The sequence below is a fragment of the Conger conger genome, chromosome 6 (genome assembly GCF_963514075.1).
Source record: "Conger conger chromosome 6, fConCon1.1, whole genome shotgun sequence".
In the NCBI taxonomy this organism is placed as follows: domain Eukaryota; kingdom Metazoa; phylum Chordata; class Actinopteri; order Anguilliformes; family Congridae; genus Conger; species Conger conger.
Genome location: NC_083765.1, coordinates 57621111 through 57765289, shown reverse-complemented (window position 1 = coordinate 57765289; position 144179 = coordinate 57621111). Strand labels below are relative to the sequence as shown.

The following is a 144179-nucleotide window of genomic DNA, read 5'->3' as shown; positions in this document are numbered from 1 at the left end:
AGGTCAGCTAACTCTCTATAAATAGGTCATTGCACGTCAATATCATTGCCTACATCATGGCCAGGTAACTCTTCAAAAAGCATAAAACGTTAAAAGGCTCTGTAACAACAAATGTTTCTTGTCTGTCTGGGAATAAGATGTTCCCTTTATAGACTTAATTCTAAAGAGCCCGTGTGTTTCAGCAAATGGGTGGAATGTTATCTAATTACACATAATTGCGAATGTCAGTCGCAGTATGTATAATTCCCACACTTTGATACTTTGATGCTTGCTCTACACCCATTCATGGTTGCCTACTGTCTGCATTATTCACAGTAGTGAAGCATGAATGTAAAGGGACAAATGTGCTCTTCCATGTGAATAGTGCAGTGCCACTGGCTTGCAGATCCCCATCCGATTGTTGAAACAACAGTAAGGGATGGCAGAGGAAAGTGGATTACACCGTCTGCGGCAAACAGACTAATCCAATGAACCGTGGTTCAAACGATGCTGGTTTTGACTGATGGTTTGTGGTCACACTTGTGTCAGTTGATGGATGGATATATCGGCTGCTTCCATTGGGGGGGGGGGGGGGGCTGTGGGCGGCCGCTTGTGTTCCCCTCCTTTATGACTAACCCATTTCCTGCTTGTTCCTCTCAAATGAGAGCTTTAGAGGGAGATGTGTTTCTTTCCTTCACTGAAATATAGCCACAAAAAGGACTAAACATATCTTCTGACCTGTCATGGTTCTAGGATGAGTATGATTATAATCATACTCATCCCGTAGTTATGAAGGCTGGCACATACAGTAAAGCTCCTATAATGCATACAGCAAAAACCGGAGCTAAAAAAAGCCCTACAGCTTGTCTCTGGTTCACACACATTTCAATAAATCTTTAAGCATGTGCAAATACACACAAACAATTTAAAAATACTTTCTACATGAATAACTCAAGTAGAACGAGGAGCAGAAAAAACTGTCAACTACAAAATGGCCTTAAGATTGAGGTGGATCAAAGCTGTAGAATGAAGATAAATCCCAATGTGACCCTTTCCCCAGCCTCAATGTTTCTTAGCTGCGACAAAATGAAAGACTCAAATGGACTCCAGTGTTGATCGGCAACATTTTACACTTAGCTCTGTTCTTTCCGAACAATCACCCGATCAAAACACATTTCAACTTGCATTTCTGAAGCAATGGGACAGCCATGGCAGTAAACCTCTGGGTGGACATCTCACCACTCTGGTTCGATTCACTCATAGCAGGGGAGGGAAGAGTCAGAATCCTACGGTTAACAAAATGGCATGGGTGTGATGCGAACCACAAATTTATGTTCCCTCCTTTCTGTGTTCAGAGCGATAGCCAGATCTTTAATGTACTATGCATAGAGTACGTATGAAAGTAGGCCATGCTCATGCCTTGGTATTGCTAAGATAAATAATTACTTCCATCTTCCAGTGTTATTACTCTAATTACCACAATATTTTTAGCAGATTAATTATTGCAACTGTGTTATATTATAGGAGATCTTTAGGTTGAAACTCTAGAGGGGTACAAATGCAAATCAAATGCTTCTGTACATGTACAACTGCATCGGAGTTCAATAATAGTGTGGGGCTCATTTTACTTGCATGGATTGGGTGAATGCCTACATTTTGAAGACCAGGTCAGTTCCCACTTAACAAGGCCTACGTCCAAATCTGCATTGATTTGCCCAATCTGTGTTATATTACTGAGTCTGTGCCTCAATCTGTGTTACGTTACTGAGTCTGTGTCTCAATCTGTGTTACTTTACTGAGTCTGTGTCTCAATCTGTGTTACATTAATGAGTCTGTGTCTCAATCTGTTACATTACTGAGTCTGTATCTCAATCTGTGTTATGTTACTGAGTTTGTGTCTTAATCTGTGTTACGTTACTGAGACTGTGTCTCAATCTGTGTCATGCTACCAAATCTATGTCCCAGTCTGCGTCACATCCATGTCTCAATCTGCACTACTCCACATTACTGAGTCTGTGTCCCAATTTGCCCCCTTCACCCTTATTCACAAATTCTCCTCGCTCAAGAATGTGCCACACAGCATGTTGAGTCAGTCACTCTGGCAAATATGAGCAAGGGGAGTTTGCAGAGAAGGGGAGAGTTAATTTCCCCCAACTGTTTGCATTATCAGCAGGGATACTGTAGCTAAGCATCTAGTGAAATGTCAGGTTTAATTTTATTAACCAAATGCCAAGCCTAAAGTATTTTGGATGCTTGATCGCACAAATATATTCTGGAATAACATATGCTCTTATTTTTTTCCACCACTGTTGCTACACTATGAATTATACAGTGCAGTCTATATATGTCCGCAAACCAAAAGAAAACCACACATTTAGCTAGGTCTATAATGACAATGAAAATTAGTGAATTATCTAAATAGATGCTACAAAACCTTACAAAGCTAAGTAGCTTACAGATTATTATATCCACTGGAAGGGGGTACACCAAAACATGTGATACCCAAAACGTACAGACTCACAATGAGCTTCGAGTTCTAAAATGAGGGCCTGCAGACACGGAGGTCAATCTCTCTCATTAGGATGTCTACTGCAATAGGGTAATGGCAATTTAATGATCTTACCTTGTGAACTGCACGTTTTCTTCGGCTAGGTCTCGTTTTAGCTTTTCTATAAGGTTCATGTGGAGGAGTACTTTATTCCACTGCTGTCTATTTTTGCTCAGTCCACCACAATAGCTGTTTTAATGAAGGTTGTGACCCAAACCTTTAAGTTTTCTGCTTTGCCAGAGAAATACTAAAAACCGTTTTTATTATTATATCAGATTATATCAGTTTCATGCACAACAGAACATGCAATCCACTGGACTAGTGATAATTTCTAACTAATTAACTGCACTTAACAGCAAAGGCATACATCCCTGTTGACATTAATCATCAAAACAAACATTGTCAGTGCCAGTTAAATCAATATACACTATAACTGAAATGTTATATTTTTTCAAACCTCTAGAAAGTGAAATCAGCTAGCATTAGCAATTTTGAACACAGTAATGGAACCACTCTTCAAATGGCTTTGCACTGACCATACAATAAATACAATTAACTAGCTAGCACTATCAATTCTGCAAGTTAATAACTGTGCTTGCGTACCTTAAAAACGGGTGAATATTTGTTTATCCTTGCATTTAGCGTACCTAACTCTGTCAAAATCTATGTTGACACAATAAATGTTGGTAGCTATGAGCATTTTTGAAAATACACTTGAGTATGTGTTCATGTGTAACCATTTGAGGAAGGACCATTTACCTACTCAACTCTCACATGATGATTGTAATATTACATGAACATAAATATGTACATACTTCTTTGAACAATGATGATAATATTGCGTAATTATTCAGGGGTCATCTGACATTTACCCTCCCTCACTTGGCACCTGTAATGTCAATATACACCAGCGTACTTAGGATTCATCTCAAAGTTGATTTATTGATCTTCTGAAATTGATTTGCTTGCAATTGTCCTGCATTATGCAGGCTATTTGTGAAGACATGTAAACCTCAGAATCAATTTACGGTGACCATCCTTAACTGTCAGGTCAATTAAGAGCCAATCATCAAAGTCCCAAGGTGTTGTGTTTTAATACCACTGCCAGATTAATTAATCTACTGACTGCCAGGCACAAAATTAGTTTGACCATGACTGAGCTGGATTCCTCTGCAAATCACTCATCTCACCTATGGTCATTATTATTGATCTGAACCTTGGAGAGCTGTGTCAACAACAGACTACCTAGCCAACAGGAAACATTTTTTTTAAAACATAAGTCACGTTTCTCATTGACTGATAAATACAGAATAAATCCAGGAACCTGCACTAGTCAGGTCACCCAAAAATTGTTCATTGTTTTTAGAATACAAAAATATCTGCATCCATTCCTGTCCTAGCACAAACAGCCTACTACAGTATGTGCTAAGAAAAGCATAGCGAGAGTACGTTTCAGTGCACTGTGTGGGCCTGTTGGTCTGATCGTGTGGGCCGGTGGGTATATGTGTGAATTACCATCTTTGGCAGCGATGTGCTAGCGAGAAGTCGGTTAGACGACCGGGCGTAGAGCGAGCGAGGACAGGGAGCTGCAGGTGACAAAGGCAGCCGAACAAGAACCAGTGCCAGGCACTTCCCTCCTGCATATCAGTCAATTAAATATGTTTGAGATTGCATGGTGTGGGCTGGGCTGTCTACACAGCACCAACAAGCTGAACAATAAACATACGGAAGTTATTATGTAATGGTGGATGAAGTTTAAAAATAAATCCATTGTAAATATTTCAGTACCTCTGCCTCAGGAAATGCTGACATAATTTTGTTGTGAAATGTCTACCTGCATGTTGTTCTGGTACATATTACGCTGAAAGTGATTCTCAAAGCCCCACACATGATACGCTGTTGTTTACCACTAGTATTGTGACATTTTCGAATGTAATAAGAACATCTTACATATTAAAGCAGTGCTGGCTCAATGATTAATAAGTGGAAGCTGCACCATAACACCTAGTCTCTGCCTTGAAAAAGGCTGTTCCTCCAACCTTTGACCCAACATGAGGGAAACTGGTGAAGGAAGTCTTACTTTTAACATGTACACACACACACACACACACACACACACACACACAAGCACGCAGACACACCTACACACACATCAACAAACCTACAGTATGTCTATATCTTTATCTTGCCTGTCATCATCACCAATTTTCTTTGATTTGCCAACTGTATTTCCTGTTGAACTGTTTGACAAATAAAAGAGTGTAGATTTCCTTTATCACTTATTTTTCTTTTTGAAATAAAAAGATTTTTGGAGTGTGGGTGTCTCAGTTCATTGAACAAGAACAAATGAAATGAAATACATCTGTCTGTGTCAGATCCCTCAAGCAGGTAGTGAATTACAAGCCAAGATTCATCCATGAAGACCAAGGAGTTTCCAAAACAACTGTGATAATGTTGCAATAAGGAAAAAAATCTGGATAACGGTTTAAAAAGACACTGAGCATCTTTAAACCGGGTCAAATCAACCATAGTGAGTAGGTGCCACTCATACAGCTTTCTACTGGACTCCAGATGGTCCTCAAAACAGAGTAGCCAAGCAAGGATGAAACAAGTTAGAGAAATAGGGACCTTTTGGTGATTTGGAAAGAGTTAACTGGCTGAGATTGAGAAATATCAATAAGCCAACATTATCATAGGCACTCTCTATGTGTTACTTCACTATTTACTTTAGCAACATACACTCGGTGAGTAATTTATTAGGTAGACCTGCACACCAGCTTGATAATGCAAGTATTTAATCAGCCAATCATGTGGCAGTAACTAAATGCATAAAAGCATGCCGACATGGTCAAGAGGTTCAGCTGCATTTCAGACCAAATGTCAGAATGGGGAAGAAATGTGATCTAAGTGACTTTGACCATGGAATGATTGTTCGTACCAGACAGAGTGGTTTGAGTATCTCAGAAACGGATCTCCTGGGATTTTCACGCGCAGCAGTCTCTAAAGTTGGCAAAGAATGGTGCAAAAAAAGAAAAACATCTAGTGATCAGCAGATCTGTGGGCAAAAACACGTTGCTAATAAGAGAGGTCAGAGGAGAAGGGCCAGGCTGGTCAAAGCTGACAAGAAGATGACAGTAACGCAAATAACTACACATTACAATAGTGGTATGCAAAAGAGCATCTCTGAACACACAATGCATCAAATCTCTTAGTGGATAGGCTACAGCAGCAGAAGACTTAATAAGTCTAACAAAACAAGTCTAATAAATACATACATAAAGTGCTCACTGATTGTATATCCAATATTTATAAACAAAATGGTTGATTCTCCCTCCATAATTCTTTATTCAAGATTGTTGCCAAGAAGCACTGGTACTGTTTGCACTGTTATGCTACCTATGGATGTTCTGTTTTTAACCTTACTTCCTCATTAATATTAATACTTTGTCAGCAAATCAGGTCAGTTCTATATTCAACAATATTATAACACGGAGCTCACAATCTTGTTAACATATAGTCAATCTGTGGTAAAATAACATTTGTTCTTAAAACCAGTTCTGTCTACAGTATGTGGGCTTTTTACTGTGTCATAAATCAAATGAATAATATCAATAATATAAATATACACAGATAAAATGAGATTCTCAAAAATGTTGTACTCACAAACAAATCTCTCCTAATCATATCCTAATGATGTATTTTAATTAAATTCACATTCACACCTGGCACATGTGGAATCACTTTAATTCATTTGTGGATTTTTGAGACATTCATGACAGCAAGATGTGCTTTTCATCCAAAATAGTTTTTCTTTTCACTGAGTCTACTGCAGCCAAGACATCCTAGCAACTGTGAACAACTGTGTGATGCTATTCTGTCAACATGGACCAGAATCTCTAAGGAATATTTCCAGCATCTTACTGAATCTATGCCATGAAGAATTCAGGCTGTTGTAGGGCCAAGGGGAGGTCATACCCAGTACTAGAAAGGTGTAAAGTGGTCACTGAGTGTGTATCTAACAACACAGTCATATCATCAACACACATTACATTGCAGGGCTCAACATTAATGGTAGCTGCAGCCTACAATCTACTAATCAATCACAAATGCGCAGTTTTGCCTCTTTGGCGACTGGTTCCCAGGTCAGGCCAATATTACTAGTTCAAATTACTTTTAAGAATGTTAATAATGAACCCCTTCGTGCAGATGCCAAATCCCACAACACTCACCCATTTTTGCGGTCTACCAAGACATAGTTAGATCCGCATTCGGAAGCCAAGCCCCATTAGTTGTAGCTGGAGTTGAAGTTATAAAAAATAAAATGGAACACAGATTGCTCTGTGTGGCTGACCCTTGTTTTGGGGTATTTGGCACAAAAAATTGTACAGAACATAGCTATTAAGAAGGAAGAAGGAAGAAGCGTGAACAGTGAATTCACAGTTCAATGTGTAAATGCACATCGAGTCATTGTCAAATGAATTGAAAATACATTGCTGAATCTGTACAGAAAAAAAAACACTTACATTGGGTTGTTCTGAAGAGATTTGTGCAAATTAACCTATTTTTTGCTTACAAGATACAAAAATATTTCTGAATGTCATTGTATTTGTGTAAAGTACATGTTATTCATTTAATGATTTATGAGACAACAATAACCCCATAACCGAAGACCCACACACAATGTATGCCACAATAAGGCCTAAAGAAATGCAAATGTACTTGAGCACCTCCATCTCCAGCTCCGAATGTCAGTTGAAACAATTGCCAATACACTATGGCACACTATTCCCTCATGGGAGCTGTATAAAAGCATTAATTTCCCAATTTCTCTGGCTGACCACAGTGGGTTTATTGCTGTGTAGATCCTTGGGTTTGGCCCAAAGTTAGATGTTGGCAAAACAAATTCCTTATCCCTTCCTCCTACCAGCACCACAGATAAGAAATACTGCTGGTAATTGAGGAGGGATGCTAATGTGGGCAAACTACAACACAATAATCATGGATGAACTCCACAAAAATATAGCCTAGTATTCTATTATCCGTTCTATTATCAGTATCGACTGTGCTCCACCAAGTGCTGTACATGATCCGGATGGACAACGCTAACAAAACTGCCTTGCTTCATCCTCCACTGTAGTTCATCCCACCTTTAATCTCATTGGCTACACACTGAATTTCACTTTCTCTCCCTTTCTGTTCCGTCCAATGAAGGTAGAGCATGCGTGGGCGAACAGGGCTATTATTGTGGCCCTTCATAAATGAATTGTGGAAGTGCAGAAGCACCCTTTGATATATGACTGTAAAGGAACCCACACAGACCACTGTTAGCAGGCTGCTCTTAAAGAGATACCCATTAATTCTTCATGAACTGTACAACTGCACATGAGTACGCTGGCCAGTTTTTTGAGTTGGCCCATTCACCTGAATCTTCAGCTGTTTTGGTGGTATACTGTTCTCACAGATATTTTAGGTTATTGCGATCATTTATTATAAAATTGAATAATTTACATTCTTGTAATTGAACCTGACCAGTTAAATTCAATTATTTAGTACACGGGTCTAGCCCCCTGGTAAATCCTTCCAGTATTCCTCTTTTAAAACAAGGAAATGACTGTCCGTTCCGAGAGCAGGGTGTGTGACCATGGGTCTGACAGATGCATGCAGGGACGTGATAAAATATGGGATTGTGTGGTTGTGTAGAGCAATTATGGCCCAGTCAGGAGCCAAAGATCAGAGAAATGAAATGAGAGTAAAGAAAAACGTGTCTTCATTTTGTTCAATAATATAGCACCATTTTATCAGGGTGCTTGGGTTCCACACATATTTACAGATATTTATATATTTACACATGGATGCTATGTCTGGTATTGTAACCAGCAATCCAAATGTAAAACACTGTAACCTAAAAGACTATTCAAGATAATCAACCAACCAAAATGTATGTGTTTAAAAACGCAAATGCCCTCATGGTTCACGATACTACTGTATGAAGCTAAACATTCACAGCTGAATAAATGACATATGATGCAACAAATGAAATGAGTAAAATATTATTTTCTTCACTTGCTCACCAAAAAAAGAGAGGAGTTGTCTCCACACAGTGTGAATCCATCTGCCCAAACACAATTCACAAGCCCTATAGGGTATTAATATCCAACATGACTCAGAATATGCGCCCCATGAACTGCTAAGCTGCTATCAATGACTATCCAGGCAGCATTTGGGATGGGTCTGGTCCAAAAAAAACTTTTTTCTTCATTTCACAACAAATGAGTTCTCAGTCAAAGTTCGTAGCTTCCACCCTGGCAAACATACAGTGCATGCCTTAATGCAGTTGACAGGGAAGTTGAAGTGTTTCACAGGGAGTGTACTCTTTTTCATCTTTATCAAAGCAATGAAAACTATAACATGCTGTATTAAAATGCCCTGCCAACATTTGTGTAACATGAATGACGATATCCATGGTATTATTCCACCATGAATACAAAGGTGTCAGGAATCAATGTGCTATGAGTCCCACAATAAGAGCTGCAATAAGAATGGCTGTAGTTTCCTCACCATTGGTTATGGTATACTGTATGTACAAGGTGATTATAAATGTTAATATCAGTGACGTCAAAACAAATATCAGCACTAAATGACCAGAAACAGACATTTGCTGGAATTATAATAATCAAACTTAATGGCTATTTGCAGCTTTATTAATATTAATGTGAACTTATATGGATTAATGAGAAGTCTATGAATGTGGCTCTGGATAAGAGTTTCTGCCAAATGCCAATAATGTAATGAAAGGAATGCAGTATATAATAGGATTATATTTCGGCAACCTTATAGTTATATTCATGTCAGAAATTGTTAATAAACATAATTATTTAATGTCCAAACATGTTTTTTTGCTGGCTGTTGTTGCTACAATACAGAAACTGGGGAAGCCCTGTTTTGAAAGGTAGCAAAGATGGGTATCAGACTCCTCCTGTTACGGTTGTGTGAGCTGCAATAAGTTTTCTCCCAAAGTCGCATCAATTGCATGACTCAACAAGTGAAGATACAGAGGAGAGGACATCCAACCGGATTTATTTAAATTTTCAATGAGGCATCACCTCATTGACCTCAAGTGGCCAAAACAATGACCATGAATCGTTTTTTAAGCTAATAAATGAGCAGAACATCAATGTTAGCAATATGTATAAGCAACCGTTCAGTAAAGGAACCATTTAAAATAATTTTAATTTAAGGCTAAGCTTGTAACGGCGGTATGGATGGGTAAAAAAGTGGCTCCCTCGTGGACCTGCTGGATGCGTGGCGCAGATGAAGATAAATGATCCAAGATCTCATGCAGAAAAGGTTTGTGATTGTCTGTGCCATTGTCTTCTGTTAGTTAATAATAATAATAAAAAAATCATATTCTCAATGCCCTCTCCAATGTTTTGATGTGGCCACGTGTGCTGTCCAAGTAAAAGTCGCTGGTACTCTCACCCAAATTACTCTGAGATATATAGATTAACATGCACACCTATCCCTTAGACTTAAACTGTCTTCGGTTTATATGTGATTAACTTTCGTTTCGTTTCCTTTTATTTCATGGCAATTGTGGAGTTTAACACCTGCATTCACATAAAATAGCGCGTAGTGGAAGTTGCACGAACACAGAGAAATTACACTTCGTAATAACAAACCAGCATCTCTTACCTTGAATGTTTCACCGTCCTTTTTATAGAGAAAGGTTTGTGCCGCCAACAACCGTCATAGGCTTCGCGTTTGAAAGCCGTGGCTGACTGTGGGCGAAAAGAACTTCCCCCGACCACCACGGAGCGCTGGGCATGAGATGACAGGGGAAACGAAGGTTTCAGCGGAGCTCCAAGAGTCAACTCCGAAGCGTAATTCAATATGCAATACTGACACTCGACGCTGTGCGCACACTGTCCGTCCGACAGGGTTGGGAGTCAGGCAAAGAGGGGAAAAACAGTTTGATTATGAACCGTGCACCTGACGGCTAGCTCCAGGCAAAAGCTTCAGGGGGGCGGCGCTTAAAATTCATACCTGTTTATCGAAAAAGCCTCAGGTGCTGTATGGCAGAAATAACAAAATGTATCGTCCTCACGGCCATAAACGAAGGGAATAAAAAAATCTATTGCTCATATTTCCCTTTATGACATATCATGGACTGAGTTTGCTTTGCTAAGACGGATCGAATACTTAATTATATTCTGAAGATTGTTTGTTGTCTGTATATTGATTAAGCCTGGGCGTGCGGTGGATTTGGCATGTTTAAATTCAAAGTCAATGGGAATGTTAGCAGAATAAAAGGGCAGAATAAAAATGTCCATAATGCTAGGTATCAATCATTTATAAATCCATCCAAGTCTTTCTACACAAAAAGTAACAACCGGAAAGAATGTATATCTCTTTGCAATTTCCCTTTAATGGACTGTATATGAGGCTCCATAAAAATGTTGTTTGAAATGTCCAAAAGGACTGCAAGTAAGAGATTCTGTTTCAGAAAAAAGCTCAGGTGAACCAAAGCCCCTCTTGTTTGCAATGAGGGTGTGGAGAGGTGTTTGGAATAGCTCACTAGAAAAATGTGTCATCTATTCCTTTGGTGGAACATAGTGTTGACATAGGCCCCAAAAGGCTTCTGGTGATGAATGAGGTTTTCTCTGACTAGTGCCGGATAGCCATTGTAGCAGACACCCATCTGCTCCATCTCCTCGGGGGCAACAGAAGCTTCCAGAATGCTCCTCCTCATATGGCGTACATGTGAAGCCTCATGAAAATGAATAAATGAATAAATAAATAGAAGTTGGAGGCTATTCTGCAGCCAGAAGAACATAGAAAAAGATCCAAAAATGAAAATTGTAACACAACAGCTGTGTAATGGTTACACATTGAGGTTTGCGCAATATAGTATTTCTTATGCTAATTTATAGGTACAATTTTGTTCTTTGAGGATCAAATTTCCCGAATGTACCCCAAAAGTACAATATGTTCTCTTTGGGTACAAATTAGTATGTTTTCCAAAAAAAGGTAAACATGTATTATGTATTGCTGGTACAATTTGTTATTTTTTAGGCACTTTTTGTACCTTCATTTCTGAGAGTACATGAGCTCCCCTCTTCAGTACAGTCTGCAATGTTACAACGCCTCTTTCCACACTGCGGTCAACAAGTTGGGCTTGCACAGGCAACAGTGGAAGGAAAACGCTTCATGCACAACTCAAGACTGACCAGCAGGGGTCACTGGTGATCAATGAGAAATCATCACCCCGACTTCCCTGGTAATGCTACCACTGAGTTCATGTTGCCCGGTGCAACTGCTGGCCACAGTGTGGAGCCCATCAATGTACTGAAACAGAGCCTTAACAGGATAAGCCGCTCAGTAGCCCACTGTACACTACGTATACGGTGAATGCATCGAATGTCTAATGGTAGAATTTGAGGAGCCATTAAGTTGCGTAATAGATTCCCAGTGTGATTGCTCCTAATTAAACACTGCCGCATCCATAACCGGAATCAGCTCCTTTGATCCGTGAAGGGTTAATCTGTGGTCACGCTAGCTGCTTTGAAATGGCGCATTCTCCACAGTGAACGCCTCCACTTAATCCCCATGATGTAGAGTCTGTTTCTGGTCAGGCCCTCAGAAATAAGCAGTTTTCTGTATGCGCACATTCCTCGTCCTCCTATGAAACCGTTTTGAGGCCGGAAAGCTAAGACACAACTTGCGCAAATGGACTCACCATGGCAACAGCCTTTGCTACGTATATGGTGAAATTAACATTTAGCTTGGCAACAGTGTCATTCTTGTTTATCTCATCCCATGGCTATTAATGTAAAATTGACAACCCAGCTGAGGCAGGCACCGTGGGTTTTTGCGACAGCGTAAATGTGGAATTAATTTGTAGACCTATAGGGGCACCGTGACTCTAAACTTGTCATCGAAGGCCATGTATTTCTAATGACTGTTTTGGCATTTTTTGATTCTATTCTTGCACAGAATGCAGATGTGCACGCCCTGATTTCTCATGTTTAGCGAGGTTTCCTTGTTTAAAGAGTAACATGTGTATCTTACCGGTCCCTATTTTACATCGCACTATGGAGTGTAGAATACTGACACAACATTTTTCTCTTACTGCCTCGGAAAGTAGGTTGCATCATAGCCGGTCGTCTATTTCTGTTCAGCTACAAAATATCAAGCCTATTACATTGTTACTTTCTCGAAGCGCGAGCATATTTTATCGTATTTCTTTACAGCTCGTCCTAATCACATATCGACCTTTGCCAAATTGAAAATGCTATCCTTGGCAGATATATTTCTCAGATAATACGCCGTGAAATGTAACTGTATGTCAGACAAGCCTCAGAGTACTTGTCACAAACAACCTTGACAGAGATTCGATCCTATATGGTTGTTCTTGTATGATTGTCGTCACGGTCTATAATCTGTGTCAGGTGTGCATAATGGTCGCCCTGTTTTGTTCGTCTTTGACTGTGCGTTGCAGCTGCTGGCCTCAGTGCCATCCAGCGCTCAGGGAACAGGGGTACAGGGGAGTCTTCTTCACCATGACAACGAGAGCGAGTCAGACTAGTCATCAGTAACTCTCTAATTAAAGCCGGGATGCACTTACTTCACGTCGATAAACATCTCTGATGATGCATTCTGAATAATGCAAAAGGAAAAAAAGGTTTTCTCGTTCTGAAAACAAATGCGCTCAGCCCATCCCATTTCATCCCAAATTCTTTTAAATAATGCATTTTTTTATTGAGCTTCCTCGAGGCGACACTTCGAGTTAAATGACTCCTCTTGAAAACCACAGAAAATACAGATAAGAAAATGTAATGCTGGATAGCTGCACCTGTTCTGTTACTTGAGCTGGAACTGGGTATGGGAGCCTGTATGACTGAAAGAAGAGGGAAGCACTGTATGAAGCTCTTATGTAAGAGAAAACAGCCATGTGCCATATAAAAATGGCCGGCAGATGACGTGAAAATGGCAGACATATGACATAAAGAAATCTGAATTTTCATAATCACAAACAAGTAAGGATTGGCCCCTTACTAATACACTCAGTGAGCACTTGATTAATTAGAACTGTACACCAGCATATTAATGCAAATATTTAATCAGAATGGGGAATAATTGCGATCTAAGTGACTTCGACCATCGATTGTTGGTGCCAGACAGAGTGGTTTCTGAATATCAGAAAGAGTCTGCAGAGAATGGTGCAAAAAATAAAAAAGCATCCAGTGAGCGGCAGTTCTGTGGGCAAAAACACGCTGTTAATGAGAGAGGTCAGAGGAGAAGGGCCAGACTGGTCAAAGCTGACAAGAAGGTGACAGTAACACAAATAGCATGCATGTATGCAGAAGAGCATCTCTGAACACACAATGCATCAAAAGTGGATAGACTCCCTACATTGCCAAAGTGCTGTACAATTGATGCTTTTCATTCACCCATTCATACACACACACCAACGGTGATTGGTTGCCAGGCAGGGCACCAACCAGCTTGTCAGGAGCATTTAAGGGTTAGGTGTCTTAGGTGTCACGCCCAATGTGAACCGGCAACCCTCCGACTGCGAGACGACTGCTCTCACCGCCTGAGCCGATGTCACCCCATAAGATGACTTAATAAGTCTAAAAAATAAGTCTAATAAATACCTAATAAAGCGCTCACTGATGTATGTGCATAGCAACAAGTACAGTGCACTGCTGTCCAACTCTGACTTGAATACATTAATAATAACTTGCTTTTTAGCTGGTTCTGTTATCCAAAGTAAATTACAGATGATTAGATTAGGCAGGGGGCAAGCCCCCCAGAGCAATAGGGGACTAAAGGCCTCAGCAGCTGTGCAGATCTTATCATGGCTACACAGGGGATTGAACTACCAACCTTCCAGGTCCCAGTCATGTACCTAGCCCACTAGGCTACAGGCTGCTCCTCGCACACTTGGTGATTAATATTGAGGTGAGGAACTGACTTGCCCTGGATAGGAAGTGAACCTTGGCATCTCTTTCCACATCAGAGCAACATTGCCTAACCAACACAAGGCTAGGATGGTTCAAATATAGAAGACAAATGACCCCATAGAGTTCAATAAAGTATACCTCCATCTTCAAATAACTATGAAGTGACCCATTGTTACATTTCTAAAAAAAACATTAGTTGATCTAATATGGCAAGAATGAAAGGAAGGTTAGTGAACATGGATGGAATGTAAAATGAACAGAAGATGAAAAGTATGTGTTTCAGTCAACAGTATCTGCCTTGAGTTCTTGAGTGAAAATGTTCCAGTGGCATTTAATCACAAATAATGCATTTACTTTACACTATACAAATGTTCCACATCATGATGAATGGCAGAGATATTACATTTTCTAGCCGACTTCAACAGAAGTACGGTACAGTATGTACTGCAGACCCTTGCACAAAATCAATATTTAAAGTACCTGGAAATAGTTGAAATAACCATACATTGTCACGAAGGGAGGTATCCAGCACACATCCACCAAATATCTGTTTAAAGTAATGTAAATAACTATAATAGCATATTTCAGCATGAGACTAAAACATTTATTGGCCATTGGGTCAGGGCCCTTTTTATGTCATTCACAGATTTACCTTCACAGTCAGTTTAAGATTCAACTGATCCAAATTAATGAAAACCTTTGGTTATAAACAAATTCTACAAATGGAACAGCCAATTACATTTTAAACATAATGCTTTCCATAGATTTTACAAGGCTGCTTAGAAATGAATACCTTGCACTGGCTCAACAGGTGAAAAAAATCAACCAACAATGTATCTATACATTGAATGAAGCTACTGAGTTATTAACCTTTGTTTATCCATTCATATTCACTCAACAATATACTGGTTCTAGAAAACCAACTCACTAACTCACAACTCAATTTTGATTCCAAGCAAATGTACAGGCTTGGCTTGACACTTAGATTTCAGCCAGAAGAAAAATGGCACTGCAACATCACTGAGTGAATTCCACGATACAACTGAAGAAATATTTCCACATTTTACTCAAAATGAAATACAACACATCAGTTGTAACTACTGTTAGTTTGACTCAGAAAGATGCCTCTCTTTGTCATCAGTGACATAAAATACTTAATCAAGTGATTACAATCAGATATAATCAAAGCTTTTACAACCTTAAAATTTTCATTTGAACTGTGCACACAACATTCACCACTTTCATTTATCATTTTAAATATACCTCTGCTGCAATACATTTTATTATTATTGATACTATTTCCTTAACTATTTATCTGCTAATGTTTAATGTTACATAACTGCTGTGATTTGTAATTTCAGTGTTTTCCACAGCCTCAGACTGAAACTAATATTCACTAATATTCCCTGTACAGCATTTTAAAATACTGCTGCACATCCATGGTCCTAAATGATCAGGTACATTTCAACGGTCCCAAATAGTGAGAATTTAACATGCAGTTACTTAACCCTCCTATTATGTTAAGATTTTATGACCGCTTTTATGTTTGCGGTCTACTTCAGCCCAAGAGTTTAAATAAACACACAATTATTGTAATATAAATATTTTGACACTTTGGTTGTTGCCTTCTTATTGCTTCCACAATGCCTTTTATCCATAAATATGAAAAATCTGTGAAAAATGTTCCTTTATCATTTTAACCTAAGGTACAGTAAGTGAAAGTTTGCCACCTGTATGGTAAAGTGCCACCAGAATCATCTGCAAATATATCTGAGATAAAAATAAAATTGGTTCTATATTTTCTCACATTTTATACAGTTTTCTTAGATTTTATACAGTTACAGTTACAGGTCAAATGAAACATAATTGAAGCGTTATTTATTGGTCATTATTTTAGCGCATATCATTTTTCTTCTCCTGCATTTGAAAAGCTAGGTCATATCACTTTTGCAATGAGGTTGCATCAGTCAGGCATTGTAGACCCTGCCCTATTTTCCCCTCTGCATTTTGTTATGCCTTGCCACTAGGAGACGAGCACCATCATCTATTGCATGCTGAAACTGTGTCCTGCACAATAGGCTTGATTGCACTTTTCAATTGACATGCTCCTTTGAATTATCATGCCTTCTGCAAGCTCTGTCAAAATGACTGAGATCATCAAATCCAGTTCATGACAGACACACACCAGGCCTGGAGTCATGTGTATGAAGCTTCTCAGAGAAAAAAAGATGTAAGAAATTAGAAGGTGAGAAATGTCAATGTTCATTAGCCTTAAAAGTACTCCTACAGTAATTTGCTGCATGTTTTACTCTCTGAACGTCAAAGTCACAGCCATGATCACATATTGTATTCGGGCCATATAAAACCAATGCATTTTCTATCCATGGCTACAATAAATGAAAATATTGACAGGAACCACTTGATCATTTTCTATTTCATGTCATGGTTCTCAGTTATTACTGTCTTCAATTAATTGTTTATTGTGGTCATGGATAGAAAATACATTGATGGATAATGGTATAAACATTTAGTGAAATTTTTAACTAATGAGATTAGTATAGTTTCTTAGGCAGTGGTAGGCAATCCATTCAAGGAAAGCATATCATTTAGCATATAATAACTGTTTTTCATCTTCTTCGGTGGTACTTGAAAATGACGGATTCTGAATGGCCCGCTCCCAACGGTAGGTGTGGATTTTGTTGAGGCATCCTCCACTCTGGTCAGCAGAGCCATCTTGCATTAGGGGATGTTGTGTTTCCGCAGTTTTACAGAGGTCCTCCATTGACTTGAATGATTTCAGGCAGAGCCAACGCAGCTGACATACGTGAATTGTATATGAGTATATGAGTTTGAGGGAACGATTTTCTAATTCAAGGACCAATAAAATGTTCCCCCCTAATCCCCAGGGGGCGCTATACTCTGAAACCCCATGGGACGGAGGTGTGGCAGTTCCGGGTTTGTACCTGTGTGTGTTTGCTCACTCTCACATAGAAAGAGGGAGCACACCTACATAGGCATTGACAAAACTGTTTGTCCTTCTTCCTCACTCTGGGCAAAAATAATAAATGAAATCATCAAACTAAAATAATAAACTAAAGCAAACATGAGAGCTTTTCAGCTCATTCTTGTAGAATTCCAATTCCTAGAGACAGGTGGGCCGCAACGTAGGTGGTTGTTGAGATGAACCTTTAATATGTCTGCCTTTCAATTTTTACGCAGCTGTAATTTGCAATGGATAGAGAAGTAGCCAATTGGGAAGGGTGTGGGTTCAGTTCCCAGGTTGGAGACTTGCTCACGGGAAAAAACATGTGCTTCTCTGCACCACTTAAATCATGCAACAGGTATTCATTTATAGATCAAAATGTTATTAGATTTCTGTTCTATAACAGCACATTTCTTAAGACATACCTACTGTATATCTTCCGGAGTATTCCCCTTGACTACATGCATGGGTAACATGGGTATTTTCTTGAGACATTACAAAAATTACTAGTAAAATATTTACTAACAGCCCTGATGCAATGCCATGAAAGATAGAAACAGAAATGACCCCCAATATTTTGTCGGTATTTTGTTCCTGCGTGAGCATTCTGGGGAAGGGGGGGAGGGGGGTGAAGTGAGCCAGTGAGCAGATAATGACTGAAGCATCACCCAGGAACCGACAGAGATATGGGTTACACTGACCCTCAAGTGTTTGAGTCATCCTGACCACAATCAAGGAAAAGGGCACAGCAGCATCTGGCCAGGTCTGTCAGACGCGGCTCGAGTGTTCAGATAGCTGGGATGTCATGCCGAGGTGAGAGCTAGGTAATCTTCTCATCGCAAGCGGAGAGCAGAGAGGTTAATATCTACTCATCCCTCTGACCCCACACTTATGCCCACTGTGTATTTACAACATTTGTAGGAAATAAGCCTGGGCCTTACAACCTTTAGACAGAAAAAAAGGACATTGTTCAATATGAGCACAGCACACTCGTACATACACACACAGGTTATAATTCTTGGCTTACTTTCATTTCACTTTCAAAGTTAAGAATAGGTCTGAACTTCCTCCATTTCCAACATATTTGTGTCTCAAAGGTTCATATCCAGCATATTCACTCAGCGATGACTTTATTAGGTAGATCAGTGCACCAGCTTGTTAATACAAATAACTACAAATATCAGCCAATCATGTGTCAGCAACTAAGTGCACACAAACATGCAGACATGGTCAAGAGGTTCAGCTGTTTTTCAGACAAAATGTCAGAATGGTGAAGTACAAGGACTAGATTGGCAGGAAAATGACAGTAATGCAAATAATCACGCATTACAACAGTGGTATGCAGAAGAGCATCTCTGAACACACAAAGTGTAAAACCTCTAAGTGGATAGGCTACAGCAGCAGAAGACTTAATAAGTCTAAAAAATAGTTTACATTCAGGATTCATATTCAAATATAACATTGGTGTAAAGATTATTTAAAAATTGTTGGCTCAATTTCGTAAGAAAAAAACATAATCCTCTTTGTGGTATCTGTCCACCCTGCTATAAATTCCATCTTTAACAAGCAGGGCACTTTTATCTGGCCAACCAGCTGTTCACCAGCAAAACACCCTATATATTCAGCTAGTCCACCAGTTTCAATACCAGCTTACTCTCTCATCTTAACCTGCTTGACCAGCTACAGACCAGCAATAACTGTCGAACCATCAAAAACACAGATCAAACCATCTTAAACTAGTATAGAATCCTAGCTGGTCTTAGCTGGAATTTTCATCAGGGCAATCAAAGACCAATAACTAACCAATTATATATATACTATATATAGTACTATATATCATATTACGACAGGTACTCTGCACTCAATGTCTGTGCAATACAGGTAGAGTAAATTATTTACAGTTTGTGACTAAAGTGTTTGATCCATGGTGTAATTATAAAGTACAATGATTTTGGAGTACCCAAGAGGGACCTCTCTCCCTGTCTCTTCACCAAACCTCTTGAATAACTGCCTGTGAGACTAAGACATCGCCAGACAATCTGTTCAAATTTGATTAGGAGGAGCACATCTGTGTCAGTGTAGGAAACCGCCAGGGAAGCCCTGCTGTTAAATTCAGCATATGTCACTTCTTGGCTCTGTGAGTCATGCACCAGTTGCATTATTTTATTAGTATGTAAATAACAGTCTGCTACTCTATCTGGGAAAGCTGGGTTAATGGAATGGCTCATATGTGATTATGGGGGATGTATATCCTCACTCTATAAAGAACGAGTTAAGAAAGGTGTTGGTCGTGAACTTCTAAGCCAAAGCTAAAACAGTGCTGGAGTGATTAGAGAATTGATCATAATGATTTGGAACAATGCAATGTCATTAATCGTCTCCCCTGCTGAACATTCCAGCTGAAACCCACCTAAGCTGGTTGAGATGGCTTGAGCTGTGTTTTCAACACTTTTAGCTTGTCAACCAGCTGACTAGCCTATACATTCACCACAGTCCACCACCTAGCTGACCACCCGCTTACTCTGCCAGCTGAACCAGCTTTGACCAGGTTTGTCTAGTTTTTGGCCAGCCACAGACCAGCTCTGACGAGTTGGAAGTGTCAAAAACATTTTTTAAACCAGCTTAAACCAGCTTAGAATCCCAGCTGGTCTTAGCTGGAATTTTCAGATGGCTTTTTTCCAGTTGAGATGATAATTACTTGAAAGGAAAACACTTCAAATCTGGCGTCATTTACATAAAACAGTGTCAGAAATGAGATACATTTAACATAATAATGACAGTGCACATTCTTTTCTCGTCTGAATGATATTTAATTCTAGCTGCTAGTGCCAACTGTTGCAAACACTGAATTAGCTCTATCGGTGCCCGGTTTCAGCAGGCAAGTCTGCATCATCAGCGGCAATCAACACTAATTCAGTGGTTCCATGGCACAGCTGGTTGACTGGTTGACTTTGGTACTCCAAACTAGGAGAAAATAGATACTATGGTTGGAAATGTATACAGAAGAGAGAACCAGTCATTTAATGTTGCTTGCAAAACCATTTGTAGATGTACAACACCTCGTGGACCTGGCTTGTAACTCACTCACTCACTCACACACATACTCACTAACACACTCAAGCTCAACAGGGGAGAGGGAGCGCTTTGCATCCATTTGTGTCCTAAATGTATTAATGTTGCATAAAACTTTAAGTAACTGTGCGCTGCACTTTGGTAATTCTCGGCAATATAGCAGGACAAACATTGCCTTTGCACTACTGGAACTCTTAAGTATTGCTTAGTGGTCAGGTGGGTTTAAGTGGATACATTGCATTACATTCATTCTTCATTTTTACATCATTCTGAAGTACCCTTCATGATCTAACTCCAAGTAATAATGGAAGGCACTCAATGGGGAAGTCTATTGAACGTGAAAACCTAAGAATAGACAGTTCTTAGTGACTTCAGCTATATTTTTAATCATGTTTGTTTCTGAGTCACAGTTAATAGGGCACTTCACTATCAACTGGACCTAAAATTGAAATGCATTAAGATGAAATGGTGTTACCTAAAATACATTAGCGATAAGACTTTACAATAATGTTGCTAAGTAACTACTGAGAAGTTAATCTATACAGCTTTGGTAATCTATTTACATCATCAATTCATGGTGACAACAGCATGTATTTAATTTATTTGTTCATTGTTATGTATGTTTATCCAATGGTTTTCTGGAATATACGATCATTTGTATCTTATATTCATGTTGCTTATATATCATTTAGTTAAGAAATACATGCAAATACATACATATAACTAATGAAAAATAAATTTCATGCTGAATTAATGCATTTGTACGTCATTATTTCATGTTAACAAATACATTAGTTCATGCCAATTCATGTAAACTTATTGTACTGTGTGAGCAATGTCTCTGTTACAAGAGAAAATGTTGTTCCATTTGTCTAAAATATGTGTGAAAATGTGTCAGTGCTTTTAAGAGACCAACCTGTTTGCTCTAACACCCCATATGAGCCCAGCTTGTTTTTCAATTGCAGTTGATCTGTATTTAAGTATGTCTGTTGTTCAATAACCTGTTGCTATAGAAATCACAAAGATTGATATTGTCCTTGCTTCTGAAGGATTTGATGTCATTTGATGTTAAGACACCTGGAGTGAAGGCTGAAACAAAATTAGAGTAGAGACAATCCGCTGAATACATAACAAGAGCTGTGGCATTACAAGACATTGTACCAAAACATAGCAGTAACTGCACTGATAAAAGAATGGAGGGGGAATAAAAGGAAAAGGAAAGGAAAAGGAAACCATGGCAGATGTAGGCAAAAGCCTCCCCTGGGACTTTTTTTAAAGTCAATTTTGAAAGTGAAAATAGCATGAGATAGGGTAGGAAAAGCAAAGATTAAAAAAAGCAATATACCTTCTTTTGGACTGGCCGAGGCATATAAATGTGAAATGCCCCATTGGAACGGTAAATTTAAGGAAGAAAAAAAACGAGGAAGAAGAGGAGAAGGAGAAGAAGAAGAAGAAGAAGAAGAAGGAAGAGGAGGAGTAGGAGAAGATGATAGAGGAGGAGATAATAAAGAAGAAGAAAGATTCACTTTCTCCCTCCTGTCAAAACAGAAGTACATACCATGCGGTGAACTGTAAGACAAGTTTTGACAGACTGTAGTTGCACTTGTTTCTCTCTGCATAGCCCTGCATTAAATACAGACCTAATTGCAAAGTGGGACATTATATAGGACATGGGAAAAAAATGATAGTGAGGACAGGCACAGAGGATTTGAGAGATGCATCTTTCCCAAATGCTGAAGAAGACACACCAAACACGTAAAAGTGCTTGGGGAATCCTGTTCTTTTATTCATGACTCTGCCCCACTAATGACTGGCCTTTGGGTGAATCCATAGAGCAGCCCACCACAGACAAGCTGCCGGCCTTTAGTGTTCGTTCAATCTGTACCACTGGCACATGTTACATGTTACGCTCACTCTGTCATTGAGGAGAGATATCTGTCTGCCAGTCTATTTGTCTGTCTGCCGGTTTATCTGCCTGTCTGTCTGTCAGTATGTCTGTCTGTCTGTCTGTCTGCCCGCATGCATGCCTGCCTGCCTGCCTGCCTGTCTGCCTGCCTGTCTGTCTGTTTGTTTGCAGGCCTGCCTACCTGCTTGCTTGTCTGTCTGAAAGCAGGCCAGCAATACAATACCAATGAAAAGACATGTTAAAGATGTTTTACAGAATGAATGTCTCTACAGAGTGCTAGTTATCATAGAGCATCTTAAAAGCGCATCATTAAAAAAAACACCTCAGTAATTCAGACTCATTGCTGCCAAATCCTTTTTACAGGAGTAGTCTCAGCCCCTTCACTGAGCTTGTTCTTGATTTCCTCCTCTCTTCGCGTGCTTCTGTGGGAAAGGTAGAGCAAGGAAACCAATTAATCTTGAGGCCCTCTCTGAAGCTCTTCACCTTCATTTGTCTTTGGCTCCTTCGGCGAACGGAAAGTGGGTCATCGGCAGCTGCAGGACTAAGTATGGCATCGTACCCTTGACGTGTGCCTCATGCAGGCGCAGCGAAAACCATGCGCGGCACCGGTCCCACAGAGGCTCGTCTGCGCGTTATAATTGGAGTCGATACAGTAGCCTGTACTTCATCACGCATTCCGCAGACAGACGTACCAGATGAGGGCCGTTCAGTCCAACTGCTAATGTTGCACTTTGTCCTTTCACATAATGGAGAGAAACCAAGTGACTGTAACCTATCCATCATGACAAGTTCATTGAGTTGAGGTTATATATAGAGTAAAAAATAGGCCAATTGACTAATACATTGTGAACATAAAGGACACAGTATCATGGTAGTTAGGTTGGCCCCCTGTTGAATATTTTGAATGGACTGATATAAATAACACGTTTTTATTACATATATTATAAAATCCTGACTGTGATAAGCAGCAAAGCTAGACTAAATACAATTTTAAAACATAACGGGATTTGAACATTTCCAGTCCAGATAAACACTTGCTACCCTGAGCAACTCGAAACAAATCATTATCTTTAGCAAAAGACCTCATATATTGAAATGATTACAAATAGAACAGCACGGTCCACATACATAGGTGATATGATAATACAAGTAAAGAATCTGCAAATCCCACAAATCATTATTGACCAGTATCACCAAAGTCGTTGTGAGTATTGACATGCATGATTTTCTCATCCTCTCAGAGAAACTTGTTTAGTGTACATTTTGTACATCTCAATATTTACCTAGGCAGATGCTCTGGAGTAAAACAGCACCCTGGGAGTTGGAGTAACTTCTTGTTGTTAAGATCTAAGTTTGATAAACAGTAGCCCATACTGCTGGGATACTACCATAATTTTCTTAGCGACACATTTTACCTGAACCAGAACGATTCCCCAAAATCGTTAGCTCACATACAGAAGACGCTAAATGTGCCCACAAGAAAATATGTTTTTGTGGATTGGCTTACCTTAAATCTGCTTCCTTCCATGGCAGATGCAGGAAGAGCCCGGTTCATAAGGCACCTAATATAGCTATCCCTGCCTATTCGGCCTCTGATTAACCGTAACACAAGCGGACAGAAGGCAAACCAGCTAACATCTGGACGGAGGGAAAAGCGGGGGAAATATAGCCGAGTCTTCTCTCTGTCCTAGATTACGCTGCTCTGTTTTCTTGTCACGTAGCGATGTAGGCCACAACTTGTACAGTACAGCCACAGCAGCCACGGCCCCCAATACCTTGGGACAGGTGAACTGTGGAAGACAGCTGCTGGAGTCAATGAGGGCAGAATTTGAGCCGCTAACATTGACCTGTAAACAACCTCCTGTTTTGTCTGGCCTCAAATGTATTAAGTGTAAACGCACTCATTGTTTTCCGAACAGGGAACTTTTTTTCAGTTGAATCCTTTTTTGGCAAGATTCTCTGAGCCAGAAGTTCCCAAATTGTGTGTCAGGACCCCATGTTGGGTCGCTTGATTTCAGGATGGGGGTCACCTGAAAATCTTTAAAAATCTTTTCCAAAGCTGATTAAATGGCCACTGCCTATTTATCATTACAACAACCCAACTATACTAAAGCACTGAGGCAGGAGTGGTTGTGGTATATCTAATATAGTCGTGGCTAAAGAGTGTTGTGAGGCACAAGATGTGTGTGGGTGGGGTGTTGGGGGTCGTGTACATTTGTAGACATTAATTTGCGGTCGCATCGGAAAAATGTTTGGGCACCACTGCAAGCAAACAAGAAACCGAAGAAAATGCTATGACTAAGTTATTAGAGCCATAGTTTGGACTGTTGTGTAGTAAAGCATTAATTATTCAGCACTTGCAAAACATTGTAAACAAAAGTAATAATCTATTATGGAGAGCTGTAGCTGTTTATCACATTATCATGGGAACAGTTATGTAGCTCTTTTTTTTTTTCTTATTGAATGCCCCTGTTCAGTCTGTTCAGTCTTTATAATGATGGATGTCTCATTTAGAGCAAATAGATTTCACTCTGAGCTGCTATGGAGTAGCATGTCAACTTATGATAAAGTGTCTGAGCAGTGTACATGGACAGAAGAGAACAGCTAGCCCGTACAGATACTTATGTATACTCAGTTAGAAGCACTTATATTATGGTGCAACACAGCTCTATTGAAAAATACGTATATGGCCTTGTGTTGATAAAAGGTTATTCCCCTCTCTCTCTTCTCCTTTGTAAGGATATTATGGTATTCTTGGTTAGGTGATAAGAGCCTGATAAGATATTGCATCATGATTCAATGCCCCCACCTTCTGGCCTTACAGGTGAATTGCATATTCAGCTGATAAAACTGTTTTTATTTTCCTTTATTTCTTAATGCTACATGAAAAGTCTGGGTGCAAACATGCTCACATCTCACATCCTTTAGAGGACTGATTAAAGTGAATTTGAGGTATCCCAAGTGTATTGCTCTTGCCAGTGATATGGCCAAATTAATTGTAGCTATTTAATGGTTACACAGACAATGATATATCATCGTAACCTCATATGTCAACAGCTGCTATAGCTTTGAAGTGCTTATTCTGAAATGCAAAAACAATGTATATTAAACTGCATAATTAGACAAAGATATGTGCTGAAGCAAATGAAAAATTCAGCCTGTGAAGAATTCCTCACACACTGGCTGGGGAACCAGAAGAACCGTGTGACCTCTCAAGTTTATATTCCCAGCCCACCCTCACCTCTAGCCTCCCCCCCATTTTTTAATTGGTGCCATAAAACAGGGCAACAAATGAGAGGGCAGCTGTTGGACAGGGGCAGGAGTCTTCAATGTGCCATTGATTTAGGACCCCTGACAAGGTAAGGCCAGATCTCCCTGCGCCAGACTGGCTTTTATTTAGACATATCTAAAGCAGCAGGAACATTGGATCCAGCTGATGTTACTGTAATTTATATCCTCACAAGTACATTGATAATACGCAGAGAGAGCACATGGACTTGTTATTCTATACTAGAACTAAGGCGATGCTTTCTCTACCAAACCGCTCCTGGGACTAGCCACAGGCACAAAAGCAGTCCCCAGCTTCATAAACAGAAGCCCCACTATATAATGTGAATCAGCCTTGAGGGAACGGCTAAGCATTAACTTAGACACTAAGGTCGTATATCCCTTGTGTCTAAAAATCACTGTGCAGTCTCATGTATCACCCATGTACGGTATTCTGTTTGAGATTGGGGGAATTAAAACATATTGCATAATTATGAAATGACAAGGTCAGTAGAATTGTTGGTGATGAGGAGATATCTGAAGGGACTATAGCTGTGGAAGCCATGCAGTGAATTTCTCATGATCGGTAATGTGGTACCCATGGGGCAGGGGCAGATGAGTGCAAAGTGGTTGAAATGTAAATGTGCAATATCCTTTGGGTTTAATTTTACAGCTGCTCAAATGGATACGAAAGGCCTAATCCAGGGTACATGACTTGATTTTCCTGCAGTGTGCCTTGTTAACTGAGTTTAACTGGGTAAATTTGTCATGTCAAAGAACACTGGTTCTGCACAGTGTTTGTAATATGTCTTAGCATTAGATTTATTTCTTCTCTTTTTTGTGAACTAGATCTCATGTGTTCAATTCCAGGCTTTTAATTAACATGGCATTTTCAGTGTGCAGCAATCTAGGAAAGGTAATGTGTTGTCATTAACAGTGTTTTATTTATCTGTGTCTCCAGTTGTCTGTGTTACAAGAGCTAGGTATTATGCACATTATGATAGCAATATAGCAAAGTATTTTGTGCTGCATACATTAGATGAATTACAATTATTCAATCAAATTTTAGGTTCAATTTTAGGTTAATTCAAGGTTTAATGACAGTCTGAATAATCTTTCCAAATCAGTCAATTTGAGCCTTTTTTCGATGACGTCGTTTGAATTCTGGTGATACTGCCTGATCAGCTTATTGCTTCTTTTACTTACTTTATTATGGAAAAATAATGTGGATTGGACTTACTCTAAACATGATGCATATGCTCAGCACAAAGTAGATGACATGTGACCATAACAGTGGCAGCAGACTTTATTGAGAAAGGCATGTACATCAGGAACCAAGTGCCTGAGAACAAATTTAGGACAAAGAATGGACCACTGAAAATTAATCATTGGAGACAGTGGCTGTGTTTGACCCCGCATACCAGCATACTACCCATACAAAATTTCAGGCTGGTTTTGAAATGTAGTAGTAGTATGTTAGGTATGCAGTTTCGTACACAGCCAGCGAGAGAAGGAGCGTGCGACAGCTGAGTTCCGGAAGGGGGTGGGTCTCGCAGGGAGGATGTGGTTTAGAAGCACTTCCTGTGGACGATGGAGGGCCCCGCCTCCTCGTACTCGTCCTTGCTGATCCACATCTGTTGGAAGGTGGAGAGGGAGGCCAGGATGGAGCCTCCGATCCACACAGAGTACTTACGCTCTGGGGGGGCGATCATCTGTGGGAGGGCCAGGCCTTGGTCAGCTCCGAACATAAGCATATCGCTATCACACAATGTCCATACACACACGCTCAGGTTAGTATTGGGGCAATGTGGCAGAGCTGGGATGCCAAACAACAAACCTCTATAACTCCAGACAATGTTGGATACACTCACAGAAGTAAAGGTGCGAAAACTGCCTAAAAAGGTATAGATGCTTGTTTATCGGGTGGCACCCTCTAGGTACTGTACCCCTAGCCAGCAATATATAATTGATTTGTACATTTTTTGCTTGGAAAACGTCATCATATGTACCCAAAGAGAACATGACTTTACTTTCAGGGTATAATTGTAAAATTTTAACAGTTGGATCATGCATAAAAGCATGTCTGCATGTCTGCATACTTTTATGCATTTAGTTGCTGCCACATGATTGGCTGATTAAATATTTACATTCACAAGCTATTGTACAGGTCTACCTAATAAAGTGATCACTGATTGGAGATGGCACAGAGTATTGGCTCTTCAAGTAAACCCTGCAGCACTGTTGAAACTATATTGCAAGCCAATCAGAAATGTAACGTGAGTTCAAGGATTCTCATGTCAATACACCACAGTGTATCAAAATAAAATTGTGTTTTCAGCTATCACTCTTGCTTGGGTTTACCTTTCTACAGAATCTTGCACAGCTGTGCAATAGTTGTTTTGGTTGTATTCTCGTTTAAACTTTTCCCTTGCCATGACCTGCAATGTCATGGTAACTGGCTCATTTGGATTGACGTTCGCTGAGGTGCATCAACAATTTCTTGTCTCTTTCTTCTGTTTTTCTTCTGAACAATTCTCAAATTATCCCTCTGTTTTATGCTTATTTTTCTTCCTTCCCGACACAAAATAGGGCAGCGAGGTCTCATTTTAATCCAGGAAGCTCAGTCCCTGATGGAAAGAGCCACAAACTGGAAAGGTTCATTATCAGTGGTTCACACTTCTCTGGCCCCAGGGGACAGGGCCCAAGACGTGTAGCCTTCTTGAGAAGGCGTAGGTAGGCCACACCATTATTTCTGCTCGCAACGTGACTGTGTGTCTGCGTATAGCACCCCGGTGAGCTCAGATTGCGTAAATTACTTCTTGCTATGAATTGCATCTGTCTGCCCCCAGCTCTGTGGAGTAATCCATCTGATCACATTCAATGTATTTTTGATATGCATTGATTGCCCATTTTGAAAGGTACTTTCTTTCAGCGAAGGGTGGAGAGATGTCCACGAATCAATATTGTGGTTATTCGTGACCATATTTATTTTAGTCTCAAAGAAAGATGAATGAGTTGAATGTTTGTTTGTTTTTTTCAATGTGTGGTGTGGGAAAGGGAGTTTTGCTTGATAATACATAATACTTTTGTTTTATAAAGGGATATTTGTGATATACCTTCATTTCTTAATGATCCAAAAACCACGCCAGTGACTGTATATTATTGACTGTTGAAGACACCATATTGCATACGCATAGAAAATTCTAATAAGTAAACTTGTGTACACACACTCATACACATGCCATGCATATGCTTTTGGAAAATTAATATACAGTACCAGCCCCAAAGCTGTGAAGCATTAACAATACAGACCTGTCCATGTCATGCAATCAAAGGAACATTCTTCATCCCATAAATTTGGCTTAAATCTTATTTTTTTTTAAACTGTCAGGTTTTTGCAACAGACTTAGTGTGAAAATATGACAGTGCTTTTGTTGTATTTATTTATTTATAGCCTCCCTTGTCACGAGCGCAGACAAGCATGCACTCCTCCAAATCATGTGATGTCTGCCACTGCTTCTCATCACACGGAGGAAGACGCTTCATGTAAAGCTCAACAGGCACACAGGCTGGGGTCTGATCGGCCAGCGAGGGCTGTTGGAGGCTGGGTAAGACCCTGTAATGCCAGCCGAATTAAACCCTCCCCTCCCTGGGTGACTCTAGAGCCCACTCTGCATTGCTGTGATGGGCTGTTGACCACAGTCAGCTCTGGCATAGTCTACACTTAATACCAGACTTTTGGGCACATCCATCCACTGGAGCAGTACCTTAACATGATAAGCCAAGTATTTCTTTATTTTAAAAATGGATGGTGAAATAGGGACTTTATTGTCTTTTTACTCTAATAATCTGTGAAGTGTGAAGTATTCTCAGTGCTTTGGAATTTTAGTATTTTAGTATTTTGGTCTTTTAGTTTAGTTTTTTTGGTTAAATAAAAAAATATATTGGCAATGAGGTAAGACAGATTTGGCTAAGTCACATTTTGCAGTGTGACACTGTACGCAATATCTAAAACAGGAATATGAAACATTTAGAGAGAGTGTTGACTATGCTGTACCTTAATCTTCATGGTGCTGGGGGCGAGAGCTGTGATTTCTTTCTGCATGCGGTCACCAATACCAGGGTACATGGTCGTACCGCCGGAGAGCACGTTGTTGGCGTACAGATCTTTCCGGATGTCGATATCACACTTCATAATGCCATTGTAGGTGGTCTCGTGAATACCAGCTGACTCCATACCTGGGGATGACACATGAATCAGAGTCTAGAGAAAGTACTGCTGTTGCATCTTTGAGCAATATTCATGCCAATATTCAGAATGTGTAAAACAGGATGAAATATATGCGAATTGTACATAAAGCACTACTTTGGCTGACAGAACTCCTACCAGAAATTGTTTGGTATCTTTTTCAAATAAGGTATTTGATGCTGTAATTTCATCCACTGTGATGAACTTTGGCAAAGCAACATGAAGCCCAGATACTAGTGAGAGCCTTGTACTAAAGTCATGGTTCTACCCTACCACAGATTCTTCTGGAACTATTATATCAACTGGACGGTTCCTCAGCAGAGCTTCTGATTGGCACTTGGGCAGAGGCTATGCTTTAATTTGTTAACCTGTGTATTTTGTTTACTGCTTCATCTGACAGTGATGAGGAATCATTAATAATTTGATTAAGACAGCCAAGGTGTGCTCTACAAAATGGTGGCGCTGTGAGAGGTCCTGACCCCATTTCACTGGATTAATGACCCCTGTCATGTGACAAATACCGCAAATGAGGACTGTTTGAGGACTGTTTCATGTATACTTTATATATTTAGTGGCCAAATTATGTTGCTATGATTCATTTTATTGATATCATTATTGTATTACATACCCTTGACTCTGAGACAGTTAGTATTAAGTTGTGATTGAAATAGAGGATAAAATGTTATTAAATATTTGAAATGGTGAAATCTAATTGCTGAAGATAAAACTCGGGGCAGCAGACTGAGAATCAGCAGGGGAAATCAATGCATTATATGCTGTGCACAACAATTTGATATAATATCACGGAAATGTATCTTATGTGGTGTTACAATATGGTGGACTGACCAATGAAGGAGGGCTGAAAGAGGGTCTCTGGGCAGCGGAACCTCTCGTTGCCGATGGTGATGACCTGCCCGTCGGGCAGCTCGTAGCTCTTCTCCAGGGAGGAGGAGGAGGCAGCGGTGGCCATTTCATTCTCAAAGTCCAGGGCCACGTAGCAGAGCTTCTCCTTGATGTCGCGCACAATCTCTCTCTCGGCTGTGAGACAGAACGCGAGAGTCACACCCAGAAAACTTCATCAGGTGTTACAGGGGGGTCACATGCAGTAAAACAGCAGAGAAGAGGGGCGGAGCTAAACCCTAGCTCTAAAAGACTGGGTGCAGCAAGGTGCAGTAGCAGCTGCAAGTGTTTGGAAAGTTCTGGAAAGGAGTGTTGACACTAAATAAGTACTTATAATGTATACTGTGGAACAAATGTATACTTCGTTCAGCCTCCACAGGCCGCTTGGCACCTCCCCCTCTCCGAACCTCCACCTCACGCTCAGAACTACTGTCTGTTCTGGCTCCACGGTGGTGGAACAAACTCTTCAAGCAGCACCTCTCCCCATCCCTCCCTACCTCCCTGTGAACCTTAATTGTTGTCTCTGTGACTTGCTTTGTGTATCGGTATTTTTAGTTGGCTAGGTAAGCAGTGTTTGGTTGCTTGCTCTGTTGTTTAAGCTTGCTTGCTCTGTTGTTTCTTCGTTTCTTTGTTAAAAAAAAAAAAAAAAAATTGGCCCTCGTCCTTATCTTTGTTGTACAGGTAGTAGTTGAAATTGTACTTCCCTCTAGGGTCTTTCAGCGAACTTATCCCTGGTTATGGGTATGCACTTTGTTGTACGTCGCTCTGGATAAGAGCGTCTGCCAAATGCCAATAATGTAATGTAATGTAATGTAATATTGGCTTTCTGTGGAACTACTTCCGCATAATTCAGCCTTTCTGCCAGCAGGCTGTGCTATATGCATGCACTTCTCCTGTCATGGTCTTAACTAACAAAATGTTTGTCCAATTGTGCCGTTTCCGCTTTAAATGGCAGCATGAAAAAGCAGATGAGTAAAGTTCTGTTCATGCTGTACATGCACAGTGTGTGTATGCATACTCTTTGTGTATGTGTGTTTGCCCATGTGTCGCACGTGCTTGCTAGTGTGCGTACGGTATGTCCTAGTTGTCTGACTTCAATGACAGAATGTCCCAGTGGTGGAAACGCAGCTTGATCTACAAATCTTCTGTGAGTAACTATGGAGCTGGCTGCCCCTTCCTCTACGGGCAGGACACCAGCATGCCACTGGGCCCCAAAAACCCCCTCCCTGCCTCACCAAAAGGCCAGCTGACATATCTACTAATACGCCCCGCCCCTCCCCTGTTGTCTACTGCTGTGCCCTAAAAAAGCTATCTTTAGTGCACGTTGCATGCTTTCAGATCACTGAAAAAGATTTAAGGGTGCCATATAAATTATACTATTAATTAGTCTTTAGAACTTTTTTTTTTAAAGCTCTTTCAAAATTAAGACCAAACCGCTTCATCCCTTTAATGCCCTGTGCTTGTAAAGAATCCATGATTTGTTTCTTCAGAGGCTCTATCAGAAAGAATCAGCAAACCAACTGTAGATCAGTAAGTAGATGAGGAGACATTAATCGTACATGTTAATTGGATTTGGTTGTTCCTAAGGATATGAGATAAAACACATTTCTAGAGCAGAGACTATAAGCAGAAAGCAAAAAGAAGAAAGCAGTTCATCTTTAGTCTGGTATTTAATGTCAAGCCAACGGACCTCAGTGTCTTTTATTTGCCAAGATGTGAAATATGTGAAATACTAATCCATATGGTGCAAAATTATCTTGTTGATTTACTTTGACCATATACAGTGGGGTTTAAAAGTCTAAGACCGCAATAAAAATCTGGGGTCTTCTGTAAAGAAAAAGAAAGTTTCAGGATTTTGAAAAATTGTAAACAAACTACAGTTATTTCAAGGCTGAACCAAAGACCAAAGAAGGCAAGGAGTGCTGCACAATCCGCAACCACCTGACCTCAACCCCATTGAACATTTATGGAGGCACTTGAAGCCAAGCATTCAGTAACATCACAAGATTGTCTTTATAACATTAAAATAACACTGGGATAACACGGGTCATTAGATTTTGCACAAATTTATGTCCATGCTAGCTAAAATGGAAGCATTTTCACTAGTGATCTCAAGTAGATGCAGATGACTCATCTTGTGAAAAAGACCAACACCAGTATAAGGACTGGCTGGTCATGTGACCTGGGTCTTACCAGTGGTGACGAAGGAGTAGCCTCTCTCTGTTAGGATCTTCATGAGGTAGTCAGTCAGGTCTCTGCCTGCCAGGTCTAGCCTCATGATGGCGTGGGGCAATGCGTAGCCCTCATAGACAGGCACATTGTGGGTCACACCATCCCCAGCATCCAGTACAATACCTGTGTAGATACAGACACACACACACAGAGGAGGCTAGCTGATCACTAAAGACTTCCAAAGACGGCTAAATTGTATATAAAGGCAGTTTGACAGTTTCTTGTATGCTCATTACTTATTTGTTTGAACATTTTGTTTCATTTGTTTGCTCATTACTATTTAGCCCAACAAATGTAAGTTCAATAAATGGGCATGGGAACTGTTCCAGAATAGTTAGAGATTCCAATAGCCAGGAAAGTTGTACTGTAATAGCTCATTAGTAAGATTTGTACATGAATCACAAAAAATAACTTAATTAATTATTCCTGATAATGTGAGGGCACACTATTAGCCATTCAACAGCACATAGTATATCTTTATTCAAAATGAACTACCCACCAAACTGCTGCTGCTCTCTAAAGACATTCACATAAGAATAAATAATGCCACTTTGCAGAACAAACTGTATTTATTTGACAGGGATATAGAAGTGATTCCATTAGAGGTAGGTGGAGGTGGCCAGGCAAACTAGGCCAGACAAAGACTATTATCTCCTGTCAAATCTCCTGCAGTTGTTCTCTTAGTGTTTGCTTCTTAGCCTGAACACACTCACCAGTGGTACGGCCGGAGGCATAGAGAGACAGCACAGCCTGAATGGCCACATACATGGCCGGGACATTGAAGGTCTCAAACATGATCTACAGAAACAGGCCGTGTAAAATAATCATTCAAGAGTAACAGTGAGTTCTTCTGAAACAAAAAGGACAAGCCACTGAGTGGTTAATCATTCAATAAATGTAGGTAAGTCCAGGTTAAAGGGTTTAAGTCAGTGGTAGAACACAACTATTGTACCCTTGAAAAGGGTATTTTTCCGCGTTTACCCGTATCTCCTGTATAAATGTGTAAAAGCTAGGTTAAAGAGTACGTTATGTAATTCAACACAATGTTTATATGTTACATATTATATGTTACATATTAAGCCTAGTCCTGGATTAAATTTAGTTTTGTTGGGAGAAATCTCCGCTCAAAATGTTATTTTGTCTGGGACTGGGCTGAATCTGGCCCTATATGGTTGATAAAATGTGTGATGGTAATTGTACAGGATCTTTTGCGTGGACCCTAGTGAAATCTGGAAAGGATGCAGGCATAGGTGTGGCCCACCTGGGTCATCTTCTCCCTGTTGGCCTTGGGGTTCAGCGGGGCCTCTGTCAGCAGAACGGGGTGTTCCTCAGGGGCCACGCGCAGCTCATTGTAGAAGGTGTGGTGCCAGATCTTTGGGCAGGTTGAACACAGGAGACCAACATGAAACAGGCACGTAGGTGTCCTGCCTTCAGATCTGGTAGCTGCTTCTCCCATATGCTACAGCCCTGTTTCAAAATGAATCCCCCTTCCCCCAAGCCATCTACAAATATAATGTCGTAGAAAATACAGAGCAAATGGCAGTTGCGTTTTACTTCTGTTTTCTGAGAAAGAGCCCATTACGAGGAGAGTAGATAGGCCAGCTCATCATGTTTGTTTTATACAGACAGGGAGAAAAGAGAGAGTGTAACACACAGACAAATTATGATAGCTCAGAAGCTGCCATGGCAAGGATTGCACCGGGGATTCCTATATGGATCACTTGATCAGTTCTATTTATAAAATTAGTTTACCAAACCTTACAGTAGTTCAACATAAGATTGCATAGGCATCATTATCTGCATAGGACAATGATGAAATATATAATTACAGTGCGTGTCGTGATGCTGGTGAGTCTGTGCTGGTGAGTCTGCACAGGTTTAGGTACCTTCTCCATGTCGTCCCAGTTGGTGATGATGCCGTGCTCGATGGGATACTTTAGGGTCAGGATGCCCCTCTTGCTTTGGGCCTCGTCTCCAACATAGCTGTCCTTCTGCCCCATGCCAACCATCACACCCTAATGGAGCCAAGAGAACAATTCACATAAACATTAGACTATAATAACTTTCACATAGCCATTAACGTCTTCTTGATTTTTTAAAAATTAGAAATAGAAATATCAGGGCTGCTGGGTGGCTCATTTGTTTAACGCTCCATGCTGTGGTCAATGGTAGAGCCGCATGGTCCAGATCAAATGCGGACTGTGTCAGCGCCGACTGAAGCCGGCAGCTCCATAGGACAATGTGCAATTGTCAATTGTATGACCCAGGGTACAGGAGGGTTCAGTCAGTTCGGGGTCTATGCTCCTTCTCTCTGTAGCAACCCCGTGGTCTTCCTCTGATTAAATTCTACGTAAGCTTAGCCATGGGTTTTGGTATACTGTACTAAACGCATGAGTTGCAAAAGGTCTTAAGACTGCATGACGTTCAGAATATACCCCAAGGAAGAGCTCGGTAAGAAGTCAGGAAGTAGTTACATTTATTCCAACATTGATCTTAATCTTGATGAAGATGAATGCTGTGGGCTATCGTGGTAGTCATGGTAGATAAGGTCTATCATGGTAGATGAGGTCTATCATGGTAGATGAGGTCTATCATGGTAGATGAGGGACGGTGTTACTGCAGGACACAGGGGCTCACCTGATGACGGGGACGGCCAACAATGGAGGGGAACACAGCTCTGGGGGCATCATCTCCCGCAAAGCCTGCCTTGACAAGGCCTGAGCCGTTGTCACACACCAAGGCGGTGGTCTCCTCCTCGTCACACATCTTCACTAAGTCAGCTGTAGTCCTGTACACACACACACACAGGTGTAAAATCCAGGTACAGAAAGTCAAAGTCCTTTGTTCCAATCACCTGGGCACATATTCATAACAGCAAGGACATAAACACGGCTGGCTTACAAGTAACTACGGTAAAGTAAATGGTAAAATAAACAAAAGTTTATTTCTATTACTAACATGCTGTGGCCCTGTTTAAAAAAACTAAGACTGTCCAAAAACAAAATGAAGGGAGTTGTGGGCTAAACTCACCCTTCTAGAGCAGGAGAGGAGGCCCGTTTACTGTCGCTCCCTTGAGAGAGTAAGCCAGACTTCACCTGGCCTCCACATTTATACAGGAATCCCCACGACACCGTCCAACGAATACCTCCAAATCATCAGCCCTTTTTAGGAGCGGAAAAGGCAGGTCCGCCGACCCACCTTCCAACGGAACTGGAATCTGTCCATCCAAATGGGCCGAGCAGCCTTTGTATGGGCTTAATATTAGGCTGTAATTTATTACACGCAGGTTGAGTGGCCTAGTGGGGGCAGGTTGGTTGACAGGCCACTTGCGCTGAAAGGCATGTGTGGGTCCAGCAGCATTGTGCGCTATAAATAAGGCCAGAGGCATCTGTCATAATGGAGGTATGTCCATTTGTCCGTCGTTCGGACGAGATGCTTCTGCGGGAGAGATGTTCTGACAGGACATCGCGTCCAGAATGCCTTCAAAGGAAATTTCATTTTGGTGCCCCTGCGATTGCTGTGGTAAATTCTCCAGCGTGTTCATGCACCGCAGAGGTATGGGAAAGGGGGTAATGGCAGGGGTCGACACTGCCCAAAGCAAATGGAAATCAATGTAGGAAAGCATTACTCAATCAACTTACAATGAAGACCTATGCTTTGAAACAAATACCTAAATAAAGCTTTTGTGCATAGATATGTACACAGTTAAATATGTCATGAGCCATGACTTAACTATGGAACAACATGCTTATTTTTTTTGGTTAACAGACAAGATTTTATCAATTAGAATATTCAATAAACCTTCTTCCCAGTCTCAGCCTTGGTTTTGTGTACACATCCCAGAAACGCAAATGCATGTAGAACCTGGCATATGCACATATATAAAAATACCAGATGCACATGCCACATTTGCAACCTGAAACCTGGACCTTAAATCCCACTTGTTTGTAGAGAATACCACGTGAATCTCAAATCCATTTTTTATGTTGTCTGCACTTAGTTTATGTTTGCAAAAGAAGTATCGAAAGGTTGTAAAAAAAAGATCCACTGGTGAATCCACCCTTGGCTGTGATTTCATCCCTCCCATAAACCAGTCTTTGATGCCTTGGCATGTGCCCGTGATCTCCATCTGGACCTGTAGAGGGGGCTAGTGAGGCATGTGACATTCCCTCTAATATCATTCTCATGGTCGTCTGAGCTGTGTGAGGACCTAGTGCTGTATATATACTTTATTGAAATAATAACAGTTTGAATGTTAATGTATACAAAGTCAATCAATGGACATAACACATATTGAAATGAATGTCAATTGTGAATATTGTGAATGTGTTTACTTTCTTGCTGGACCCATACAACATTGAAGAAGGATAGTTGAATTTGCATCAGAATTTGAAACCGGGAGTTACTGTACATTTTTTCAACAAGCATTGTTCTAAAAGTTTATGCTGAACGGTGACATGAACAGGCACCAAAGTATGTAAATGAGAGACATTTTTAAGACACTTCTATGGCATGAAATCTAAAATAAACTCAATAATTATGCAAGTGCCACTGAAATGTTGAAAGCATTGACCTTGTGCATGGCAAAATGCTTATTAGTGTATAATATTGTAAGTGTTTTGTGCTCATCCAGTCTGATCCCAGTTGAATGTTCAACTCTTGAACTTGCTCTAGAAATGCTGGCAGTAGGGCTGGCCTACACCAACCAATGTCAAAGCAAAGACACTCCAACCCAGCCCAGCTTAACACTAAGCTGGCTATTATCTTGTTTACTGATCAACTCAGTGACATCTCCGCAAAAAACCTTTCTGGATTGCTGGCTACCGTGCAGAAGCCAATGCTGGATGCAGAGTACGTTTTTATTACTGAAATGAAAGTCTAAGGCCTGGGGGCTCATAGCCAGATTGCTAAACGGTGCCTAGTTTTCTCCTGTGGTAAGCCCAGAGTAACATCAGCTGCAAATTGTCTGACTTGCCCCTGTATAAAAATCTTCTATCAACTGTCTGGGACTAACCAGACATCAGTAACACAGTGGAAAGACACAGGGATTTACACGTCTACTGATAAGCACAGTGGAAGCTGTGTATATCCTGCTGTTTATAGTTATTTACATGCACTATTTATTTGTGGACACTTTTCTTGGAGGACTTCACAGATTACATTCTCCCCAGCAACTACACTCCAATACAGTATGGCTCCAGTCCTGCTCTGTGGGCACACTGGTAACACTTATTCCCTTATTCTCTGGCTATGGATATGCACTTTGTTGTACGTCGCTCTGGATATGAGCGTCTGCCAAATGCCTATGATGTCATGCAATGCAATGGATTTCAATAGTCTTTCAATTCAATAGAAACTGAAGATAGTAAAAAAAAATAGCAATCAATTTTCTCCAACCAGGAAGACTTACCAAGATTACATCATTATGTGTACACTGTATCGATCCCAGAATTCCAAGAAGCAAAGATCTACATATTTTCAATTGGACATGACTGCTCACTACCTTCTAATTGAGTATTGAGTTGGGATTTCTCAAATTTTTTCACCCTGCAGTGAAAATCATAAAGAATAACTACATTAAGGCACAGGTAATCTCTGGCTTTGCATGCTTTTGCCAAATTTGGGCTTTACTTTTCTGGGCGTGGCAAAGGGAAAGGAGTGGGTGTGGCTACAGAGCCTGTAGGTTAAGGATCATATTTCAGATGAGTGTTTGTTGTTAGCTGGCTGCAATGGTGCATTTGAAGAAGCCCATATACAGAGCAAAAAGTAAAAAGACAAGCCAACAGGACTGAAATGAATCAACAGGTCAACAGCTCACCCAGGCCCAATCTCTTCCCTCTTCCTAGACCAAAACCATTGGACGTTGCCAATCTGTGTTATTTTGGTGAACAACAAACAATACATTTTCACTCCTCTTCTGAGAACACCAGCGCCATGGGGCTGAGAGATCACACCTCTTGGGCTACGACCAGCAAATGACACCTGGCACTCTGCCTACACTCACTAAACATAGCTGCGGTTGACACAGGTTGTGTGGGGGGATGGTTCTTTTGCCACTTAGTAATGTGATATTCTGTATTGTTAGGCCGTGGTTTCCCCTGGAGTTGTAGCAAACTCCTACAAGTTGCTAAAGACGTGCATCCTTTTTTACATGCTCACTGAGACTACAAATCTTAAAAGCTGAATTCATGAATGCAAAGACAAATGAACGAGCACCTATTCTTCAGATGACAGTATATTTTTCTTAACTTTACTGTTGTTAGCCACATAAATATTCTTTAAAAAGCTAGTAGAAATGGTCGCAACTCATGGGCATGGCCAGAACTAATGTCCCACTTGTCTTGTCCAAACCCGTGCGGTTTAAGGGACTGGAGGAATGCATTTCGATCCAAGGCCACAGCGGGGCCATCAGGCACACCGCACCCGTCATGGTGATTTAGGGGTGTCATTCTTCAGGCAACTGGGGAACATGCACTTGAATCAAGCCTGGAGTGAAGGAAACCTGATACTGCAATAGCTAGTGTTGGGTGACACTCGGATGAATAGCCACGTCTGTTCTACCCAAGAAAACCTTCTTGTCAAATGACCTTCACTTTCATGCATATGAAGCAGAGGAAATCCCAAAAACTGGTGGTAGCACATTCTTTTCTGGCTTAGTTGTTGTCACCGCTACATATGTATCTAATCTGTTTCATATTACCCGAGGTGGTCTGAGTATAACTGTAACCTGGTGTCCCCTCTAGGGCCCGGGTCAGGTCTAGTATGTGCAAAGATCTGTCAAACAAAGCCAACTATCAGCACATGGTGCTGGCCTGAAAATAATCGATCATTTAATTTTTATGCATCCAGAGTCTTCTTTCAGGTGTTCATCCACATGCCTGTTTAACTGAGAGCAGACTCTGTTGCGTTTGAAGGCAAAGGCTGTGCGTCTCTTTGGTGAACTTATTCAGTACTAGTACTATAAATTTCCGAACCAATACTACTTTTACATTACATTTTCAGTTACTATTACATTTTTTACAGATTTCCAATATATTGTTGGGCCTGAGATTGAAGAAGGAAGGCATCTTAAATGCCTTCCTGGTGGCTGATCTGAATATTATCTGCCTAATCCAAGCTTCTTTCTTACGGCACTCTAAAAAGGATAATCTGGGTAATACGGCACCTGCCTGATGATGGAGAAACTGATAGTACGTCGCTTGTTGATGTCTAATGCTCTTATTTATTATGATAATGGTTTGACTATGGTTCACCAATTTCTATTCTTGAGCAATGTATTTTATTTCAATTATTTGCCCACCAGTTTTAATTTCCCAGTTCACGAAATTCACCCTCTAAAGCAAGTACATTAAGTGGCTCAACCGAAACTACTTCATTAACAGTAAATTACTGAATTATTATAAACATACAATGCACTGACTTATTTATGTTTTCATATTTGATTCATAGACTGGAACAGTCTCCAACCAATTTTTGTAATAATCAGAGGCTATTGATGATGTCAGATGCCTTTGCTGTTTCATCTTATACGAGTTCTTTCTTTCTTCAACATGATCTCGCACTAGCACTTTATTAGGTATTTATTCAACTTATTTTTTAGACTTCTACTGCTGTAGCCTATCCACTTAGAGTTATGATGTGTTGTGTGTTCAGAGATGCTCTTCTGCATACCACTGTTGTAATGTGTGGTTATTTGCGTTACTGTGACCAGTCTGGCCCTTCTCCTCTGACGTCTTTCATTAACAAGGTGTTTCTGTCTGCAGAATTCTGATGGTTGATGCGAACATTAACTGAAGCTCCTGAAACATTTCTACACGATTGTATGCATTGCACAACTGCCACACAACTGGCTGATTAGATGATCGCATGAATAAGTGGGTGTAATAAAATAAAGATGTTCAGTGAAAGTGCTCAGTGAATGTAATAGATATAACATATATACAGATATATCAAATAATTAATGTATTTACACATAATCCATCGGCAAACAGAAAAAACATATGGTAAGAAATATAATAGATATAATTATGAACAGATATATGAAATAATCAATGTATTTTCACATAGTCTGTGGGCAAACGGCAAAAACATTGTAGCAACAGAGGTTATGGTAAGGGTTAGGTTTACAAGTAACATTAACAACATTAATTGAGCATAGAGACACAAAAACCTTTTGTATGCATGCACTGGAACACCTCAGTTTTTGTTAATGTACTGTTAACTTCAACCACAAGGGGCGGATGTTGATATTTCGGAACACAGAGGCCAATTTCAGTGGTCAGAACATTCAGTCACCAGTCGTCTAATTAGTGTGAGACCAGCCTCCAGCAAAACGCACCCGTGCTTTGATGGATAAGACATTCAATATTTCATTGAGTATGATAATGACATATGTATTCCACAACCTCTATGTTCAGTTGCTTGGTGACCAGAAGATGATGCTTCAATATGTTTCTCTAAGCAGTTGCTTTCTATTACACTGAAGGGGCTAGGGCAGGAAACACACTAATTAGACAGCATTCAGCCCACAGCAAGCATAATCATGGATTAGCCTCAGTAGAGACGTGAATTCAATTCCACTTTATATTGTTTGACATGCCTTTCTGCCCAACACATTGGGAAACCTCAGGCAATTCCTTTATTTTCTTTCATTCATGTTATTGCCAGCAATGTTTTACCTGACTGTCGAGTGTCAGTGTTGATTGCCCAGCTCAATGCACCAATGTTCTAAAGCAGCAAACTGAAGATAAGAGATGTAGACTCAATACATCCCTGCTTTGCCAACTACCTCTGTCACCCCCAGTGACATTAAAGGTACAATAGGTCATTTCGGACTTCTAATGGTCAAGAGAGGAATTGCAACAACAAACACTGTTTATCCCACCCCCTTCTCTGTAACGCATTGATGCTGAAACGCCATTGGCTTGGCAATTATAACCAATTTTCAACCAATGAGCTTAAATTATTGTACAGTTATTCAATGTTTTGGTACAGAGTGTGGGGCCGTCTACTGTATATTTTGAAACCCGACTTTATGGACTATAAACACAGGCAGAGGGTGAGTCAACATGTCAGTGAGCCTTCTTCAATGATAGGAAGGAATATACAATGGTCTTGTAACAATGTTTTAACACAAAAATCTTACCTATTGTACCTTTAATGTTTGTTACAAGATACTACATCAGAACTTCCATGAGAAATGTCACAAAACGTCAGTGAAACACCATCTAAGCTTTCTGGCAAAAATCCTTTTTTAGCCAAGTAGGACATAACCTGAGCTACATTGAGGTTAACCAAGTCCATTTGTGTCAAAACATCTTAACCTAGGTTTCCATTCCTCAAGATATCTAGATTCTGGGTTTTGCTCACCGGGATGATGCACTGATGATGGAACGTTAAATGTTAATGTTTATGGTGCAATGTTCTTTAAAAGCACGCCAAATTAGTAAATGAAGTATTATTAATTACATAAAATGGAGTCTCTTGCTTTATTGACTTTCAACATTGTTGACCTATTGACCCCTTTTTCCACAAATCACCATTTAAAAAAACTGTAACCAACTCACACCACACTATTGCCTAATACATTGGAAAATGTATTATTTTTATTGTTTAGCGCTGAATATCTCAATGACCAACCCAGAACTATGTTATATTTGTGCACAGACTTGATGGCAAGTTGTGTGAAATCTATGGTAAAGATATTGACAGGCATTCAAATTCAAGTTTTCCCAAAACTGCACCCAGATGCCCTCAAGTGTCCCCAAATCTCTCCAAATTGAAAACATCTGTTTGTCCAGATGCATGAATGATCAGAAAAACATATTTTCTATTAAAACAGATGTTAACCTTCACATGTGTTTTATTCACATACATTCTATGCAAATACTTGGGCACACTTGGTCAAAAAGCATTTTATAATAAATATCTTACTGAACAGAAGCGAACCTGACCTCTAAATGGTACAAAGTTAAAAATAACTAATTTCTTCAAAATTTAAAGCAATTTATTACATTTTTTAAATTTTTCTTTACAGATTCAAAATAATAAAAAAGGAAAAAGGCCCAGTGCAAAAGTTTGGGAACCCTATCAGTTAGTACTTCCTCCATTCCTCCATTTTTTACATTAGTTCAGTATTGAAATTACCTAGCAATCAATTATGCAATTTATGCACTTCAAGACGGAATTTGCTTAGGTATAGCTTAGGCAAAAACATAGTTCTCAAAAATGGCTGAACGGATTACGAATTAAACTTCAACGTTAGGCAGAAAACAGTCGTAGCTTCATAACCAGGTGCGATCTTTCGTCCCTTAATTATGTCTGTACCAAATAATTTGCAAAACAAACTTCTACCAAACCGGAAATATGTTGGCCATGTTTATATGTTTATTCATGCAAGAATTTCAAATCAAGGATTGTTAGAATATATGTTTGATTGTCAGTGTCTGACTCGGTCCACATTGTAAGCCATTCATATGGCATGGGGGAACCTACTGTTTTATTGCCCTGCTTTGCAAATAAGAGGTAGATATGAATGTAGATACAAATCTAAAATGCTGTTCTCGCAAGCGGAGAGTCTGTTTAACAATCGGACATCACCGTCTTGTGGTTTTATTACTTTGCTGTTTATATTATCTTATAAATATAAATGCAACACTAACTTGGGATGTCGACATCTGAACAGCATGGATGGGGTTAACCAGAGCCTCATTAGCCCCGTTAGTGAGCACGATTAAAGGTTTATCTATAGTAAGTCCAAATCCTGTAATTACGCACGTCTGTTATTCATTCTGCTATGCTAATAAACATGCCTACCATGTTTTACATTAGTTTGGTACTGAAATGACCTAGTAATGCATTTATGCAACAATAGCTAGTACTTCAAGACAACATTCACTTAGCTATAGTCTCAATAAAAATATAGTTCTTGAAAATGGCTAAACGGATTTTGAGGTAAACATCAACGTTAGTCAGAGCTGTAGATTCATGACCATTTGGTTCCATAAATATGTCTGTATCAAATTATTTGCAAAAGAAATGTATATTTCTGCCAACCAGAAATATGTCACTCAGATGTGGAATAAAAGTGAACTAAGAAAAAAAAACAATCTCTTTATTCATGCAAAATAATTATATAAATATTTTTGTTCTTATATTGGAACATAGGGAAATGGTAAGGACTGTTACAATATTTAGAATATAATATAGAACAGTTCTATAACAAATAATCTTGTATTTTGACATGTAATTATATTTTCATTCATAATCACAATATTGTACCTTGTACATTTCAACCAAGGTAGCATAGTGGTATCACAGTCCAGTCTATTTGAGTACTGGGATGGTGAAGGTCAGGAGGAAGGTCAATTTTGTCAGAACACTGGCTCTCTCTCTCCTCTGCTCTAACAGTGCACATCTCATGGGTGAGCTAATGATGTCAATGTAGGCTGTATGTATTTTGATTGCTGATTAGCATGGTTCATTGCGTTAGCGATATTACATAAACTCACTGGTCTGAGAATGTTGTTAGCTTGCTGAGGCAAAATCACTCAGAAATCAGGTGAACACATTTTCCAGTGAGAGTGTTTAAAAAAATTCTACATGATTTTGTCACTGTTGTGCTAGAGATGCAAAGTAACTGTCCGCAGATGACACTTAGAAAATGGACAGTTGTTGCACAGTGTATTTGGAATTAAAGTTTTTATCTTAAATTTTTTGTCCGCCATGGAGTTACAGTATGCAATGCTGTCCATCCATCCATCCATACATCCCTAACAAACATGTCTGGAGAAGTGATGGTCATGAAATCAGCTGTACACATTCCTTTTCATAAGAGGAGGAGACCTGTCTACTGAGTGCGTTGTTTCTGAGTGCAATGTTAATAATGAATAGTCAAATCAGACGTTGTTATGATCTGTTGTACATTCAAAAATATGTTTCTGCATGGGCTTTCTGAATGAGGCCCCTCCTTTTCAGTGAACTGAACCTAGTGTCCTCTTTTCACTTGTGGTTCCAAGCTCACTTTTTTCAGAAAATGAGCTTGACAAGACAGGTCAGCGCCGGCTGCATCCATCCCTACCAGATTCAGTGGACCAGTCAGTCTACTGTACTGTATATTGATGATGGCAAATCCAGTTGACTCCGTGTACCAAGGGCTGCTGCTCAGGAGTATAAGTCAATTTGTGACATCGTTAATGCTGGATGATGACGCCTGAGGCTGGAGCACGGATTTTAAGCAAAGGATTGTGGGACTCCGGAAATAGCGGCACAACAGGTGCCAAGTTCATGGTGATCCACGTTTGTTTCATCTCACTTATCCATCCAGGAAAACTGGTAAAGATTTGAGCTAGAACGAAATCCATAGGAACTCCTGGTACAGGCTTGAGCCATTCCCACCGAAGAACAGAGGCGACCTCCAAAAGCCGCGCCTCATTCATCCAAGCCTCAGATTGCTGGTTTACCATCGCTCATTTCTTCAGGTAGCCAAAGTAATACTCAAGAAGCTGAAGGTTCATCCAGTGTTTTGAAAGTTTGTGTTTTGCATTGTGCAGCACTGTTCTCAGAGGTATGGATTTTTTTTCTGTTGCTCGATAAACCATCCACTGGGCCTGACATCCAGCTTCAGCTGCTTCAAAACCCATTCGTCCTTCTGGGCTCCCTCCATGAACTCCTCCAGTGAAATGTGACCTGAAAGAGACCCAGGCGTCATTCGCTGTGTTCATGTAAGCATTACCATATCATAATTTGTCATCAGAATGGTCCACATTCATTGTATAGAAATAGAGATACAGCAATAAAAAATGTATTTGCCCATCTAATACTAAGCTCTGTCTCAAAATAATCAGCAGATACTGATATTGTTTATAAAAGGAGAGATATTTTTTTTAACAATGTGTGGAAATGCAACAAAATATGCTGCTATTCCACCAGCCCTCCATAATACCTCCACCCTTCCATGCGCTGCCAGAAATTCCTCCGAGGTCCTCCCATAAGAAACAATTGTATTTCTATATTACCCCCGCTACTCCCCATCCAACAGCTCTCTGAGCTGATTCAATTTATACAAATGAATTATTTAAAAGCATTTTATACCGCCAGCGGGGATTCATGGTTTATTATGTTTCACTGCTGTTTCGTGAAATAATGAGCTTTTATTTTATTATATCAGCGCTGATATTTATGCACTCTGCTTAACATTCACCATCCAGCATCATCCAAAGTACTTCACATACGTTCCAGCTAAGCGATGCTAACCTATAATTAACATTTCCTTTCCCTGCTGTGTAGAGAACAATAACAAAGTCATCACTTATAAACTAAGACGCTCACCATGGAACCAACAACATTTTTTGGTAATGCTTTATTTTACAGCCAGTTAATTACCTAGTTGGCCTATTTACTGGATAAGTGCACAGGTACTTGTGTAGTTATTAGGTAACTACTTTGTTTTCAGTGGCAAGTACAATAGTCAGTAAGTACCATATTTAAATACTATGTAAGTACGTTTAACAGTCTGATAGTACTTCACCTCTGAAATCAAAATAGTTGCATAATAAATATCTGGTATTTACACAGTAAATATTGCGTAATTAATGGGCTGTAAAATAATATCGTATTGTAATGTACAGTTCAGGACCAGTTTACCTCTAAAGTCTTTCTGGGAACTACGTGTCATAGCAGACAGAGGGCCACAGAGGGAAGCCACACTTCCTTCAACCTTTTACAGAAAATGTGATTCTCCCCTTCCAACCATAGGTAGGCTACATAAGGGCCGCATCGGCCTGATACAGCTGTACAGCTCCACTGCAACACTAGGCTACCAACAACCATATTGTGCCAACCACTACACTAAAGATGAATTGACCTTTGTACGGAGCTTGCCCTCACATTCTCATGCCCTTCAAACTTTTCCTTTTTAATCTAAAGAAATCTGAACCAGACATAATCATTGCAGAATAATTAACGAAACAGCAATAATTGGCCCATATTGAACAACATTGGTCAGAAAAGCTGATTCTTGTGAGAAGCAGCCCTCAGGTCAGTGGCTTACCGTCTTTGTTTTTGTCGACAAGCTCAAATATCCGGTTGCATACTTGGTCTGGTGAGAGTTCATCGCCTTCCATTTGACCACTATGCTTCTTGATTGCATAAATTATCTACGGAAACCAAGGAAATAAAAACTTAAGTTAAGTTCTGAGACCAGCACTGATGGTGTGTTATGCATTTTGTTTCTGTATAAGAGTTCTAAAGCATTTTCTACAAGAGTTACAAGAATACAATCAATGGCAGTTCTGTAGTGGGGCTGTGTGGCCAAGCAAATATTACACTACAGCTACTTAGCTGATGCTTTTATCCAAAAGTACTTACAGATGATTAGACTAAGTGGGGGACAACCCCACCTGGTGTAATGTGTGGTTAAGGCTTAAGGGCCCAGTTCAAGGGCCAGCTGTGCGGACCTTATCATACCTACAGTACACCGGAGCTAGAACCACCAACCTCCCGGGTCCCAGTCATGCACCTTAGTCATGTATTGTAAATATAGCTGTACTTGACTAAAACAAATGTAATATTTTACGGAGCCCCAAAAGGTCCGAAAATGTTCATGTTTTATCTTGTGGGAACAAGATGTTAATTTGTGCCAACGAAAACTTATAGTATGTTGTGGGAACAAATTATTATCATGTTGGAACAAGATTCATATGTTGTTGGAACAATATCTGTGTCATGGGAACAAGTTATTAATGAGAACAATACCTATACATTGGGGGAACAAGTTAATAAAGTGTGCACACAAGATAATTTCATCATGTAATTCAATAAACCACACCGCAAGGAAATCTGTGGCTGTGAGGAGTTGGAAGTGGTTAATGCAGGGGTGCCCAACAAGGGTTTCAGGATTTTGTGCCCACTTCTGGTCTGAATTATTTAATCATTCAATCATATCTTATCTTACATGTGTATAAGTATCAGCTACAGCTGCAGGCTGTAAGTGTATCCCAATGGTTTTTCTGTGCTCAAGTACAGTCTTGAACCAGGGTAATTTATAGAGTTGTCAGGAAATTAAAAACAAGGCAATTGGTTGGAACAAAAACCAGTATGCAGACTAGCCCTTGTGGACCGGAGTTGAGCACCCCAGGGTTAATGGCTCAAACCAGGTAAGAGAATTTCATATTTCTGTAGGCTTATATCCAGTATCTCTGTAATGGATGTTAGTCAGATCAAAAGAGCAGAAATTTGTGAAATATTATGTGGGTGACGCTATGAGGAAAACATTGCGTGGTAACTGATGCAGGCTATATGCTAAAATAGACCAAGCTAACGTACTATTTAAAAGTATAAAAATGGGGTGTACTTCATATTATGTCTATCCTATGAATAAATAAATAATGACTGAGGTACACAACTGAGGTACAGTATTGTGCGGATTAAGAATTTTACTGACCTTAATAATGCGTCTCACTTCGTGTCTCTCCAGCTGTCCATTCCCGTCATGGTCATAGATCTTGAACGACCATTTTAGCCTATCCTCGAGCTTCCCGCGAAGAACAAGGTGGACCGCTGCCACGTACTCTACAAACTCTATCGCATCGTCCTGGAAGCGTAAACCAGACACTCTTGTAACTGCACAACTGTCTTAATAAGCAACACCAAACATTTTATTGCATTTTATTTTCTTACATGTACTGAAGTTGATATTGATTGCAACAATTTAGATGGAGGGAAATGCTAGTAATTAAATAATAAAAAGCAATTTCCATTGCCAGCAAGAATAACATAATAACATTATATTCACATTCCGCTTCACAGTCTCTTCTTCTGATTTTTGTGACACTTTTTAACAGTCAAAGTAAAAAATGTATAAATGAAATAATAAATTAGGCTTGCAATGCCTAAGAATGTTTTAGTGATTTCTGCCAATTGGTACCCCCTGAGTATACCATGCACTGGAAGTCACAGCTAAAGGCATCCACTACAGAAATGAAAGGCCTCACCTCATTCGTATCAAAGGAATGGAATACGCTGTCCATATATGCAGATTCTTCTGTTAGTGACTGAGCGCTGACTCCAAAGATCCTTCTGAATTCGTGCAAATGCAGATTTCCGCTGGGGCATTCGCTGACAAATTTCTTATATAGTCGCTGAATATGCCCCAACTGCACCTCCCCGTCACTCTGTGTCTGCCCCATGCTTCCTTCAGGCAGTGGATGTCATAAATGAAGGGTTCAATTCGGAGTAATGCAGTCTGGTGTGAAGCCAAACCGCAGAACTTCTTCCCTACTGCAGTGAGACGGTTATCAGGTTTCCTTGAAGATTGCATGGGTGACCACTCAGCCTAGCATTAGCTCTTGTGGGACAGAAAGGTATTTTTAGCGAGAACCCCCCCACAATCCAATTGTCTGGTTAACACTGCACACTTAATCCAAAACAAATGCTCTTGACTTTATACTTGAAGGTAGACCTACAGCATCAGTATTGACTGAATGATGAAGTTTACTTTTTACTCCAATACAACTCTGAGACCCCTCCTTACTAATTGTATTACAAAATCAATAAGTTATAGGCCTTCAATTTTCGAACAAAAAAAGAACAGCCAAGCCAATTCATCCCTCACAAAGATCCAACAGTGTTAAGCATTTCTGATCCTTACAGCAATGTGAATTATGTGATTCAGTTGACTGAAACTTGTTTACTGATTCCTTCAGTACAGTGGGCAAATCTCTTTCCTATCAGATTTCTTTTACTATGGTTATGAAATGCGACAGCATAGGATTTGTCAATTAACTGGATGAATGCTTCAAAGATGCTCATAAAGTGGAAATATATGACAGTTTTGATTCAATTACTATATTTTTATTGTTAGTCCAACGGTTTTGACGGCTGAGATATACACTCACCAAGCACTATATTAGGAACATGTTCACTTTATTACACATATTCATGCGATGATCTAATCAGTCAATTGTGTGGCAGCAGTGCAACGCATACAGTCATGTAGATTTCAAGGTCAGGAGCTTCAGTTAATGTTCACATCAACCATCAGAATGGGGAAAAAATGTGGAATGATTGTTGGTGGCAGACAGGGTGGTTTGAGTGACTCAGAAACTGCTGATCACCTGGGATTTTCATGCACACTGGTCTCTAGAGTTTGCAAAGAATGGAGCAAAAAAAATAAAAAATCCTGTGAGCTGCAGTTCTGCAAACTGAAACACCTTGTTAGGGAGAGATGTCAGAGGAGAATGGCCAAGCTGACAGGAAGGTGACAGAAATGCAAATAACCACATATTACAACAGTGGTATGCAGAAGAGGATCTCTGAACACACAACGCATCATAATTCTAAGTGGATAGGCTATTGCAGTATAAGTTTAAGAAGTCGAATAAATACCTAATAAAGTGCTCGGTGAGTGTAGTTTAGATTCTCTCAGATTTTTTTCCTCATGCAGTTTTTAAAGTTCTAGTTTGTAGGCATAGTTTTTTTCACACCCCACATTTGACTTTGTTTTCACTCTGATTTCTTCGATGCACGGCCTTTTCAGTTTTTATTTTGACAGTGGGAAACTCACAGAATATTGAATTGATCGAGTGTTTCAAGCTTTGATGCCATCAACGGACAGAATTTATGGATGCGGTTGTGATGAAGTACCTTGCCTCATCTTGTAGTTACATGGCTGCTCCTCTTCACTCTAACCTACACTGCTGCTCATATATCAGATGGCAGAAAAATATTACAAGTGCCTATCATACATTATCCTGGCCACTCTCTGACATCACTGGCCCATACACACTGGGAACTGGGATTACTTTTCACACACTACAAGCAGATGCGCATACATAAAATGTTTGCTTCACTGCAAAATTATGCTTGCATCGAGTTCGGACCAGTGTTTATGTTTTTTTTGTTTTCATCAATCTAACATCTATGCCAACTGCTGAGTGTAAATTCTACAGTCGCTCTCGCTCTGGACCTCAATATGTGCATGCCCTTAACTGACTTGTTTGAAGTGAAAGAAAAACACACCTTACTATTTAACTAGTGTTAGATCAGTTGGAATGCTCCATACATTTAATATGCAGTATGTCCCTTAAGCTATGACAATATGCCAGAAACATTCAATCATTCAGAAACAAGACAGGAAAATTCTGAAGATGAGCATTACATTTCCAGTCGCCCTTGTTTCCAGAACATGCAGAAGAAATAATGGATTCAGAGATAGGGTTACATTGTAAAATGTATTAGATTTTATTATCAACTAACCAGTGGTCAGTACTGTTAAAGCAATATGCTCAAACAAATACAATGTAATAATGTTAGGATAAGCATCTGTAGGATCTTGGGAATTAGGTCATTTTGATGGGAATCTATCCTTTGATCCAATATTGATTTAAAGATCTTTTTTTATAAAAATAAGAATAATCTTTGTTAACTAAGTTAACAGCCATGATGGAGTCACTGTATGGAATTGCCTTCATAGCAACAATCCTCTGTTTAGTAGAAGAGTGACACCTGCTGATCGTGAGGTAAATGCTTTACACCAACACTAATTTCAACAAAATTTTATGCCACATTCTGAATGAATCTCATCAATAAAATGAAAGCATGCTTCATTTCACTTGCAAAAAAATACAATTGCTTTTCTTTTGGAAATTATTAAAGTCCCATTACATTTAGAAAAATCATAAAAAATCTGCTCAATGAAAGAAAATACAGAGAAAGTTGCATGTACGATTACTTTATTTTAGACACTGTTAATTTGTCTAATTATTTGTGTTCCTCTGAAATGGGGGGCTATGAATAAAAAATGCAAAATATAACTTGATTTTGTGACTGTATAACATAAACATTTTCACAAAACTGCATCAATACACAGTTTCCACAGGTAGCTGCTATTGCTTTTTTATTAATTTTTTATTTAGCAGTACAGTTTGCTTCATGAATAAACAAACAGATAGCCAACTTGATAATTTGGACATTGAGTTGAGGATGCTTATTAACTCTGTCCTTTTGTTTCTTAGATTCATTACTAAGAATGTTACAATATGCAAGATGCTTATGTTAGTGGAAGGTACCACAGCAAAACAATGCATACACATTCCATTAATTCATAATTATCATTCATAATTCTTAAAAGCAGGTGAACCAATACTGCCTACTGGCTACAGAAAACCAAGTGTGATAATTGGGAACAGATGGTGGTGCTCATGAGAGACAGGTGTCGGTGATAAGTATTCCTAAGAAGCTGAGCATTGGAACGAGGGCATGGGTGTGACATGAGCAGTGCAATGTCATCAATAGTTACACTGTTTGGAAGGGTGACTGACCAATCAGCATACAGAACCCAAATAGTGAAGCACGGAAAAGACAAAGCAGCTACATACTCTGTTTAATGATGAACATTCGCATCCAATTCTCCAAGTCGGTTTGATTTAGTGTCTGCAATTGAGTAGTTATTACTTTCTCTTTTGGCTTATCATTCCATAATTTATAACAGCAAGCATTTAGCGATGATTGATTTTCTTTGGCAGCATTGTGAAGCTAGCGAGTGGATTAGGCTGTGAGTTGAAACTGTGGCAGGCAGCCCCACAGAGCGATGCACAGTTGGTGCTAGCATCACACAGGAAGGCTCTGTCTCAGTCAGCCAGGATGAAGGCATCTCATTGTCCACCAGGGGGCCCTGCTGGTTGAGCCCCATGGTCCGGTCTGCCTGTCTGGATGGAGTCTGTTCCTCTGAACCAACCAAGTCCATACCAGTCCATCAGAGCTAGACTGCGGTCTGATGAATAGCGGCAGTTGACATAATATTCTTCTGAGGAGATCATAGTGGGGCGGCACGGATGGTGCAGTGGGTAGCGTGTGTGTGTGTGAGTGAATGGTGTGTGTGCCCTGCAATGGACTGGTGACCTGTCCAGGGTGTATTCCTGCCTTTCGCCCAATGTATGCTGGGATAGGCCCCCCTGTGACCCTGTTCAGGATAAGCGGGTTCAGATAATGGATGGATGGATGGAGATCTTAGTGTTATATGTGAATACGATTCGATATTCCTGATTGGGAAAACTTGAATCGCATACAAATCATGTTTTATATGACATGGAAGCATAATTAAGATCCAAGACTTCAATTAGTGTTGACACATGTTCAGTGTTTATCCTGGGATTATCTGATGGGTTGTGTCATTAACTTCCCAGGAGCTCCCAGGAGGTGAAGATAGTGTTTATATGAACCTACTGTTAGGCAGACTTGAAACTACAGGCAAAAAGCAAGTATGCCTGGGTGCTATAACTATATCCTCCAGGATGTCACTTGATATTAATAGCATCATGACACTGCTTCATATAAATATAATTTGAAATGAACTAAAGAAACCACAGTGAACAAAGAACAACAATGACTTTTTCCAAAAATATTTTATTAGGAAGGAAAAATTAATTACTGGGGTAGATAAACATTACATTTATTTTGATTGGATGCAAATATGGATTGAAGAACTTTCACAACTTGAGGCTGGAAGAAATTCTGAAAAGCTTGCTCATTGGCATGAGAGAGCCTCTAAGATGAGTTGCTTCCCCATGGAGAGTGGCAAAAGTTTGTTGTTGAGCCGCAGAATGGTCAAAAGTGAGCTGCATCAGAGATATATACTCTCTGTTCAGTCCCCCAGACATTTAAAGCTATTTACTTGGTATTCCTGACACCCTCAAACAACTTTAGCACATTTTAGTGTGCAGTTACTTTTCAGAAGCTCTTTGATACCTTGGAGTCCTGCCACAGTTCAGGTCTGCAGTCTTTCTCATTGTTTTGCCTCCGGTGTTCCAGTACCCTGCAGGGTTCACCTCCAGCTTCAGGAGCCGAAGCACCCAGTGATCCTTCTGGACACCCTCGAGGAACTCTTCAAAGAAAAATTGTCCTGAAATAACACAACACATTTCAAGAAGGATTTTCTGAGGATAACTTCATATGAAAATGAATATAAACACCATGAATTTGGCATAGAAAACCCACTCTATTGAGCTGCTACAAGTATAGTATGTATGTACTCTACTACAACTATTATTGGTCATTACCAATCGCATGTAACTTATTATATTATTTTCATGAATTTTAACCACAGGAGGCTAATGAATGGACTGTTTCCCCTGTGCCCACAAAATGGCTGCCAACACCCAATCATGGAATTCTGTAAGCACTTCCAATTGGTTGGTCCAAAAGTTGATGTAATTTCAACAATTGCAGATTTTTTGTTGTTAATTGTGACCTTAGTTTAAATGGTTAAGTAGCCATGCATGTTTGCTTCCTGTGTGTGCAACTGGATCACCTACTCAACCCTGGACTACTGCAACTCTCTTCTTGCTGGCCTTTGGGTGTCTGCCATCAGACCCCTGCAACTCATCCAGAATGCTACAGCTTGCCTGGTCTTCTACCTCCCCAGGCACTCTCACGTCACCCCCTGCTCACTGCCCTCCACTGACTGTTATGGCTTGCATCAAATTTAAAACTTCTGCTAGCATACCAGGCAGTTGAGGGGTCAGCCCCAGGATATCTCCAAAAGACTATCAAACCCTACATGGCTGCCAGACCTCTCCGTATTGCCACCTCAGGGTGCCTCTTCGCACTTGCACTTCCTGTCATGACTGCTGTCTGATCTGGCTCTATGGTGGTGGAATGACCTTCCTTCCTTCTGGAGGTCAGAACAGCAGAAACTCTCACCACCTTCAGACCTTCCCTACATCCCTGTAATTTCTAATTAGGTTAGGCCTATGTAAGATGTTCATCGTAGTACTTAATTTAAGCAATTATATTTTCTAAGACAGTTTTTATCGCTGCTTTTGTTTTTAGTTTTTTCTCTACAGGGTCCAAGTTCTTATCTAAGTTTTCAGCGCACTTGTCCCTGGTTATGCACTTTGTTGGCTGTAGCTCTGGATAATATCAATGTAATACGCAGTAATGTAATTTAATGAATGTAAACCCAGATGTGGTGTTTCCTGTGAACACAATATTACAATACAGTTTTTTTCAAGCCTTGTTAATGTGCTCAATGAAACTGATAGAAATTAAAAACACATTTACTATAAAAAAACAAAGGTAATGATCTCATTATTTTTAAGTGTGTTTTTAATTGATCTCTGTTGACTTATCATCTTTGTTTTCAAAGATATCATGAAGGATTTAAAAGATTTGGTCACCCAATTGGTCAGGTGTGAGGAGATTTCCTTTGATTGCATCAGTAGATTATATGGATGATCTGTGTATAAGAGAGAGAAAAGCCAAAGAGTTGAGCTCAAGGATGAAACAAAAGTGAGCAGTCTGTTGAGAACCAACATTAATATCTGTCAAGCAATGAGTATATAGTTTATAAACTGTACTGTGTATACAGTTTCATGCTTGTCACGTCATGTTTTATGTTTAGTTATTGTCTTAGTTACGTTATTGTCATGTCACATATTATGTTCGTCTAGTCTCGCCACGTTTTTATGTTTCATTTCTTGTTACGTTTCATTGTCTTGTCATTTGTCAGATGTTACGACTTAATTGTTAGTCTTGTCATGTCACGTTATATAGTTTATTCATGTCACTGTTTTGCAAACTTGTTATGTCATGATTTATGTTTGTTTCATTTTATGTTGTTTTGTTCATTGATTAGCATACACTTTTTCGTGTCTTTCTGCAAACCTTGCATTCATGCTTTTTCTCTCTCTCCCTTTCTGTCACTCATGCTTCCCTAATTGTTTCAATTTCCCTTGTCTACTTACTAATCTACTAACTTTAGATCAGGATTGGGTAATACTAACATTTTAATCATGTGCTCATGTTACCATATGTTTCTTGTGCATGTCATTTGCTAATTTACTAAGGCCGCCCTGTAGCGTAGTTTACTAATTATCTTGTTAACTTGTCAATCCTCCACACCTGATTTCCATTCTCATGCTGCTCTCAAGCTAATTGTCTTCTGTTTTGTTGACCATTGCCTGCCTGTACCACGACTTTGCCTGCTGTCTTTGTACTTTTGCCCCGGGGAGCGGACTTTGGTCTTGACTCTTGCGCCGTCATCGACTCCAAGCCTGCCTACCATCCATCTGCACTACTGCCCCGCTGACAGCTTTCCTGGTTACTGGACTTTTTGCATGGTTTACCGATTTCGAGACTGCCTTCTCCCTTGGTACTGTACTTTGGTTTTGGCTGGATTTTATGTCTATGAACTTTGCTTGTTTTTTGACTACGCTCACTGGACATTCCCTGAATAAAGCCCTGATGGGACTTTATTACATCTGTTGTCTGAGTCGTGCATTTTGGGTTCAACCCCCACGCACCCATCTCACATTGCTTGACAGACTAACATGCATGTCCCACTGATGCCTACATAATCGAGGTCAAATAACAATAACAAATAACATTCTCCACTTCTCCAAATCTATTTGGTGTACACTGCACCTCAACACTAAGCAGGTAGTTTCAAGTTTGTGGGCAGGCTAGGGCATAGCATTGGCAGATGAGAAGGATATCTTTTGTAATTAATGTAAATATCACTTGGCCAAAAACAGCCAGTCTTGTTAAAATTCTTAACATGTGATTAGGTATCATAATTCCCATTCCATTTAATCTGTCATCAATCATTGTACTAACAGAGGCCCACTACCTCTTACAAAACTGCAATACTTCCATACAATGTCAGAAAGATAAGCTTTTGAAATTGATAATATGGGATACAAAAACATTTCATGATACAATATTTAATTAGACATTTAAATTGTATTTAATAAAATGATAACATTCATACATACAACAACAAAAATTGATTAACTGATCATATAAACATAGAATGAACAAATGAAAGTATAAAGCAAACTTGGACTTGAGTTTAATTTAATATAGTTCAGAATGTAGATGTAGAATAATGTATAAATAACTTAAAGATTAAATACATTTTAACCAAGCAATCTGAAAGTATTGACAAAGACATTCATTAAAGTTATTCCAGCAATTTAGCAGTCACTCTTATCTTATACAAAGTGTATTAGCATTCTATATAAGGATAATTGACATGCTTAGAATTATAAGTGCTAAATTCAAGTACTGGAATCTTTGCATGGTCACCCTGTTAAAATATTTTAAAAAGTGAAAACCTTAAGTCATTTAAGTTATTTCCAACTGACTAACCAATCAAAGCTATCTAACATATCCCTCCACCGATACCTGATACAGTGCTACATAACTATTGCCTTTGCTTTGTTACTTCAGTCAACACTTCTTGTCTGCTGTGAGTAGTCATCAGTCAAGGCCTTTTATTCTGAAAAAGCACTGCAGCGAAGAAGTACGTGTGCAACATGAATTGTGAATAATTAGCCTACTTGCATGGATGTTGGTTTTAATAAGAAAACCAATAGGCTGTTCGTGACCATAGTTGTATCTAGATTAAATTAAAAACACTTTCAGATGAAGCGCAATATGTACTGCCTCAACGACTGCCGCAGTTCGTTTCTGAAAATATATCCAATGCCATTACCATATAGCCTTCTAAATGGCCGCTTTAATTTATAGGCTACAATGGCATGCTGTTATCTTATGGGAGGGAAAACGAGCAATAATGAAAGTAGCCTATTCCTCAAGTTCTCCTAGCGATAAGTGTTGGACGTAAATCTAGATAAAAGCACCGCATAGCCAGTGAAAAATATACCATTAAAGGTGTAAACTGTTATTATATATATATTTTTTTAAATCACTTCCCATTATTGTCAAAAGCGCGAAGCATATTTTCTGTGTAATTAGATGCTTCCCCAACTGGGTGTATTCCAAAAAAACTTTTTGATAAGTGTAAAAATAAGACTCTACTGGGATACAGCTCATCACAAACTTTTTGTACATTTATTCAGACTGGCAAGGTCGATTTCTTCCGCTGCATCTTGGTTGACTTGGCTCATATCCACAAGAAAGCGCTCTCCTTGGTGCTGTAGCTGCCCCTTAACCGCTGCAAAAAGAAGGTCCCTCGCAGGCATTTCACTCACACAGTAATCCTTAAAACCACCTAGCGGCCGAGTTTACGTCCGCTCTAGGAAATTAGGATAAAAGCCTTGATATAGCTGCAGCTGTAGTGTTTTATGACCGTGTTTTATTTTTTATTTTTATTTTTATAGACCTACAACGACCAATGACAAAACATAATTATTTATAAGATTTATCAGATTTAGCCTAGAATCCAAATAATTTACGCATTGATGAGGTGGCTTCTGATCAGTTCAAACAACAATTATGATTTTCTATTTCTTAGACAATAAGATCACTCTAGTGCATGTGTATAAGGGGAATACTTGATATGGTTTGATATTGTGCTCCACCACTGACTCATGACCAATGCTTGTATGATCATGTATGATTATGTATGATCATGTACAATCCCATACTGGCCTCATCCCACTCTCAAATTGTTTTCTTGCTGCTACCTTCACAATTCATTCACACCTCGGAAATCATGACCAACCGTCTGAATTTATTTTGTTTTTTGTTTTTCCAACTACTTTATAACCACTCATATTTCTACAAATTGAATGTGATGGAAACAAGTTATCCATGGCACCAGGTGTCATGATTTTGATTTTGTCTGTACTTGCAATGGACACGGTCATAGCAAATTCACTTCTATGCTCATCGCAATTTCCATTTTCATTCTCATCTTTGCATTAGTGGAGTTTGTTTGAAGAGGATTGTGCCTGCATAGCTGAGCACACACTCCTTGAAGCAAATTAATTTCTGAGCCTGCAGTTTTCATGTTGAAACGCTTGCAAGGCAAACAATGGCCTTCTGGGTCTTTGTTTATTGTGAAATGCTTAAGTGTTTTGGGACCACTCTCCAGGTGATTAGATTTATTTAGCCGTGCTTTATTCTATCCCCAGGAGAAGGTATTAAAAAAGGTCAGTCAACAAGGTGCTCCACAGTAGCTGGAGTTTCATCATAAAACTTCTACTGAGATTTATGTCCTGGCAAGAACAATTAAAGTCCCATAGGCCACAAGATCTGCTATTTATGTTCTGGCTTATATCTTAATTATGCAACTTAAATCCTTTGTTGAAGAGCAATGGTTTTCTCCTAGTACTAACCCTTAAGGCTGCTAAGCTTGAAACCTATAAAATGAAACCATAGACAGTTTGAAACCTATAAAATGAAACCATAGACGGTAAGTTCTGGTCCAAAAAAACCCCTAAATGGCCACCATTTTGTGATGTCTTATTTCTATGCGTCAATATTAAATGAAGAAATTGAGGAGAGATACGTGGATTGAGGATAAAGTGACTGTGTGCCTCCAGGGAACTAGCTGCTACAGTATACCACAGTGTCCTCCATGTTAATTATGCCAGATGAGGAGGTGTCGGCCCAAATAAAGTGCTGCAACTCTGTCAGGTATTACCAAGGAGTATCAATAAATGTATTTTCTTCAGCATCAATAGGGATCTGTCAATTGACCTTCTTGGCTTTTCTCCCTGTCCCTCTGGGCAAGTCATGTAAGGTGAGCAAGCTCACCTTATGACCCTCTCGTATTCATCCTCAAGACTGAATCTAAAGGCAATCTTTCTCTGTGGCTTCCTCATTCCTTCATTATACACTGATCAGCTAAAACATCAGTTTCACGCTTCTTCCATCCAATGGAATTACATGGTGCTGTATGTTGTGAAACTTATGTAGGAATAGATCCCATGCATTTTGAAATATGGAGGGTCGTCTTTTTTTTTTTATATGAAAAATTCTACAGGTGCTGGAGCACCTGTTAAGATAGATGTGATCATGAACAGCAGTACGTACCAAGATATTTAAATAACAAAACAATACACCCCCCTCTCAATGAGCTTACACAATTTCCATATCCATTTAAAAATTGAACTTTTGAATGCGATTCACTTATGATTATCTGCTTATATAAGTACACATACCATATAATTAAATATTAAATGTTTATAGACAGGTTATACACTTTGAAGCATTTTTAATCGTGAAAAAAAAACAAAAAAACTGGTTTAAGCAGGTGGTTTTAATGTTGCGACTGATCGGTGTATTATCCTTGTGTCTAAGGTTCCCAAACAGGTTGGTCAAGACAAAGACAGCAGCCAAGATTATCTTGTGACCTCATATTCCCACTGTTTAAACTACACCCATCTTTTTTCATATTCTCATCTGTGCTTCCTTGGCCTTAGTCTTAGTGAGGTGTGTACAGGTTATGGCAGGCCACACCCAACTTAAAAGTTCAGGAGAGAAGTTCACAGCACACTGTACCCCAATGTGCTGTATCTTTTCCAGTGCAACCTTCAATACATTTCAAACAATTAAACATTAGTTTATATAATTGTGTGTCCTTTTCCAAAGCACTACATCAGTATCATATACAAAGTCGAGTAAAAGAACTTGTAAGCATTATAGAACTGATGGGTTGAGAAGTAAAACTAAGCACTGATTTCATGGCAACACCTAAGCTTCTAATTGATAAAAAAAAAATCATAATTAGCATATTTATTGAACGTTTCTTTGAACAACACTCCAAGGCCGTACCATTAACACACACAGCTGTCAGATAAAAAATAAATCTAAAATAAGCTTTCAGATTATTTACCATTCATGGCAGATCCTAACAAATATGTTTTACAAAACAATAACAAATAGACCTACAGATCGAACAAATGGGCATGGTTATGTTAAGCGTTAATAAGTAAGAACCGAATCACATCATTATGTTTATTGTCATGCCAATTGTCAACTGGCTTATTTCCGAGAGTAATGGCTTACTGCTGCCCCCTGTCGACTTCAAATACTTACGCACAGAAAACTCAACAAACTGTAAACATTCAAAACGTCACTTCCTGTTTAATTAAGTCAGGAAAATCCATCTCTGACAGCTTCCTAGCTAGGTATTCTTGCTGCAAAGTCGCAAAACACAATTAATCAGTCAGATTGTTGTTTCAGTGAATATTGTGACATCGCTTTCGACATTTTTGCCTCTGCAAAACGAATACTATTAGAGTGCTGCTGTAACTCATTACTACAGCGATGAAGGTGAGTTGGTGGGTAGCTAGCTAGCTGGGGTTGTTTTCGGTGGAATCTTATGCTGTTGCAATTTCTGGCAGCGAAACTGTCGTAATAATATTCCAAATATATTGATCTATGCTGGGAAAATGCGTTTGTTAAAATAACTGTGAATAAAATATGGTCATTAACTTATTATTTTATAACGAGAAATGTCCCCTCCTCTCACGCCAGGGGTTTGGAACAAAACGCCAAGATGATAACATTACTGCTGCAGGCTATTAGTATTAGTGTTTGTGATTTTGACACGGGTAGCTGGCTTGCTACAGTAACTTAAGCAGCCTAGCATGGGCCCTTGTTGCATTGTTTTGTTATCTGCTGATGAGCTCAACTGATATTGATGCTCAGCTGATACTGAGGATCTACGTATTGTGGGACGTTATCACTATAGTTGGCAACTATATCGTTGCGTGCCGTGTTCCTAGCGATTCACTAAACCACTGAACAACACGGGCGGCTAAGTTAGACCTAAACAGTTGGCTAGTGGTAGCGGTACTACAAATAATAGCTACAAGAACCAGTGTAACGAGGCACACTAGTACAACTACACGTAGGCCTACTGTTACCTAGCTACATCGTTAACGTTAAGTCGAAACCTAAATGATGTCAGTTACTTTTATGTGGTTCTAACGTCAGCTACAATATAGCTAGCTATCATAGTTCCAGAATTAAGCATTTATTTATTATATGTATGAAGGGAGCTATTTGGGTAGCGTAATTGACTAGCGACTCGTTTGACATTCATTTTCCTGTCAAAGCCACCATTTGGAATTTGCTATAATACGACGATGGCTGGCTATAATATTATGCAGGCATATTAATAAAATCCATTCCCATATCATAATCATGGTACACATTATCAGCAAACACCGTTTATGCAGCATTGTTTGACCATCAGTACTTGGACATTAGTGGTGAACCAGAGGTGTTGTGGTGGTCAACAATGGTGTACAAACTACTTTAAACCAGGAAATATGGCACTGTTGTTGAGCTACATAATCTAAATTGCTTCTGTTCATATCCAGCTGTATCCATCCATAATCTAAGTCTGAAGTGAAATACACTCAGCGCGCACTTTTATAGGTATTTATTCGACTTATTTAGTCTTCTGCAGCTGTAGCCTATCCATTTAGAGGTTTGATGCACCGTGTGTTCAGAGATGCTCTTCTGCGTACCACTGTTGTAACGTGTGGTTATTTGCATTACTGTCACCTTCCTGACAGCTTTGACCAGTCTAGCCATTCTCCTCTGACCTCTCTCCTTAACAACACGTTTCAGCCTGCAGAACTGCTGCTCATTGGATGTTTTAGTTTTTCGCACCATTCTCTGCAAATTCTAGAGACTGTTGTGCGTGAATATCCCAGGAGATCAGCAGTTTCTGAGATACTTAAACCACCCTGTCTGGCACCAATAATCATTCCATGGTAAAAGTAACTTGGATTACATTTCTTCCCCATTCTGACAATTGGTCTAAAGAACAGCGGAACCTCTTGACCATGTCTGCATGCTTTTATGTATTTAGTTGCTGCCACATGATTGGCTGACTAAATATTTGCACTAACAAGCTGGTGTACCGGTTTCACTCTGTGCATATTGATATAAGAAAATGTATTGGCAGCTATGTTGTGCCCTGCCTAAATATACCTGCGCACGCTTGTTTCTTTAGGGACCCAGCACAGAGACCGAAGAGGTGGGGGAGGCCAGTTCATCACCTGAAGTTACCAATACCGAAGAGCTGCCACCATACCTCCGCGAAGAGCCACCGGAAGGTAAGGCAATGCCTCACTCTCATCACCACAGAAGAGTGGATTCATGGGATTGACATTGTTAATAATGGTCATCTCAGACAGGCGAGGAGATGACCAACACTTGCAGAGGAATACATGAAAACAGCAGTGAAATATCTATGACTCTCCACACACTGCTGAATATGGAACTTGCATTGAGATACAGTATGTTAGGTGGCATATTTTCAGTGCATTATGTATGGTAGACTGGATTTTCACTTGCATTTTGGCATTTATTGGATGCTGTTTTCCAGAATGATGGGCTTGCAGTCATGGATATCTTAATAGCGATTGTTGTGCTTTTCTGCCGTTCTGACTGAAGGAACAAAAGTTAAGTCTGAAAATAAATGTAAAGATCATGACTGCCAAAATGAAAAGGATTGGCAATGGTCTTCTGACACTTTGGCCTATCGCTGACAATATTGTGGTTGCATTTGAAATGACTTAAGGTGGGATCATCTCATAAAGTCCCTAACAATGACAACATATATCTCAACTCACCAGCTGAGACTGCTAGATATGTTCAGTATTGACACCTCTCTGAGATTCATAGTGCTGCAGGTGTCCTATTTGGGTCCAGATGATTTCCGGTGCAGCAAGACGCTGCTGCAAAAGTATCAGAGCCTACGAAACACGCGTTGGCTTGCTGGAAAAAGAGCTGCTTTTGGGTGACATATTGTGCCTGGGCACAGAGGTATTTCAGAAAAACCTGCCAAGTGCAAAACAGTGCAGTGTTACTTTCAGTGATGAATCTTGGTCTGGCAGTGCACTTTATGTTCTTTCTGCGGTATGAAATCCGTGTACTGGTTTGGAAGTCTAATAGTGTTGGCTACCGTACAGCATGCATGGAAGTAACAGTTTGTCTGACTCCTTGTTGACACAGCACTATAAATATTTCCTCTCCACACTATTTACTCCTAATTTTGGTCAGAATATCGGCCTTGGATTTCAAGCACGGCTTTTGCCTGGCATATGTATCTGGCTCTAAATGATCACCATTCACCACATTGTGACCATGAAATTGACCATTCACACTTACTGCATGTCCTGATAGTTAGGATTTGATTTCGCATAGGAGAATAAAAACTATTTATTTCTATTCCTCCTGCTCCACTTTTACCCATGCAGAATACATGGACATCAATATTATTTGAAGTCATTTTAAAGTATTTTTCTCATTTAGTGAAAACTTTGAGTCACTTGGCCTAAAGTGTTTTAATACAGTTCTCTATCTGTCTCTCTCTCTCACTTACACATGGTGGAAAGGGCATTAAACCAGGAGACACAATCACTACCTAAGTTTTTATCTTAGATTTGTCTCCTGAGCAGAGCTTCATTGGCCCACTAAAGACCAGTCTTTGCACTGGAAAGGTCAGTGTACAGTGCTCAGTACCTAGCTAATGTGATTACTGTGCTCCCTGCTCCTGCATCATCATTGAAATTGCATTAGGATATATTAAGCATCCCCTGAAGGACAGACTGCAGTCGCACAGTTGGTCTGAAACCTGAGATGTAAATACAGTCGATGTACTGTTTGTAATGTGTGCTCTTAGATGGAATGCAGCATGCGGTATTGATCTTTGATTTACATTTATGTACAGTAGAGCCATAAAAGACTGCCTGTGTTGCCATAATAGCCTTTAACGTTTGCCTAAGATTAGGGTGCGAGCAGATAAGGAGGTGTCGCTGCCTCTCAGGTGGTGCGACCGGCTGAAGCGCCTGTCTTTGGAGCTGTGTGGGTGCGCCTGGGGGACTGGGATCGAATCGTGACCAAATGCCAGACCGGACTGCCAAGTGGCCAAGAGTCCTGCTGAGGAGGCATACTGTGTCAGGCAGCCAGGAACCGTTTCATCTGGCAGGGTACTGCTCACCTGGCTGCCCTGGTCCAGTGAAGGCCTGCAATCCTTCATGCACAAGGGTGCAGTCATCCGGTGCCATGTCGGTGCCATTGATTTACCTATTGGGACTGGCTACTCTGAATCTATTATCTATTAAGATAAGAAGTGAAAGTATGGAGTAAGAAGATGTTCAGTTCAGTATTTGAGTCCTCTGGACAAAGTAAGGGAAACATTCAAACTGTATGGCCTCTTCTTACTCTGCCTTAGTCTACAGTACTTGAAGCTTGGATACTAAATATTAATATTTATATTATATTTATAAACTTTATACTGTTTTATACATTTAACATTCATTTTGGTGATTCACATTCTTATGCGTGGAAAGCTGTAAAAAAGCAGTGATTAATTTTTAAGATGACACACTGCTGTGGGAGAATTAAAATGAGTGGGGGTTTTTTTTATTCACAGTTTTATTCAATTTAATTGATGCTGTGTTGTAACCACAGAATTTGGCAGGAGAACTGAGGGCTCAGCTCGACTGGAACAGAAGAAAAAACCCAAACAAACGAGGCCTCCCTCAGCCTGTTTGTACTAGTGCTACCATATTTTAGTCCACATTTAGTCACAGCCAGTAGGTGGTACTAAAACCTTTAAAAATGTATGCAGTGACAACAAAAAAAAAAATCCGGCAGCCCTAATATTGTATTCGTTATAGTCTGACATTCTCAGTTTCTTTTTATGTTTTCACTTACTTAAGCTGTGACACACATTTGATGGATTCAGTATATATTGTATGCATTTTAGTTGCTGTTATTAAGACTTATTTTAATAATGAACTGTAATGGGAAGAGAATTTTCCAAAGTGAACAATTTAAATGTGAAATCTAAAGGAACTAGCTTATGTGTTATTAATGGCTGAGAGCGAGGAAAGTGAAGGGTGATTTAGAGCACTTTCTCTCACTCCACAGCGCCACAGTTAGTTTAAACATACATAAATATGATCAAGTCATAAATGTGACTCTGTAAATCACGCTGCAATTCATTATATGTGCTCTCAGTGAGGCTTAAATACGTAATACACAAATATATGACTTTCAGTAAATAAGCTATCAATGGTTGGCTGTGTGTATTCCGTTTCCAGGTGAATGTTGTCCAAGCAATGTCACCTCTATATTTCAGCTCTGATGTTTATCATTTATGCTAATGAGTTGCATTATATGCAGGACAAAATGGTTGCATGAATGTTTGTATTGTCACTAAATTACGCCCTTAAAATACTCCTTGCAAAGATGCCAAACTAGGACAAACGGTAGAATACTTTCTCTTCCAACTGGCACTGCATTAGAATAAGTATACACTCAGTGAGCACTTTATTAGGTATACCTGTACACCGGCTTGTTAATGCAAATATTTAATCAGCCAATTGTGTGACGGAAACTAAATGCATAAAAGCATGCAGACGTGGTGAAGAGGTTCAGCTGTTGTTCAAACCAAATATCAGAATGGGGTGAGAGGAGAAGGGCCAGACTGGTCGAAGCTGAAGTGTCTGTAACGCAAATAACAGTGGTAAGCAGAAGAGCATCTCTGAATACACAACATGTCAAACCTCTAAGTGGATAGGCTACAACAGCAGAAGACTTAATAAATACCCAATAAATTGCTTACTGAGTGCATATACGTATACTGTTCAATAATACATTAAGCATGTAAAGATAACAATAGTTGGTGGTGATATTCAATGGGATTTTTCTTCTAAACATGCAGATGGATCATGATGATGTGAAAATGCTGCTAAAATGTTGATTTCAGAAGTGTCTGGCTCTTTAAGAGTGTTCATTTGATTCTAATTGTGGAAGTACTGCAGTGCATAATACATTCAGAAAATCCAGAGAGCTCTGTGATTACATTTTTTGACTGTTGCAGTCTGAAGGTCTCGGTACTGTAGTATTCCTCCATTAGCTCTCCTTTTATGCTCACATTTTACCAGCCAGCCTTTCTGACACCAAAGAGAAGTCATTTGTGTACACTTGCATATTGAAATCAATTATTGTAGCTGTCTGACTGGTTTGTACACGCCTCATTGCATGCTTACAAAGCAAGCACCTGTGGAACATTAACACATTTTAAACAGTTTTGCATTCATGAATCAAAATTTTGCTATGACCCCTGAGATTTCTGATGGGTGGGTTTTCGTTTTTGTCCATTGCGTTACATTATAGAAAATTTAACCTACTTTGAATTGAGCAATACTCTGTTTGCATCAGAACTCTCCACTTTCAGCCTAAACTACTAAGGTACAACTCAATATTCAGCCATTGTATTCATGAGAGAAACTGCCCAAATCATTTTCATAATGAGGAAAATCACGGAAGGATATGTGAGTGGGGTTTATTGGCAAATGGCAGAGGAGGAGGAGGTGGCTGGATCATAATTTTACAGCTCCGGTTCTTTGTGTTCAATCAGCCACTAGTCAGCGTTGTTTGTCTGGCATGGTCCCGTGATAATAAACAAGTCGTGGATGCATCTGCTCTCTCCTCCCATGGCCTGCAAGAGTGTGAAATCATAACTGTTTGCTTTATTAATGTGCAAATGCTCACCCTCAAAAGTTATGGCTATTATGAAGGGACTCCAACTAATTTTGATTAAATGTCTCTCTCTTTGTTTACTGTCATAGACTTCTGACCTTAAATGATTTTTGTTTTGTTTATCTGTCCTCTCTGGAAGGATGCCTTGGGATCTCACTTCAGTGAAGTACAAAAGTAGTGTGAATGAAATTTTACGTCTGTCGATAATATTGTACCAACAATATGAAAATGGAAGTAATTCTCCTCAGTCAGAAGATTCAAGCCATTTTTTGGAGGTTCTCTTATTTTGGACACTAAATAAACCGGGCTGTTCTTTTTTTTTGATTGCACACCCACAGTCAATGGAGGCCTCAAATTCTGGCCCGAAGAGATGGCTTTATAAAGTTGAGCTTCAAAGAGTACCAGCACCTTGTCCTTAGCAGTCACACTGTTGGTCTTCATGACCTTGTGAGAATATGCTTACCAGGCCCTGCACAGATCCCACATTGGCCATAATCTATAGTACATACATTTTGTGATCCTTGGCAGGCTCAGTGGGTGCTGGTTTTTATTCTATAGCCAGGAGTCTTGGGTGCACGCCATGGAAACCAAATTCATGATAAGCCCCATGTTTCCCCCCCAAGTGCATACATTGTTATCACCTAATCACCAATCCTGAGGGCTTAGATCAGACTTTTTGGGTCTCCACTGTGTCCCAGAAACTTGATCGGGGACAAAGGATGATTTATGTTTTCTGTGCAGATCCCCAGACTACTGAATGCCTTGGTGAAATAAAAACAACGAAAAAAAAAAAAGAAAAGTTAATGGAAAAAGCTAGGATTTTTTGCTTTGAAGTTGTCTGGTTATATGGGGGACAAACTAACTACTTTTAGGTTTTCTTTTTCTGTTAAAATTCATGCTTATTATTTTTCTCTGGATTTTAATCTATGTTGATATTTTATATTGGTTCTTTTCAATTTGCGAGATGCCTGTTCTCACTGAGAAACACTTTGGGCAACCTCGTTTGAAAAGTGCTTTGAAAAAACATTATTTAAATTCACGTCAAATGAATTGAATAATACAGCAAATCTGTTCCTGCATTTGCTGCCGCCACATTGGGGCAGTATTTAAAGTCTGAGGCCTGACCTATCTGGTTTTTCGGGTTTACCACCGCGGTGCGTCGGGGTGTTCGGCTGACTTCACCTTGCCACAGACGAGTCTCGCCTTCCCTGCGGATCAGTCGTAGTTATTGATTGAATAGCAGCTTGTCTCGGCTGTGACTCTGGGTGTAATTTGGGTGCTAAAACCTCTGAAAAGCTCTAAAACCTCCATCATCGTCACTCCTCAGTGCCCTGAGTGGCCACTCCTGGGACCCGGCCGTAGCGGTGGATTTTGTGGGCCTGTAATGATAAACTCAGATGCTCCGCGGAGGAGCTCAGCGTGATGTGGGCGGCCGATCCTTCAGCTCGCTTCCCTGGATGTAGGCCGACCCTCGCGGGGGCAGGGAGAGGTCACCGCTGACCTTAACGGGGCTGTCAGGCTTTGACGGCCGAAGCCAGCCTCCGCACTTCTTCACCCTGTTATTTCTATGATCGGCGACTATCTCGACCCGACAGAACGCCCCCTCCCCTTACGCAATGTGTTATCGGCAAACGGCGTGTGCGGTTGCTAGGCGTGCGGCGAATGCAGCGGTTGGAGGTCGAAGGGTCGCCCATGGCAATTTGTGGAGAAGAATAGCATCAGCAGGTGGGAGGTCTTGTGGTCAGCGCAGGGCGGTGGCTGTCCGCTTACGGGTCAGGGACGGTGGCCTCTGGGGTCAGGTCCTCCTCCAGAGATCCTTCCTTCAGGTGAGAGTGTTCTCAGGCCGGGCCTAGACTGTTTCAGATGCGGTAGCCTGTAGCCTAGGTATGTGACTGGGATCCAGACCAAGTAGTTTAAGCCCCGGTATAGCCACGATAAGATCCACCCACGCTGGGCTCTTGAGCAAGGCCCTTAAACTGGCATTGCTCCGGGGGCATTGTTCCTTGCTTAGTCTAATCAACTGTGAGTCGTTTTGGATAAAAACATCAGCTAAGTGACAAATTATGTATTTATTTATTTATTTATTCATCATGCGTGGCAGTTAAGCTGGAAAAGCAAACTGTGTGTGTTGTGCCTGTGCTGGTGAAGGATGCGGTCTGTCGGGAGCGGAGAGGAGGGGACTGGCAGCAGCGATTCCCTGCTGAATGTAGTTTGGCCTGCAGAGTTATGTTCCGCAGTATTGCGAGGGAGAAGGAAGTGCTGAATAATTGATTGTGATTGATGTCAGCGACGTGCCCTCTGAGGATTGCAGAGCCGGGAGGCTACATTGGAAAACCTTGGCTGGGAAGAACCTTCCAGAGAGGGAAACGTACACAGCCACCGCGCATTCATAGCCATCGTCTTCCTCACGGCTAAAAAAAATATTTATTCATATCAACAGGATGCTGTTTTCGCTTGTCGGCTGATAGTCACGCACCTCTCGAAAGAGAAATAACGAAAATAACGGTGTCGTGAACCTCCGCCGGTTGGTATACTGGAAAAGTTTCTGTTCATATCAGTTATGGTAATATCTACGATGTGCTACATTTGACAGCTCTGAAGTCAAATGGATGCTTTCATGTTCTCCATCCCTTCTGAAGGCTGTACAGTGGAGGCCCCAGAGCCTAATGTAAGCCTTTGTTGGAAGTCTACTGAGTATAAATGATTTTCTGCTTTGGTTACTCCTCATTTACTTGGTTGTAAAGAGGATTAAAGGTATAAGAACCAGGGCAGAACTGCTTTCTCTGGTCCGCAGGTTATTAAAATAGAAAATGCTCTGTAGGATGCGCAGAACATGGCATTTTTTTATTTTTTTAAAGCTCGAATTTGAAAAGGAAATGTACACTAGCAATTCAAAATATGTTTCTTTTACGTTATTTAATACCACCATGGTCTGACGGTTTTTGCTGTTTTTGTAGTGTGTTGATGTACGTAGATATTGCTGGTTTTATAGTTTATATATTATCTGAATGTCTCTTTTTGTAACCGTATGAATAATAGTGTTTCAGCATGTAACCTTGAATTAAGTGGGGTTTTGTAAGCATGGTTATCTATGAATTGCAGTGCTCTAATTGCTTGCATAGGAAGTAGGAACACACTAGAAATGTATGTGTCTTTACATGCGCATAAAACAAAATAACAAACCTGAACATTTACTTTGGCCTTTTTTTGACCATTGCCTGGGTAGGTTGGAGAATTTCTGCCGTCTTTGGTGTTAATGAGATTTTTCTCTCTGTTCTTGAGTTAAGCAAATACGACTTCAGCAGAAACATCCTGTTTCGAGATAATCCTGTTTTTCAGGCATAATATACTATTCTCATTACCATCAAATTGCAATTAAAAGTGTGCCTGAGACCAAAAGCTTATCAGCTCTTGACCCAACAGGGCTTTTGTCCCAACTATTCAAATTCTTGCCAGTCATTGTTGGGTAGATGTCAAGCTCCACTAACTTTGACCATTTTTCAACCCTGTGCTTGATAAAGAGACGAAATTGAACTTATTTTGCTGGCTTGCGCGGTTATTTTGCAACCGTATGGGAACACAACAGCTGGCAGTGAAGGGTAGCAGCTCCTGTAGAAACTCTGCAGGAGAGTAACTTTCTCACAGCACTGAAAAACTGCATTCAGAGAAACACAGCATAACAGCACCTGGGTGTTATTCTGAGAACTGCACGTTTTTTTTTGTCATGACAACAGCAACACCAAATGGCCTGTAACTGACCTCAGCGACTTTCCGAAGTTGTTCTGAAGGGTACTGTGAAGAACATGCGCCGTTACAAGTTATTAATATCAGAAATGAGATTTTATTGACGTTTTTTCCCCCCACCTGTCCAGTTTGCTGGTGACGCTGGGCTCGCTCCATCATCCTGACAGATACAGTCCGTTTCGGCGGGGGGGGGGGTTTGATGTTGTATGTAACTGTGACGAATGGACTGTCAAGCTTCGGCCCTCGCCGGAGACGTGCGTGTGCAACGCTGTCTGCTCAAGACACCCCCCCCCCCCCCCCCCCCAACTGTATCCCCCTCTCCAAAATGTGGCGCCACCACAAGGAATTTTGGTCAGCTATGATGGATGCCGACTCACTTGACAGAGAGACCGAAGCTAGATTTTGGATTTCCCTTTTTTTGGGGGTTTTGTGAAGGCTGGGATTAATCACAGTGGCAGGCCGTGGAGTCATCGTTAGCGTCGTTAATCATCGTCATCGTCGCTGTCGTGATGCCAATCAGACGGGCGGCAACGCGGTTAGACAGCCGTGCACGGGGTCAGCCTACCTGAGACCTTTCCCTTTCGACGTGCCTGACGGGGGGATCCTCGTACAGTGGAAGTGAGATCTTGGTTGAATTGATTGACAGTCGCTATGTGATGGGAGTGTGCTAACCCCACTAGCGCTGTAATGCACCTGGCTGCAGAGCGCTGGGTCTCATCGGAGCGTCTTCCACAGGAACTCACAGTGAGAGTCTCAATTAGGGTAACCCATGGCTGGCCCCCCCCTCCGCAGACGGCTGTAAACCACGAAAGGTCATCGCTGCCAGTCATTTTCATAGTCGGGTCTTTGTGCTGCGCCCATGTTTCGTTTAAAGGTGCCAGACATATTCAGATATCGTCTGATTCTACAGCACGTACTGCATAATGCAGTGCTTAGCACAGGTCAAACGGTGCGTGCTAAAATAGGTTTTAAAAAATCAGCTGTTTACAATGGAAACTCACTTCTGGCGGAGCGTACCGTCTCCACTCAACTGGCGTGTCGGAGCCCTGAAATGTGTGGTCATCATTGCTCACTAATATAGCAAAATGAAGTGTGAAATGACTTTTTTTATTTGGGAATCACTTTTCAAGGCTAGGAACCAGGTACTGAAAATAAGAATTTGCACCTTTTTGTACATTAATGGTGTTCAGCTACTTCTTAAATGTACATGCTCAGATTATCCCCTTCAGATTTTAGTCTACTAAATGAAAATGAGCAGACAAAAACCAGTGGCTTCATTCAATGTTGGTGACTTTGGCGCTAAATGTAACGTCAGCCACAGTTGCTCAGTGAGCATCCTCTGCCAGGTAGAGAGGGTTTGCCCCGATGCCCATCAGTTCCCACGGGAGAGAGGGGGACACCGTGGCCGGAGGAGGGCTAGAACCAACTTCGGCATTAGACGTCATTTCAACTTCAAATGACCCTGGTGTAAAATCCAGCTATGACCAGCTTGCAATGACCAGCTACCAGTTTCAAAACGTAGCTTGAGTTAGTCAAACCATGTTGAGTTATGGGGCTGGTCTGAGCTGGTCAACCAGCTACCAGCTGTTTCAAAACCTAGCTTGAGTTGGTCAAACCATGTTGAGTATGGAGCTGGCCTGAACTGGTCAACCAGCTACGAGCTGTTTCAAAACCTAACTTGAGTTGGTCAAACCATGTTGAGTATGGAGCTGGTCTGAACTGGTCAACCAGCTACGAGCTGTTTCAAAACCTAGCTTGAGCTGTTTTTCTCAGCAGGGGAAGCTCAGCAGCAGCGCTGGTTTCATTTCTCTAAGATGGCTGATCCGAAAACGTCCACAGCGGAGAGGGCAACGCTCTCGGCTGAGAATGCGGACATTCTCCTTTTTCTGAAAAACAGCTTCAAGCTTGATTGAAGCATATCTTTTCTTTGTTTTTAATGATTAATGACTGTTTTTCACAAAGTAATCCAAAATATAAGTGAAGCGTGTATTTTAATGATCTGAAATAAGGTCAGTAAATTTTCTTAATGTTCTAACTTATAATCGATTAAAAAAAAAACTCATTAGTAAATAAACAAGTGTTGCTGTTTTTTTTTTTCTTCATTTTTTCCTGCAATAAAACGAGAGGAAGGCGTTGAACCGTGGCTCAGAAACGGAGTTAACCGGAGAGATCCTCGACACCCCTCGCGTCCCGTGTCCCATTTCTGTCCCTTCCCCGGCCTGCTGTTTTTGGGGATTGATGTGACGATCATGGACCGTTTGGCCTTCCTGGTCCCTGGAGTCAGAACGCAAGCTAATGGAAGCCAGCATGCAAATGCCTGTGAAAAATACGCCTCCAACTAGCCGGTACATATGAGCTGATCTCGACAGGGCTAACCTTGCGGAAGCATTCCTGGGGGGAGGCACACTGGAGAACGAAGAGTGGGGGGGGGGGGGATTGATGACAGACTTTAGCTTATACGGAGGATCCTTGTGTTGAGCATCCTCAAATGTCCTACTTTTCCACAGCAGTCTGAGAATACTTATTTCCGCAGTCACGCTGATGGAAACGGGAGTGCTGTCCTCCCATCATGCCCGGCTGCAGGTCGCACTGTGAGCATCGGGCGAGCCCTTGGGGTCGCGGTTTTCCCACCGCGTTATTCCCGTCTCTTAACGGTAATGCGCAGTTCAGCGGCTCGGGTCACTGTTTCCTGTCCCGATGAACTGAAAAGGCCTCACGTTAGGAGCCACCGGGGTTTTGGGGCCTGAGACCTCTAATGTCCTCTTGCATTTCAGTAGGCTGCTCGCAAAAAGGCTGCTGCAATGAACGCCCATAAAGACCGTCGCACAAGGCTGCCATTTTCTCTTTTTTTGATACCGTGCTATTACATTAATTTAGCATTCGCTCGGTCTCATAGTCCTGGTACACAAGGCTTTATATCAGGGATTGCAGGCACCTCAACAATATATTAAATAGTGAGGGTATTAAGAAAGTTAATCCTTTCCATTATCCAGGGCATTCTGTATTTTATCTCTTTTTTCTGACCAGAAGCAGAAGTAGGATGTGAAAACCTTGAAGGTTTTTTTCTTAATTGCCTTAGTATTTGTTGTTTGCGCTTTTATTTTGGTGAGAGTGCCCTGTATGTTTTCTCAGATAAAAAGAAGCACAGAGCCATACCCGCAGGTAGGACTTTTGTTGTGATAGCGGACCCAAAGGCTGGGGCTGTCGTTTGAATGGACATCACTGAGTTTGTCTCTGTGTTTGCTCGCTGGGTCGCTGAACTCCTGAATAATGGAGAATACAGTACCTTGCATGTAGCGCTCATCAGAACATTGGCTTTAAGGCATGTTGATGACACATTTCTTTGAAGCCTTTTGTTTGAAATAACAGAGAATGGACAGAGAGTCATTGTATAATCATTCATAATGTATTAAAAAGGGTATGATATGAGAAGGTTTTTACAGTTTCTGCCATTACTTACATTTATGGTGTTAAGCAATAAAATATTGTATCCTTTGAGGATATCTCGTTTTATTGTTTGAACATCGTTAGGATGATTGATATTACAAGCGTTTGATGATAAAAATACCACCTGCTAGTCATTGGCATAGTCAGGTGGAAATACTACACCCATATCATAAATGGGGATTATATTTATATTTTGTTGGTGCTTATTTAGAAACATGGGGAACAAATTTCTGGATTTTCTGTACTTAGCCCACACTTCATGATTTCTTGCTGTATTTTTGTCTGCTAGCTAGGAAGTACTTTTCATCCTGCCATCATAACATAACATTACATTTAAAGCTAACTCTGCAGTCTGAAGTTCTGTTTAAATGCATCCAGACATTGTACATCCATACATAATATGTCCAATTGCAGCATCTCTATATCAGTCTATACATTAGCCTAGCATTTTAAATCCTGATAAACAGCTTCTGTGCCAACTGTCCATTTAAGATGTGCATTGCATGTAGTGGTGGGGTATGCGTATCCAAATGAAGTCAAAGTGGAAGCTGAGTAGAATAGTGCATTATAGAACAAAACAAGATACTCGCAACTCTCAGAAACTGCCAATTATACTCCAATACACAACGTTTTTAAGGGCATACCTGACAAGGATACGGTTAGAGTGAAATGTGTGTGTACAAGGAAAAACTCAAGAGCACTATCGTGTGTGAGTGCACTGTGTTATCGTACTCCATACTCTCCCTGCTATAAGTTTATACCCTCTACTGGTTTCCCATGCAGTGATTCCACTAGCTATCACTACCTTTATGGAAAGGAACGAAGCAACGATCAATTGGTACCTTCACTGTTATCGACCGACCGTACCTTTCTGAATTGGTTATGCTAACTGCATAATGCAAAACCTGCCAGCCTAACCTTATCAATAACATGCCAAATCATTTATATTCAACTAGTCAAATGACTATAAAGGGTGCGAACCAAGAGAAGCAAATTCCACTTGATGCTACACCTAAGGTCAATGATTAAAATGTATTATTTATCAGCATATCAAATTATAATTACAAAGACATGATTATTTAGTTCCATTTCTTGCATCATGGTGTAATAACCACATTTGGAGAAGACCGGAATTAAATACATTAATTTGGCTGTCATGAAAATCTCCGGCTTTCTTTGTTCCGGGAATGAAATGGGAGCTGAGGAGGAACTCTGGTGCATCGCTGTCGACAGTCCGGCTCCAGCCCCCCACTGCCATGTTCCTGGTCCCATCAAGCAGGCAAATTGCCCAAGGCCTTAAACCTGCATTACACTGATTAGACAAAAGAGTTAGTACCCTAATCATCGGTATTAACAAAGGAACGGTCGCAGAGTGCTGAATGCACAGAAGGAAAAGTGCAAGTCACTTCACCTCTGCATGCTGAAGGCCACACCATTAGCCCCACTTTAAAAGAGAGAGGTGTGGAACGGGGGGAGAATGGATGTGAATGAGATGGAGAAGGAAGAAAAGTAAGGACAGATCCATCTTCATCCATCTTCTGTGCTAAATGTAGAATGTAATGGCATCGATTCTGGGCCCAAACCCAGAACAAATACACCCAAGGTGGTGAGAAGGATGTCTGGTCCTGCCATCCCTGTTGGCCCTCCATTCCTGTAAGAACGTGGTTGGGCCATTCCATGCCAACTCCAGGAGGTTGCACCACAGCACCTCTTGGATTTTACTCTTTTTGTGTGTACGTTTTATTTTATTTTATTTGTAAATGGGAGGGCGGCACGGATGGTGCAGTGGGTAGCACTGCCACCTCACAGCCAGGAGGTCCTGGGTTTGAATCCCCGTCGGCCGGGGCTCTCTGTGCGGAGTTTGCATGTTCTCCCCGTGTCTGCGTGGGTTTCCTCCGGGTACTCTGGTTTTCTCCCACAGTCCAAAGACATGCAGGTTAGGCTGATTGGAGAGTCTAAATTGCCCATAGGTATGAGTGTGTGAGTGAATGGTGTGTGTGCCCTGCGATGGACTGGCGACCTGTCCAGGGTGTATTCCTGCCTTTCTCCCAATGTATGCTGGGATAGGCTCCAGCCCCCCTGCGACCCCGTTCAGGATAAGCAGGTTCAGATAATGGATGGATGGATGGATGTAAATGGGAGTAATCTGAGAGTACTTTCCCATAGGGTAATGATACACATGTTACCAATAACATTAGCTGAGATTTTCCCTGGTGAAAAGTTAATTTTTATGGGCAAATATCTAAAATACTAATATAAAATATATAAAATAATATAAAAATTGACAAAGATCTAGGGCTTTTCTTCACAAAGTTATGAACCTCTAAATATCACATTTTATGCCACAACGTTTTTCATTGTGACCCCCAGCAAACATTAAATGGCTCTACCTGGAAAACTAAATGGAGTATGAAGCACATAATTGTCTACCAACACACAGAAAAAGAGAGAAATCCCACCTCCTGGGGTTGGCATGGAATGGCCCGGTTACTGTTTCGAGGTTGTGGACCCACACTGTGTGTGTACCAGAGCTTGAGTTTCCCAGAAGCTCTCCTTCAGGTGACCCAGTATGTAATAAGTACCTCCAATCCCACGCAGATGCCATGTCACCGAGACAAATAAGGTTTAGCATTGATGTGAGGCTGATGGATCACATCAATCAGGGAAAGAAAAAAAAAAAAAAGGAAAAAAAAGACCCTGCTGCAGTTCACACACGCATTGACATTCAAGCACAAATTCAGCCTTTTAAATCCTCTTTAGTTTCCCACACTCTCTTTACGCTCATAGATTGGAATAGAGAAATGCTGCCATTATGACATTCAGACAGAAATTCTAGGGCACAGCAATCATTGCCAGAATGCAGTATTTGCTGTATTTAAGTGAACACCAAATTGTTTTCTTGGGCACAGGGACTGGCATATATCACTGTAGATGACTGCTGTATGTCATCTACTTTCAAGCGGTTTGGTGATTAATGTACTCTCCAGTAAACTATGTTACAATGGCAGAATAAACGGGGAAACCGTGTTATGGACAGGATTATCAAGATTCTTGTGATGGTCTGCAGTGCTGAAGGAGCATCTGAAATGCTGTCACGGGTCTAGTTGTACTAAATATTACGTAATTAGAAGTGTGCACTGTGACTCGGAGTAGTGCTACAGTGTATAGTTGTGGTATTGTATTTTGCACTTTTCTTTCGAGTATAGTTTCATGGTTTACTGAGTTTATAAAAGATTAAGTATGATGGTTGTCCTTTGTCATATAGTAACCATGCTTTTGAATTGAATTTTTCAAGGCCTGCTGTAGACCACCTTTGAACTGAGATGAAAATGAAATGAAATATGAAAGTGTTACTGTCCCCCTCCATCTCCCTCAAACTGTTTTCACTTTAAAACTATACACCTAAAGTGCCTGCCTCATGACCACTGCTGCTTTTGAAGATCATATACCACGTTAAATTCATTTTATTTCTCCCAAACTTAAATCTCCCCTGAACTTTGATCAAAAGCTTTGATCAACCATTCCCATTTTTCTTTTAAATGGTAAATGGCCTACATTTATAGAACACCTTTATCGAAAGCGCTGTACAATTGATACTTCTCATTCACCCATTCACATACTCAAGACACCAGCGGTGATTGGGGGTTGTGTGTCTTGCTCGTGGACACTTCAACACACCGTGATCGAACCGGCAACCCTCTGACTGCCAGATGACTGCTCATGCTAATTTTGCCCGTCTTTTGTTTTACCTTCATGCCTTCACATTCAGCTGCAATGTAGAAAATATCAAATGTATGAGTAAAGTGAAAATTTAAGTGGAAAGAAAGCACGTAAGGTAGAACAATTCGTAGTGACAGAGTAATGGAAAATAATGTCATTATTCACTATGGGCAGCATAGGCTATTAATTTCTCCATAGTACGGTTGGGTATAATTCATAATTTATTTTTACAGAAGGAACACTGTGACTAATTATATCAGCCTTAATAATGATAGTTCTTCATTAACTGAAAAATAAACCATGGTGTAATTTACAAAGCATTTTAGACAGTGTTTGACAACCACTGATTTATATCTGTGGGCAGGAGCAAGTTTGGTTAATAAGAAGTTAATACAGCTATAATTTTTTTGTAAAAATTGTTCGCTCATGTTAGCACGATATCCAATTTATTTAAATTTAAGCCATTCTGAAAGATACTCACGAGGCAGTTCATCAAATATTGATAGGGCAGCGCAAGGTCTAATGATATACTTTATATTACAACCTATCTGAAGAATGTCACTGCTCGCTTCTCTTTGGGGAGGAGAATGCATCTGTGTCCTGGCAGTTGCACTGGCCTCATTCCAACCTCGCCTTTCCCTTCAGGCTGCCCCTGGCCTGCCAGCATCGACTGGGCGTGGGGCGATCTCACAGTCATGTACCTGCCACTTACACGCATTATGAAAACACTCCAAACACAACTTACCAACTTAAGGTAATGCCATGCCGTATGTAAATACGGTGAGACGGTGGCCTCTGTTGGTGAACAAGTGATTCCTTCCTGATTTAACACGTTTCTGCCTACAGTAATTGGTACAGTCTCGGAGGAAAGGATTCCTCTGTGTTGCCATCGGGGGGGAACCTTTTCTTGTTCAAGCTGTCTTTGGCAGGCAACCCTTGGGGGCAGCTTGTAGCCCACAGGCTAACGTGCAGGACTGGGACTCTGGAAAGGTTGGTAGTTCAGGCCCCAGTGTAGCTGAGATACGATCCATCCAGCTATTGGGCCCCTGAGCAAGGCCCTTAACCCAGAATTGCTCCAGGGGGGATTGTCAACTGTAATAGCTTTGGATAAGGAAGGAAGGTGAACATGGATGGAAGTTTAAATGGTACAGAAAGCATGTCTTTGAGCCAGTGGTTCTCACTCCTGCTTCTGGAGGGCATCGTAGTCTGCTGACTTTTGTTGTTACTCAGCACTTGAGTAGCACAGCAATTGATCAGTTAAAGTAGTTCATTACACAGTTAGCTCAGGTCACCTGGATTGGGTCTGAATCAGTTGCTTATCTTAAGAAAAAGAAACATAAGCCAGCAGACTCTCCAGGACAAGGACTGATTGCTGCAGTAAAAATAAAAAAAATCAACCATATATATATAAAGGGAGGAAAACTGGTGGCCCTAATAGTGAGAGAAGACAATTAACCCTTTTTCCATGTGTACACATACTCTGCAATATTCATATTTTCCTAATGTGTTCATAACATGTTCAGGAATGTATTTATTATGTACCTTGTGTTCCTATAGATAGCCATAGCTAGACAAAAAGAACAATTTTGTTGTCCATGTTCTGTCAGGACATTGGTCTGTATGCATGGAGTTCTATATTTATGCCATTTTACAAATAAATATTAAAATATGATTGATAGAAAATGTCCGGTCAGATGGGACAAATGGAGACAAAGTATCTGATTCCTCAGCCCATTCAACATTTAGGAGCAATAAAACGGTTGCAGAAATAGAACTATTAATTAACTGCCAACGGTTTGCATTTAGTGCCTACATAAATTTGTGTTATTATCAGGAATATCATATCTGGCAGACAGGCACTTATGAAATATATCTACCTTGATGAGAACTACAGCTAAAGGAAGCGTTTCTCCCGTTAGACGGAGTTACAGGGGACCTGAACAGTTTATGAGGACTTAAGTGGCTGTCTGCTGAGCCCAACTAAGGAAGCTGTCCGTTCATCGCATCAAGGAAACGAAGTAGGGAAAACTGGCTGTTTATATCATCAAACTTGGCTGTGGTTTTCAAACCCAATTATTGCCTTAGCTGAAGTCTTTAGACTTTGCCACACTACCTTTTTCTTTTTCTCTCAATATAAATAAATAATTTGGGGGGAAAAATGACAGGTTGGCAGGACTCTTTTTCCCTGTCGGTGTTTGTGGTCGGGTGACAGCCAATCCCTATCCATTTTCTGCACCAGCAATGATGGACCAGCGTGGTGCCCACCTGCCACTTGAATAAATGGCTGAAGAGTGACACTTCATTACTTTTCCTCTGTTGTCTCTTCGCGTGGATTTGAGTGGAGAGGGAATCGCGCAGTGGGGGGTGGGCCGGTGGGTGGGCTGAGGCCTTTGTTGATCAAGTGTGACTTGATGTCGGTTATGAATGTGCAGTGAACAAGTACACCTGCTCGGCACAACTCCTGCGCAAACTGTTCGTTAATGGGTAAAGAAGCGCAGACATTTGGAAATTCGTTAGGTGGCTCAAATGCTGTGCAGTTCTTGGCGGTTGGGGAAAGAGTGTCTGGATGTGGGTGCCATGGCCACTTTTCAGGAGAATAATGGAAAGTGTGAATTGAAAGCTAGCCGGCATCGGCTTGCAAGAATCGAAGTTCAGCGAGAGGCCAGGAGCGGAGGTAGTCACAGAAACGCATCAATCTGTCGGAAAACAAAGGAGCGGCAAGGAAATGTCTGAAGGGGTGGCAAGAAAGCGAAGGAAAAGAGAATCCAGTGATGGTGTCAAAAATGGTGAAAGACCTTGGGTCGGGTCGTCAGAGGGACGGCGAAGGCTTTCGGGGGAAAGCGTGCGGCTTGTTGCCCTCGACTCAGCGGTGCAGAAAAGGAAGGCTGCCTCTTTCCTTTGTAGGCACACTTATTCTTTGTGTTATCCATAAACACAGCCGGCCTGTTTACTCGGTAATACCCGACAGTAGCGCCTCGGCGGGGTGCTCCGGGCCTCAAAGCGCGGTCGCTTTAATGAACGCCGTGCAGCCCCGCGCCGCCCCAGGTCAGTGCCGGTCCCTTCCGTTTTCACTGCGGAGACGGTGTGGGCACACGCCTGCCACGCGGCCATACGTCTACACATTAATAAGAGGCCCAGTGCCGCAACACTAATTCACTTTCTGTTAAGAGCTGGTGCGAGTGGGAGGCTCTTTTCAGCTTGGATTCCATTACTTTTCCCAGGAAGAAAAAAAATCAACTAAACAAAACAAATAAAACACTTCTTTTTTTTTTTTTACAAAACTATTATGAAAAGCAGGTTGGAGAGGAGACCACATTACCGCCAGGAATGTCAAGTTCAGTGATCTTTTTCCGGCAGTGCTTTTCGGGTCTTTGTGTGTGTTCGTTAACGGCGATACCGACAGTGCTGTAATTATGTATCTGCCCTGGATGGTGCTGCATTGTCTGCCGTAGGCCTTTACTCCTTAATGAACCAGACGTCGTGGCAGACCTATCCCCTTTTATAACTAATGCCCATCTGTACTCACTTGAGATAAACAGAGAGCGCGCTGCTGTGGAAGTTTACTCTGCAGCCCGGCTATGTCTATCGCCGTGTTTTATTGAGGACGGCTCGCTGGCAGCACAGCCGTTACCGGATTAATAAAACAAGCCAGCGCCCCTCCAGTAAACAGGCCCCCGGTTGGTTTGTCGGGCCCTCGTGTCCTTAGCCGAACCCCCCGGTTTGTTGGGCGCAGCCTCTGCCGTTAATCAGACCCCAGCTGTGCTTCTTTACCTCTGCACTCTTAATCAAACCCCCCCCCTTGTCCACCTCCGGCTTTTATTAAACCCCAGCGGCGGGGCGGGTCGTCGTGTGGGGGCCCGGCCCACCCATCACACCCCCGGCAGACCCTCATCACTTATCTCCACCACCTCCCCCGTGCCCCTGTCCTTGTTTCAGGAAACCTTTGATGATAGTGGAACTGGAGCAGTGCTTGGTTTCATGTGGTCTTTGCGTTCAAATTTTTTTACGTCTTTAGGGCAGAGCAGCCAATGCGGTGGATCATATCCATTTTCAGAGAACTCGCTGAGCTTCCCAGAAGTGCTTACAAAATAGGAGACATCTACAGCTCGAAATACCCAGAAAGAAATATTTAATATTTCTGGTTTAGTCCTATTTAAAAATACAAAATAAATGTACTGTAATTAAAACCGCAAGACTGTTGTCATGATGTCAGTTTCTTGTACTTTTGCCAGTGCATAATCACTTTCATTGTCAACAGGAAGTCTTGCAGCCCAGAATATTTTTTTGCATGGCTCAGGTAGTTAAGTAGATGTATTTTTGTACATCTACTTGAAAGGGGCCTATGGGTGGCCTGTAGCGTAGTGGTTAAGGTAAAGGACTGGGACACGCAAGGTCAGGGGTTCTAATCCCGGTGTAGCCACAATAAGATCTACACAGCCGTTGGTCCTTGAGCAAGGCCCTTAACCCTGCATTGCTCCAGGGTAGGATTGTCTCCTGCTTAGTCGAATCAACTGTACGTCGCTCTGGATAAGAGCGTCTGCCAAATGCCAATAATATATAAAGCATACATACGCTGATTTTCTGCGCGACAAAATGGTTGCCAGTATACAGAAATATATTATTGCTATCTTTCTTTATTTTTTATTTTTTTCTTGCATTTCTCAGAGGGAAGGGCAATCTTGCTGCTTGTAGAATTCTGTTGCCTTTTATGGTCTCCATGGCAACCAGGCTTCCAACCCTACATATGGCTGAACTCCCCAGGGATGCCTGTACCTGATGCAGCCCCCTCTGTCCCTCACACCCTACACATTCAGCAGAAATGCCCCAGGGTTCCCTAAAATGGCCAACCTGATGTCAAAGACACCAAGGGCTGGAGTCAAAGAAAGTGTTGAAATGTACCAAGAGCAGAGTGATTATTTTTATGCTTGCAAAAGGTGATTCATTTCCTTTCAGTTTCCATGAAAAATGTCCTCTCCAACAACCCACCTGAATTGTACTGCTGGAATGGGGCGGTGCTGTATCAGCTGAATGACCTTACCTGTGTCTTTCATAAAAAACTTTTCATAAAAAAATGTTTATGAGACCATCTACACTTCAAAGGGAAACCATATTCCAAAGAAAACAATTCCATTAGAGAGACAAATTGAAAAAGCACTTGTAACGAAGCGCATTGTTCTTAATGTGTGTGTCACAGTATGCAGAGGCAGATGCCGTTTATGGTTACTTGCTGCACTCTTGAATAAATATCAGAGATTGCTCACCGTTTAAACTGCTCATAATGTGGTGTTTCCCAAAGCGATACAAAAGCTGACCATGAAGTGAACATAACTCCCTGCTGGTACGGTATCAGCAAAGGTGAATCGAAATGTTTACAGCTGAGCTGGTTGAGGGATGCAGTTGGTAGTTTAATATAATCTCTGTCATCGATCTCTGTGGCGTGTCAGATGTGGACTGTTATGAAAAGCTGGAGTGCATATGATATTGCAGCCTGTACCCTGTCACTGCAAAGGGGAGTCATAAGTGGCCAGTCGAGATGAAATGTCCGATCGGGTTGTTACCAAAAATGTCAGATGTTTCTCAATGTGTGTCTGCAGAGGGACTGCAGTGGCATTTGAGGTAGAGGTACAGGAAATATCAGCAGGTTTGCAGGTTATACGAGGACTCCTGAATAACTAGTTTAGGCTTTGTGAGTTCCGAAACGGTTGATTAGCAATTGCCGAGTAGTGGTATGAATGTCTTGTTCTCATTTCAGCTCTCAAATAACCATGCAGTGATATCCAACTGTCCGACTGAAGACAGCAGTCCTATTTGTCTGGGCTGGCTCTGGAGCTAAAACAAAATCCAGTCATCTTTTACGAAAGACACCTGGGGCCAACGTACGAAAAAAGGCATGATTCCATTTTAAAAATAGAATTGGTGCCAGAATCTATTAACGTGAGGCTATTAATACTACACAGTCTACACAGATCAAACCGATACCTGAAATATCTGAGTATATCCTATTGAATTTATTAAGTTGTGTTCACACAGCAGTGTGAAATTTCATTTAACCTAGTTGAGTGGGCTGAAACTGCCATAATTGAAATAGCCTATGTTTGTGAAAACGTTTCACGAGTCTTACAGCTATTAATTTAGTCACGCTTAATAATTAATGTATATACTTTCATAGTGCATTTGGCATTGATGTTTAAATAGGCATGCATGTAATAGTGTAGGGAACCACAACACACCTCCATCCCCAACAGAATACAGTTACAGAATAAGTATACAAAGATCTTTGAATTGCTTGTTCCAAGGATACAAACACAAGCAGCTCCTCATGTAAAGAACAATAAACTCGCTATACTGTACTGTGCATGGAAGCTGTACTTCTTCCTCCCTTGACCCTCTCCTTGAAAATCACTTCCTTGTGGTACAAGTTGCTTGAATGATATGCATTGAGGGATTGACATTTACATGGAAAATCTGTTTTGTGCCTTCATACTGTATATTCACTGAGTTGTCTACCTGGGATCTACTCAGACTGTGTCAAGACCACATAAAACTGCATCCGGAAACAGACAGGTGTCTGGAATGGCCTTTAGCTGTAGAGGACCTTAGGCCATGAAGCTGATTGTGAATCATTCTCAGCACCTGAAGCACCTGCTTTTTTCATATATATATATTTTTTTTTTCTCAGACCAACCATGACACCTTGCAGCACAACAAAAAGTGTAAAGCTGATTCAGGGCTTAAAAAAGATAAAAAACATATTATTTTAGAATGTGTTTTTTTGGATGCTACAGAGTCGACTAGTCATCCATCAATTTCGCAGTCCTTTGGCAAAACATAATTTTAACGACTCTCATTTTGGCGCAGACTGAATTTGAAATAAAACCATCACAGGTTGTTGAAAGGAGGTCTAAATCATGGGCAAATCACAGGAATACTCTATACCGGCTGCTTCAGGCGTGTGCGTCTGTGTTTACAACTATAAGACCAATAGGCCATACCAGAAGTAAAGCCTGTCCTCTTGTTGAGAGCTTTGCTGCGTAGTGGCTTTGCATGGCAAGCATCACTAGGACACTCAGGATGCTTTGTCTTCTCTCAGTGCCCCAGGGCATGCTGCTTCATCCCAAGCGCTCTTGAGTGAGCCTGCTGTTTTGGCTATGTGCCCAAGATAGGGTGCTTTTTTTGGGGAGGGGGGATGTTGGGGCACGAGTTTGTGAGCCTGCTAGCGGAACTGTAAAAACTCCCATGTTTTTTCTCAGATGAATCATTGACAATGTTGCACATTTCTGGCTCATTATCTCCTGCTTGGAACAGGTTTTTTTTATAGGCTCTGGATAACTCTGGACCAGGTTTCTGGTAAGCAGGCTCTGGATAACTCTGGACCAGGTTTCTGGTAAACAGGCTCTGGATAACTCTGGACCAGGTTTCTGGTAAACAGGCTCTGGATAACTCTGGACCAGGTTTCTGGTAAGCAGGCTCTGGATAACTCTGGACCAGGTTTCTGGTAAGCAGGCTCTGGTTGCTGAAATAACCCTGCGGTGATGTGCAGACCTGCAGGCACGGCTGCAGTGACGGCTGCGTGCTAACCGCGCACGACAAGGTCATTTAAGACCCCCCGGTTCTCGTAGTTGTGTGTAAAATTGCGGTAGGATTGAGTTTATTGTGCAAGGAATGTCGTGCACATGCTCGGCAACTATAAATTCACAGCGTGATAAAAAAAGGCTTACAGAATAATTGTTCAAGTGGTGTGTAATACGCACAGTTTTGTGGTTAAGACTTCTGTAGCAAGAGATAATTTAGGGTTGCTATTGGTATGTACACACCGTTTCATCCGATTAAAGTATTTGAGGCCGTTCAGATCTATACTGGATTTTTGCTGCAGAAAGTTTTAAGATTCATATTTTATGTGAATGTTGCATGGATCCTGGTCTGAGAGCTCTCTCCTCAGGGGCTGATATCTTTATCTGGATTTCAAACTTTTAATAAAGTAGGAAAATACAGCCTTTTGAATAGTGTATGGCAGAGGGAGGAGAAGGAGTAGATTTCTGTATTGCAGTACTATGCAGTACTGTGAATTAAGCATTGTGAGCAAGGGCACCTCCTTCACCATAATGAAAGGGTACTGTAATTCTGTGTAATTGAGCTCAAACTGTCTTTGGAACTGGAATAGCCTATTAAAAGCTGAAGCAATTCCTCCTTGGCTATTTTTTATCCAAGTCCATGTTTAAAATCCAATGTACATTTTTCACAGATGCAAATCAACCCCCACCGATCTATATTATTTGAGTGTTTTGATGGGAAGGTCCATGGGAAAACATTGAAGACGTGCATATTCAGAAGGTTGTTCCTTCTACCTGCTAAAATAGAGAGAGGTAGTTGCAGGCTTTAGTCAGGTTGAAGCCTGAGGACTTTCACGTTGGCATTTCTATAGACATTGATTTCACACACATACCCTTTTGAGAACAGCCCCTGGGGTAATTACAGACAGCTCTCCCGCCTTCCTTATGGAAATACACTACAAAAGTCAACCAGAGGTTGCTTTTGGCAGGGAGATGCAGAATAAGGAAAATATTTCATTGTATTTCATTCGTTTTCATATTTATTATTTTCTGTGATATTTAGCCATTTAGCTAAAATGTTATTACATTGTTAAGAGAGGACCAGTTTGTTAGTTCATGAAGTACCAACATGGGCATTTAATTGGATCTGTCCGTCTTTGACATTATGGAACTGTAGCCGAGCAGCCACTACAATGGACCTATTTGTTATAATTTTCTTGTGATGTTCATCTCCGCCACCTCATTTTGTTGGAATATATATCAGCCTAATTATTGCCTATGAAACCACTTCTGATCTGTACCATTATTTTTAAAGTTCGTGGACAAATGCCCTTTCAGAATATATATGGGCTTTCTTTGATCATAAATCTTAGCTTGAAGATGAAGTCTGAGAGGTTTGCTAACGCATAAAAAGATAAGCGGGCTCTCTTAGACAGTGAGACTGTGGATGGGAAGATGTCTACCTGGAGGCAAGCCGACAGATCTTCCACTTGGTTATCGAGTCATGCAACTTTGTGACTGATTACTGTTGCTTGGTTGTTGAATGATTAATGACAAATCCATATAGTCAATGATACTAAATCAAAGGCACAGAAGCTTGAACACTGTGGAAGTGGAAGATTCTAACTGACAATATTTTATATTTTTGAGCGGATACAGATTATTGTGGTGGTGCCTGCCGCGCTTAGAAACACAATGGAGCCACAGCCAAAACTGGAATCCCCTTTTAATCACCAATTTGATGACAATGTCACAGAAGATTAGCATTCTGGATTTTTTTTTCCTAAACTAATTCTAGGCAGTTTTCCAAAAAGGAAATATGGAGACTCCAAAAGGACACATGGAAACTAAATGATATTGCGGGTCTTATGATGTGTCAAATTTTGCTGACTAAAGTATACAACACATTTTATTCAGAAAAAATGTATTTGCACCTGCCTGTCACCCTTCCCTTACTTCTCCCTCATCTTGTTCTCCTCAGATAGCAACATGTCGATAAGATTATAAATAAGTACAATAATCACAATAATAACATCTTGTATACTAATATATTCATTGAGGTCCATTGATTGACATTTTCAAATACCCAACCCCCGTCAAACACATTCCAAGACCTGTGAGGCCAAGGTTAAAAAGGGTCCATTTTCCCAGAGAATCACCCATATTAACGTGTGTCAGTAAATATCCTTGTTATTGTAAATGCCATGTAAGCCAGGAGACAGATAAAGCATCACCATTAGGGATTCTTCTGGAGTTTTCTACAGTGTAAAGCAGTGCAGTGGAGTGAAAAGGGAAGTAATTTGCAGGCACTGGTCCTTCACACGCTCTGTTGTGCGGCTGGAGAGAAGGCGTTGAGGATGGGGCCGGGGTCGCCTCCTCGTAATTCTCACTCCTCAGCCAGAGGGCGCTGTGACGCAGGGTCCTGCTCTTAGAGTAATACATAGAGACAGGGACACCAATAGAAACCCAATGGGGGAAAATTCGGCCATGCAGGGCAGCAGGTTTGCCCACTGCTCACGCTCATTTGTGTCTGTGGTCGCATGCCTAGTCACATGCGCAACAAAAAAAGCAGAGCAAATGACATGCCTTGGTGGATGAACCAAACGCTTGGGCAGTTTCCAAACAATTTTACATCAGAGCATTATTTGGTAAATCTAAATCTTTGTCTGCATTCTCAGGGAACAAATCAGACCTCAGAAAAATAAATATGTAGCATCGGTAAATGAGCAAAAATATTTCATCGGAAAATAGGCTTTTTGAGTGAAAATATGGCGTCCCCCACTCCGATGGTGTTGATGTGCAGGAGGAAGCAGCGATGGCCGCCGTGTCTGTTTGCATGCCTGGAACACCGCTGTCCGTCGACTGTGTTGAAAAATACATTTAAAAAATGGACTTCCTGCTGGGAACAGGAGGACGGATTATTCCGATTCGCATTGGGTCGTGAATGAGGGGTTATACATTTCATTGTCTCTGTGTGCTTTTGTCAGAGGACTGGCACAGCTTGGGAGATGCCCACCCTCCATGAATCATGGCTCCCCCGCCAAGCCACTGATTCCAGCCTGCTCCCCCGTCGCTGCCTGCATAACCTTTACCTAATTAGGAGTTAAACAGAGAACACTGGCCTTATTGGACATGGTGACCAGCAATAAGGGCGCATAGCTTTACCCTCACCTGCTTTCAAATACAGAGCCGAGATATGCCAGAACTTACCAGTCTTGTCAGTCATTTGAGATGTAGAGAAAGAGTGAAAAAAGGCAGGATTTTAGAGCGAAATAACCGCTGCTTATTTTTAAACCGGCCAAACGAAGGATTAGAACATTCCAATTACATTTTCTGAGCCCATGTAATTTCAGAATTAGGGCACATTGAAATTAGACCATGAAATGAGAGAAATTAAAGAATCTCACCACTAGATCCTGATATGCTTAATAATATTGAATCTTCTTTTAATAACAATATATTACTTCAGCTTTTGACGTTAATCCAGGGTAACCAGCAGGGTAACCAGCGGGAATCCAAACAGTGCTGAGAAAACGATTTTACTGATGAAGTCCGTAATTTTCTTAGCAACCGAAGCAAGTCTTTTAATGTAATTGTCCCTGTTTCCCCATTTTTGCCCATGGGTAGTCAGCAAGAATCCCACAAAATACATCAGTTTATTATTAGATCTATAATGGGAAATTTTAGCCTTAAAATGAGAAACACAGTGCGGTTGAAGAACTGGAGGCTTTGTGGTTGGATATTTATATAATTTATGTTTATTTTGTATGTTGTAATGTTGAACTGATGTGCTCATGTCTTGGCGTCTTGCATTTTGTTGTAAGAAATCAATTTTTCATCGTTGTTTCTTGAAGTTAATGCCTAATTGAATCTGGTGAGAAATATGTTTTTGCTGAGAGTGTGTGGTTATCCTAATTTTGAGTTGGACCTGTATGCCCCTAGCTGCCTTACCTGACTTGGTTGAAAGCATTCCTGGAACTTGTGTGAATGGCTTACCCATGAATTATTCATACTTCCTTGTTTTAATGTCTTAATTTTGTTCAGTGCAGATTTCGTATTCGCGAGGCCTCATTTTACAGCGTGACATTTTAATTAGAGCGCGGCTGGTTGTTAAAATGCCGTCGATCCGCCCAGAACATCAGTTCCTCTTCAAGCGGTAATTATTCTGATTAAAATTAGAACTGTGGCTCGAACAATCACTGACGTCACCCCGCGTGCTTAAATAGATAAAATTATATCGGCACGGGGACCTTAATATTCATCAACCGACTGAAGTGCCTAGAGTGCACCGTGACATGCAACAAGAACTGACGGCAACAGTCCTCATCAACGCCAGGGACATATTTTACCAAATTATTTCCAATCTCTCTGGATTTGCTGATACGCGAAGATGGATGCATTTGTGTGCACTGTTTTTCTGATAAGATTAAGCTCTCCCTGCGGAAATGTACCAAGACTAATGAAGTCTGTGCTTTCAAGTGACAGCTTCATCCTAGTTGTCCCGTCGCGAAAGCTGACCTGTAAAAACAGTGCTCTGACCTTTTGCGTGTCTGTAAGTTTCAAAGTATTTTGTTGTCTTACTTTCCCAATAAGCTCCATTACAGTACGACATAGAAGCCCCGGCTCTCAATTCTGGGCAGCCAAAAGCTCAGCAGTATTGGAGGGAAGCAGTGATATGGAGGAAAGGGGAGGCAGGGTGGTATAATAGGATGTGGCACATTGGCATAGCCTGCCCTGGTGTGTGCTCTGGCAGGCTCACGCACCATATGCCAAGTGCCCCTGGAAGGGACATATTCCCATCGATTTTCACCAGCATGCAGCGTTGATTTGCCAGTAAAACGATACAAAGCTGTTTGGATACACACTACATGTCCACATAGGTTCTACATATACGTTCATACGGTCATGTGCTTCTTAGCGGTCAATGTCATCGGCAGAGTCAGCCAGACCCCGGTTCAGTATGTGAACATACATCACTTGTGTGTCTTCTGCATTGCTCTTGTTGTCCATATCCCCATCAATTTTCACCAGCACGCAGCATTGTTTTGCCAGTAAAACAATACAAAGCTGTTTGGATACACAATGCAAGTCCTCATACCTTATACATATGCGCATAAAAATGACACTGTCACTTGTATGTCTTCCGCGCTGCTCTTGTTGTCCAAGCCGCCTGGAGAGTGGAGATTTTGTGCGGCTTCTGGTGAATGGTGGCAGGAAAAGGGGGTCATTCATTGTTTGGGCGAGGCAGACGCTGTGGTGTTCATCTGCCATGCCCTCAGAAGAGGATAAAAGGGCATTACCACATTAATGAGCAGCCCATGGCTGAGACCTTCCCCTTCCCCTGCAACTGCACTGGGAGCACAGATGGAAAACAATACGCTGCCCACAATTAAGGAACTGCAGGATATACGCAGTCCCAGACAATACAAACACACAGGGCTTTACCAAATTGCTCATTGTGCACAAAGAAACAAGGGAACTCCTAAATAATCTTGTTTTGCCTAGGAATATTGCTTCAAGTAATCTTTTTACTTTCAAATTAATGAACAATTTCCTCGTTTGATTTTGCTTAATCAAATACCACACTTCCCCGAGAGAAAAATAACGTTGCTCATTTCGATACGGCGAGCCGTAGTGTCAGAGTTTAATTATCTCTTGGCTTTATTTGAACATTGGTTATGTTTGTTATTGTCTTTCTGTTTTAATTTAACCCATCTAACGGGCTCCATCTTCTAGCTGTGTTGAAAACAAAAAACCTTCCAGTTGAGGGAAAATTTGTCCCTATGTAGTCATGCTGCTGTGTGCAGCCATCTTGTAATCCTCGTATTGCTGTGCTATAGCAATTGGCATTCCCATCTCACGTCTGTAAAGCACAGGGATGCCTGGAACATTCCTCAAACGTTGGCAATGGTGAAGCGGCAAGACGTACCAGCAATAGCTTTGAAGATTGATTACTCCGCTTTCCCAAGGCCTTCATAGCTCAGTGTCTCAAAATGGCCTATCTAGTCCACGGCCAGTCATGCCTGCCTTGCAGATTCTGATGGTGAATGTGAAAAACTGCTCGGAGGTCTTCGCAGGGGAAAAAAACCCAAAGCCAGTGAAGTCCTGACAACTTGATTTAGTTTTTTTTATATAGATATACTGTACTGTATGTAATATAAATCCCCAAAGATAAGAATGGTTTCCTGGCAACTCCATCAGCAATCCCACAGCCCTGTGACACGGCTGCTGTCACGGTCACTGTCGTTCGGCGTGAAGAGGTTTAAGTCGAGGAGAGCCGGCTGGAAAGCAGAGAGCCAGGAGCGAGTGAAGGACATGAAATGGCGTGGAATTGCACCTGTCTGAAAAGCGGCAGATGGGAAGGAGAGCGATGGGCACGGGGGGAGTTTTCTGGGAAGCCCACAGCGAGCCCGCGCCCTGTCGCTCCAGCACGCGTATTAGCCTGCCCTTCCATCAGTCCCGTTTTTTCCAGTTCAAATGCCCGGGTGGATTTGCTTCAGCTCTCCGGATTATTCCATTCCGAGGGGAACCGCGCTGTAGTCTCGTGGCATGCAGAAAGCACGTCGCACTTCTGTGAGAAAGTGTCCAAAATATCATGCCACGTTTTTGAAATTTTGAAATTTTAAAACAAATACAATGATAAAAACCAGAAGTGTAAATTAAATGGTTGTATATAAAAAAAAAGCTGTAGCAACCATTTTGTTTTGATATAGGGGTTTTTCCTTCGATCTCACATATGGCAAATACCACTTTTCATATCACTTTATATCACTTGGATTTACTGTTCATGTTTTTAGGCTGTTCATGTTTTAAAAATCAATGAAGAACAGTGGAAGCTATGGGTTCATGTGTCAAATTTCAAGACGCTTGGTTAACCCTGGCAGAAACTGACCTCTCAAAGCTGAAAAGGTTGGAGATCTGAAGATCATCTTTACGCCTGAATGGAAGTGCGCTTCTCTGCAATTCTCCCTGTTTTATGTGCAAGTGATACCCAGCTCATGTGTTTACAGCGTTTTTTATCCGCTAAAGTAATGAAAGTGAAATATTTGAGACAGAAGGGCAGCCAGAGGTGACATTCTGCGTTTCGTTAAGAAGTCAGTTTACTTCCAAACACAATGGAGCGTTTTTAATAGGACAATGCCGTCTTGTTGCTTTCGCATGCCTCTGGAATGAGCGAAAACCGAGCCTTTATTTTAAACCTCGGCGTTTTGTTTTCAGTCTTATTAGAAGGGACCAATAAAGGCAGTAAAAACTCCTACCGCAGACATTTTTAAGATTCCTCTTTCATCTGTCAGCTGCGGTCGTGTAAAACTTGCTTTCGTCCTTTCATCTACCTTTCGCGGTTTATTCCGCAGAACTATACTCGCACCATTATTAAGATTGTTTTTCTGCTGGGCTGTGGGTGCTTTTTATGTAATGGATTCAGCATCCGTCCTTCTTTCATTCAGGAGGAGCTTTCGTTGAGCCTTCTTTTGTAAATCTCAGAGGTTGTGTTGCCTCTGTAGTTATGTTTCCCGCTGTTTCATACATGTAGATCATGTTCATGAAAGCGGTGAATACAGTTTAATTATTTTTCTCTTTTACAATGTTAAAGGAAAGCATTTTCATTTGCTTGTTGTTATATCATATATAACAGATGTACAACACTTATACACTCACTGAGCACTTTATTAGGAACATGGTGCTTTGGATAAAGGCGCTACATAAATGCCTGCCATTTACCATTTTATATGGGTCTGGAGCTTCAGTTAATGTCCACAACAACCATCAGAACGGGGAAAAAATTTGATCTAAGTGACCTTGACTGTGGAATGATTGTTGGTGGCAGACAGGGTGGTTTGAGTATCTCAGAAACTGCTGATCTCCTGGGATTTTCACCCACACTAGTCTCTAGAATTTGCAAAGAATGGTGCGAAAATATATGTCTGTTTATAGTGACATGTCATTTAAGAAAAGAACCACAATGTTTAGCTTAATTCTATTTAAAATATTGGTTCACCAATACTGTAGGTTGTCATGTAAGCCAATCGTGTATTTGTAAAAACAGAACATGAATCTCCTGTCCTTCACTTTGTAGTATCCTTCAACCTGAGAGTTTCCTTGCAATCTGATGAAGTAAATCTATCTGCAAGGGAAGATGTAGTAATGTGTTCTTTTTGCACGGAATACGAATCTTTTAATGTTAAAGCAGTGAGGGGTATCTGGCGGCCACAAAAAGGTTCGTCGTATTCCATCGACTGAATGGCACCATATGGGCACATTCTTATGGCAAAAGGCATAACTAACTGGATATTTGGGCCTTATTTTACTGCTCCTTATAGCCCGGTCATTAAAGGTAGCCCTTCTGTTCCCAGCATGCGTTCTGAATGATAATTTGGGATAAACTGCCCCGTTGTAATTAATGTTTTTATTACTGTTTTTCTTGGTCACTACAAACAAATTATTTTTCAGAATTTACAAGTAATTACACAAAGTGTTCTCAGCCACTGTTCAGTCTGTTGCTCTCCAACTCTAGGTAAATTCAATTCAGTTCAATTTCAGAATGGGACTCCATTATTTGTGAGTTACATTTGGTTTCACCATGTAAATGTTGATGTTATTGGCTGCACTGTTGCATTATGTGATTTTTTTTTTTGCAAACAATTTATGGGTATTTATGTAGTTGTTTAACCCTTTCGGTACCAAGCCCAATATGAATGGCTCCTCTCAAATCTTAAGGGTTTTGGCTTTGGTTGAGAAAATTGAGAAGATCTTGTTGAGTTTTAATTGGGGCTGAAAAAGTACTATAGCAGTCCTTTTGATTAGTTGGAAAGGTATAAGGCACTCTTGGGACCAAAAGGGTTAAATGTAGGCCCCTTATTCCTAACTCTTCATTGATACCAGTCTTTATACGATGCCATTTTGCGCTGCCAGCAAATCCGAATTGTACTTAGAATGACAATTGACTTTTACAAAACCTTGAGTATCACATATCACAGTTAAATACTGTTGGTTAAGGATTTTCCTCAGAAAAAAAAAAAATCACAAAAGCTCTGCCTAGTTAAAGACAGTGATCTGAAATGTCTCCCATTTTGACAAAGGCACATGAATTGCAGCTTCTCTCATGATTGATGATATTGTTTGCATCTGACAATGGACTGAGGTTTTCACCAGATGAGCTATTCTTTCTCCTTCTGTGTGTCTATAGTCCTTTAGACAGTTTTAATGTCGTAATGTGAAGTACAAAAAAACGTGTTTACAATAGCTCCCATTTTTATTTTACTCTCTTAAGAAAATGAACCACTTTTAAAATGATTGGAGTTACAGAATTCTCTATCCTGGCTTAAGTCCAGTTTTATAAAGTGCTTATGCCAGATGGTCAGATAGCTTGGGAGAATGTAGAGGGAAAAAATATCCTGTCTAGCTCCAGAGGAGTTTGCAGATTGGAAATTTGATAAGCGTAAGTACAGACGTGACCTCTTAATCCTTTGTGATGTGTCTTATTATTCTCATGCTGTTAGGATGATTTTCATGCTCCGTAAGGGGGCACTCCATAGTGGCTTCACAACCGAAGAGTCTACAAGAGTAGGCTCCTGCAAATTGGATTAAAAACTCTCCCCTAAAAAAGCAACTCCAAAGACTTACAGGGTGCTGCAAAGCAATCTTTGGGGACATGCCTTCGAAAGTATACATCAGTGAGCGACTCTTAAAAGTGACACAAAGAATGAACGGTGGTATGGGAGGCCTGTTTGGAACGTTTACAAAGGTTAGCACTATCAGAAGGCTTCTTAATTCAGCTGGGTTTCTTCGTCTCCCTGTCAGTTCGTTGTCACAGCTCTGAAAACCCCTCCGTGCTCCGAGCAGCTCGTGTACGCCACGTCTCGGGGGTGAGAATAGGAGAGGGGATATCGGTGGGGAGTGCGTCTGGGAGCGGTTGATACGGGTCCTGGCAGAACGACCGTTGGCTTTTCATGTGGAGATGGCCGGTGTCAGCTTAACGTGCAGCCGTCCTCAAGTTCACATCGAAAGGCCATCCTCACTGCCGGGTGTCTCACTGTAGTGTAGCTCCACCTCTCTATAGAGTCAAATAGACCTCATTACATTTCAACACCCATCCATGCTGTACAACGGGGAGATAAAGCAGGCCATGGTATTACAGCACTTTTGCAGTGTACCATAAGTACTTTTCGAGACTTTTAATATATTCGCATAATTGGATAAAGAGGCAGGGACAGATTGGTTTATTAAAACGATGGGGTTGATTTATCGAAGCTTCCCCTTCACGTGCTGAGGACGTGCTGTTGATTAATGATGGGTAGACTGGGTACGGTTTAGGCAGCAGCTCCAAGGAATAAGCAGTTTTTCTACCTGTGGTCTACCTGTGTGCCTGCCTCTTCATTTGGTGGGGGGGTTGAGTAGGTAAAACGGGGGCCTACTTGAGTGCATTTGATGTGCTGTGTCGGCCTCCCTGCAGTTATATCTTGCGGAGCCCAAGATTTATTTGAGATGTTTTTCTTAAGACCCTGTTTTCATCTTCTATTGCTTCAAGAATTTTTTCTTTTTTTTCTTCACTTTTAATTCTATCTACCACTTTGTTGTAGAAAGGGAGAGGGGGGGACGCTGATTTAGTGAATGAACAGAGTACATTTAGAACGGCAGGGTGCATAGCATTGCAGTACTGTTCCTGCTCTCTGGTCACAAACAGCCATTTGGGAAATTCCATTTAGTTTATTTTGAGAGCACAATTTCTATGTAGCTACAGAGGTCACATTGACTTTCTTAAGTATACACTTTAAAAGCACAGGCTATGAAAATGTCTTTGTTTTGACTACAGATTAGTAACTAATTAGTAAAAAAATAAGACATTTTCATTATTAATGTTTAATGATCATTAATAGTTATCGATTGTGAAAGTGACATTGAAGCCTTGAGACATGAATCAAACAATGAATAGTGTTGAGTCTCAGCCAAACTGTATCAGTTTGTTTGAATGTTTATTTTGTAGTCTTAGCAGTTACTATTTCACGTAACAACTGATGTCCTGAGCTCAGCATGAAAAGCACCTGTCCTTTGTCTGTTCTTTCAGCCATTGGTGTGAACTCATTACTGTAGTCCTTCTGTGAGAAAGTGGAGGAAATCTGGGATGCAAGCACCTGACCACCGTGTAGCGGCAGGCTCTGTGAACCTTCCAGCGTTGGTAATCTCATGGACTTGTTGACTCCTTATATTACTTCATCCGCCTCCCTACACCTGGCCAAATAGCGAACGCCTGATATTCTCCTCATTGTTTTGGCCTTTTTTTGCACGCCACATCTCACTGCTCAGTCCAGTTCTCAGGCTTCGAGTGAATGCAGAACTAATACCCTGATTCATGAGTAATCCTACAAGGTGTTCTGACAGGCTGTGTACACACGCTAACCCCTTGTCTCTCCTCGTGTATATTTGTTCTGCTCACTTGGTTAGCGATTACGGTCTGTTTGGACAAAACAATTATAGAAGACTGAAACGTTTTCCTCCTAAAAGTTTTCCAACACCAAAACCACACTCCAGGCTGATTTTGTGAGGCAGTATGCAAACCGTATATGTTTATCAACATCGACAGAAACAGTGTGATTTATGTCACTGTGAAGAAAAAGGAAAATGTAAACTTTTTTTGTTTGTTTTGTCTTTTTTTAACTGAATTCCGCACCCACAGCCGGAGAATTGTGGCTAAGCTCTTTTACAAGGCAGAACAATAAAAATGGAAAAAGGAATTGCCAAATTAAAATAAATACATAACTTTTTTCTTTTCAATTTCTTTTTACCTAGATATTTTTAACTGACAAGTTCTCTGTATCGCCATTGCTAGTCAGTATAGCATGGATAGCATGCTTCTAAATACTGTACAATGAATGGTACAGCAAGTGGAAAAAACACCTATGCATGTCTGTTGTGCTGGTCTTCCAGTCTGGCAATTTGAGTGCATCAGATTATAAAAAATAGCTGTCAATTCTCTCCAGATAGCATGTGCCATTTCACAGCCTTTCTAGATACTGGAAAACAAGACACATCCATATGAGGCCCAGCAAAGTAAATATAATACTTTTATTGGTTGACATAATACTGTCTTGAATAAAATAAAATAAAATTTAATAACTTATAAACTTATAAAAACACTATAATTTTTTTAATGTCCCTTCAACAGAAGAATGCATGATTCTTGAGATTAAGACCAGAGACTCATGTCCCCTACTGGAGGTGGATATTGGAGGTTAAGTAGGCCTTCCTTCAGAATATTTATTATTATTTTTATTGATAAAGAAGTTGGAAGGGTTGGAGCAGGGAAACATAATCTGGAAAAGCTGAACTGTTGGTGCTTCATGAATGCTGAAGTAACCAGCTTCCTGCTTGCTTTAGTGACTGCAGCATTACCGACCCCGACAAACACCCATAGAAAAGAAGCGGTTTCATCTTTCTGCCTTTGAGAGAAAGGCAAATCAATGAGATATTGACACGGTACAGGGAGAGAATGACAGTCCATGCGCCAGAGAGACCACTTCATGGCACGGTGAGACCACTTGGGTATCACGGTAGACTCGCGAGTCATACATCACAAAATTGTCCTGTCGATAGCGCATCGTAAAATGATTCTCTGTGGCTATGGAATTTTTGCCTTGATATTGTGTAGCATTCAACCACTTTTATAGCACCCATACTGTAGGCCTAGTGCTGATACAGTATGGCTCTGAACTCTGCTGCTTTAGTTCTGCCTTGAATAGCACTGCACTCCATTAGGTCTGGTGCCTCAAGAGGAAGGGAAAGTTCCTAAAAATGTTGACAGGAGCTCCTGACAGCAGATGATTAAAACGCATTGGGGGGAAACTGTTATCAATATGATAAATCTGCCTAGTGCAACACCCTTAAAATAGACTGCCTCCTGCCACTGCACCCACATCAGGGTCTGAAAAGGACTATACTTTAGATGTCACCTTCCCCTGGATGATGAAGACCAACTCCCACGGCAGGGCTTCTCTCCCACCTCTCCTGCCTCTACTGCGGCTTGCTCTATGAACACAGCGGGTCAGAGTCTGGGGGGGGTTGGTGAAAAAGAGACGAAAATGACTCGGAATGATATATACAAGCAGTTGAAAAGATTATAATACGTTGTTAGGTCTGCTCTGCGCTGCAACCAGGTTTCTGCCACCGGTTCTCTTTCAACAGATTGCATTGTTTTGTCCTGCTGCGTTGCACACATTTCCCAGAGGAGGGTTTTTGTTTTGTTTTTTTCCTGGAAGGGGGAAAAGCAAATATCTGTGAGCCGTTGTATTGGATAAACGATTCGCGCTTTGCCGGCAATGAATGCGACCACGCTGCGTCTGTCGCCGTGCGCTTGCGTTTCAGCTGCGCTTCCCATAGTATCGATTCCGTTAGTTACTATACTATCTGCTGTACGTTTAAAGCCCCATCTACCCACTAACAGCCAACGCGCAGGCTGAATTACCTGCGGTGTGATGAATGGAATGCTTTCGCTATTTTATCTCCGCTGCAAAATTGTGTTTTGTTGTTCCTCGCCGAAGCCGCAGAATACCGCTGTCAGTTTGAACTGCGCCGTGATAGAGATGCCAGACAAAAAAAGCCGTTTCAAGAGGAGTTTAATGAGACGTCCACCAAACCTGTATCTGAATGAATTATCGCCTGGAGCTTCCAGTCTCAGATAGAGGTTGTGTTACTCATAGTTAGTCACATTCTGTAGTTACTAATGGGCTTTTTGTGATATGATTCTGACCAATGCAGCGTCGCATCTAAAATTTGGAGACCTATTGCAGAAATGTTCCCACAGACTGTCTGACTCATTGCCTGACTTTATTATTTTTTTAATTTTATTTCGCATAGCAGCACTACTGGCCTAATTATCAGTATTGGATGTCTTAAAGCAGTTACTGTACCATGTATGTCTGGTGAGGCATTGCAATCCATAACATGGAGAAGAGATGTGTTGCAAAAGCTTTATACGCTCTCATGAATATGGTTTGATGATGTATTTGTTGAAATGCTGGTTACATATCAGAGAAGCATGGAAGAAACTGTATTCATGGGTATTGATTCTGTTCATCAACACTGTGTATTGATCAGCTTCTATATGATTCTGTACATGTCAATATAGCATTTCAAGCCTGCCATCAAGGATAGGCACAGAGCCTGTTCATTGTTGTCTTTAGTGAAGCAGGTACTTGGAGCATGTGTAGTTGCGGGGCGACATGAACAATCGTCTGGCAGTCGGAGGGTTGCCGGTTCGATCCCCCGCCCCGGGCTATGTCGAAGTGTGCCTGGGCAAGACACCTAACCCCCAAATGCTCCTGACGAGCAGGTCGGCGCCTTGCATGGCAGCCAATTGCCGTTGGTGTGTGAGTGTGTGTATGAATGGCTGAATGAGAAGCATCAATTGTACAGCGCTTTGGATAAAGGCGCTATATAAATGCCAACCATTTACCATTTTAGTTGTTTGGGGCTATATCTCCACTCTCACTTGAGATAGAGGTGGCTGAGAGCTACTCTTTTACAAATACAAGCCAACAAAAAAACCCAGGGTAGTACTTCCCTTTAACCTAGTTTGTAATGTTTTCTTTCCATTTGTGTATCAGAACACAGCCCTTCAAGAAACCTGGTTTGCTTTAGACATTGCCTGGGAGGGATAGGCATTTTATTTCAGTCTTTAAATGCATCTGATGGCCTGTGACATTTATTTTTAAAATTTGTTTCTTCACATTTTTCACCAAATGTGGTTGCCAATTATACCCTGTTTATTTCAATCGGCCATGTTAATTTAGGAAACATCGCCACGCTAGGGCATAGGTTTGATTTTGACATTGTTAGGGACACAAATGGGGGAGGTTCGGAGGTGATGTATGACTTCTCACCGCCATTTCATGTCATCCAGAGCCTGAATGTATAGATATAGTTATGGTGGCCAAAGCCCTCAAGAACAGACACACAGACACAGGGGTGTAGCACAATAATGAATTCTTGACACAAATTTGCCAGCTGGTTTGTTTGTTTTAAGGCAGGCGCTGTTGCCTATTCAAACCAATTAGCTGTAAACATGTATTTACATTATTATTAATAATAATAATAATAATAATAATAATAATAATAATAATAAGATGAGGTAATTTTTTTAATTAGCCTACTTTTATAATTTATTTGTCAGATATGAAATAGGTCGGATGTCACCCTGCTAGTGCCAACACAGGGGACATGTATCGACCACCAGTCGCAGCCTTTCTAAAAGTAGAGCCACTCTAAGCCATAAAAGGTGGCGTGCATAAAAATCTATGATATTTTAGCTCTCAAAAAATAAGTTGGCCTGAATGATCCCATCTACTCGCTAGTTTATTTTGTCCCCGTGTTCTGTTCGGTCACAGTTAGTCTGACAAAAACTTGACATGACAAAAAATAATTAGGCTACAACACCTTCTTCTCATGTTTCTTCTAATCTACCTTAATTATATGGATTGCAACACAAAGAATGCAATACCCTCATCATTTCATGGCTTTTCCTAAACAGTGCATGTGTTTGAAAAAAAAAAAAAAAAAAAAAAAAAAAAAAAAAACTTGACTCACTAAAGAAATGCTGACAATTTGTGCCATTTTCAGGAGCAAATGTGTAGGGCAGGCTATGCAATGCAGTAACATATTGACCGACGCACTGAAGCGTTTAGCACATAGTGATGATCAGTAACTTACAGCCTTAATGCAGGGTTAAGGGCCTTGTTCAAGGGCCCGATGGCTGGCTGGTCTGACCAGCTTGAATGGACAAGCTGTAGTAAACCCAATAGCTTCAACGAAAATGATATAGACCTAATACTGCGATTAGTATTTTGGTATCTCCACAAAAAATAAATGACATTGAGACTCCTGTGCTCAGTATGTATTTGAAGCTCTCTTCTTTGTCAAGAAAGTTTGAGTGCCTATTGTTCAACATGGATTACATTTCCTCTCTTTCCATAGCTCCAAGTCTGGTTTTGAGCAATACGAATGCTGTTTGAAATTCCTGTCACGATCGATCTTGCCAGATTTGAATGCCCTGAGAGAACAATGATTTATTTCCGATGTCTCTTTTTCTTTCTCCTTTTCTGGTCTTTTGCTATTTAAGAATGCAGCTGCGCTGATAACGTTGATGCACCCCAAAGTTGGAGCTGCCATGCCAAGTAGGAATATGATGTATTTCGTTATTTTTTATTTTTTTTAAAGACCTTCTTGGAAGTACAGAAAGATGGTACATGCAGATAACTTCATCTGTGCACGCTTTGTACTTTCCACCACAGGTGAGACCACTCGGAACATCTGCACAATTTCTCCTCAGTTCGCAGATTCATCACTTTTTTGTCGGCAGATGAAAAATACAAGTTGTTCTTCTATTCTTCCCCCTCAATCTTGTCTGGCCTCTTTGTTGAACACAGACGGCCACCTGCTGCTTGGCTAGCCTGTGGAGAATGCAGCCAGGCTGGGGCATGTCAAGGGTGAAAGATGGATGCTCTTCAATGTGAAGGATTCCCTTCAAGTTTTTCACTGACTTGATGCAAATTGACTCAAAATTGTGTAAAATTCACAAAACTCATAATCTGACTGACCACTTGAGCTACAGTAATATACAGTAGGTGTAGCTCTATATATATTAGACTTAAACCCTACCAGCAAAACAGCCTATGACTCATCTGGAATCAGGATACAGTTGTCCTGCATATTGTGTGTGGCAGGTTCTCTGTTGGTTCTCTGGAAATACCCCACTCACACTTGCACTGTTGTACTACAGTATGAGAAAATAAATGGTCAATTCTGATCTGTTGGACCAGTGTTCTTATGGTCAGAATTCGACACTCATCAACTGTGTAAAGGCCTTCCAGTCACTTTGCGATTACTGAGCTCCCCGGTGCTCTCTTTCTTCTTAATTATGTTCCAGGCAGTTTATTTTGGTACATCTATTGTTTAGCCTGTTTTATTTTTTCTCCTCAGCCTCATAATGGTCCTCATGTTGAAAAAACCTAATAACAGTCTCCAAAGGCAATCAAGAGTCTGGAATTAAGTCTAGATACTGAAAGCTTTGTTATACCAAGTGATGTCACTGTCCAAATACTTGCCTACTGCACTGTATGTATATATATATATATGAATGAAAGTATAGTTACTGTACATGTTCATAAGCCGAACAGCGGTCTTTTGACTCTTCTTTCAACTGCTTGTTCTGGTTTTTTAAGGTACTGTCATCTGCCAGGCAGAATGGGTGAAAACTACTTAAAACAGGGGTGACTGAGGTCTTGCTTCAGTGCACCAATAATACATATATTCTATTGTTGACAAGTCTGTGTCACTATCTTATAAGTCACGCCTACAATACTTTAAATGCCATTTTGTTCCTCTGCAGTCAAATTGCTATATTAAATCAATTGTGTTAGTGTGGTACTCTCCTTAGGTTAAGCCCTATTTAACAATAGCAATATAACTATGTTTACATCAGGAAAAGATATACAAATGTAACATTATAAAATATACAGAAATATACAGCGAAGTGAGGTTTATCTAGTCTCCTTTTTAATTTCCCCATTCATAATTATTTGTATTTGTATATTTTCACATTTTCAACAGCATAGGGCAAACCATGATTTTTGACTTTGAGATGTCAGTCCAGATCAAGTGATTTGACAGTATTTTCTGTATTGGTGCCTGCGTAACTCTTTGTGTTTTTTTCATATGTGGCCTGCTTTATCAAAATCAGTCGTATTGACCCAATTTCTCTACTCCAGATATCAAGGGAGTGTCCCATTTCATTTTGAGAGCCACCAAACCATGTTTTGAGAAAAACGGCTTCAAAGAGTTACGTGAGGCTGGGAGACTACTGATATTGGGCTAACGAAACTCTATACAAAAAGCTATAACTTGTCATCTTATTGTATAAACCCTTTCAATGTTATAAAATTTTTTCTCTGAACATTTACTCTAGACATTAAGACATACAGACCATGAAAGCAAATACATGAGCATATAGCCATGAACACAGCTGATGTGGTTGTTTATAACTGGTGAACGGTGACAAGCTGGCTAGCCTCCAAACAATACACAACTCTGGTGTTACTTTCACTTTGACATCCTGCATTTAAAAGCTTAAAAACAATATGTTTACTCTGAATTTGGCATGAAGACATGCAGATTACGAAAGCAAGATATTCTTCCACAAAATGGTGATGAAAAACTGACAAGAATTAAAAAGAATTACATAAACCTCGATTTATGTGAAATTGGCCATCGTAATAGAACGGGTCACATATGCTTTTCAGTGCTACACCGAACAGTGTTGTGTGCTCTGAAAAGTTGTAGGCCCTTCCTTGGTTTTACCTGCAGTAAACTCCAAGTAAATCCAACAGACAATAACATTTCCCTCTGAATCAGTGCTAATGAATATTAATGACTATTGAAATACAGGGGCTTGATTTCAATTTGAAATTTGGGGGGGAGAGGGGGGGGTCACAGGGGTATTGTGAGCGGGGCGGGATGTTAGGTTTATGTCATCCGTTGTTTTACAACAATTCAGTCAGGGAAGTTATCCCTTTGTTCAACACACACGTCTGAGTTCTACAGCCAGCGCTTTCCCCAAACACACATCTGAGCTCTCCCACGTGAAGTAATCCACTTCCTCCACTGTCCAATATCCGTCCAGTGTGGAGGAAGATTCTATAAATATTGTCTGGCTGCTGTAATGGAGGAGTCATCTCTCCAGCTCTTAACTCATTGTGAGTCCCTCAGCAGAAGTCCTGTCTTTAAGGGACTGGTCAAACTGCCGACACCGTGCTTTCATTTAGCGCCTTTCCACAGGCCTGCCGCACGAAGATGCTTCGTTCTGAGAGGAAACAGTCAAAAGGAAAGAGAAGCAGGAGACTTTTTTATATTATTCTCTATAGTTCCAGTTCTCTAGGGAATCCGTATCATCCAGATCTTGCTAATTCAGAGATGGGGTTGTTTTGTTTTGACGTTCTATTTTCAATCGGGTCTTTATGCCCTATTTACAGCCATCCTTTTCTCCCTTCAAATTTTATCTTCAGCTGTTCCAGCGCTTTGATGTAGCAGTTCCACATGAATAAATGAATACAATTGCATGCACTATTCCTGTTGGCAGGGCTATGCATTGAAGAACTGCTGGAATTCCTCCCCCCCCCCCCCCCCCTTTCCAGCTGCAGGAAGAACTTTAAACTGAAAAAGAATGGCAGCTCCCTTGCCTACCAAGTACTGTCCCCCAGTATGAATGCATTTATTGGAATATCTTAACCTTTTCCTCTGATCCTTGAAATGCCATTGTTCTGCGGCATGTATCTGAAGAAAAAGTGACATTTGCTTGTGACTGTGGAATAGCACTGACCTTTTAAGGTTTGTGGTGGCAGGAGTGCCGGAGTGTCTCTTGCTTCCAGGAAGAGGGGAAAATGTGAGAATCCCTTTGTGGCTTTTTCTTCAGAAGATAATAAATGCCGTGGTGTTGGCGAGCTTGTCAGAAGAGAACAGATAATTAAAGAGCGCACCCGCACTCCTCGGAGGGCCAAGTCTTTCTGAAGTCGCACGTCATTCTGCCCCGTAAACAAAGCGTCGACTCAGAGTGCTGTTCTCCGGATCAGATCGCTCTGTATAAAAGACGAATAAAACGGCACTTTCATTGGCACGTAAATATTCACACGCTTAATTGCTGTAGGATGAGACCAGTGCTTTTAAGGTAGTGAACAAAGAGAACGTATATTTGCTAAAAAAAACTTTTGAGGACAGGGGCTTGTGAGTGGGAGAGTGAATGAGAGAGAGAAAAAAAAAATCTTTCATGCCAAATATTGTTCAATGTGAAATTCATGTTTTTTTATTGATAGTATATGCTTTAGCAATACCAAACTGTAATGTTCTGTCATGCCAATAAAGCCACTGGAATTGAATTGAGAGAGGGAGAGAGAGAGTATGAGTGAGAGAGAGAAAACGAGGGAGAGCACCATTGATCTTTTGATGCGATGTTTTCACTCGCCCGTCTCGCGGGTGGCAGGGAGGTTGTCCCCGGCGACGGGGCGGAGTCATGCCCTGCGGCGCGTGGGCACGAGTCACGCGTGCCGGGCGTGGCCACCGGGCGGGCAGCTCCCGGGCAGCACAGCTGGTGATGCGTTCTGGCCCTGGTATGCAGCTGTGAGACACTTGATTACATTCATTATTTCCGCTGCTCTTTATCCTTAATTTATTTTAATACATATTCTCGCTGCATCGTAATGACATGGGGCAAGAAGGCCCTCTCCACTTCTGCTTCCTTCGGAGTTCTGGCGAGGCGTGGGTGAGTTTTTCCTGCGCCTAAGACAGGCCTGGAGGGAGCAATTTCCTCCTGTAGCCTCTTATCCACCTTCATCCATATCCCGAGGAGGAGTGTGTTATTGATTTAAAGGGAACTTTCAAGTTAAAATTAAAACCCTTTTCACGTTAGCCTCAACAGAGTGGGGGGGAAATTGTTGTGGAGGGGTCAAAGGTTACTTGGCAGAAAAGGTATTGGCTGATTAATTTCCACTCCTGCTAAAAGCCAGGGCCCTCTCCCAAAGATCACTGATGAACGAAAGTGTGGGCTGTGTGTATAAGAGTTTACCCTAACCCTTACTCCTCCTTTTATTTTACATTACATTGCATTGATTTGCATTCTAGGAACTTATGATGACATACATGGCAACACGAGCTGAAATGCACCTCGCTCTGATTTCCCAGTATTTCTCACTGCTGAAATACTTGGCTGTGACTGTTTTTAATATACCCAAACAAGGGGCTGAATAAGTCTAGTTTCAAGCCTAATTTTGATTATCCAATTAACTATTGCCACCACAGCTGATTGGCGACAGTCATCCGTGCTTCTCTTTGGAAATGCGTGGTATCACCAGCTGCTTCTTTTCACACAGCAGATTGCAGCTACGCTTGTGTAGAGTAGAGTCGGAAGAAGACCTCTGGTGTGCGGCTTTGGCAGGAGCCCAACTGAGGGGTCGCTAGAGAGCGCTGAACGATGGACCCTTCCGACCATAGTAGCCCATGAAGCTACTGTTCATATTCGGCGCAGGTACGGTCAGGGAATTCATTCTGAGACCATGGGGCTCGTCTGTGCACCAGAGTATGGAGCCTTAACCGAAAGAGCCACCCAGCAGCCCCCATATATGACTGGTTTTAAGCAGTTGGAGAATGTTTTGTATGTGAGAGAACTATTTATGTGGTGCATCGAGGCCTACATATGGTGTGTGTAACATAGGCTGTGTTTGAAATAACAAAATGACCACAGTCTACTTTGTTGTTTCATTGGCTCAGTAATCACATTGCTGATATGTCCGTTGACGTAGTGAGCAATTTTGGCGGTAGTGGTTGTTGGAGTCTATGCAGGCGGAAGCTACACTTTTGTGGCATTTCAGTTGATCTCGCTGCTTCACTGTAAAGCAATTTGCATGTATAAATGCCCAATATAAATGGAAACCATTATCATTATCATCCTCATCTTCACGGTCATCATAAAATGTACAGTGAGCATCAATAAATTATTTTTTACTGAGCATCTTTTCAAGCACCTGGCGTTTTTAATACAATAAATGAGTCATTGCCAGCCCTTCACTCCCATAGTAACTCACCGCTTCTGCTGTTGCCTCTCTTAAATATTCTGTTAACTCATTTACGCAGTTGTATTCCTTAGATTACAGATTGACACTGAACCCGTCGTGTTTGTCTTCCTTCCACCTGCTACACTTCCGGGGGTTATATGAATAAATTGCTGGGAAAAAAAATAACGACAATAACAGGTGAGAAAGCTGGATAGGAGGCTGTAAAATGTCTGTGAATGCGAGTAAGCGCTGTTATTACTGAATAGTGGTGGTTGTGTGTGGTGGGGACAGGGACTCGAGCCTATATGGGCGGGTAGGCCTCTCCTGTTCCACACCAGCGTCGGCATGGAGACGGCTTGTCAGCCCAGCCAGCCGACGAACAGTCTGGAGCTATTTCAGGTGACTTATGAGTCGGCCCAACCCCAGAAACATTTGTGTGTGTGAGTTGCAATTATAGTCTCCCAGGGTCTTCTCCCACCAGCTTTCTGGACCCCACACACACACACACACACACACACACACACACACACACACACGCATCCTGCAGGAGCCTGCCGCCTGAAAAATAATCTACTCCATGCTTTTATTTTGATGTATTGTAGGAAGGCTAGTCAGTGATAGCCCTGGCAAAATTACACATGGTGCCCTGCAATCATTTTGAGATTTGCCATCTCTCCCTCTCCCACTCTCTCTGCAGAGCCATTCAGTATGATGTAGGTAGGCTGTAGCAAAATCAGTTTTTTTTAGTTTTTTTAAAGAAAATACTGGAATTTTTCAGAACACAAAGCTAGGCTTCTGGTCTCTTCTGGTCCCATGCTAGCGGGGTTTCATGCAGAGGGTGTGAGGGAGACTGTAGAGAGTGTTTATATACTGCCACCCTGTAATTGGCAAACACGATAAGTAGTTAAGCTTCTAATGAGGAGTGAATTAATTCCGCAAGCTGTTTTCTTTCAAATGTCACACGTTTTTTGATAGCGGCAAAGGCCGTCAAGAAGTGTCAAGCAGCAGGAAACTCGGCGTTCATGATACAATCACTTTAAAAAGTTCAAGAGTTCAACAGAAAAAAGAGCCGCATAATGAAGAACTGCCCTGTGTCGAACTCGACCCGCTACAGATTTGAACCGTTTTTGTTGTATGCACAAGAGAGATAGGACGACTTTTGTAAATGTGTAGCACCAATATGGGGCTGAGGAGTAAAAAATAGATTGGCACCTTCCTGGTTGACTCCTAGCTGGATTTTAATTGCGACATGTACGTGGCGTGTGGCGAAGTGGCACACTCACCAGTGAGACTTATCACCCCAGCTCTCTGGCGCTTTGCTGATGACTTTGGTAATTAAGACTGAGGGGGTGAGGCCCAGTTGAACCTGCATTACAGAGCGGAACCAGCTCTGCAACTAAACAGTAAGCAACAAGATGGTGTCGGTGCGTTTTAGCACTTTTTAGGTAAAGGTAAGGCAGAGTTATTCTGCATTTGGAATGTGAATGTAGTAGGTCATATTTTGCTTTTGAATACGTTTTAGAAGAAAAGGCTTCTCAAGCAAGAGTTTTTCTGAGTGCTTGTTTCTACCAACTATAGTAGAAGCATTTTATTTGTTATTTTGGGTTGCCCGTCCATCCCATTCTTGTGAATGTGATATCTCAGGCACGCCTTGAGGGGATTTCTTCAAATTTTGCACAAACGTCCAACGTGGACTCAAGGATGAACTGATGGTCAAAGGTCAAGGCTGCTGTAACCTCACAAAGATATTGCCTCAAACGCAATTTGGTCTTTGCAAATGGAAATGATGTTCAGGTTTTATTTGCATATAGAGCAGGGAAATGAGGTCCGATGACAAGCGGTCACTCGAGACACATGTGGAGACGCATTCTAACGCCAGGTGTGAACTGACGTACTTAGAGCTGTCCTCCTGTCATCAGATCACCCAAGACTCATGTTAATGCCAGATGTGAACTGGGCTCAAGATGGCTTTGATTTTGTCCCTCCTCCTCCTCCTCCTCCTCCTCCTCCTCTCTGCTACTGCCTCGACACTGTCCAGTTCCAACCTGATCACCTAGCTAGCCTTCCTTAGCCGCTTCTTAGACTGCTGACCTCCAACTTCCAAGGCGTCCACCCCAGCACACCACCATGAAGAACAGAGCACTGGTTACTGCAGACTGATAGAAGATCTGCGGGAGCCTCTCACACAATGGAGGATCTGAGTTTTTGATCATTGGTTTTGCTGATATTAAATGTCACGTGGTTGTCGTGGCACCATGTGACGAAGCTGTCTATCAGTGCAGACAGCATGTTTCTCACTGGAAATTATCCTATGAAATCATACATGTCAATATAGTGATAACTTCCATTTCGCCAAAAGATACATGTAATACATGTTATATATTCCTTCAAAGTCTGGTACTACATACAGTACCAGTCAACAGCTTGCACACATCTTGCCCTTTTCAGCTTTTTCCGATTAATATTTTATTTTCTCTGTTAGCCAACAAATGTATTCTGTACTGTATCAGCATAATTTGCAGCTGAATCTAGTCCCACTCCCCAATTCCTATAGAGATCCATTCAAATGCAAAGATTTTAGTATTGCTTGTAGGACAACCTGAAAATAAGATATCCAGAATCTGGTGATGTTGATAGGTCACAGACATCAGGAAGTCAGGGTATGCAATGGGTATGCAATGAAATACAAAATATGACTCTTTTATTTGACATTGTCAATGTGTCTCAAACATTAGAATGAAGGGGCTACGTATGTAAAGGGCTGTAATTACTGAAACCAAGGGCTGAAACAAAAATGTATAAAAATGTGGTTTAATAAAAGCTGAGAATCTGCACTTTGACCACATATGAATTGTTTGATTACAAACAGTGGCAATAAAACATTCATTAAAAAAGCCAGAAAAGGGCAAGGTGTGTATTTTGCTGGTACTGTATATGTGTCTGGACAGACAGGGATGTAAACTGCAACTTGATATACTGGTTGGGCCTTTATTTCCTTCTAGTTTATTAATATTATCCAATCACATCAATTCAGGACTTATTTCAGAGAAACTTATTGGTCTAAATGCATGTCTATTGAGTTCTAATCATCTATTTTGCTGTTTTATGCTCTGTTAGACACAAAGCCATGTAGTCGTGATTCCCATGGTCTCCTTAAAGTAGTCAGATTAGTTTGATGTGGTTAGTGTCTACCCAGTGTCTTTATCGACATGCTATTTAATGAAGGTATCGTCTATAAAGTTCATATTTTAGATTGATAGATGAAATATCAGTTATCATGGATTGTGAGCCTGTTTTTGTTTTAGTATCTTTTATAACGGAATGCAGCAAGTGCCTCTTTCTGTGTTTTTTAAATAATTTTTTTTTTTTTTTTTGGGTGGGGGGTAGCTGGGTAATTCAGGGGAGGCGTGCTCTGGGGGGGGCGTATTCTATCTTGTAGCCTATACTGCACCACGCACCATGTCATTTTTATTCTTAAAAATGACCATGGCCCTGGTCTGCTGACCGTGTGGGTGGCAGTGAAATGTTTTTCAGCATGGAGGCACTTTATCCATCCCGAAAAATATTTTAGTGCCACCGACAACAGACCGGGGTCATGGCCTTTTCTTTGTAACCTGTTGAGGACCCATTCGCACAGGAAAATCTTTGTGAAAGCACTCCATCCTTTTTCCACCAAGAGTCCGTTCTTCATGTAAACATTAGCCAGAGCACTCCATACATGAAGAGGGGGGCAGCTGCCTCTTGTTTTCTTACTGTGAAGTGGTAGGAGTGTTATTTCTCTCATGCGGAGAAGCAGTTCAGCTCCTGCTAAATTTGGAAATATAATTTCTCATTTGATGAGAGCCCACGCTGTATGCCTTGTCAATGCTGCCCCCCCCCCCCATACCTCAGCAACAGTGGGAGCCCTGTTGATTTCTGTCAGATATCACCTGATTGCACATAATATGGTCCAGTTGGAAGTTTGTTCCTGTTGCCAGTTCAATCACCCAGCTCTGCCCGTGGTCGCAAGGCAGCGCTCCATGTTTGACCCGGGACGAGATGCCACTCTCTGTGGTGTTGATTGAATTCCTGGCTGCGTTTTTCTGTTTTGGTTTTCCAGGCCTTTGTTTGAGAAGGTGTGAAAGCCACCGTCGTGTATAATAGCAGGACCCCGTAATCAGACCACATTCATGTGTGTCGGAGAAGGATAAAAAGAGGGTGTTGATGATTAATCTGCCTTAATGCCAGTGGAAGAAGCGTTCTGTTAAACGCGAGTAAAGGTGAGGACAGAGATGTGCAAGGCCTTGGGCATTCTGTCCCACACAGGCCACGCCCGGCGTAAAAGCAAATTTGTTTACACGGTTGAGAAAACGCAACTGAGGAAAGCTCTGTTTGACTTTTACCTTTCATTAAAAATGAATTACGCATTATTAAAATATTGCGTTACTAGGGGAAGATGCGTATCGCGGATCCATTATTAATTATTGTGAGACAAATTAGACACACACTCCGTTTTCCAGGGGGCTACTTTCCGTCGATTGTTTTTAGTTTTTTTTTTTGGCGCGGGGCTCCAGAGGTATTAAGGGAAGGAATCCCATTACAAAAGGTCGCTCTCTACGAGCAGCAGTGACGACCTTCAGTTTCGCAATTAAACCTCTTTAGCTCAGGGCTCGTTATCCCAAGATCACATTCTCTCTCTCTCTCTCTCTCTCTCCCTCTCTCTCTCTCTCTCTCTCTCTCTTTCTCCCTCTTTCTCCCTCTCTCTCTCTCTCTCTCTCTCTCTCTCACCTCATCAGCGCACATTAAGCTCGGTCTCTGAGTGTTTGCCGGAGGGAGTGAAGTCTCCTTCTTTATTGCTTTTCTCTCTCTGAGGCGTGGTGCTGGGAGGAGGGGGAGGAGCTCCAGGCCCTTCCACCTCCATTGAAACTGTGGCGACATAGTGATGACCCCGATGACAATTATTTAATTTCATTTTTTTCCCCACCTGTAATTATAGCGTGTCGTGTTCTGCGTCACGCGACACGCCTCGTTCTTTCGAACGCTTGCGACTGGAAAGAATTTCTTCTTTTTTCCTTTCCACGTTTTTCCTCCCTGTTCGTTCCCTGGGCGTTCTGTGATTTATGCTCCAATTTTCTGAGTACAGTTAGTGGAATTTGTCAGACGCTGTTATGGTGGCCGTGTCCTTGCACTGGTAGATGCGCTAAGTCTCGCATGATGGGCTTCCACACATCCTGGAGCAACAGATGCACCCCCCCCCTCTCTGAACTCCATACTTTACAATCCATTCATGTGGACTTTCTACGTTACCTGCTAGCGTATTACCTGAACGGTTACCAACGCAACCTAAAGTACAGTATTGGATTTGATTGATAGATTTGTTATTGCATATTTCTACCTTTACATCTCGCCAGCCAGCAGAGGATGGGCTCCCCCTCTATAGCCGGGTACCTAGTATTTGTTTTTTCTCCCCACTGTTTGAGGTTTTTCCTTCCCACTTTTTGTTAAGCTCATCTGCTATCTGGGCTGGCATTTCCCATTTTTCTTCCCTTCTGTTACTCTAAATAATATTTGTGACAGCCTTCTGTGAAAAGCGCTGTACAAAGAAAATGTAATTATTTTGAATGAGTGATGAATTTAACCTGTTTTTATTCAAATTTCCATACAAGTACATCAACTTTGGGGGGAATCAATCCCATTGAATAAGACTATGACACGATAAACAAAATAAAAAATAAATAATTCCAGCGCTCACTACAAAGCAGAGAAACTATGGCAACGTCATAGCAAAGAGCATCATTGTAAAAGATTAAATTGAATGATGATTGATCATTGGTCAATATTGGGTGCTTGCAGATAGACTTGTGTTGGAAAGCACCGGAAATGGAGGCAGTTCAATGATATAAGGCTGAATCGCTGGCTTTAGGCAAATGCAAGCAATCGCTGAGGAGATGTGCCCTCCACAGCTGAGTTTGCCTCCTTCCCTGATCAGGATGCAGGGGAAAGGTGTTCATGTTTATCCGTATCCGGAATTTTACAAACCGTCTCTGAACACCCACAGAGACAGTTTGCTGAGAACATTTGCCAGGCGCACTATTCTTTGTGCACTGCAATGTCGGTTGGTTGTTTTTTTGGCTTGCTCTAACATTATATCCAAAGAATAATGTACCTCCTGCCATCCCAAAATACATGCCCCACGGCAATGTGTAGTTTACCTGACAACTCTAATATGTCGTTACAGTATTTTTAAGCCTGCACTTTCAAGCTCTGAGCAAAATATTTTTTGACAGCTTGCGAGGTAGCTGGCAGTCTAACCGTAAAGTAGTTCTTATAGGGGGCTTGCTTTATGGAGAACTCGCAATGGCCTCCCACTGGCTAATGACCATACATGGTCATTTATCGTGACGTTGCAATTGGCTGTGTTCTCAGTAGTTTTGAGATATTGAGCTTCAAAGCTTTCACATCTGAACCCAGTAAAACTGAATTGCAGGGCAGTTCTTCATAGATCAAAAAGACAGACCCTAAAAGTACCCTGAATGGACCGTACAATTTGAAAGTCGTATCAAATTGCCATATAAACAACATATTTTTTTAGGCGGCATGGGTGGTGCAGTATTCGCGTGGGTTTCCTCTGGGTACTCCGGTTTCCTCCCACAGTCCAAAGACATGCAGGTTAGGCTGATTGGAGAGTCGAAATTGCCCGTAGGTATGAGCGTGTGAGTGAATGGTGTGTGTGCCCTGCGATGGACTGGCGACCTGTCCAGGGTGTATTCTTTCCTTTCTCCCAATGTATTCTGGGATAGGCTCCAGCCCCCCTGCGACCCTGTTCAGGATAAGCGGGTTAGGATAATGAATGAATGAATGAACAACATATTTTTGACACAAACAAATTGTCAAAATGTCAGTTAGAAGCTTATAATTTAAAATTCTCGGTTTACTGTAACTATGGCGATTAATATTTTTGTTGTTTAAGTTTTGCTGTATCCGTTTATGTGTTCCGGTAATATCTGGGCAAGGAGGGTCTCTCGTGTCATCACACTCTGTTGATTCACTGGTTCCAGGTGATAATTTAGCTTCCTGTTGTCTTGAGCTCGCTTTGTCACTGGAACAACATATGGCTGGCGTGTGAAAATCCGGGGGGGAAATTAGTTTTTTCCTGTTTCCACCCGTCACGGAAGAAGATGATTTGGCAATGTGATCAGCAAAGGAGCAACTTGTCTCTTAATTTGCTCTGCCTTTAGCCACGCATAGTTCTTGCAGGTTGCTGTTTGAGTGCGGGTTTGGTGTCGGCAGACTTCTCCTTTTTTCCTCTAGAGGGTCCTGCACCTTTATAGAACACCCTCAGCCTGATTTAGACACAAGTGTGTAACTGCGTTAGATTCTGGGTAACTGTTAGGAGTTACTTCAGTGTTACTGCTTTTACTTTGCATATCGTTGATGATGGACAGCATGCAGCTGCTTTCAGTGCCTGTCATGCCGATCGATTAGCCTACATAATGATGCGGAAGAGAGGCAGTTTCCTGGAATCTGTTTATGTTCATTGTGAATTATATTCTCCAAGCACGGTGGGATATCTGAAAAGAACTCAAATCTGCTTGTTTTGTGAATTAAATCGATCAGGCTAATGCCTATGTTTTGCTAAAATGAAAGTCTGGAAAAGGTCTCCTTTTTTGGTATCGCTTTTAAACTTCTCACTTGTCAACTTTTCAAATTATTACATCACGATATAACCCCACCCTTTCTGCTCACCCTGTGTGTATTTCTACTTGCTGTTTTTATGTTAATTATCTTGCCTTTTGGCTTCTCTTGGTTTTCTGTCTGGAGACGACCTCCGGTTGGCGCCTTATCTCTGGGATGAGGTCAGGATTTCATTTCTCATTACCTGCGTGGCTCGCACAAAGGGCCCTCTCTCTCCGGCTCTTTGTGTCTGCTCCAGCAGTCTTTGCGCTCCGCCATCGGCCGCGGCTCCGTGAGGAAGCTCGGCCGAGTGCGGGCGAGCGTCTCGGACAGAAGGGCGAGATAACGCCGCCATTGAGTTCTGGGTGTAATCTTCCATCGCTTTCATTTGATCTCCTTCTCCAGCCAAGGCCGGTCGAAAGGCGAACGTGAGCGTGGCCAAGGGCGGCAAACAGTGGGCCGGCGGCAGTGCGGGGCGTGCCCTACGCGGCAAACAGCCATCTCCACAGGTCACATGTCCGCACTGTTTCACAGGCCAGATTTCATTGGTCTGGATTGACATGATGGCTGGACCAGAATTCATGAGGGGCCGTATCTTAAGTTTGGGTTTGAAGATCGACTGAAGATATGGTGAAGCTGTTCCGCTCTCAGCCCTGTTGTCTTGTATCACGGTTTTATGATGTGATGTTGGTGTGCACTCTCACAGGTAGCCAGTGAAGTGAAATGAGGAGGGTTGCACTGTAGCATGAGCTTGGCTGGGTACACTAGATCACGGGTCATCAGTCCTGGCCCTCAAATCCAAATCCAGCCCTGGTTTTCTTTCTCCCAGGTAATTAGTGCTGATTGGCTGTCTTCTCTCTGTCTTCACACCTTCCTCCCAGGTTAAGGGAGAGTAGAAAAGCAGCAGGTCTTGGCCCTGGAGGACTGTGAGCTGCTGATCCCTGCTGTAGAGGAGTCATGTGGCTGCACTCTGTATTAGCTGCAGGAGACTTGTGGCACGAGCAGGAAGACCAGCAGGAAGCGAACACCAGTGCTCTAGGTCTGGGTACCAGACCTGGGTTGTTTTGGATTCAAATACTTGTTGTTCCATGTAGCACCAGTCGTAATAGTACACTGGCACTATTTTTGAGTCTGAGTTCCCAAATGTGTCACACACTGTTGAGGCATCTTAGTTTTCATTTTATAATTTTAACTTCGCTTTATTACCTTCTCTGATTTCAGTGTGTGGCAGACAAGACAGTGCTTGGACTGTAGTATTGGGTCAGTGGTATACTCATAGATAGCTGTACTCTATACAAACCTCCCATCCACTAAAATGGAGGAGTGTACACCAATTTCGGGAAATCATGTACATGAATTGGTTTGCAACAGTAAAGTGGGTCCTTCTTCTGTTACATTCATATGCTAATGAGCTCGGTAGCAGAAGGAATGAAAACAGCATCGGCCAAAATACTACATTAGCAAACAATAGGCCTAAATATGTTCCCAGAGCTTGACTGGTGTATCGGAACCAATGAAATACTCTCACAAAGTGCCAGCCCTCCTTCTGGTCCTCTTGTTTGGCTCAATTGCACCAGGCAAGATCAGTCAAGCACAGAATAGTATTTGAATCCAAAACAATTGTGTATTTGTACCGGTGCCTGGTCTAGAATTTAGGTAGAGTCTGTTGGTGAGGAAGAGGTTAATGATTGTGCATTCGGAAAGACCACAGCTTTACGTCTTCAGATTTAAAACGAAAATAAATTGCAGTAAACCCTGACACAAAAAAGTGGCACATTAAAAAAGGAGAGTGAATCAATCCTCTTTCAGGGTTATTTTCTCAGATTGATGCACTGTACCATCCATCAAATTGAGCTGCATTGAATAGCAGTTATTTGACAGTTCCTTTTTTAATGATGTTTTTGTTCTTAAAATAGTTTCTAGGTCTCATATGTTTTGTATCCCATAAAACCTTTGATAGCATGTCAATAGAGGCAAAGGACCAACAGCTTCATTTCAAAGATCAAGTGAATTAGCATGGGCCTGGTGTTTCCTTTAAACAGGAAGTAGCATATTTTTCTATTGCAAGTAGCGGAAAGCATTGCCATCCTAGTAATTAGTCGGGCGAGGGTTCAGAAAATGATTCAAGGGTCTTTAAGAAATGTGCATACAGTATGTGTCACTGTGACATTTAATGGGGAAAGCAAATTTCCACTTCTTTTAACCGAGCAGGGATGTTTAACAGGGACATAACTGTGTCAGCCCCCACGGGACTCTGTGCTGTGTGCCAAACCTAAACGCTCATGTTCCAGACTTTTTAACAAGCTTTGCCCCTTCTCACCACTGTGTTTTAGATGTGAACTTGAAATGCGCAACAGCGTGCATGGTGCGGTGTTTTTGCACATCAAATGTTTGTTTTTTTAGAAGAATAGAACAAAAAAAATAAGCTGTACATATGCGTACGTGTGTCTAGCGCGATAATATCAGAATTCCATAACTGGGAATGAATTGCAAGGAATTCAAATTTGGTCTAGTTTGCCGTATTCAAATCGTTCAATAAAGCACTGAGCACAATAAATTGTCTGAAATACACTGCACTACAGACAGCTTCCTCTGCATTAAGGATTGTCTTCTTTCCTCCATGAAATAAAGTGGATATCTAAAATGTTTTTTCTGCTTCTGTCTGCGGACACGGTGCTCATGTTGGGCGGCGAGTCACCTGGCCTGGATCCGTTTTCTGTCCTGCTGTCTCTGAGATGGAGTTGACCATGACACCATCTTAGATAATGAGCTACTGATTCAACTCTGTAGGGGCGGGAAAGGGCAGAACATTTGTCCTCTCTGATTCACAGCAGCTTAACTGGGTGTGCTGCCAGCGATATCATTCATCAGAGTAAAATAATTCACACTCAGCATAAACTACTTCCCTTAAATCAGGAAAGTGATCCCTCACTCTGTTACCATACTCAACTTAATCCTTGTGGTCTTCAATATGAAGAACCCGTCAGTTGTACACTGGCACTAGTTTTTATTTCAGTTCCTGAATTTGTTTGTGACACACTTTCAGACATCTTTGTTCACATCTTTCACTTCCTTTATTTGTGTTCACTTCTTATTTCAGTGTGTGGCAGACAGGACAGTGCTTTGTCAGTGATACAGTGCTCTCCATAATGGTTGGGGCAATTATGTCTTCATTTGCCACTATTTTAGTTTTGGAATCACGTAATTAACGTGGTTATAGTGCACATTCACAGATTGTATTAAAGGGTAATTTTAGGGTAGAAATTACAGCAGTGTTTACACTTAGTCCCCCCATTCATGGCACCATCGCAGGTGTAATTGCTCAGGTGTGTTTAATTGCCTTAATGCAGTTATAGGTGAGCTCTCAACACCTCTCAGCGTCTTTCCTCTGTTCTTTCTATCTCCTTTGGAAACTATTATTATTGTTTATCAACATGAGGACCAAAGTTGTGCCAATGAAAGTCAAAGAAGCCATTATGAGACTGAGAAACAAGAATAAAATGGTAAGACAAACCTGACCAAAATCAACTGTTTGGTACTGTAGGGGTTGGTGAGCTTACTAATCGCAAAGGGACTGGCAGGCCAAGGAAGACCTCCACAGCTGATGACAGACAAATTCTGTCCATCATGAAGAAAAATCCCCTAACACCTGTCCGACAGATCAATAACACTCTTCAGGAGTCAGGTGAGGATTTGTCAATGACCTCTGTCCGCAGAAGACTTGATGAGCAGTAATACAGAGGCTACCCTGCGAGATACAAGCCAGCTGCAAAAACAGGATGGCCAGGTTAGTTTGCCAAGAAGTACTTATAAGAGCCAAGCAGTTCTGGGAAAAGGTATTGCAGACAGATGAGAGGAAGATTAGCTTATATCAGAGTGATGGCTGGAGCCAAGTATGGAGGAGAGATGGAACAGCTCTGAAACACGGTGGTGGGGGTGTTATAGGCTGGGCATGTATGGCTGCTGAAGGTACTGGCTCACTTATCTTCATTGATGATATAACTGCTGATGGTAGTAGCAATTCTGAAGTGTATAGAAACATTCTGTCTGCTCAAGTTCAAGCGAATGCCTCAAAACTCATTGGCCGGTGGTTCATTCTACAGCAAGACGATGATCCCAAACATACTGATAACGCAACAAAGGAGTTTTTCAAAGCTAAAAATTGGTCAATCACCTGACCTGAACCCAATTGAACATGCCTTTTATATGCTAAAGAGAGAACTTAAGGGGACAAGCCCCCGAAACAAGCATCATATAAAGGTGGCTGCTATACAGGCCTGGCAGAGCATCACCAGAGAAGACACCCAGCAACTGGTTGATGTCCGTGAATCACAGACAAGCAGTCATTGCAACATGGATAAGCAACAAAAAACTAAACATGACTACTTTCATGACTACTTTCATTTACATAACCTTTCCGTGTCCCAAACAATACTCTGTACAAGCGGGTCTTGTCGTGCCTACACCAGGGCTTTAACCAGCAATGCTCAGGGTCCCAGTCCTGTACCTTAGGCACTAGGCTACAGCTGTTTACTCAGAGCCGGGTGATTGTGCAAAGCAGGCGTTTTAATAGCCCCCGCAGCTTCCCTGTGGCTGTAGGGGCACTCTGCCAAATGACACGGGGACTCTGAGGCTGGGGATGACCAATGCTGTTTGGAACAGGAACCGTTTTCCTCAGCGATGACAGTGTTAAATACAGTTTCGGCTTGCTACCAAGTGTATTGTTCAGCTGTCAGTGTAACTAGTAATGTGTTTGTGTGTGTGTGTGCACGTGTGCGTGTTTGTGAGTGGGTGGGTGAGTGTCTGTCAGCAGGGATATCATTGTTTTCATGCATTCATGTTTTTTCACATTTCTAAGCTTTTTCAGAACACTGGGAGCATGTATTGTTGTGATTGTTGGCGGGTCTTTTTCAGCAAACAATTTGTCATTAAATGTTTACTTATATTGTGGCATAGTTAAATAAAGAATTTACCTTCAGAAAGAGCATAAAAAAGCTACATTTTCAGAAATGCATTTCATGGCTAATCACAGCAGCTGAAGGACAGGTGAACATTCTGCAGATCTTTGTCAAGTCGTTATGGAAATGTCAAAAAGGCGCACTAATGGAAATGTGTTTGTCAGTCACAAAAAGCTTTTCCGTCATTTTCCTGGCTCTGGCAGAACGGGAGGGAAGAAGGCTGGTTGCAAACACACTGTAGTACTGGACGGTGTCTGTCGGTCAGTTATGAAAGGAACTCAAATACACCAAGTATTCTCTAATTAATGTGCAGATTTGGAATTCAGTTGTGCCTGGTTTCATACACAAAAACAAGTGATGTATAGTGTGTATCAATAGTGTATGAATGTACAAATTCTAAAATCTATAGCTTATAGTATATTGAATAGTCCATTTCCCCTTAATTTCCCTTCATTTTAGTGTATGGTTTAAAGTGCCAACCCCAGAGTAGTAGTAGTCTAAATCTAATGGTTTACACATAAATCTATAAATCCAATGGTTTATTTTTCTTAATAATTCCCTGAAATGCAGTGTGTTGTTTAAAGTAGCTGCCTCAGCAACCAGACTTGACACTGTCATCAAAAATGTTGTTCTTTAAAGCACCAAGTGTCTTGAAAACCGTAAAAATGTCTTTACTCATGTAGCCAAGTTGCTTGACTGGGACCCAGAACTGGTGATGGTCCAAACCCCAGTGTAATCATGATAAGATCCGTGCAACACAGCCATTAACCTTGCATTGCTCCAGGGGGGATTGGCTCTTGCTCAGTCAAGTCAACTGTAATTCTCTTTGAATAAAAGTGTCAACTAAATAACTGTAATGACATACTACCAGAAGGCTCACTCCCGTTCCACCTTGTTTTGTTTCTTAAATGAATTAAGTCAAAGGGGAGGTGGGAAAGGAGATTAATGTGTGTGGCTTTCACCATGATGCGGAAAGTGAGCATGTGCCATTCTCGTGCCAAATTATACAGAGCAGCTCTTTATCATCAGACGTGGGGTTCTGCTAGTACAGGGGAAGAGTCGGCCCATAATCCACAATTTCACAGTTTGCTTATATTTGCAAGTCCTCGATGTGTTAATCAGAATAGAGTATCAGACTTTGGTATGACTTGGAAATGGGTCATGGTCTGAAACTGTCCTACTGTAAATCTTTACCTCAATCTATTAACACAAATTGATTTCTGAATACTGTATATTCAATTGGTATGTTAAGGGGTATGGTAAGGGGTCTGAAATGTCTCCCAGTGTTTCAAATCCGACAGAAATGACAAAATTATTTATTTCTGTTGCAACCCGTGTTTCTAGTCTACCTTTATATTTCCAACTTCATCTTTCCTGTGTTTTTCTTTTCTTTTAGTTTTTTTGGTGTTTTTTTTTTTTTTTTTTACTTACTGTACAAGGCCATATGGTTCTAATGTTATTTTTGCAAATGATACTTTATTGCTAAAATCTCTCTATCTCCTTTCACTCAGCTGACCTTAATGATAGCAGTGCCACAGTACTCTCTGTACTGCTCTGCTGGGGAAAAATATCAGTTGAAAAGCTTTTTGCAGTAACCGAGTCAGATCAATCAAGTCAGGGAGTCACACAGGACTATTTTGCTGTTACCTGTGTAATCATGTTGAAAGAAAACAATCTAGGCGGTGGAACCCAATTCCAAAAGTGTGAATCTTGAATGTTATTTAGTTACTGTTCCTTCAGCATGCACCCGCTAAATCATGTTTTAAAATTTGGGACCGTATGTTTTTTCCGCTGGTCCTGCTTATACAGCTGCACTCATGCGTAATCCCGGCTCTGTCGAATCCCTTTCTGTAAAAAAGGCTCTAATGTGTTCTGCTGAGACTTCACACTGTTGCTCTGGGGAGTCTGAGGGAGAAACTGTGTAGTGCGCACAAACGCCTAATGAATGCGCGGGTCATTTTAATCCAGGGTTACTTCCCACCTGGGACCCCACTTTAAACAGGCCAATTCATTTTAGAACGCACCTCGGTCAATGCGAAGCTTACTGTACGAGGCTCGGGGAGTGTGCAGATTCGAACGGAACGGTTTACCCTTGCCAGGAGTGTAAGGATGTTTGGTTTAAATAGAATGAAGGTTTCTGCTTCCCAGTTTACCGGTTTGATTAAGCCAGCAGTGTCAGGGTGACCCTTCAAAAATGCTGCCCCCTGCTCTTCTTTAGCAAACATGTCTAATGGCGGAAACATGTGGAAACTGGAAGCTGCATCGATTTATGCCAACAATGCAAATATTTAGGTTGCAAGTGTTGCCCCTGCTTCCAAGTATAGCTAGTTTTAGGCCATATGATTTAATGTTGCTTGTTTAATAGGAAAGTGTGTTGTGGTATAAGTGTTTCTGATACCTCACCTGTCTCTGGAGACCTGTTTTTGTCTATGCTTGTTCTTCACGAAACTTCACAAATTGTGTTTGTGAAGAAGAAAAAATTAGTAGTCAGTGTTGATTGAATGCCAGCCAGTTTATTTCTGTCTACTGTCGGAAACAGTTTCACAAGGCAGAGGGGGATTGTTATGAAGTTCTCATTTGGAGAAATAAAGTTATTCTATTGCATTTTATTCAATTGTATTATATTATTTTCTATTATATTCTATTGCATTCTATTTTATTCTATTGCATTCTATTCTATTCAGCAGTGTGTGTTATGGCTCCTCTCCTCTGTCTGTTGGAGATCAAGAGAAGGGCCGCTGCAATTCTATTGCATTACATTCTATTATTTTTAATTCTATTATATTCTAGTCTATTGCATTCTATTCTATTCGGCGGTGTGTGTAATGGGTCCTCTCCTCTGTCTGTTGCAGATCAGGAGAAGGGCCACCCTAAAGCGGAGGCGGGCGTGATCTGGAGGGTGACGGGCGGACTCTTCAACATCACGCGGGGCGCGGTGGGCGCCACCCTGGGAGGCGTGGCCTGGGCGGGGAGCAAGGGCTACCAGCTGACCAAGACGGTGGTCACGACCGTCCCCGCCGCCGGGGTGGGCCTGGTCAAGGGAAGCGTCTCCGCAGTAGCGGGGGGCGTGGGGGCAGTGGGGTCAGCGGTGGTCAGCAAAGTCACACCAAAGAAAAAGGACAAGTCCGACTAGTCCCACCGACCCACCTAGGCTTTGGTTTTTCGTTTGTTTGCTGCAATGGGAGTACCTAAAGGGATATTTCTGAGGTTTGGTACATTTGACACAGGAATAAGTTAGGATAACAAAGTAAGGTGTAAACCTCAGTGCTTGTGGTGCATTTTCTTTGGCGGGGGGGGCGGGGCGGGGGGTGGCGGTATGGGTTTTGGGATTCGGTGTGGGGGTGTTGTGGAGCTGCGAAGCGCGATACACATGATTTAGTCTCGAAAGATCCCTGAAAGCAAGTGCGATATCATCGACACCACTTGACGGCAGAACGGGATTTAACAACAATTACTTTCACACAGATAAATGCCAGCAGAACACCCTTTAACCTTGGACCAAACTGAAACATACAGCCCGACGACAGCTTTGCAACCGACGTGCTTTTCATTCCGTTATTGAAGATAAGTTGTGTGAATGCTTTATTCACGTCCTCGAAGAAGCACGGCTCCATTAGTGTTGCTCTGCTGTCTACAGAACTCTCTAGAAATGGACCATTATTTCCTATAGTAAAGAACACTATTGTACATAAAAGCATCATGTTCGTTCTGTCTTACTGAACATCAGTGTTTTTTAGTATGTGCTTTTAAATATGTGAAGAAATTGGTGGGTTTTACCAAAGTTTAGACCTGATAAAAATTAAACTGAACTCCAAAAAATACGATTTCAAAAAGAAACTAAATCTTTTTCTATTACACCTGCTTTTTCAAGACGCATTAAAGTGGCAGTTGTGATTTAGTTCTTTTCAGATTGTATGTCACAGTTTTGATGCGATGTAGGCCCTGTATAGCAAATTCCAATCAGTGTGTCATCTATATCACTGCATGAAGTTTCCCCACGCATGCCGGAGAAATTCACAGCAGGCAGCGAAAAAAAAAATCTGTGATGATAGGTTCACTGGTCTCAGAGTAAAGGATGTTCATCAGCTGTCTGCTCTTAAATATAGACGTCTGGTTTTTAGTGATGAGCTGACTGGGGAGCTCATTTTTTCTGAACAGTAAGCCCTTTTTCCGGTGAAATCAGCGGGCTGTTGTCAGAAAATGAACACTTATCAAAAAAACTTGCATCGCTGTGTCTGCAAGCAGTGGTACTCCAGAGGCAGAGCGATCTCTTCACATGAGGGCTGGTTCGGAAAGTGCGCGTATGAGAAAGAAGCCATTAGATGAGGTGGATTGAAACAGAAGGCCCAAAGATTAAGAATGAACGGTTGAGAAATGAACAGCAGTATTGGCTGCAAGGTTAGTATGAAACTAATCGCACTGTTGCCCTCTTGTACAGTGAATACAGGAAGAACCTAGGGAAAGGGGGCGCTTTTTTTTGTCAGTTGAAGACAGTCTAATTATGACAGCAAACAAACATCTGTACAATACTATGATGCACACAGACTGCCAGAAGGTCCTGAATGGTTTCAGTAGAGCACCGTGTCAATGTTGAATCATGTGCAGGGTGAGGTATGGGGGAATCGGTGTTTACGTCATGCCCTTGCATTAATGTATGTTTACGTGCCTATGTAGACTAGATGGATACTGAGATGTGCTGCATTTCCCAGGAGTTTTATAGAAGCTCCCGAACAGGACAGCTGTTACTATTTGCATTTATTATTCTACATGCACATGCTTTTTCTCATTTAAAACGTGCGTTTATTTTTATTGTTACAGTATACCCTGTCATGCTAACGCTGCAGATCTGAGCTGTTTTTTGTTTTCCGTTTTTTCTTTCTTAAAATCGGAACGTGGATTTCCAATCTTTTACCACGGCTAAGTGTGTATTTAAGGAAGTTCTCGTATGTTCATTAGGAGTTTCAAATGAAATCCCTTGCTTGGCATGTAGTCGTGTATGCTAGTGCATTGCATGCTTCAGGCTGTAGTTTCCAGTATGCAGTATGGTATAATTATATTTCTTTTTCTTCCATTGTTTTTTTTTTTTTTGTTTTTGTTGTTTTGTTGCTCATTTATTTTTCCCATTAGATTCTGGTAGCAATTTCCTGTATCAGAGGATCTGTTGCTGTAAATTGGACTTTGACGACAGTTTAGATTTTGTCTATTATAGAACTATTTTTGCAAACTTGATGCTGTATTCTACAAATAAAGTAACTCTGTATTTTAAGAAGCACAAAATTGTAGACTCCTCTTTATTTGTATGCATTGTATTTCTAGCACTGTTAAACAGAAAAGTTTGATTTCCTCAAACTTGAAAATGCTTTAAACCTTGAAGTGGATGGGCTACGCCAGTGGAAGTCCACACCGTGTTCTATTCCTGTCAGACAAGAACACGAAGATGAGGCTACAGTCGACAAGTGATCAGCAAAACTGCAGCTTGGAAATTTGAAAAAACATTGCCTGATCTGACATGTGAATTGGGCTTAAGCCACATGAAGCCATAGACCCATCTATGGATGTGGTGGTGTAATGGTGTGGGGAATGCGATCTTGGCAAACCGTAGGCCCCTGAATACCAATTGCGCATCATTTGAATGCTACAATATACCTAAGGATTGTTTCTGACCCTGTGCATTCCTTTATGGGCACAATCTACCCTTTTTCAACTGGATACTTGCATTAGGTCAGTGGGCCATCTCACAAAGCACACATCATCTCAAGCTGGTTCCAAGAACATGACCGTGATTTCAATTTGTTTCAATGGAGCAAACTGAATGGCATGGACCAAATGGCATGGACCAAAATCCCAAAGGTATTTCCAGCTCCATGGTGAATCCATGGCATGAAGAATTCAGGCTGTTCTGGAGGCAAAAGGAGGGCCTGCCCAGGACTAGGCTAGATGTGTCTGGTTCTGTACTCCACAATCCAACAATTTACACATGGTTTAAGTGAGAATTGACGGCAGTATTTGAATTGAGTATACACTTTCGGTTCATAGCTCAGATGTACAGTAGTCACTGACACATCCACGTCAGCCTCTTGAAGAGTGTTTCTGATCTGTCAGATGTTTTGGGTTGTTTCTTTATTATGGTGAGAATTGTTGGGTTTTGGCCGATGTCACTAGACTGTTTTTTCTCATATCTCGCCCTCTTAATGGCTTTCTTTACTTTCATTAGCTGAACTGTGTTCCTCATGTTGACAAATAGCAATAACTGAATCAAAAGCATAGAATCAAGACTAATTACTGAAAATTATCTTATACCTGCACTAAGGAAGCAATTGAACACACCTGTCTAATCAGAAACACATGTGTAACCATTTGTCCCAAACATTATGGTGCCCTGAAATGGGGCGATGAAAAGTGCTGTAATTTCTACACGGTGGCATAAAATGAGAGATTGTGTACTTAAACCACATGTAAATTGTTTTATTACAAATCTAAAATTGTGGAGTACAGCCAAATCAAGAAAAAAATGTTTTGTCCCAAACGCTATAGGATCAGAATATATAAAGACCAGCATAATTTCATAATTTTGTTGGCCTAATTAATAATAATAGAAAAAAAAAAAAAAAAAAAAATCCTTAATCTATGATGCTCCCCTCACCAACAACAGCAATGTTTGCTGTACCATCTCAATATAATTCCCTTTATTTTCTCTACCATTTGTTTTACTTTCCCTAGGGGCTGCCTCAGAGGCTTTCCCCCTCTCTTGGCTTTCAGGCGTCTTTGTTCCCTCCTATTGGCTGGATTTACAGCACATCCCTGCTCCGGCCTTTGTGTCCCACCAGCTCCTTCGTTTCTTTTTTCTGCTTCAACAAAAGAGGAAGAAAAGGCTAAGAGTGCGTAGTAGCACTGCTGACATGTCAGACCTGGAAAATACAGGTCGCAAAAAAACGATTAATCTTTCGCCATGTTCAGCATTCGGCGACGTCGGATGCGTTCGCGGAGGAATATGACGGCGCCGCAATGCCGTCGTTGCTGCCGCTGCACCATTATCTCCCTTGTTTTTGAACAACAAGCTGCGAGAAACGCTGTGCGAGCAGGACACCCCCGTTTTACTGCAGGCTTGGCTTGGCATGAAAGGGCAGAGGAATGCCTCTTGAGTATAAATGCTGCTGTGATGCAGATAGTGACAGCACCTGCTGTGTCTCGGGGGCCTCCCGGTGACCCCGGCAGTATCTATGCGCTTCTGTAGCCCCGGGGAATCGTGTCTAATTGGCTGGCGCATTTGCATGAACCCAAAAGCACCCCGTTTGAATGCTCAATAGATGACGACCGCGGCAGGTAAAACGAACCAGCTTGCTTGGGATTCTGGCGGAATTAACAGAACGAACATTGCTGACACACAGCAGACTAAACAAGGTCGAGGGAAGAATAAACACAACAAACTGTGTTGCTCGTGGCCATCGCTCCAGCCAACAGTAATAATTTATCATCACTCCCATCTAATGAGAAAACAGGTCGAAGCCAGCGCAAATGCGGAACGTTTTGCAATATTTAAAACCGTGCCGTGGTGCATTTCGTCAAAGGAGAAATAGGTACCAGTTTTCTCTCCGTCAGCGTTCCCTAGTTCCTCAAGGGAAGAGAGCACGCAACCAGTAATAGTGTGATTCACGTGCAGTTTTGTCCTTACTGAGAACACATTTCAAGATGAATAATGAATGTATAACAGAGTGATGTATCTTAATAAAGTTGATATTGGAGAGTATGTCAGACCATAGGTTGGGAATATTTGTGTGTGTGTGTGTGTGTGTGTGTGTGTGTGTGTGTATTAGTGAGCACCGTAAGTCTTGGAACAAAGACATATTTTCAGACGGTACACTGCCAAAGTTTACTTTTGATTTATTTCAAATGATTAAGGCGGTAAAAGGCAATTTCTAATAAACCATCCTGTCAGAGGCATTTAATTCTGGATCATATGTATGGCAGTGAAAATGAATATATCTGGACATCATACAATTTTGCCAGTGATTTTTTTTTTACCATGTTCTCTCTTCCATACAATGGTACAAAAGTAAATCAAGAGTAACACTTTACAATACGGTCTCAATGATGAACTAACTACTGTTACATTTCTTAATTTCTTTAATGCTTGTATGACTGCATTGTTCAAAAATCTACAGAAAAAAGGTATCGGAAATCATCTGAAATAATGGCCAAATAATAATAGACCAATTATTTAATATTTTGTACATAAGCAATCCTTTTGATGATGTTGAACACACACACACACACACACACACACACACACACACACACACACACACACACAGTAGAACCTGCAGTTATGGTCAGATCGGGCCAAAACTGAGCTTCACACACACACACACACACACACCAGGCCAATGGAGGATCATTGATGTTATGTGCATTTTCTGGTCTTGGGGCTTTTATTAAGGTCAATGGAATCATGAACCACAACGTAGCCCAAAACCCTGTAAGGCCCTGCCAGGAATCTCAAACTGGAAAAGGATCTTTCAGGAAGATAATGATCCCAATCATACCTCGAAGGAAATTGTTCCTCAACCAAAAATAACTGTTTAGCAAAGGATATTTCAGTCTCCGGACTTGAGCCTGATAAAAAATGTTTTGGTTTGAATTCAAGACTACAATCTGAAAGTGTAAACTGAAGGATCTTGAAGGATTCTAACTGGTATCCTTGCAAAGGCAAGGCACACACAAAATACAGAAAACATAGAATAGTTGAATAATTATGAATAACTGACGAACTACGTTTATTTTATTTCTTTTCCATTTTGAACAATATAGCTAATTAACTGAACTTCTTGAACAGCCTCATCATTACCAAGGGTACACCAAAAAGGTCCCCAGAAGCCTTCCAGATTTATGGAGACAGGGTCAAAGTTCAAGGTCTTAAAGTCTTCTGGTAGGGCATTCCTGTACATGTATCTGGTCCTGTGAGTGGGCTTTTGGGACACTACACACATTTTATCCTTTGTCACCAGAACCCCCTCAATGTGCAGGTCATATTCACTGTGTGATACATCCACTTGCAAGGTCCTGGCTCTCAAAAAAAAAAAGACATGTTTGACACAGCAGCTGATATTGCCAGCACCGTCAGGGCCAGCAAATGTGACTTTTCTGACTCTACTTTGAAGCAATGGCATAGCTCCGCAGCCCCCGACAACAGCACTTATTACTTGCACTATCAACCACAAGCTCATTTTCATGCAAAACCTGACCAGAGCACGCTCAGGGAATAATGAATGCACACATGAAAAGACAGGCTAAGCTGAAGCTCCTCTGTAGTTCTGCCTCCAAGCTGGTATCATCTTGCTTAACTATACACATCTGTCATATGGAACCTTTTCAAGGATGACCCTGAGCTTCCCTTTTGTGAGAGCTGGAGTCCTGATTGGTCACGGCCTATGACAACGCAGTAACAGAATTTTTTTGAGGCTGGTGTGGCTCACTAGCATGCTAAGTACGGCCTGGTGAGTTATTCGAAAGAGAAGAATATGTACCCCTTCTTCCAGGGTCAACTGCATAATTTATCTTCCCACTGATATTTCTGCTGTCAAATGCACAACCAGTACTGTATATGACTGGTTGTGCTGTGGCCATATTCATCCAGTTTATGTAGAAGCTCACCATTTTAGAGTAAGTCAGAATTTTCATGACACTATTTGAAATGAAAGGGGCTAAAACTTCCTGCAGTCAGATTCAGCAGTCTGAACTAACACATCACTGAGCAAGGCAAAAAAAAAAAAAAAAAAACTGATAAATGAGAGATTACCTTTTTTGCAAAAACGTGATAAATTGTATTCATAAAATGTAATATGGAAATGTATGCAAGTATTTTACTGAATGGTATGCAAACAAGAACTCATTAACATTTTTCAGTGTTTTAATATATTCATATTGAATCATTCAGGACATGACAATCAAACCCAGACAATTATAAGAAAGCTCATCGACCATAACCACGTTAATTTGTTTTTAAAGCCATACGAGCACCTTTCCTAAAGTTAAAGCTGGGCCTGGCAAAAGAAGAAATAATGGAAAGGAACTCAGGAGAGTGGTCATTATGATATTACTGTCTTGGCTTGGGGTGTCGTTGTTTCGGCTTGCTGTGAATTACTTGTGTACATTGTGAGGGGGGCATACAACGAGGAATAAGTCATATTCCCTTTACACATCTATCCCACTTAATTAAGCCCAGCAGACAAACAGACCATCTACAGTGTACATTTTCTCATCCTATCAAAGAGACTTTCATTCACAGTAACAAGCTGAAAAACAGCTGTTTGCTGACGAACTGTGGTGGCCGCCTTGCACTTCTGAGACACGATTATGTGCTGTCTTTGCTTCTGCTCCATGGTTGTTCCTGCTCTAAAGCTAGCACATGCAGCTTATTAAAACCGCAAGCATCCATCAAAATATCAGAGCATCAATGGGGCCTCAGTGTGAAGCCTGCTGCTCAAGTTCGCCGGAGCTAACAGCCAGGTAGTAAACCAAGGAAAGGAGTATAATTCTGCCAACTTGTGCTGAGCTGAAATGAAGTCATTACACAGTCACAAGCTGTTCCTTTCTGTTCACATTACAACTCCACTGCTTAGTCATTGGAAGGAATATTTTTAGTGCAAACGGCACTAAGGGTATTTTGGGTGAATGATACATGGAGAATTGGGAATATGTATAAAGTGAGCATGCAGACATCTTGTGGGCAGCAAAAGCTGTAGCACTGGTAGGATTCGTCACTTAGAAAAAAAACCTTGGAAAATATTAACTAGCATTGAAGTGCATCATTCGTTCATCTAGAAAGCTGGATGGTACATTCTGTATTTCCATTAAATGTTTGCATCTAAATTTAGTGTCTTATAGTATTACCTCAGTGTAATATCCCAGTCAATGACATAGCTAGCAATCAAATTTAAAGGTCCACACCCAAGCTTCAATGGCCTTGTGAAATTTCACAGAAATGGATGATTTCACAGTTGACATGTGAGTTTCTGCTCTATCTTACTTTATTAATCTCAGCATGTTGATTTTCAGTTTCGTAAAACTTTTTCCCCACATATTTCAAATGAGCTAAATAACGGATCAAATTATGTCACTGCCTACAATTTCATGTTTGGTTATTCTTCCAATTTCATACATTACAACAACAACATTAAAGCCACATTATGCAGGATTTATTTCCTTGCTTCGCTCCTGTGTTTACAATCAAAAATGTCTCCCCAGTTCCGAACATATTTTTGGTTGGCTAGCAATGTCAGTAGCTTTACTACATTACAGACTGCTTCAAAACATCTTTCAAAAATACAGCAATAGCTTCTTACCAGTTGCAGCCACAAGTATGGTAAAATGCTCTACTAACATACCTGACAACAATACACCATATGCAGCAAAGTCATGGGGTAGCTATGGATCTGACACACGTATTGGTCTGTTGTAATTGAACTACAGTCATGTCCAAAAAAAACGAAAAACATAACTTTTACGGGATAGTTGGATTTTCTGTCTTTTGGATTCACCTTCAACTAGCCTTGCGCCAAGTGAAATGTATTGGAATTGTATTCTCCAGCCTCTAGTTAAATATATTACACAAACAACAAATTATCAGGCCATCATAGCCATCAAACTGTTGTTGTCAAACATAGCTGACTTTTGTTAGCTAATAATGGCAGCTACCTAACATGGTTAGCATTACGTTCGAAACCAAAGGTGACCTTATCTCTCCAGCACTGACCCAGCACAAAACACACCACTGCAGTAGCCAATTCATACATGTTTCTTCTTCTCTTTCTTCTGATGGATGCATACATTTCAGATACAGTCCACAAGAAAAAAGGGTCATGCCAAGAAACATCCCAAACTCGTTTTAGAATAACAAATACAGGCAGACAAGCAAGGACTGGGCAGAAATGGTTGGCATTGATATAGTGCCTTTATCCAAAGCGCTATACAATTGATGCTTCTCGTTTGCCCATTCATAACACACACTCACACACCAATGGCGATTGACTGCCATGCAAGGCACCAACCAGCTCGTCAGGCGCAATTGGGGGTTAGGTTTCTTGCTCAGGGACACTTCAACACACCCAGTGCTACATAGTAATGACTGAGCATGGTCAAGGTGAAAATTCTGCATAGTATGCTTTTTAACAATAGAGCCTAAAGCTAGCAGTTGCTGGAAAACAAAACAACAAAAATAAAACTATAAATAGAAAAGTCAGCTATTTTTTCCTGTGTCCTGTGAAAAATGGCAAACCTAATCAAAATACGCCCTGAAAGTATCCTCTGAAAGTTTTTGTAAACCAGGCGAGCTTACATTCACACCAGAGACCTGTTCCACAAAGCACGATTACTGAGCTAGCCGTATAAATACATCAAGTAAAACCTGGAAGAGCTCTTTTCACTCCATGTTCCAGATTTGAGCAGGGTCCAAGTTTTAAGTAGTACAGTTAGCTTAGTAATCCTGCTTTGTGGAGGACAAGCCCCAGAGCTCACCTATTTAGCCAGCAAACCAACAGTTAAACCAAGATTCTGTGGATTATGTAGGCTACATGGGAATATTTACCAAGATAGAAGGGAAATTTACTCACTTGACTGGGCGCATACTATCTGCCAAACAGGGAATTTGTTTTCTGTCACAGAAATAGGGGTACATTTTCAGCACCTCTAACTTGATCAGTTAAGTGGTTGGTGTGTTTTTTTGTAAGCACTGCTTTGAATTTCCTGAGGATACAAATGTGTGGGCTGGGGAGAACAGCAAGCAGGAAAACGAATCAACGTTCAGTTTTCAGAATGGAAACATAGACTTGAAACTTGAAAGATGCCCACCTTACAGTTGAGATACTGGACCAAGTGGTGCTACTGGACATCTGCAAAAAAAGACTGCTAGACCTGGTTTTAAAAGGTAAGACATGGTTATTATTACGCTGCCAACTATCAGAATGGGCTTCAATGTTAGTTTGTTCAGAAGCTTTCAGTGAAGTTTCTCTTATGCCAGCCACACTTACTTAGTAAGAGAACTACTTAGGCCATTAGTGAGAGACAATTACAGAAAAAATGAACGTGTGCTAAAATGAGTGCCATTTGAGTATGAATCAAGGCACAAGGATGTCCAGTGAATTTATTTTAGCAATAATATTTACCATATCTCACATGGCAGCGTGTTACGGGACATCTAGTGGATCGACCAATTATCAGCTCACCGATATATGATATTGGCATTGGGCATTGCTACCCCCCCCCCCCTCCCCCTCAGTATAAAACTAAACAGCCAAAACGTCCCCCTATAACCACATTCAGCAATGCTAAATTGCTAAGCAAATGAGCAAGCAACAACTGCTACTACTCACACTGTGTGGGTCCAATCCCCTCCCCTTCCCTGGCAGTGAGAAATAATATACTGTATCACGCAATTAAATGAGTCATGCCTGCCGAATGCATGAAAGTGTTGGTCTGATATTCTGGTGACATGGACTAAATTTAGATGATCATAGCTATTGAGTATTGTTAGCAACACATTCAAGTCATGAAAAGTCCTACTGGTAATGATAACCTTAGTAATTGGTTCTGTTCGCCCTACATCTCTCAAGGCTTTTAAAAGATATTCAATATAAAAGATGTGTCACTGTAAAAAGAGATAGTTGTGTATGCAAACATCTAAATAAAGCAAGAAAAGCAGTCTTGCTAGGTGTTTGATGTGAGTTTGAACAACCGTAAAAACATTTTCAGCATTTTGTTGTGGATATCTGCTGTGCATGTTTTAGTCCGATCTCATTCTGTGGCTGGTTAAATGTCTTCCAGCTTGTTTTGTTTCAGATAGAAGTGTGCCAAAAATTCAGTAAGTTAGCCTCCCATTGCAACATTAATAGCTACAGACATGTTGTTATTATGTGATAGTTAACAGAAAGAACAGACAACAAATCTGCTGTTGAAGACTGTTGAAGGCTACAGTACATTAATAATAGTCTATCTCAGAATGTGGTGTCGCATTGCAACTAATGATGTCGATCTGAAGAGTTGGATCAATCAAACTGATGCTGGACTAAATTGCACAGTAAACACTTAAACACAGAAATTGTGATTATTACTATGTTTCTCCCTTAGGAATACTCATTATGTCTGTGTGTGATGCCTCTATACAGGCATACAAGCATGATACATGAGGATGTACCAAACAAAAACACACACACACAAACTCAAGGACACAGAGAGAGAAATGAAAACAGGTGTGGTGGTGCTATATACATTATGGTAACCCTGCCCTTGTTATAAGAATTACTTGGGCTATATTAGCAATTTACTTCCACTATCATGCTTAAGTAACAGTCCCATTATGAGACTTAGGCATGATGCATATGCTCAGACTATCAACCTGCTTCTGGTACCTGAAAACATAGCCCTAGCAGACAGACAAAGATGTTTGTGTTCTAGCGGTGTACAACAAAGAGCTGGGTCATGGTTATGGGTTATGGTTATTTCCTGAAATAGAATAAAAAGAAGAAAGAAAAACAAGCCTCCAGTGAAGAGTGCTTTTTTGTTGTGTGAGCCATATGTTTCGCCCAGGGAAACAATAAACACTGTGAGCGATTACACATCCCGCTCACAACTCAGTGGCAGGACGCAGCGAGGCCTTCCCAGTGAGGTCAACCCCAAAACACACAGCACTTAGAAAGAAGGGAAAATACCCTCACAGGGTCGATGACAATAACGTAATTTCTCACAGCAGGATACAGAAGGTAGTCATTTTGGATCCAGTGTGATGCGGTGTTCCTCAAAGCAAGTATTCCTCTGCACCAATTTAAAAATTATGCCTACATTTTCACATAACGAGGACTGGCATTCAACAGTATTCTAATTAACTTGCCTGAGCTACATTTGTCACAAATCAAATAGCATGCATGTATTGGGGACTCAAGTGGAATACTTGAATTAAAAGAATTTTACCTTGTAATTTATGATATACCAATGATTGTGTACCACATGCAAGAAAAGTATGGCTTTGCCGATAAATGCTGAGAGAACTGCTGAATCCTCTGCAGTATATAATGAAGTAACGTCCGCTCCTGATTCAGACCAATGCTTTATGACTCATGATCTGCATCTCCGCACTCAGGGTGAGCAATAGATTGAAGACTGAATCTTTAATTAAAATTCTCCACCATCTCAATGCAATTCTGTTATGTTCTGAAGTTTTTTTTATTCATTGCCAGTACTCAGTAATTACCCAATGTTAGATAATCCACGAAGAAGCATCATGGCCAACAGATTCTATGTACTAAAGATTGACTGTAACATCCACATTTTTATTGCACAATAGTTCTCATACATTTCAGTAATTCAGCCACAGGAATTAAGTACATTTCCTAATATTTTAGGTCCAATTACTTAAAATGGACAAATGGCAACATTCACTTTTGTCAATGCAATAGCCAGCAAACAATAATTTTATGAAGGGTGGTGCTTTATTTTTTTTGTTCACTTTCAAATGAACAAAAAAAATTCTGAAGTAAACATGGCCTCTTAGAAATCATTTTACACCGAATTCATGTCTGTAAACAATATTATTTTTTTAAATGTATTGTGCTATACCTAATGTAATGAGGGTGCCTGATCAGGTGCCTTCAAGATTTAGTAAATTTAGTGCAAATTTGAAAATATTAAGGCAACATTTATAAATATATCAAAAATAGTTGTCCACAACTACCTTTAGTTACAAAAACGGTACAAAAGTTCTGTCTTGAACGAGCGTGAGAGACATGTTCTTGAGTTCCTCGGGGGAGCTGACTGCCTTGTAACCCAGCTGGTGCAATATCTGCTGACACACGGTTTGCGTGTAGTCGACCATGTCGTAAGACAATTTCAACCTCCAGTTCTCCGCGTTGGCTGCCGAGTCCCTCACTGTCCCGTATTTATGCTTGGCCGACATCTCGTTGCTTCCCCGAGTGTTCGTGTGTATCCACTGGGCCACGTTCTTGTCCATGGACATGCCCAAGTAGTCATATATCTCCTTTGTCTTTTGCAGTGGGTTCCTGGCCAGGTCCTCGTACCTCACCAGCATGTACTTCCCCTTCAGCCAGTGGGGCTGACTCAGGCCCGTGGAAACCGAGTTGAGGAAATCCTCGCACACCACCGTCAGCTGGCTCAGGTCCAGGTTGTACGGCTTGCGACCTGTCGCCCTCCAGATCCTCCACAGGCGGTAGGTGTCCCGGAAGGTCTCGATCCTGGAGGACAGGATCCCCCTGGGGTCCCTCACCAGCTGGATGATCTTCAGGTTCAGCCGGGGGTCCTCCACCAGGGCCCTGAGGTCGTTGATTTCCGGCACCCGCACCACCTTGATGGCCATGTGCCGGCGCTCTCTGCAGGAGTCGGCGGCCAGGGTCATGTTGACCGAGGGGCACTTCTTGACGCAGTCGCCCTCCTCGATGTTGACCTCGCCGGGAGCGAAGGCGTCGCACACCGGGGGCGAGCACAGCGCCCTGCTGGCCCCCCGGCGGAACAGCTTGTCCGTGGTGTGATTGACCGGCTGGGGCCTGATGTAGCTCTCCAGGAAGTAGAAGTCACAGTCGTACAGGCTTCTCAGGAGATCCCTGCTGGCCCCCAGCAGCACTTTCCGGTCGGCAGTGTTCTTGCTGTGGGAGAGCCGGGGAATCAGGGTCATCTGCACGTGGTAGAGGGGCTCGAACAGGTAGAACACATCCGAGTGCTGGTTGAACAACTGCCCCACGAAGGACGAGCCGCTTCGGGTGGTGGCCAGGATAAGGATGTGGGTCTTTCTGGAGACGTTGTAGGTGAAGTAGGGGTACTCATCGCAGATCCTGTCGAAGGTGTCCGACTCCTGGCCCAGGCCACAGTTCAAAGGGTTCGGTGCCGGGCAGATCTGAAAGGGCTTCGCCGTGAAAGTCCTGATCGCCGTGTACTGGATTGCGATGGATGCCAGGGCTAGCAGAATCACAGCCTTCCAGGAACATTGCATGGCGGAACAACTTCATCTAGATGCTGCAGTCTGTTTTGATCCTGTCTGTGAAGAGGAAAATCTTATTGCAGTGTGGTAAAGGCAAGTGAACACAGCACAGTACGACTATTCATGCCTTACAGTAAACAGAGGAAAGCGCAAGCAAACCAACTAGCAGGCTGAATTTCTGTTTTAACATAGACCGGTGCAGTAGCATTTTATAAGTGCTTCCAGAATTAAAATCACATCTTGTTATGTGAAATTGATTTAAAACAAAGCTTGTGTTGAATCTGAAATCTGATATATTTGGGAATCAAATTTAACTTAAAGACTGAATGAAAACATAATTTCCCAGTGATCAAAATCAGGATCTACACTTATAACTACCAAAGGGATTTGCTTCACTTACAAACTAAAAATCTATTTAAATTAAATACATGTATTGTGTTCGTGGTGAGCAAATGATTCTTGTTTATGTATATTAAAGAAACTATTGACAAACTAAGTTCTTATAAGTTGGTCCAATGAAAATAAAGCAGTTATTACTGCACATGCACTCCAGTAATTTGGTGTCTTAATTGGAGGTGTTGAGGTTTGGGGAGCATTGCACTTGCTTTGTGCCGTTATTTGGACTGATTGTTTGAACTGTTTAATATAAGTCATACATGTGCCCTGAATGACTACTTGTTAAGTCTGATACAGATGTGCTCATTTTTATTATTTTTCCACTTTGAATTTCATGAACTTTAGTAGACATGGCTGTCCTAATTGAAGGTATTGAGGTCCTTTGTGGTTTGAGGAGCTTTGTGCTATGTTATCTGGACTGATATGGTGCTTGAACTGATGCTTGACTGAAATCATGCATATCCTGAATGACTCTTTGCTAAGTGCAATACAGGTACATTTCTGTACATGATTCACTTCATACTTTAAAAGTTAAATGTTTAGAAAGGCTTTAGTGTTGCACTGAATTTGTATTCCATTTTAATAAACATTTGATTTTTAATTTGTTATTTGTTGTGCAGCACAATGTAAGTTAGATGCTCATTTAGCAACTGAAAGAAAATAAGTGGCTATTAGTAAAACCAACACCAAACTATATTCATTTGTACAAAAAATCTGATATTCATATAAACCAAATTAGTTCATACAACAATATAGAGTTTTGTATTGTAGCTCATTCAAATTGATTAGACTAACTATAAGAAAACATTTTAGTTTCATAAAAGCCAAGTTAACTGCATTTAAACTCATGAAACGTATGCTTGGTTCAAGTAACACAACCAATACGGACTGACTATACTCAATTTGAGTAGCAATTGCGTGGCATAATTAAATAATTGGCCTCCAAAGAGTTTTTTTTCCTCTGCGTTTTTTTTATTAGCTCTCTCTCTCTCTCTCTCTCTCTCTCTCTCTCTCTCTCTCTCTCTCTCTCTCTCCACCAGAAGTTAATGCCCGTTCAATGGCGGTTTTATGATTACGGCTGTTTATTGACTATCTCAGACACTAAAACACTTTGATTGAGGTAAATTTTACCAATAATTATAGAGAAAACAACAAATAACTGCACAACGCCCCTGTGTTCGGAAGACCGTGTTAGCTCACGATGCTCCGGACACGGACACGGCCGTATAAGACTGCCCAGTTTATAGTATCTTGTTCGCAACAGCTTCCCCACCACAGTGTCACTGTGGGATACTATTACCATGTCAAAATATGTTGAAATCGACCGTGTATGTGAATCGTACCAAGTTTTAGGAAAACGGAAGGACTCTACACACACAAAAACCAAAGCTGATCTGGAAGTATTTTTTTAGTAATTCGTCAAGTTACACGGTTCGGAACATGGTGAGCTAACTTCACAGCCGTTGGGAAGAGGGTGAGTTTCCGTTAGACGTCAAGAGGAGTGGAAATCTAGGTTGATAAACGGTCTAGGTTGACCCCAATATAGGTCAGGTTCGAATATAGCCGGGCTATGTCCGAATCAGCGAGAAAACTCTCACTTTTCAACTAAAAACGCCTCGACGGCGTTTCACCGAATCACCAGAAAAATGTTCACTGGGTTACTATCAATTGAAAACGTTAAACATAGAAAAATTGGCTAATGTAGCAAAATAATTGCACTGAGTAAACTATTTATATATTCTCTCAAACATTAAATTTGAGACATGAGAAACATTTAATGAGGATATATTCAATCCATGCACTTGACCATTAGAGGAAGAAGTGTTTCCAATGACATGCACTCAGCCTAAAGTTTTACAACGGCTTGAAAACGGTTTCACCCGAAAGTCCAACTTTTTTCTCTTTTTGAATACCACGAATTTGAATTTAAAAATCGAAATAAGGAGATATTCCTGATTGTACTTCATATATACCGGGTCATATTTTTTTCTCTTCCTTCGGCGCATCAGCCGAACAGTTATATTAAATAGAATTTCATTGTCTATCCTATCATTTTACCAAGCAGGCTTAAAAGCGAGACCGTTTCTACTATAGACTATACGACTGGAGGTACGGCATTCAACCAGGCTATCCATAGTACTTGAATCGTTTAAGAACATTTTGGTTAAATAACTTTTGGATAAAATCATATGACTTGGAGTGACAGTGTGATATGAACGATATTCCAACGCAGATAAGCTATTGTAGCTATTGTTATGGGAATCTACAGTAGTCGACGCTACTGGTTTTAGATTGAATGTAGGCTATGCTATATTTCAAATACAAATAAATAAGCTGATGAAGCTACAACATAGTCACGAATGTCACTACGTGGGCCTTCGCTGCATCACTTTCACAATAAGGGGAACTAAGTTGGAACGCGTTCTCTCACACCTGTAGAAATGTAAACGATTAGCAAAAAAATACTTAACGGAGCCCGCCAGGAACCGAGATATAATCACCGCAGACCAACATTGTCTCATATAGCTATGTTGATTAAATAATACAGCCGTTTTGCCGTAAAAGGACGGCATTAAAATGAAACGTAAATATATTCTGTATATGATAGGTTGACGTCTGAACCTGTCCTGCATTAAAATGTGGTTAATTGAGCAAATATGTAATGTTGCACGGCTACACAGAAAAATAATCTAACCCCCCTAATAAAACGAATAGCATAACAACGTTGCAAAATGAGAAGTGCACAGATTTAACTTGCCTTATGGACTCAAGATACTGAAGAACACAGGCGAGGATCATGTAAAAATACTGCAGATGAGCAATTCAGTACAGTAGTCCCAGTCACAAAGGTTGGGTCCCATTTCCTCCAAATGGAATATCCAGGAGAGGCAGCTGCCCTGTATCCCTGCATCTGCCATCTGAATAATGAAGAGAGGGGGAATATCCCCACGAAGGAAGATTCGGGTGGTGCTAGAGAGAGGTGAACATGTCTGTAGCTAGTTGACGAAAATAAATGTAAAAAACGAGAAATTAATTCGAGAAAGATGAAGAAGCTCTCGACCCAGAATTGCAGCACCCAAAGACTACTCCGGATCTTCTTAGCAAACTAATGTGCGTAGGTGGTGTAAGAGGTAGCTATAGGATGAAATGTGCCTGTGTCTCACTCTGGACCACCCCCAGCCCCCCGCCCCCCCTCCTCGTTCCCTCCCTCTCGTAACTACACCCCAACCACCACCCCCTCCCTCCCTCACTCTCTTTCTCACTCGCCGGAATCGTGTATCTTGTGATAATTTTCAACATTATCCTAATGCAGTATCTTAATTGTGATATTATCTTTTCCCAAGAAGAACCACTAGCCTACTATTTGCGAAACAATACCCATCTGTGGAATTTAGCAAGGTCGGAATGAATTAATCTGTATAATCTCACCCGAAATGAGTGACGAAATGTTGGCAAACGGATGGAGTCTCTAAATGAACAGGTTGTCTTTAAATTCAGAGCGCCTGCACAGCATATAAGCTTGCAACAAACCACACAACCTACCTGCATGTCAGTCATCAGAACAGAAGGTAAAACTGTTGTGAGGTGAAATAACTTCGCTTTTATAATCTTAAGGGGGTAGGGCTAATAAAATGCTGAGTGACACGTATCTGACAGGTAGCTATATGGGTTGGTTAAATATACATTTTATTAGCGAATATGCAAGAGCCTTTTGTGTTGACAGCAATGCGAATTAAGAAAATAAAGAGCTTTTGAGTCAGTTTATGAATATCATACAGTAAGCAGACGGCGATGTCTCAATAGCCTACTGCAGGGTTGTCTAATGTTTGCGCTTCACGTAAAGTAAAATCGCTCAATCGTGTAACGCATAGGGAAAAAAAGATGCATTGCTATAATTCCTGGATAATCCAGCTCCTGGACCAAGAATTTTTCATTCCGCTTCCCCCTTTACTTTTTTTTCAGTCAGCGTAGTATATTATTAGGCAATTTTCTCCGTAATTAAAATACAAACTCTCACGGTATTTGTTTTAGTTTGTGAAGTTTGTTTGTCACCAGTCTGCCCAGACTACTACTTAGCATGGACGATACTCTTTCAAACAAAATTATTTATGGGCTGCACTAAATTATGAGGGCGGCCATGTGTGACACAAGACAAAAGTAGCCAAATGGCTGTATTAGATTAATGTAGATATGTATTCGGCCTATGTCAGAATTTGGCCTGAAGTTTAACTTGCAAGTAAACACAAGTTTTAAACAACAATTTTTCACAAGAGTACATTTTTCACAAGTTTGTTTTAGTGATTGTTGAACTCACCAACCTGTGTTTGTGAAAGAGACATTGCTTTTAAATGGTTATTCAAGCTACAATACATCATACATACAGCCCCTATTCGTACATGCCATAAATTGCCCATGTTCATTATTTCTCAGTCGTTGTGTTCTGCAAAGTAAGCTTTGTACGTTGCAGAACTTTATACTTTTTTACAAGCCAAAACAAGCTTTTTGTATAAGCTAAAAACATAAATTGGCAAAGGAGTATTCAATTTTCTTGGCCGATCACACTTAACAATCTTTGTTGATTTTTAATCTGTGTTCAACTGCATGATTGCACAATAAACCACTGAAGTGAGGTATCACGACTACAACATCAGCTCAGATCAGCCATGCAGCCATGAAGACCAGGGAACTGCCTGTGGAACTTTGAGATGACATTGCCAGGAGCCAAAAAGCTGAAGAAGGCTTTTCAAAAATTGGCAAAGCTTTGAATTCTCCTAGGAGTGCTGTTAGGTCCATTGTCACAAAATGTAATATGCACTGACCGAGCACTTTATTAGGAACATTTTTACTTTTTTACACGTAGTTATTAATGCGATTATCTAATCAGCCAATTGTGTGGCAGCAGTGCAATGCATACAATCATGTAGGGACGGGTCAGGAGTTTCAGTTAATGTTCACATCAACCATCAGAATGGGAAAAAAGATCATTGTTGGTGGCAGATATGGCGGTTTGAGTATCTCAGAAACTGCTTATCTCCTGGGGAAAAAAAATCTAATGAGCAGCAGTTCTGCAGACAGAAACGCATTGTTAATGAGAGATTTCAGAAGAGAATGGCCAGACTGGTCAAAGCTGACAGGAAGGTGACAGTAAATGCGAATAACCACACATTACAACAGTAGTGTGCAGAAGAGCATCTCTGGACACAAAACGCATCATAACTCTAAGTGGATAGGCTACAGCAGTAGAAGTCTAAAAAATAAGTCTAATAAATACCTAATGAAGTGCTCACTGAGTGTATATGGCACAAACCAGACCATCCTGCAGGACTGAGCTACCAGACAGAAAGTGCACTCGTCAGATAAGTGACTAAGAAGCATGCTATAACACTGACAGAGTTGCAGAGCTTGTTAGCCGAAATGGGAGAAACTTTCCAGAGATCAACAATCTTTTCATAATATCACAGATTTGGTCTCTTTGGGAGAGTGGCTCGATGGAAGTAATTTCTGAGAAAGGCCAGTATGAAGTCTTCGAGTTTTCGGGAGCCCACGTGACAGACCCTGAGCGCTGGAAGAAGTGGTGGTGCAGGGTTTGGGAGGGGGGGGAGGGGGGAATGGGGAGTTGACATTGTGATCACGCACCAGAGGTCGACCGCAAGCATGATGATAAGCTCTGGGTTCCACTGAGAGTAGGCTGCTGATATGGTCACACGCCAATCTATTGAGCCTATTGAAAGGAATTGAGTCTTTATCAAAAGCAGCACGCAGTCCAAGCAATACTAAAACATAATGTTTTCTTGGCTTTCGAATTGGTTCTGAGGTCATTTATAACCTTGACTGGGTGATGGGTCCTGAAACCAGAGTGTAGTTTCAATTCATTAAATAATTTCATTAATTAAACACAAGTTTCTGTAAAATGCTGCTTAACCCTTTCAGACCCTGTGCACATTACAATGTACACCACTTGTTTGCCCTTTTTCAAAAGCTTTCTGACATTTTTCACCACATTAATCTATCAAATACAAAACAATATCAAGTACATTGAATCTTACATGTTACATTTTACAACTGTTTGGACCTAACGACCACTGGAATGTACAAAAGGATAATGAAAGATTTGCGATTGTTATGCCGGGGGAACAGAGGAACCAAAAGCAGACAGGGGTGCAGAAAAATGGCAGGTTTAATTTCAAAAGGGGCAGACAGAGCGGAGTCAAAAAACAAGCCAGGGTCAAAAACCAGGGGGACAATCCAACAAAGCAGAGGTACAGATATCCACAAAGCAAAGAAGAGTCCAGGGAAGCAGGCAGGGGTCAGAACCGGAAATCCAGATAAACAAGGGCAAGGGCGAGGACTCAGGAACAAGGGCAAGGGCAAGGAAACAAGGAGGCTAGAACTGGGGGAAGGAATCAAGGGCTCAGGACAAGAAAACAGGACAAGACGAACTAGCAGCATGCAACTGAAAAGGACAGGTATACATACACAGGGGAATGAGACAAACTAGACGGGGCATGGGAGTGAGGGCGGTCTAACAAATAAACATCAGGTGAGACACATGAAAGGGTAATAGGACAATAACGAGGGGGAAACGAAAACGCGGACTGGATTCACAAAGACACACATGTAATACAAACGGCTCTGGACTAGGGAGTAGACAATTTGCAGAGAATCAGGGGATACAGAGATACGGAGAGACAGGTGTGAATACTTCGCTGAAACTAAGCAAGTAATCAGTGATAGAATAGGGAGGCGGAGTTACAGAACAGAATTGAAACTGGAGATG

General features: G+C 41.2%; 4 protein-coding genes across 5 annotated transcripts; 1 reads left to right on the top strand and 3 right to left on the bottom strand.

Moving 5' to 3' along the window:
• Positions 1-27137: 27137 nt before the first annotated feature.
• On the bottom strand, positions 27138-36162 carry LOC133130603 (actin, alpha cardiac muscle 1-like). Its single transcript, XM_061245282.1, has 9 exons — positions 36133-36162; positions 35740-35890; positions 34989-35117; positions 34364-34474; positions 33816-33900; positions 33064-33225; positions 30817-31008; positions 29779-29960; positions 27138-27433 (listed from the first exon to the last, which is right to left on the bottom strand). Exons 2-9 carry the CDS (start codon positions 35866-35868, stop codon positions 27290-27292), a joined length of 1134 nt encoding a protein of 377 aa, XP_061101266.1. The 5' UTR covers positions 35869-35890; positions 36133-36162; the 3' UTR covers positions 27138-27289.
• A 9499-nt stretch (positions 36163-45661) lies between these two features.
• On the bottom strand, positions 45662-49289 carry LOC133131611 (guanylyl cyclase-activating protein 2-like). Its single transcript, XM_061246983.1, has 4 exons — positions 49095-49289; positions 48545-48694; positions 47153-47258; positions 45662-45789 (listed from the first exon to the last, which is right to left on the bottom strand). The coding sequence occupies exons 1-4, from the start codon at positions 49287-49289 to the stop codon at positions 45662-45664; spliced, it is 579 nt and encodes a 192-aa protein (XP_061102967.1).
• An 11663-nt stretch (positions 49290-60952) lies between these two features.
• On the top strand, positions 60953-125304 carry LOC133130995 (transmembrane protein 263-like). The gene is made up of 3 exons (XM_061246051.1): positions 60953-61125; positions 62822-62924; positions 122880-125304. Exons 1-3 carry the CDS (start codon positions 61120-61122, stop codon positions 123158-123160), a joined length of 390 nt encoding a protein of 129 aa, XP_061102035.1. The 5' UTR covers positions 60953-61119; the 3' UTR covers positions 123161-125304.
• Positions 125305-135326: 10022 nt separating this feature from the next.
• Positions 135327-140493, bottom strand: chst1 (carbohydrate (keratan sulfate Gal-6) sulfotransferase 1). Of its 2 annotated transcripts, none has more exons than XM_061246387.1 (2): positions 140156-140493; positions 135327-137058 (listed from the first exon to the last, which is right to left on the bottom strand). In XM_061246387.1, exon 2 carries the CDS (start codon positions 137015-137017, stop codon positions 135755-135757), a length of 1263 nt encoding a protein of 420 aa, XP_061102371.1. In that variant the 5' UTR covers positions 137018-137058; positions 140156-140493; the 3' UTR covers positions 135327-135754. The 2 variants fall into 2 exon arrangements, with proteins under 2 accessions (XP_061102371.1, XP_061102372.1); XM_061246388.1 differs by having other exon boundaries at positions 140160-140493.
• Positions 140494-144179: the final 3686 nt, after the last annotated feature.

What these genes read in the sequence shown, in the direction of transcription:
- LOC133130995 (XM_061246051.1), top strand. An exon ending in CCGCGAAGAGCCACCGGAAG is followed by an intron (nt 62,925 to 122,879) that starts GTAAGGCAATGC and finishes TGTCTGTTGCAG; the next exon opens with ATCAGGAGAAGGGCCACCCT.
- chst1 (XM_061246387.1), bottom strand. Translation starts at nt 137,017, where the DNA reads ATGCAATGTTCCTGGAAGGCTGTGATTCTGCTAGCCCTGGCATCCATC.
- LOC133131611 (XM_061246983.1), bottom strand. Translation starts at nt 49,289, where the DNA reads ATGGGGCAGACACAGAGTGACGGGGAGGTGCAGTTGGGGCATATTCAG. An exon ending in AAGTGAGACGCATTATTAAG is followed by an intron (nt 47,259 to 48,544) that starts GTCAGTAAAATT and finishes TGGTTTCCGTAG; the next exon opens with ATAATTTATGCAATCAAGAA. An exon ending in TGTCGACAAAAACAAAGACG is followed by an intron (nt 45,790 to 47,152) that starts GTAAGCCACTGA and finishes GGTCTCTTTCAG; the next exon opens with GTCACATTTCACTGGAGGAG.
- LOC133130603 (XM_061245282.1), bottom strand. Translation starts at nt 35,868, where the DNA reads ATGTGTGACGAGGAGGAGACCACCGCCTTGGTGTGTGACAACGGCTCA. An exon ending in ACTGGGACGACATGGAGAAG is followed by an intron (nt 34,475 to 34,988) that starts GTACCTAAACCT and finishes ACCTGCCCAAAG; the next exon opens with ATCTGGCACCACACCTTCTA. An exon ending in CTACTCCTTCGTCACCACTG is followed by an intron (nt 31,009 to 33,063) that starts GTAAGACCCAGG and finishes TCTGTCTCACAG; the next exon opens with CCGAGAGAGAGATTGTGCGC.